The 144179-nt window shown below is 36.5% G+C and overlaps 5 protein-coding genes across 7 annotated transcripts; 2 read left to right on the forward strand and 3 right to left on the reverse strand.

Moving 5' to 3' along the window:
• The first annotated feature begins 2330 nt into the window (after positions 1–2330).
• On the forward strand, positions 2331–102057 carry sh3rf1 (SH3 domain containing ring finger 1). Its single transcript, XM_056481169.1, has 12 exons — positions 2331–2636; positions 6147–6706; positions 56185–56460; positions 56971–57066; positions 62252–62569; positions 80522–80632; positions 87440–87570; positions 89301–89471; positions 90401–90669; positions 92409–92728; positions 97266–97612; positions 100226–102057. Exons 2-12 carry the CDS (start codon positions 6281–6283, stop codon positions 100392–100394), a joined length of 2634 nt encoding a protein of 877 aa, XP_056337144.1. The 5' UTR covers positions 2331–2636; positions 6147–6280; the 3' UTR covers positions 100395–102057.
• Positions 102058–103233: 1176 nt separating this feature from the next.
• On the reverse strand, positions 103234–108452 carry si:dkey-15j16.3 (uncharacterized protein LOC556440 homolog). The gene is made up of 7 exons (XM_056481497.1): positions 108385–108452; positions 107740–108051; positions 107030–107137; positions 106739–106816; positions 106523–106599; positions 106306–106415; positions 103234–103777 (listed from the first exon to the last, which is right to left on the reverse strand). The coding sequence occupies exons 1-7, from the start codon at positions 108428–108430 to the stop codon at positions 103771–103773; spliced, it is 738 nt and encodes a 245-aa protein (XP_056337472.1). The 5' UTR covers positions 108431–108452; the 3' UTR covers positions 103234–103770.
• A 7680-nt stretch (positions 108453–116132) lies between these two features.
• Positions 116133–121134, reverse strand: si:dkey-15j16.6 (uncharacterized). 3 transcript variants are annotated; one of them, XM_056481615.1, is made up of 8 exons: positions 120786–121134; positions 120237–120545; positions 119720–119812; positions 118793–118855; positions 117503–117820; positions 117299–117397; positions 117134–117210; positions 116133–116896 (listed from the first exon to the last, which is right to left on the reverse strand). In XM_056481615.1, exons 1-8 carry the CDS (start codon positions 120829–120831, stop codon positions 116780–116782), a joined length of 1122 nt encoding a protein of 373 aa, XP_056337590.1. In that variant the 5' UTR covers positions 120832–121134; the 3' UTR covers positions 116133–116779. The 3 variants fall into 3 exon arrangements, with proteins under 3 accessions (XP_056337590.1, XP_056337589.1, XP_056337588.1); XM_056481614.1 differs by having other exon boundaries at positions 116133–116893; positions 118793–118858; XM_056481613.1 differs by having other exon boundaries at positions 118793–118858; positions 120786–121132.
• Positions 121135–125719: 4585 nt separating this feature from the next.
• ginm1 (glycoprotein integral membrane 1) lies at positions 125720–132014 on the forward strand. Its single transcript, XM_056481317.1, has 8 exons — positions 125720–125872; positions 126151–126213; positions 126307–126406; positions 127127–127284; positions 128671–128830; positions 128923–129131; positions 130537–130700; positions 131115–132014. Exons 1-8 carry the CDS (start codon positions 125783–125785, stop codon positions 131227–131229), a joined length of 1059 nt encoding a protein of 352 aa, XP_056337292.1. The 5' UTR covers positions 125720–125782; the 3' UTR covers positions 131230–132014.
• katna1 (katanin p60 (ATPase containing) subunit A 1) lies at positions 132013–143718 on the reverse strand. Its single transcript, XM_056481316.1, has 11 exons — positions 143524–143718; positions 141753–141915; positions 141524–141666; positions 139824–140010; positions 137733–137848; positions 137501–137606; positions 136695–136853; positions 136472–136598; positions 135199–135330; positions 133000–133126; positions 132013–132900 (listed from the first exon to the last, which is right to left on the reverse strand). Exons 2-11 carry the CDS (start codon positions 141912–141914, stop codon positions 132702–132704), a joined length of 1458 nt encoding a protein of 485 aa, XP_056337291.1. The 5' UTR covers position 141915; positions 143524–143718; the 3' UTR covers positions 132013–132701.
• Positions 143719–144179: the final 461 nt, after the last annotated feature.

A 144179-nucleotide genomic window follows, 5' to 3' on the forward strand; every position in this document is an offset into this window, starting at 1 on the left:
TCTGTCTGTATGATAAAACCCTCTTTTATGAATGAAGAAGAGGGTTATTCCCGAATGAGTGTTTAAAATGGAAAACACTTCCTGTTTTATAAACCATGAGGTATGTGACCATAATTGTGTAACAGGGAAGCTTTTGATCTGATATGAACCACAATCAGAGCCTTGGGGGCTTGTGTCTGATGAACAAGAGGGTCTATGTGAGAATGACGTGTCATGTTAAAAGGTCTTCTGCATGGTTTACACACCAGTGAGGTAACAAGTCGATCGTCTGACAACCTTACCTCCATGTTAACCTTTGTGTGTGCCAGTGTGCATGTGGAAGGTAGCAGAAAATTGACCTTTGAGCCACAAGCCCAAGGAGAGATGCCAAGCTTTAGTATACCTGATGGTTTCACAGTGATGTGAGAACATTTGATGTTTGAGAACAATATGTACCTCTTGGAACTTTAATATGAGTATTGGATGCTATTTTTACACAAATAGCATGTTGACAGTATGCATACAAGGTTAGGTTTTTATTAATTTTACATTTTTCAATAATTACCAATTAAGACAACAACAATAAAAAATACAAGAAATAACCATGATAATACAGAGAAAGTAATGGTAATAATAATTAAAATAATTTTTTTTTATAAAAAATAAATAAATAAATTAAGTTATATTAAAAACCAATTATGGCATATACACGGTTCCAATGAAAAAAAAATACAAAGAGGCAGTTAATAGGGGTATGAGCATATTAAGCATTACACTGCTGCTCAGACTTTGCATTATACTGGCCCAGGTGATCAAGAAATGCTTGCCATATATCGTAAAACTTATCAAGATTATCAATAACTCCATTATGGACTCTTTCCATGTGCAATATTTGAGTGAAGATAAGTTAACCATGTCTTAAATTGAGGAATAGAATCTGATTTCTACAGTTTTAGAATGACTCTTAGCAATAATCATTCCATAAATTATGGTACTTTGTATGGACACATTATAATCCAGCAGAGAATGAGAGTACCCGAATATAGCAATTTCTGGGTCAGGTGTAAAGGTAAAACCATACATATCAGAAAACTATTTAAATATGTCACACCAGAAATCATAAAGTTTTGGATTTGTCCAAAAGAGGTGGGTCAGGGAGTCTTAAGCACGCTTACACCGGTCACATGTAGGGGAAATGGTAGGAAAAACTCTGTATAATTCTGTTTTTGAGTAGTGCAGTCTATGCATTACTTTAAACTGAATTAATTGATGCCTGGATTTAATAGAACAAGAGTACAAGGTTAGGTTTATCAAAAAAGGAACATGTTGCATCATCATATTTCAAATACAAATGTATTTACTGTTTTCATCCAATGTTGCTTGAAACATGCTCTTGGCAGTTTGGTCAGTTTTGATGATGATAATGATATGTAATGCAATGATTGTTCACTCAAAAATTTAATTTGCTTTTAATTTAATCACTGCTTGGGATGTAGACCTAGTTGAATTTTTTCCTCAGTACAAAAAGTAAAGAAGATTTTTAGCTGAAACTGTGGTGCTTGCTGATTCACAAAAGATCAGCCAGAGGCTTCTGACACTTCATTGATACATTTTCTTTTCGGCTTAGTCCCTTTAGTAATCTGGGGTCGCCACAGTGGAATGGACCACCAATTTATCCAGCATATGTTTTACGCTGCAACCCATCGCTGGGAAAGCTTCTGACACTTTAAGGGTCAAATATATACAGGCATACATTAAAATCTTTGGAAGTAAAAGGATTGGCAAGAAACCTTACAACATTATTATTTTATTCACAGTCACTGCAAACAGTCATAGTATCAGTAAGGTCGTCTTTATTGGGTTTTTTTAAACTTAAAATGCTGATTGCTTGCATTTATGAATTACTATGTATCACCAAATCACCTACATCTTGAATGCCTTGAAGGTGGGTAAATCTTCATTTGTGTACACAAACAAAACAACTAGCATACTACAGTTTACAGTACATAAACATATTTAATCTAAAGTTATTTATCTTTTCATTTAGTCGTCTTGCCAGACTACAGGAATAGTTCCTTTGCTAGCAGTGACTTTCGTGATTTGTAGCATTAAATTACGCGGGCGGAGATTATAAACAAACTATTAATCGTTGAAAATGTTGCAGACAATAAATGTGGTTTAGAGAAACATTTTACTTATTTTGTGATTATCTACGAGTAGAATTGCAGTTTCTGTTAATCTATCATTTCACAAAAACAAAACCTGAACTGAAAACGCTTGCGGCATTTCTCTCAGCTGTGTGTTTTGAATATCCTCCCGCCCGACTGGCACGTCCGCTGCGGTGTCCCACAGTATCAACGCAGCTCGTCATGGCGCTCGGACGCAGGAACTCGCTTCTCCTGTTTTTCTCTGCTTTCTTCTGAATTTACTCCATCTGACTCTCTCGGACTGGGATCTTTTGCCCTTTCCACTGAACGGCTCAAGAGCGACGATCTAATTTTTGCTGTGATAAAGAGATCTGAATATGTAAACTTGAGTAGAACTGGGCGAGCAAGATTTCAGGATCCCTTTTCCAGGGCGAATTCCCTAGTTTGAGGAACTCGGGAAAGAAACTGTTCTGGAAGAAGAGGAGGAGTGAGAAGGGGCCCTTTTTTAAGGTAGCGTTTTGTGCACTCACCAGTCGCTCCATAATATGATATAAAATACATTTTGAACGTCATATGAAAGTTTTCGAAGATATATGGTTACTTAAAACCAACATGAACACGAGTTACAGACAAACGTGTCGTGAAAAAGAGTGTCGGTCACTGTTTGCTGTGACACATACACACTTCACACGTTTTATTTCCCTTCTATTCTGTTGTGGTTAGTTTTAAAACCACGTCTGGTGATGGTTTAGTTAGTTTCAAGAGTTATTTAAACGGACTCGCAGACAATACAAGGTCGATATGTGTATGTGTACCGCTAGTCGGAAGTAATGTTGGCTTTGTAGTTTTAAATGCAAGGTTGTTGTTGTATTCAGGATGTTAACGACAGAGAGGGTGAGGTTGACTGTTTGTGATGAAGGTTTAAGGGAGTAGTTCTTCCAAAAGTGAACATTTACTCACTCTCATGTTGTTATAAACCAGCATGACTTTCACAAAGGAAGATGTTGTGGACAAACAGCCTCAGTCACCATTCACAATCACTGCATCCTCTTCCCACAAAATAAGTGAATAGTGACTCTGGCTGTCAGTTCACCCAAAACCCATAAAACCCTCTTTTGTGTTTTGAGAGGAAATCCGTTTACATGGATTGATGTTAAGTACATTGCTTCGATTTATTACATTATTTGTAGCATTTATTCTGTTCGCAATAATTTGATTTGGTTCAGATGGTTTAACGAGCTAATGGCGTAAAGATGTTTGACTTGTGTTTATGTAGTTGGGCTGTATTCAGAGTCCCGCTGTCCATTAAGATGGATATGCTCTTTAATAGCGTCCTGGTAGTCTGTGAATCAGTAGAGTAACGTTAGTGGATGGGGCTTTAGGAGAGACGGGACGGACGCGAGCACTACAGCCAAGATTGGGCGCATATTTGCAGTTTAGACACGAAGGCTCATTTCGCCAACTGACCAAACGTGACGGAAAACTCCATTTAGTTGCTTCAGCGTAGTTCCTGTTGCCAGGTTCATTTGGGGACTGTGTTATATTAGCCTATAGAGCTTAGACCAGAGAACCTGGACCCCCTATTCTGTTTTAAAAATACTTTTAAACCACCGGTGTTCATACCAATCCAAAAACAGTCCTACCTTTTTTTGAAGGTAACGTTACCGTCCTAAAATACTCAAGTTTTGCATTAGCTGATTTATACATTTGACATATTCTTCTTTAGTCTATTTTTTAATAAAACAGGAGATGTGGCAGTTGAACTCATGAAGCACACATTTGAAGTGCACTTTTTCATTTATTTATTTTTTTTTGTGATCACAGTAATTACACTACTGAATGGCATAGAGTCGTAAGCAAATTTGGTAATGCCATCAGTGGTTACTATTATTTATACTATCTAGTTTACTACTGAAAAGTATCCCATAATTTGCAAACCCTCGAGCAGTTTGGGGTAGACATGGCTTCTTTCAGATAAACAAAATTGGAGTGAAAATTAATAATATCTTGGTTAAGATTAGTAATATCATTCTTTCAATGGCAGTGAACGTTGCGCAGGTTTTTGAAGCTCCAAAAAGTGCATCCATCCGTGACAAAAGTAATGCATATGGCTCCAATGACTTTTTTCTCAAGTGAAGCTATGGGTTTTTTTTAAGTAAACTCATCAAAAACTCATTAGTTTGCTTCTAAAGGCATTTACTAACCTTCCTAAAAACTCTATCCACCATTCATTGCCATTACAAAGCTGAGAAGAGGATGTTATTTAGAGAGCTAGTTCACCCAAAAATGAAAACTCTGTCAATAATTAGTCATCCGCATTTAATTCCAAACTCCTGAGACATTCGTTCATCTTCAGAACACAAATTATGATATTGGACTATTGGATTAAGTCAGCGAACTCTCTTATCCTCCATAGACATCAAGGCTTCTGAAACTTTGAATGAGCGGAAGAGTACCAAGAACATTGTCAATACATTTTATGTGTCATCTGGCAGCCGGTCAGCAGCTAGCTCTATGCAACTCTCACATGGTCGCCCACTGAAGCTAAGCAGGGCTGTGCTCGGTCAGTACCTGGATGGGAGACCACATGGGAAAGCTAGGTTGCTGCCGGAAGTAGTGTTATTGAGACCAGTAGGGGGCACTCAATCTGCGGTTCGTGTGGGTCCTAATGCCCCAGTATAGTGAAGGGGACTCTATATTGCTCAGTGAGCGACGTCTTTTGGATGAGAAGTTAAACCGAGGTCCTGACTCTGTGGTCATTAAATATCCCAGGATGTCCTTCGAAAAAGAGTAGGGGTTTAATCCTGGCATCCTGGCCAAATTTGCCCATTGGCCTCTGTCCATCATGGCCTCCTAACCATCCCCATATCATAATTGGCTTCATCACTCTGTCTCCTCTCCACCAATCAGCTGGTGTGTGGTGTGCAGTCTGGTGCAAAATGGCTGCTGTCGCGTCATCCAGGTGGATGCTGCACACTGGTGTTGGATGAAGAGATTCCCCCCATTGTGTAAAGCGCTTTAAGTGTCTAGAAAATCGCTATATAAATGTAAGGAATTATTATTATTATTATTATCTGGTGACTCTTTTGACAATGTTCTTGGTACCTTTCCAGGCTTCAGGAACCTTTCTGTCTATGGAGGATCAGAGAGCTGTAGGATTTCATCCAATATAGCTTAATTTGTGTACCTGAAAAAGAACGAAGGTCTTACAGGTGACACAATGACACAAGGATGAGTAATTAATGACAAAATTATAATTTTTGGATGAACTGTCCTTTACTCCAATAAATTCATCTGAAAGAAGAAAAGCACATAAATAATGAAATAATTTTCATTTGGGGGGAGCTATTTCTAGAATAATGGTTTGTATTATTATCATTATTTGTAGCGTTTTTTGCTTCATATGTTTGAGTGATGCATTTTACTTTTGAGGTTTGTTTGATGAAGTTATAAGAACTCAAAAGAACATCATAAATGCTTTTACACTTTTAATCAATTGAATGCGAGTAAAAATAATAATCTTTCCAAACTTTTGATTGATAGTGTGGTTATTGGCAACTATTGAATTGCACTTATTTGTAGTCATTTTTCACTTCTAACAAGCAAGTTATATTAAATGTTTATCTTTTGTCTATTCTTTTGAAACCAGAATTTTTCTCTTTGTTTGACAGCAAAAAAAATACATTCATATTTTAAAAATTATTTCCTCCAGCAGGAACCATAAACATTAAACTCCTTATGATTGATCTCCCTAGTGATATATTTAAAGCTTATTTTCTGCTGCAGTTCACAGTGTTTCTGCTATTTGTGTCAAGTTTACTGTGCATTTCAAATCTAGTTCAATTGTTTAGAACATCCTGGATTTCATCCTGGAGTTCATTTTTTCACTCTCCTTAAACATAAACTTATGTATTTCACTGTATGATCATGTTCCTACTATTTAATCATGATCATGTTCCTATACATGCAATGCTATAAGACAGAAGTGTCATATGATATCTTTTCTTTGATTCACTGCAGTGAATGCTAGAGACTTGATCATGACTACGGCATGGGAGTGACGTGACATCAGGATTGGACTTTCCCTCCTAACAATCTTATATCCACACACCCACACCATGTGCTTCTCTCTCCGGCGAGACAAAGCTGACTGAATGAACGAGTACGCTGAGAAAGATTGTGCGAGTGTGAAAATGGACGAGTCTGCGCTCCTGGACCTGTTGGAGTGTCCGGTCTGCTTGGAGCGTCTGGATGCCACGGCGAAGGTGTTGCCATGCCAGCATACGTTTTGCCGACGCTGCCTGCTTGGAATTGTGGGATCTCGTGGAGAACTTCGCTGCCCGGAGTGCCGCACGCTAGTGGAGAGCGGCGTGGATGAGTTGCCTAGCAATATCCTCCTTGTACGGCTACTGGATGGCATCAAGCAGAGGCCGAGGAGGACTGGAAGTGTGCATGGCACATGTGCCAATGGATCAGCAGTGGCGGGGGTCCGAGCGCAGGGTGCCGGGGGAGGCCAGAGGGATCCTGGTCCCACGGGGGCACAATCTCAGCGTATCCAAGCCAAGAGTACTCCAGTTAGGGTGAGTTTAGCTCTTTTTACTGGACTCACACAGTCCCACGCATCAGTGTTTGGTGAGATACAGTTAACATCTGTATTGGATGTGTTTTTGTTAGCTTGATTGGTAGAGAACTGGTCATGGGTGGTACCTCTCTATTGGCTTAAATCAGGCCTTGGAGACATCCTGTAAAGCCACGGCCTGATATGAAAGGAAGAGTAATCTCTGAATTAATTGGGTGTTTAGGGAATTTGAAATATTTCTTTCTCGTTCGCTCTGATCTGTGTCATTATATTGGATAATGAACTCTATAAAAAGTTTGTTTTGGGAGACTGAAATGCACATTCAGGAAAATAAATACTCAGTGGACTAAGTTAAGAAGAAACCACTTTCTCTGATGTAGGAATACAAATTTTGTTTACATGCACTGTGTGAGTTAGACTTCAGCCAGACTGAAGCAGTAATTCATTTTTTTCAGATGTCATCTAAACGTTTTAGTCGGACTAAAATCACACCAGTGCAGTTTTTGTGATGTTGGATAAATGAAGCTACTGTGATTGTAGTGTGGCTTCATCCAGAAAGAATACACATTTACTTGGACTATTTATCCCCTTGTGCCATTGCAACCTACCCTAGGCTCATTTTGATGGCACTTGCAAATGTATTTATTGTTCTTTTTGGGGGGGACAGTTTGTATAGCAAGCAGGGGGGTGGGAATAATTTAAATCCCTGGTTCTCAACAGGAGGGGCACAAAGAGATTGGATAGGAGGCACACACTGTTTTCAAGAAAAAACAAAGACAAGGCATTATTGGATTTATTTTATCGTATTTCACATTTCAAGTAGTAGAATATAAATGGAAAACCCAGCTCCGCTTGAAAGAAAACCTGCGCTGCCTGGGGAAAAAACAAAACGTTCGTCTTCCCATGCATATTCTTGTCTGTGGGGCGAGGTGGAGCTTATTAGCCGGTCTTTTATGCAGCAGTCAGTGCTGACACATTTCTGACCATCAGTGAGTAGCAGGTGAAATGACTTAAGGAAGTTTATTAAGTTTATCACAAGTGCGAAAAGAAGTGATGATGATGATGATCCTCTGCTCCTACCAACAAGAAGTGTAAAACGTATGTATGACATCAGCTTTCTACAGTTTGGCTATTACGGTGGCTGGGACAGTTTTTCACAATTTTTTTTTTTTTGCTTAAAATAAAGGTCACGATTCTTTCTCACTATTCTTAAGATGTACAATAAAGGTTAATATGAGTAGGCTATTATTATTGTTAATTCTCAAAACATATCATCACCTTGGAATTATAAGGTTCTATCTGCGTTCTGAATGATTTTGAGATATTGAGCTTCAAAGTTTTTGCAATCCATATAGCAAACAGTATGTGTGCAACATTTGTTTTTTAAAAAAAGTCTTAATGTAAACAATAAGGTGTCATTTAATAAGAATATGTCAAAAATGTCAGATAGAACCTTATAATTCCAAAGTGACGAAATGGTAAAACAACAATAATAATATTTGGCCTATGTGTAGGTATACTGTTGCTTAAAATGCTAAATTTTGTACAGTCATTTTGGTGGACTTGAACAGACTTTTAATGTGTCCTGTTTGTTAATTCACAGTAAAATTATGACATCAGAATATTACTATTCATAATAATAAAATTGAATTATTATGTTTAAGACATGTGCTTGTCATTTGTCATTGACAGCATTATTAGACCATTTGTTTTTACTGGTAAAATCAGACATTTGTCATTATCAAATTTCTTTTTGCAATATATTCAACATTATCTAAGTTAGAGTATACTGACACTGTTAAACATTTATTTTCATGCACAACACTGTGTTAGCTATGAAAGAAAAACCTATCAAATGCTTGTAATCATAACTGTAAAATGCGTTATGATTATTTAAATGATGTGCGGCCAGTTTCATTTTACTTACTAGTGCGGCTCATGGCAAATCATTCTTTCAGCGCGGCTCTCAAACATTTGCTCTGTGCAACAAACTGAACGTTATCTACAACTTTATTACTTGTTATTCACAGCATAAGCAGGTTCTGTTCACTAAAGTAGCCATCATTGGCGTGCTGTGCAAATAGCATGAAGACAGAAATGACATTTCTGGGTGAATTATACCTTATAAATACAGTATGTGACACTTTTAACGCCATTTGAAGGTGTTCATGGTCTTGTGAAGACTCTTGCGTCCGCCTTTACTCTTCTATCCTGACCTTGAAAATATAATTGGCTGAATCGTAGAAAAGCTGAATTAGGATCATGTGTAGGCTCGAATCGAGATCGTGATCTTTTTTCGATTAATCGTGCAGCCCTACTATGATTTAAAGCATGGCAAATGATGGGTTGAGAAACTTTTGATTTTAAATGAAATTATTTTTTTTCTATGAAATTGAAAGACCATGGATTCCTCATAGCTTCCCTTTGGTCAACAGCATTTTGGGAAGAGGTCGGCACATTTTATGGTTCCAATATATGCATCACATATGGTGAGTAACCCAAATTTAATATCAAGTGCAGCTAGTGTGTCTTTTAACACGGTGTCAAGCTTCACTCCAAAACATGCATACATCATATTTAACTGAATCAGTCTTTGTTATTCAATGATTATTCTAAACTATATCGCATTTTATTTAGATTTTTTGGTACAGCCATAGTTAAACAGTAGCAGAGAGAATCATTTTAGCCAAGAGCATTGTGATTCTTCTGAAGCAACTCAAGCAGCTGAGGTAAGCCTCTTTTCCTGCTGAGAGAAAGCTGCATTAACTGCCTCTTCCCCAGCATTTTTTGTGTGTCTTGTTGTTGTTTGGAGTGTTTTTTTCTGCTTAAGAAGGAGATGAATAGGTAGAGATTCTGCAAATGGACACTATTGTGTTTATATCGGAGTGTGAGCGCACACATTTCTACCAGTATAACTTTCAATACAAAGTGTCCCGGTGGATCGGGATAGTTGTCATAGCAGCGGTTTTGTGATTGTTTGTTTTGTTGTGTTCCACCTTTTGGTTTGGGCACAGTAACAAAACACAGGTGTCCCTACAATCAAGCCCTCTGTCATCTCTCCCACACAAACGTATGGGACAGAAAGAGGTCTCCACCCAAAGCATGACGGGAGGCGACGCTTTAAGTCAGACATCTCCGGTTTATAATCTTTTAATATCCTTCTTTTGTTGTTCAGTCATCATTCATTCATTTTCTTTTCGGCTTAGTCCCTTTATTAATCTGGGGTCGCTGCAGCGGAATGAACCACCAACTTATCCAGCACATGTTTTACACAGCAGATGCCCTTCCAGCTGCAACCCATCTCTGGGAAACATCCTTACACACTCATTCACACTTATACACTATGGACAATTAAGCCTACCCAATTCACCTGTACCGCATGTCTTTGACTGTGTGGGAAACCGGAGCACCCGGAGGAAACCCACACGAACGCAGGGAGAATAACTCCGCACAGAGACGCCAACTGACTCAGCCGAGGCTCAAACCAGCGACCTTCTTGCTTTGAGGCGACAGCACTACCTACTGCGCCACTGCTTCGTCTGTTCAGTCATCAGTACTGTGAAGTGACAGCTGGTGCCAGTTGCATAAACAGTGCCACCATGTCTTAAGAACTAGTTTGACCAACCAGCAGTTAGCCGAGGGGTAAGGAGTCCTGTTTTGTGGATTCAAATTAGAGCGATCAGCCTTTTTGTAGATGCCTCTAAAAAGTTATGGCCAATATAGAGAGAAAAAAAAGGATGACTATGTTTTTTTTTTTTAGGACTAGTTTATGCATCCGTCCCTATTTATGCATTCAAATGCATGTTTATGCTTCCAACAGGCCAAATAATCTCTTTACTAATTAAAGGGGCTGTATTTAAGTATTTGGCTCTTCTAAAGCATACCATATGTTTGCAGATATTTAAGAAACATGCCAAGTGAGCATTCCTGTTTATCTGAAAACAATGCTGAAGTCAGTTATTCTGCTTTGAAAATGTGAGTTACGTGCCGGAACGCTATCTTTGGCTGTTTCTCAATTCCAAGAACGTAGAGAATGGACTTGCGTTCTTTTGAAGATCAGTCTTGCCAGGTCACCTCGGAAGAACGAACTCGGGAGATCGCGAGAACACAGAAGGCATCCTGTGAGAAATGAGATGCTGCGTTCTTCCTGATGGTCACATGACCGTCACGCATTTTTAACAGGAAATTATTTAAACATTACAGAACTCATACAACAGTTTATAGTTTTTCCCCTATTCACGATATGTACTATGCATAAAGAATTTACAAATACTTTGCACAATACAAATAAAACAAATTTTAATACAAATTTGAGTAAATAAACACCCTTAATGTGTTTACGCCTTTATGAAGATTTTGATGGTAATGTTTACTTTCACGGTCTCATTTAGGGAAACTCCTGAGTTAAATAAGTTATATTTCTGAACTTTAATGATAAATCTATATAAAATGCTGTGCTTCCCACCTCCAGTCACAATGATTTCAGGGACTTCTACAGCGAGTTCGGTGCTCAAGTCTTCATTAGTGTATCCTCGATACCAAGAACGCATCCAGGAATTTTCACGTGTCCTCTGTTCTTGAGGTATTGAGTTTTGGAACTAAACTTTAGCAGTGTTGATGAGGATGTTACATGAGAACACGAGGACGCAAGATCGCTGAAGAACGCGTATTGAGAAACAGCCTTTGTTTTGGTTCTTTTAACCCACCCACTGCTGCTTTAGCCAATTATATTTCAGCAGACCAGGTTGCCTTGTTGGAAAACAGCGTTTTTTTTTTTTATTCATTCTTTCAGAAAGGCTCTCAAAGCATGTGTCCGTGACAGAAATGTGACATCCAGTGAACAGTAACACAGATTCAGAGTTCCACATGAGGTTATTAGGTAAAAAATGATATAAATATTATGAATGTGAACATTAGGTGGGCAGGTTATATTGTCACCCCACATCCTAACAACACGCTGTTTGCCCCAGACGAAACACGACAGAAATTTAAATACAGTCATTCAGAAGCACAGAATATGCACTTACTCACGAAATGGTAAGGTTTATAATTTAATTAATACATATTAAACCTCTTTAGCATGATTAAATGTACTGATAGGTGTTGGTTTTGAGTTCTAAAATTCAATTTCAAATGGTTTATTTTATTATTAAACTATCTGCTACTGCTTTCAGTAACATGACAATAAATGTCATCAAACTCCCATTGGTAGCATTTCACACTGAATAAAGCACATGAGGTTTATTGTCCGTCTATCCTGTTGTTCAGCTGCAAAAAATAGAAACTGTCTAATATATCAATTCGAGGTGTTGGTTGGAACAAAAACTCTTTTTAATATGGAAAATATTCCTTGCTTTAAATCAGTATATAATATTATTTAAATCAGTCTTTAAGCTTGATCATCAGACTCGTTCCTGTTGGTCCTCGATCTGGCAACCTGCATTTGCATTTGTTTTGATCCATGAATGCAATACCTAGTTCAACCACTGAGTGTCAAACCTGCATACTGCACCTTTACGTTTAAAAGATAATCTTATTTTTTTAATACGAAGTCTAAAAGTTTTTTCATCAAGTGTTTAAATTACAAAAAACTCTTATTATGAAAAATTATACAAAAATTTTTTATTATGTTTTCAAAATAATTATATTTTAGCATGTATTAAAGTCATTTTAATCTGTTATTAATACTTTTACTGTTTCTTTATAAGCATGAGAATGTCCTTTCATAACATTCAAATGATCTTACCTACTCAAAAACTGTACCATACTGAATTTTGCATTGTTGTCAATAATGATAACGGTTATTAATACATTTCTACTTAATTTATGTGGTTTATTTGAAGTGTGAATGCTTGCAAAACACTGCTGTGGTGTGATTGAAATATGAAAGGAACAGAGAGCATAGATGTCTAATTGAACCAAAAACAGGGCATGATGTCACAAGATGTGATTATAAAAGGACAGCATGCTCAAGCACAACTGTTTTTTTCTTGTCATAGTCACGATGTTGCCTCTTACAGCTCATAATATGCTGATCTTCATCTGTGTGCCACTGAGGAATTTCTGGCACTGCTTTGACTCGTATCATATCATCATTTCATACATGTTTTATAATTTCTTCACAAGATAAAAATACCATCATATGTAGCATGTGTTCTCATTCACAGAGCACATTAGCCAATCAGCACACAGCTTTCTTAAGTTGTATGTAGGGCTGCACGCTATTGGAAAAATCTAACATTGTGATAAATTTATCTGTGATTAATACTGTATCTATAAAATTTCATTAAACTATTGAATAGCACTATTTGGAAAGAATTTATAGTTATTTAAAGGTTCAATTCTCGCTATTAGCAAACCATTAAATATGACTTTTGCTTCAATAAACTCCTGATTTGCTGCTGCTTAATATATATCAAGGTAGTTTAGGTATTGGAATAGGGATGTAGAATAAGATCATGTAGAATATGTAGTTTATAAGTACTAGTAAGCAGCCAGTATCTCAATAACATGCTAATAAGCAGCTTAATAATGAGAATTGGTCCCTAAAGTGTAATCAAATGTAGTATTTTTGATTGATTGCGATGAATCTGTAGGGACATGAATCATGCATAACATGTAATAAACACACTACAAGCATTGATAAATGCAAAAAAGCAAAGATAATAGTGAAATAAGCAGTGCATCCTTTATGTATTTCTATATGTAAATATAATAAATACACTGCAAAGTCAACTCAACATTGCATATCTATGTGATGTGACTATTGCGGATGCACACATTGCGATATCAATACCAAAACAATACATTGTGCAGCCCTAGTTGTATGTAACCTTGATGTTTTTAATAGTGTCGATGTTTTTTTTGTGTCTTTAGTTTCAGTCTTAAATGACTTAAGTTAATTTCTGTTTTGATCCAGACCAAAACAATCAACTGCAATGAACAAGTGTGAACATACCCTTAGTTATTAGGTGAATTTCCTTATGATATTTTCAGTCTGCTTTCTATTTCTGTAAACTCTGAACCACCATTTTTAAATTAGCCTTTGTTTGTAACAAGTCCTCTAAAGGATTACACTTGTTCTTCCTTCAGTTGGCATCCTAACACATCCTTTCTATCCTGAAGTATTCTTAGAGCAAGAATGCATCTCTGGAAAAACATCAAATCTGATGAACTCTCCCCCCACACACAGTCTTTTCTAATTATCTCCTCAGCGTACATATCATGGTTAAAGAACACAGTCATTAGCATTAGGCTGTTTGCCAGTGTCGGCTGAATCCAGTAAAGTGAGGTAACATAAGGTTGATCCTCACTTCTAAAACTGCAGACTCAAAAACGATTCCCCTCAACTCTTGCGTGAGTAAACTTGGCACTGATTGCTGCTTATCTTCTCTCTCTTTGTGCCTGCTGTGTTTTCACGCGCCAGCCTATTTAAGGGTGTATCTGAGGTGCTGTAAACAGCAATGCTGCCGGTGGAAAGGGCTTTTTTTGCAGCAGTTGTAGCTTCAAACAAGGCCTGTGATTCAGACTACATGATAACAGAGCACCGCGTGAGTGGCAGGTCTGTTATTTAGGGTTTCAGAGGGGTTTTGTTAAATCTGACACATGATATGCTCTGCTTTAGAGATGCACAAAACATGCACTCAGGCATGGAAACAAACTAGTGCTAAGGAGAAAAATTCCTCCCCAGTTCAGGGATGCGCACATGCAGTCATCCACACCCCTGAGAGCTCGCTTGTCAGATGTTGCATTGTGTGACTGTTTCTGCACCTGCGCACTAGAAACTAGAGGAAGTAAATGGTTATTTTGCTGTATGCCTTTAGAATCCAGATTACAAACATTTGACTAAGGGTGCTTTCACATCTGTAGATCGATTGTTTTGTTCCGAAACAGGGATTTAAATTGTTCCTACACTGAAAAAAGTGTTGCATGCAAAACTGTTGCAAACAATTTATTTGTGTTGAATTTAAACAAACAAATTAAATTGAGCAATGTTCAACTTAATTTGTTTGTTTAAATTCAGCCTAAATAAATTGTTTACAACCACTTAACGTAAAAAAATTGAGTAAATCCAAGGAATCATCTTTGAATTTTTTTTTAGTGTATGTTTATTTTTGATATTGGTGCAGTTTGCGTTCACAAAGTTTCAAAACGGACCAAAATAGTTAAAATAAGTCACGGGCGAGTAAACCCTCCTCACATTGGTCAGTTTCAGGGTTTGTTTTTCAGAGTCCCATGGATTCCACTCAGCTGTCACGTTGTTATTTTAATTCATGACGATAAGCAATTAGACATTATAAGCCAGCAGGTGCACTTTAATTTTGACACCCACAGACATCGTCACCATATACAAGTCAGAGAGGTAAGACTTTTTCATATATAACCTCATTTCAGTTGTCCAGTTTTGTAAAAATCTATCTATTCAATCAATCAATCAATCTATTAAAAAATTGGCTAGATTTATTCATTATAGGCTTAAATTATAGAGAGAAATAACAGATGAACCGAGACTGCAGACAGATCATGAAGAAGGTCAATGTTGATCTTTCTTTCGACGTGTCAATGCATAAATGAACAAAACAACAAGCCTAATACAAAATATTATACAAATAAAATATGTAAAAATGATCAGATGGTAATTTCTGTCAATTTTCCTGACGGATAAGCAGCACTCTGTAATGTTTCAGCATGCTTTCACTTTCGTATTCGACATGAAACGCACATTTACTGGTGGGAATGAAATCCCACCCTGCTCATAATTCTTCATACAGCCGTATATATTGCTTTTACATAGCCAAAATATATTGTGATATACTGTAGCCTGGAATGTTGCATCGTTTTGGTTTCTCACTTCAATCGATCCACTCCAAAGTTCATTTGAATTGAGCCGAGACCACGCCATTCAGACGATCTTGGACCGATTTATCTGCTGCGATCCGAGCGCGTTTGAGGAATTCACATATGCCAAATGAACTGAGCTAACTGGGAAAACGAGACCGGTTCCGAAACAAAAGTCAAGGTGTGAAAGCACCCTAAGTACAAGAATTTTTTGAGCAGGTGTTTTTAGCATAACTCTTGTCAGCCAATACTTTTTAGTGAAACATACTGTGCAACAAGTTTATTAAGAATTATTAGCAAATGAAACATTTGTGCCTGTTTTTTTTATTGCATCAGAAGCTTGCAAACCGACCAGCTTATTCTGGTTAATAAACAAATGACTGTTTTGATCTGTTTATTTTTTTAGTGAAACAGAAACAATAAAATGTATGACCTGACCATTTTTTTCTGATTTGCAACCATTTTTGACTCATTTACACTTGGCCATTTAGCATTTTTGTCCAAAGCGACTTTGAGGAGGCATTCAGCAACTCAACAAGAAGAGGCAAAACACACAAGATGTGCTAATTATACAAAGGAAATGCTAGTGTTCAGAGAATTAAAAGGCTAAGGAATGGGGCCTGTTATTGAGACAAAATTGTTTCCACAGGTGGTTTGTCAAGCCCACTCAACTGAGTGTGAGCACACTTAATAAATGCAGCTTTTTCATTTCTATTTTAATGAGTCAAAAGCATATAGTTTAAATAGTTTAGCTTGATTCTTTTAATTCTTTTTTGTTAATTAGAAATGTGCATTGTATTAAAAATAACCATATCAATGAATGTGTTTAGTGTATCAGGAACATACACGCTGTGTCTCATTTCAGAGGCTGCATTCTCTGAAGGATGCTATCGAAGGGCGCTGCATCATTGCACAGCGATGAAGGCTGTCTCATTTAAAAAGAAATCAAAGGCTCCTTCAAATGTAGCCTCAAAATGTGTCCTTGGTTTCCCAGGTAATGAAGGACACAACCAGTGGACCCTTTGCGGCCTCGAATGTCCCAAGATTCGTTGATAGCAGCAGGACGTTTTAAAGGAAAACTCCGGATTAAATGTATGATTAAGGTTTTATTTTACTTGGATATCTAAACACGTTATTAAACAAAGTATGAGTACAAGAGTATGACATGTCCTACTAAAAACTGATTTTCTAAACTTTGCCTTCAGATTGCTTAAAATAAGTTTTAAAATCACTGAAAAAAGTAATTACAAATTTTATTACCGATCATTACTGCCAGCTGTTACAGTTGACGAGATCTGTCCTCTGTAGTCTAGATCAGTGGTTCTCAAGCTTTTAAACCAGCGACCCCCAATGTAAGATCGTCAAGAACTCGCGACCCCCCCCCCCCACACACACACTACCAAAGCATATACAAACAATAAAAATAACTTTTTTTTTAAGCTGTTCACAATATTTTAACTATATTTACTATACATTACAGGGCTCGAAAATCCATTTTTATAACATAATTGAGTGACCAAAAGATACACGGACGGATCGCTCACCGTCCCTGCACCCACTGCTTGACATGAATTCATTAATGAATCTGTTAACGATAACTATGCTGTGTTCTCACGCCTGGTGTCTGATATTGCACAGATGCTTTTGACATATACCTTATTATTTGCATACGTCATTTTATTAGCAATACCGCTCTTTTCATGAGCTGCAATATTAGTTTAATCTTAGTCAGTGCAAGCCCTTTTGCAATGGTGTACGATGGTGTACGGCTGACAGCGTCTGGCGACTAAATGAAAGATTAAACAGAACCTCTCGTGCTTAAATGTGTAGATGTGGCAAACAGTCACCTGAAAATTCCATCTCACAAACTTTACAGTGAATGCTTTAGTTATTTTCATAGCGGACTTGAAGCCAATGGAAGTCTTTTATCCACTCTTCGAAAAATGTAGATGGTGGATTAACATTCAGCACCTGATCAGTAATCAGATGTGCCATTATTTGTAGCTTTAGGTGATTCTAAGACAAAATCTGTCAGTGTTGTTTTCATTCTCTCGTCTTCAGCGCTTTACATTTTCGCGGTTGTAGCTCATGTCATCTGATGACAGGAGGCGTTAACTGAGTGATTGACAGCTGATTTTAACCAATCCATTCATGTTCAGTTCTTAGAGCAGTGGGCCAATAAGAAGAGCATGAAGGCGGGGCAAGCGTTGCAGGCTTTGTTTACTGTGGCAAGTTGACATGACAATGTTTAAACTGTTCCTGAGCGCTGCGTTTAAAGTGCAAAGATGCATTCTGCCTGAATATGTCCTAAATACTTTTATGTATTTATCAGTAATATCTTTTTTAAAAATCAGAAAATATTAGCTTACACTTGTTGTACTGAAAAAGTTTATTATAAGCACTGAAAACTACAGAAATTTTTAATCACTCTTGCGACCCCTTGAAATTATTCTGCGACCCCCAGTTTGGGAACCACTGGTCTAGATCGTCTTGTTCAGTTCAGCTTGTGTGGACTTTGAAGGACTCCCCTTTTAAGTCTGCATCCCTCGGAGGATGCATCATCTGAAATGAGACACAGCTACAGTCTGACCACTGTATTTTCACTAACAAATGACTCTTGGTTCTACTACTTTTAGTAACATAAAACAGAACAAGTTTATTCTGATTCAGAACAAATGACTCTTTTGAGAAAGTTCTTAATTGTCAATAAATCGTCTTAAGGAATCATTAAAAATACTGAATTGGACCTGTCCGAAAAGGTTTCCATGTTTGTAGTGTATAATAATGGCATTAGCAGAGAGAATTGCATCTTCCTTTTGTAAGCACAATTGTCATTGTAAGTGAAAAAACTGCACTTTATGAATCGAAATCAAATCAGCGTCAAATTGAATTGCGCATTTGTAAAACAGAATTGAATTTGTAGACTATTTAAACCATAAAAATGTCCCAAACCCTACTCTGAATGCTCTCCCATGAGACTTGGCATCTGATGGTCCGTAGCCTTAAACCATGCCATCCTTGGATGTCCTCCAGGGGGTTCAAGTGTTTCTGAGGCAGAAGAGGTGGGGCGTGGGGACATGCAGGTGGACTCCATGAGCTGCTGAAAAGCAGAAAGATCAAAGAATGCACTGATACCCATGAGTCCCTGTGGGAAAAGGGTGCCGCTCCACTCTCACCTCTCTCTCTCTTTCTGACTCTGTCTTTCTTCCTCTGATTTCTATCAAAGTTGAAGAATAGCAGGAGGTGCGGTCGAGCAGACAGATGCATAACAGCTTATTGTTAGCGGCCACCTCTGATCTGACATACTCGGGGCAGTAAAGGGGTGAACACCATACACTGTTGGTCGACATGGGGAGCACAAACCCCTACAGCTGTCTTTTAGATTTAAATAAGAGGCTGAAAATGTAAGAAAGAGAATGAAGGACTTGGACAGTGTGGGAAAGATTTGTAACTTTGTTTAAAAGAAGTGTCAATGCTGCATTCATTTGATCTAAAATACAAGACAAAAAGTAGTATTACAAAATATTGTTGGAATTTAAATGCTTACCATATTATGACAATTTCTTAACTGTTATTTGAATATCTGAAAATATAATTTATTCATATTGACAAAACTGAATCTTTAGTTGCCATTGCTCCAGCTTTTAGTGTTAAATGATCTTTCAGAAGTAATTGTAGTTAGATATGAGCAATTCCAGCGTTATGAATGTGACATTTGCAGTAAAAAATTTTAATATTCACAGAGAAAAAATATGTAAACGTTTTTCAAAACAACTAACCTCAGAGTAATGAGATCAGAATAATATTTATCTTTAAACATAATTTTTTAGATTTTAAATAAGGGAATTGGAAATAAACGGATGTGACCAAAAAGGTATGCAAGTTTACAGTATAAAACATGCACAACCCAAAAGAAATAATGTTGATCAATAGGATAAGATAAGTTTGAAAACATTGACATATTTGAGTATTAAAGTACTGCAAAATACTTGCTTATACAAAAAAATGTAGAAGCAGTTTCGCTAGTTTGGTCAACTTATTTTTTGTTATGGCAAGGTTGACATTTGCATGGAATTGCTCATATATAGCGACGCGTCAGTTAATAATTGGTTTTGGCTGATAAAATTTTTTTCTACAGAATTGCGTTTAGCTTATTGTCAAAAAAAAAAAACAAGCTTTACCAGTCACACTGTTCTATTCCTCAGGTCTGTGATCAAATATCCAGGTTCACCTTCTTTGCCCTTCCTAAAAAAAGAAACATTTGAGTGTTCCGGCCTGGATTTGCTTTCCAAAATCAAACCGTCACAGTCTGGCAACACATAGGTTAGCTAGCATGTTATCTTAACATGGCGCCAAAACACAAATTATGAGATGAATAGCATGTTTTTTTTATCCAAAATTAAACTTTTTCATTTCATCCTCTTTCTATATTGCTTTTTCAGTGTAGATGTGTGTTAAAACAGCTTCACATAAATGAAGACAAGAGAATAAAAAGCTATAACGATATTTCAGATTGTGGAACATTCCATGAAGGATGGCAGACAGGCAGGAGAGTAATGGTAAAAGGCTGGTATAGTTGCTTGCTTCAATCAAATGTTTAAAATAACCCCCTTCTGTGATCCAATATAGGACTAACTGATTGAAAATGAAACAGAAAATGTATTTTGTGATAACTCACCTGTGAAGAATTTGTTAAATACATTTAATTAATTGTGTTAAATACATTGTCATCTTATGAAAATACACCACATGCACAAAATAACCCTTATCATACCATTTTGAGAAAAAAACAAAACAAAAAAAAAAATGGTTTCTCTAAAGCAGGGGTTGGAAACCTTTTTTCAACAAAGAGCTATTTCTGATTGTTACGACCCTGGTCTAGAGTCAAGGCCGCAACATAAAAGAACACCCGTCAAATAAAATTCACTTTTAATAACCCCTTTATGTAGGGTCTCTTTATTTGTCTTTTTTTATCACCAAGAAAAAAAGCGTGTAGCCAAATACCTCGGGGTGAACCCACAGAAAAATAATAAACAAAAATACACTAACTAAACACCCAAATGAAATTACTACACCTAATATAATAACAGAAATAAAAATACAAAATCTACACCCATCTCCCTGACTAACAAAAAAACAGGTGAAAATATTTACAAAAAAGAAAAGTGGCGTCCAACCCCTACTGCCTCTTACCGTGTATATATTTACAATATTGACAAACAAACACACAAACCAAAACAAAAATAATAGGAAGGGGGAACACGGATGGGTATACAACACAAAGTCAACACTAGTACAACAGCACGAGAAACACAATCAACGAAAACAACTCAACAACAGGAATAACTTTTTCACAATTTCAAACAACACCCCAGCAAAACTCGCTCTCCCGCCCTACGCCCGTTATTCTCTTTTTAAAGGACGCCCTGGGTAACCTCCTCCAATCCCAGGGCATGTCGCCTGCGTAGTTAGGGCGGGGCCTGCAGGTGGAAAGAGGGAGAGAGAGAGACAAACACACACAAACAAACACACCTGCCAACGCAACACTGATATTTTTGGCCAATGCATTTTTTAAAAGAACCATTGGGATATATATACACATATATGCACCCCAATATATATATACTACTACTATAAATAATACAGGTTTAAACAAAACCTTTATTTATGCTCATGCACAACTAAAAATAAACAAATATGAAGCAACACATGTTGAGCAAGTCCATGAATGAAGAAAGGACAACTCTTTTTCTTGAAGAAAAGCAACATAATTTAAAATAAACATTTTACTATAAAAAAAATTACACAGTTACTTCAAATAATTCAAAATAAAGTATTTTGGCTAGTTTTAAAGAACATATTATTGTTATTATATTAATTTTCGCAAGTTTTGAAGAACAAAAAATATATTTTACAATTAATGAGTAAAGAAAGGGCAAAACAACTTCTATTTCTATGTAACCTCGCATGCGCAATTGCCCTGTATTGGTGTCGTGATTTAAATTATATCCACAGCACTGTACACGTGCATTGGTTGAAACGTAACAATTGTAATTGTATTTTCAATAGGAAAGCGATGGTTATTTTTTTTTTTTTAAACTGTAAAATAATATTGAAGGGAGATATATATTGTTCGCATATATAATCCAATATATTGCCATATATTGTTCGCATTATAATCCAAGCTGAATACACTGAAAGCACATTGTTTAGGAATAGTCTCAAATGAGAAGTGTTCACTGTAATAAGAATTAATAGCATTCAAACAGTTAAGATACCTTAATTTATTTGTCATAATTTGCATAATGAGTATGGAATGCTAATTTGAGTAATTGATCCTGTTTTTGACCGAGTTACTCTGAAACGCCTTGTTGAAATGGAGTTATGTTTTTAGTATATCGGAGCATGTAAACAAACAAACAATTTCTTATTGTTATCAGCGCTCAAATTAGTAATACGTTTTTTTTCAGGATTCTTTTAATGTCCCCAAATTTGAAAAAAATAAAATAAAAATTAATAATGTTGCTTCACATTTAAATAACTGTCATTTAACGTTTCTGTAATGATGAATTAAATTGACTTAAAAAAATAAATAAAATTTATATATATATATATATATATATATATATATATATATATATATATATATATATATATATATATATATATATATATATATATACATACACACACATACATAAACACATACATGCATACATACATACAGTCCTCAAGCTAAATGGTAGCTTAAACTTTTTAAAATCTGAATATGTAGCAAAGCGATTTAAACACTGAAACTCCAGCACTATCGTCAGATTATGATAGATGCCTTCACCTTACAGCTTCCTGCTTTTCCTCCTTCCCAATTTGCATAAAGTCGAACATCTCTCAACTTCTTGACACTCTGACTGCTTCTTCCGATCTGTTGTCTATCCCCCAATCCCCTGTGCGTGCCTGTCTCTCAGCTCCCATAGATAATAAATTGAGAAGACCTGCTCTGTCTGTGCCAGTGGACACGTACGGTGAAGGGCTGAATGTCAGCTGTTTATGGTGATTTCTTTTCCCTACCGCAGAGCTCCAAAAGCCACCTCACTGAAACAGCTCAGCGGGACGCCTGCTGACTAATCACAAGCAGTTTGATTGTGCGTGTGATGCATATGTATTGGTGTGTTTGTGAATGACTTGCCTGGATGCCGCCCGGGGTTCACCTTTTTTCTGAACTGACTTTGAGACGATGCTTGTGTTCGGTTTGTGTAGGAGGCAGAATGCTCATTGAACCGGTTATTAGATCCAATGAATGGGATCTGTGTTTTGCAGTGTTTCCTGAAGCACTTAGTCACTGCTAACTCTAAAGCACTGAAGCAAAAAAAGTGTACTTTTGCTGAAGTATATATATATTTTTTTTGGTATTTGCTGTCTTAAATTAAGAGTAATGTCAAACACACAGAGCAACTTGTTTTGAGTGGATTTATTAGCAAATTCCTTGTTGTTAATGTGAACTAATCATTCATTAAATTTATCGAAAAGATCAGATTCAGTCAATTAGATGATTAATCCTCTCGATTAATTCATTGAATCAGTCCAAATGGTTAATTCAAGGTCCAGTAGGTGATTGTCTTCACATTCAGTCTCTTCACATTCTAATAGTAATGATTAAAGTAAATGATCTAAATGTATTTATATGTATTTTTATATTCTGGGTAAGGCATAAGACTAAACAATGTTCATCCAATTACCATTTGTTGGGCCGATTATTCCCATAGTTCTGGTAAGTAACCCAAACTGTCGGTCAATAAATGTACATTTTTACATTTGCGCTGCCGTTCATGCGGATCCACCGTTTGTGCACATGCACTGCACCTGCACACGAGAGAGAGAGAGAGTCAGCGGTAAAAACAAATGCTGAATCAAAACTTTTTAAAATCCTGAATCAATATTGGAGTTACTTTGTCACCCTGGAGGGAGGACCACACCATGGCTGAAGTATTTCTTTTAGACAGGTAATGTTTTGTTTTTAAAGTATTTTAGTCATACAAAGCTTATGTAGATTTTGTTATTACGAATGGGTTATATGCACAGAAGTGTTGTTCAGCCGCTGAAATCTTCCGGCGAAAGATTGATGCGACTATTTTCAGTTTCATAAGGGACCTTTTACAACATTGATAATGTAGATTTTTTTTTAGTTGAACAACAAAACATGAGTAAATAGTGATTATCCGTCTAGCCTGCTTTACTGAGGTGAAGTTGGTTTTAGGTTGTCATTGTTCAAAGATTAACCAATGTGAATATGTGACGCGCTTCCTATATTGTTTACCATGCTACTCTGAATATTCAGTCTGAAATAGCATGTAAGGACGGCTTAGTAATAAGTGTAATTCCTGCACCCGCCGACCAAGCACTAAGCATACAGTAGTGGCTTTAGGACAAAGCGTGTGAGAGAGTGAGACCAGCGATCCTTGCATGCATAAAATACTGCACATTATGACAAGTTTTGCTTGCTACACAACTGAAAACATGATAGATATAACACAGCTTTTCATTCAGAATTGTAGTATTATAAAGTACTATAAAGTTTTCTAACTGGCGAATGACATGATCTAGGGGATTGTCTAATGTCATCCTTAATATGCGTGTTTCTGATTTAAGGAGGCCTGGCTTTGGACGGAAGGGGAGCGACTGTTTTTTCAAAGATATTATGCTAATGCAAAGCATTTTTTCAGATCACCTGCACCTTTAATTCATTAATATCTGATACTATTGCGGCCTTCTATCACAAATGTACATCATCTGTCCCCGAAACAAAAACAAATACTGTGAATAAAAAGTATTTCATCCCAGAAATTTCTAAAATGGACTGATGGTTGATTTGTTCTGTAAAGGAATATGTCATTAATTTAGTTCTCAGATTTTTGTTCTTTATTAAAAACACTTTACACTGTACAAACTCTCTCATTGTCCTTGTACTCAGCCTAATTGAACCTACAGCTTTAATACTTGTATTATGCTAAAACCTGTTTAGAAAAAAAATACTTCAGAAATAGCAAAGATTAATTTGTTATCATATACTTTAGTTGCCTAAAAAAATGAAATTATAAATAAATTCTACAGGTATATAATACAAATAAATTTACAATTGTCCCCATGTTTCTGTCAGTCCACATTTGCATTGAATTTACTATACAATGACGTGCAATACACATTTAAGGCTATGACTTGAAAGTGACATCATTTGACGGAGAAGACGTTGACAGTGATCATGGACGTGTGCTATCATTGAATTGTCTGATTTTATGCTTGTTTTTGTATGATTTTTTTTTTGAGGACGACAAACTTAAGTCAGGCCCTGTCACTTTTTTTAATAAGTGAAAATGTATGTTTCTGGTAGAATGTCCCTATTACTGATGGTTTTGTACATTTAAAATTAGCTAAACTGACTGGTTTAAATGATATCTAATGAAAAAATCTTTATTTCATTATTTTATACATTAAGTGTAGTGTTTTGAATTCAGAGTTAAATTTACCAAACAAATTAAAATGACGTTTAAAGTCTAAAGTGCTGCGAAGTATTTTTTTTTGTACGTTTGTTTGATGAAAAATACAAAACATGCAGTGATATTGTGGTTTGTTTATTTTTATGGGTTTTTTAATTGATTGTAGAATTAAAAAAAACTAAGTGAAAATTCTGTTGATTGTTGTGATGGCCAGTTTTAAATCAGCAGCCATTACTCCAGTGTTCAGTGCCACATGATCCCCCAGAAGTGAAATAATAATATATTAATTAATAATATTATATATAATATAATATATATTTTTATTCTCAGTGTTGGGAAAAAAATTGTGCTGCTTCATATTTTTGTGGACTTTTAATCAAAGTGAAGGAAATAAGAAATGTACCTTAAACTTTTGACCAGCAATATAACTATTTGAAGAGTTTTGTAAACAGAAGTCAGTAGGAAGTGCTGATGTCTTGATCTGCTCTGAGAATTGGGCAGCAATATAATGATGGTTTAACCTCATCACTTTCTCCTCTCATTCTGAGACTACGTGATTCGGCTCTCTGTGGCCTTACAGGTCAGCTGGACTGTCAGAGATGAAACAAAGAGAAACCGCTCATGGGTCGCAGGTCAGATGTGAGAGGTCATGTGACTGGGGTCAGTGTTAGAGCAGGAGGCAGAAAGCAGAAATGTAATTCAGAGCTTTTCTTTGATGTTCCTCACACACACACACACACTTTCAGAAACGTATTAATATTTAATCAGATTCTAAAGCTGCTTTGGATGTGGGAATGATGTAATGAATCTCCATATCTGGCAGTGAGAAAGCATTAGCAGCTATGTTGTTAGCCCAGAGCGCTAATTTTAAATCTAATATCTCGTTATGAGAGGCAGAGCGGTGAAGGTCTAACATTTAATTGATGAACGGGTGCTTGCTTTAATGGCCAGGCGGGACGAGGCTTCTTTAGATGACATGTCCATATAAAGCTTCGCAGTTCATCTATTATTTCAATCTATGTTCTAATTGGGATTATTTTAATTGACTTGTCTTAGTTGAAAATACTTCAGTTTTGTTTCATTTTGATGATTTTTACCTTATTGAAGGAAAAAAAAATTGAGTTTTGTGTTTTGAAAGTGTTTTAAAATAACTCGCACAAATCTTGCACAGACTAAGGAGCCGATCGCAACGAACGCGCTTTTACGTTCCAAAAACGCGAGGCGCACAGCACCACCTTTTTTGTTGGCAAAAAAGAGAAGTGCGGCGCGTTTTTTATGTCGCTAGGCAACGATTGAATCAGCTGCGTAATGTGCGCAAGTGTTGCTGTTTATAATATAATTTAAAAATTCAATAATATTGTAATATTCAAGATTTGTGATTCATACAGCTCCAGATAACTTGAAACAATGGCCGCTAGTCTCTTTTCAATCTTCAAAACTCTCCATAGTCATCTTGACAACACAAACACTGCAGGCACCTTAATGGAAACCCTGCCTCTGCAGGCGGTTAAACGTGAGGCACGCAGGGCGCATAAGCACCGCGCGCAATGCTCACGGCCATTAGTAAATCATTCAAAAAGGGTTTGGTGTTATCGGCCCCTAAGTTTTCTATCATGTTTGAACTTTGTGTGACTGTACCACTCAGGGCTGGGCGATTAATCGAAATCTACATTCAGAGGCTAACATTTTTCCAGTTACATTTTCTTCAATTACTTTCCCTACCGCGTGACGCCACTCTGTTAAGGCTGATTTATACTTTTGCGTCGAATGCACGGGTATGGTCTGACACAGCCTTCGCACGTTAACATACCTGCGCACCTCTCAAAAAATGTAGATACACGTTTAACGTTTGCACTGCATTGACAATGATTAGAAGCTATGCCAGAGATGTCTTAAAACTGCATATTTTCCATTTCAATACAATTATTATTTTCATTAAAATATTAACTAATATTAATAATAAATTAACCGAAAGCACAAAAGTTATTTATTTTCACTTTTTAAGAAAAAATTGACTGTTGTTTTTAGGCAGTGCGTGTTTTAATTTCAGTTGTTCAGCGTAGATGTTCAATAAATAATTATAAATAGTAGATGGTGTGTGATTCCTTCAATTATTTTAAAATCAAGTAATTCACCCTTCATTCCGAAATCTCACTTGTAAGATGTGAGCATATTTACTGTACAAATCTTGGGAGGGCAAAATGAGATCAATCAATAAAATAATTGTAGTTGAGTTAAAATGTTCAGTTAATCAATTTTTTATTTTATTTTCATTTTGATTTTATCACCCTGCCCTAGTACCACTTGTCTTTTGCTGCACTGGAACATATTTTTTTAGATCTCTTAGATCAAGAAAATGTCAGAGTTGGCAATATATTTCCACCTGTCCTACCACAAAATGCTTGCTCTTGCTGGATGTGCTGAAATTTTGCTGCACAGAGACTTTCCTGACATGTTTTACATACTCTATGCACATGACAGTAAGCCAATAGATCAGACTGTAAGCTGATTGTGACTACAATTTAGATCTTCTTCCATACCATAAACAACTGCTAGAAAGATCCAATTGCACACTATTTTTTGCGGCATTGTCATATACGTAGCAATATAGAAAAAAAAGACTTTTGGAAAAAGTGAAGAAAATACAAACTCTGCATGCCTACTTCAATTTGCTTGACATTTCTCAAAACAGGAAAGTCAGATCTGATTTGTTGACCTAACACAATTTTCCAGTAGTCAGGGAAACATAGGTTTTTATGCTTTTATAGTGTAATCAGAAATGTGGTGAAAACATTTATGCAGCCACAAAAGACCTATTATTCACTCGCTGACCAAACATCACCGATATGAGACGTGTTGTTATACAGTACATTCAATTTAGGCATTCATACTTCAGTATGTTGTATTAAAAACAAATCATAGTGGCTATCCACATCCTTCCTTTCCTCTTGAGTGGTTTCAAAAGTAATGAATATGGTGAAATAAGAGGAGAAAACACCTTGATGAAATCTGAGCACAAGAGGTCACGAGATGCCTTCAAATTTATGTTCACACTCACAGATATTTGACTGAATAGAATATGCGAATTTGGCGTGCTGTCCGGGGAGAGGGTTCTGAGCTCGTAAAGACACCCTAACTCGTGTTATTCCTCTTACCAAGATAGAGAGAGAGTGTCCAAGCGCAGTGTTTAGCCCGGCTCCAGAACACTCCCTTCTCAGATTTAAGTAGGTATCAGGCTTAATAGTGTGGAATTGGGGTGGTGGAGGGATGCTGAAGTGGAGAGATAACAGAGGTATGATGGGTTTGACTATTTATCCTCTTGTTAAAGGCTGATTTATACCTCTGCATCTAGCGCACGGGTATGGTCCGGCGTAGCCTTCATGTGGTCGAATAGCCCTCGCTGTGGCTAGCGCCAACGCTGATGTGCACCTTTTAAAAAAAAAACAAAAAACTTAACTACACCTCATAACAACGTGTAGTGCAAGCTCTGTGATTGGTCGGCTTGGTAGCACTGATGAGTTTGGGCGGGGGTGTGAGCCGCACGAATCCGTTGTAGCGAAGTGTCGAGCCCTGTGAAGTAGCTCCAGATTAGAGCTCCACGATTAATCGAAAAAATATCACGTTCTCGATTCGACCGCCTAGACAATCTTAATCCAGCATCTCTACAATTCTGCTAATCATATTTTCAAGTTCAGGAGAGAAGCAAAGGCGGCTGCGTAAGTCTTTACATTGTTTTACATATGTTGCTCAGCGACATGGACTCCTCCAAATAGTTTTGAAAGAGTCACATACTGTATATATAAGGTATAATTACCCAAAAATGTCATCTCTGTCTTCATGTAATGATGTATTCGCGACCGCGAATTCACACGTGACGTGAGCTGCTGACCGTGAGCTGTTACCACAGAGAGGGCGGGCGTGCGCTTGCCCTACTTCTACTTTAGTGAACAGAAACTGCATAGGCTGTGAATAACAGGTAATAAAGTTGCAAATAACGTTCATTTTGTGGTACAGAGTGATCGTTTGGAAGTCACACAGGAAGTATGAACAGCACTTGGCAGTGAGAATGAAACCAAAAGATTGCGAGTGACAGTGTGTTGTGCATGAGAATAAATGTTTACTGGGTCAGTATAACTTCTCTAGCCTATGTAATGTTGAATATAATGCAAGAGGGAATCTGATAATGACAAATGTCTGATTTTACCAGTAGAAAAAGGGGGTCTAATAACGTTGTCAATGGCAGATTGCAAGCATGTCTCAAACACAATAATTCATCTTTACAACTATCAAAAATAGAATTCAACTTTAGAATAAAATTCTCATCACTTTACTATGCATTATCGACCAGGACAAATTTAAAGTCTATTTAAGTCCACCATTCAAAGTCTATTCAAAATTTAGCATTTTAACCAACAGTAAAAAATAAGTTAATAATAGTAATTAATAAGTTATAACACATAATATTATTATTGTTGTTTTACCATATGTTTGAGAAATAACAATAATAATAGCCTACTCATATGAACTTTTATTTTACTTCTATAGAATCGTGAGAAAATCGTGATCTTGATTTTAAGCAAAAAAAATCATGATTCTCATTTTAGCCAGAATCGTGCAGCTCTAATCCAGATGGAAACTTTTGTTATGTGTTTATCTTATGATTAAAGTTGTTGCACGTCTGCCGGTTCCTACCTCAGAATGAGCGAGTTTAAGCTTCTTATACGTTAAGGTAGCGTTCAGAAAAAACAAAACTCCAGCGAAGAAACACGACACGGAGGAAAATAAAAACCTACTGCTAGCTAGTGTTTTGGTAGTGTAATTGCAGAGCAACACAAACAGCATGCAGAAGTATCAATGCACAAGGCATGTGCTGTGGGTCTGTTTCCAAGTGCCATATCAAACTGTATGGTGAGCTACATCAAATGGTAATAATAAACGTTTACGAAGCGATGTATTACTTTCGAAAATCACGATTGCAATATATACATCCATGCCTAACATCAGGTGGCCAGAAAGTGATTCATTTTTTATAAATTGTTAAAATATTAGTGTCAGTGACGCAGTAAGTCCAGAGACTGTTGTGTACACCTTGATTTTATATAAAATTCACTTTAATGTGTGCTATGACTATAAAGTGGTCATAAACTAATATTTTCTCAATTCAAATGAGTTATTCCAGTATATATATAACAGCATTCCACGTCATCATGACTTAACAAGTGGATAGGGGTTTGGTCTTGAGCTGATTGGATAATAGAATGATTGTCAATGATGAACTACACTGTTCCTATTTACTCTGACCTTTTATGTGAAGTTGCTTTGACACAATCTACATTGTATAAGCGCTATACAAATAAAGGTGAATTGAATTGAATTGATGAATTAGCCTCGCCAAAACTGATCGTGCTTCTTCCGAAATTTGTTTATAAAACATCACTTAATACCAGGTGGAAACAGTAATGTGTTTCGACTTGCCACTTGCGAAGGGATCACAAATGAATGTTAATACCAGGTTGGTTGTTGCTCTTCAGAAGTGAGGAAGAAATAACAGCTATGACTACCACAGACCAAAACATCTAGCTGAATGCTTTTGCTATGAGCAAAGTTCATTTTCTCTTTCCTTGCCCACATCCCATATAGATTACAAGAGAAATCTTTAACATTTCACCCGGTCACACACCCACACACACTGCTTGAGACTGTTTGACTCAAAGCCTGAGTATTTGTCCATCAGTGACAAAGTTTCGTGAGAGCGACCTCCATGGCGGAAACCTCCCCAAAACCCCAAAGCCCTAAAATCTAAACTCTGCGGGCTGCTCTTTTGATGTGTGAAGCTTTTCCTCTCTCCCTGCGCCTCCTCTCAGCAGTCTGTTTGCTTGAATTCTCCTCTCTGTGTCTGTTTGGCGGGGCTCTGTGTTTTTACGCAAGGAACCAGGAATGCTGTTTATTGCGTCTTGGCATGTATAACAGTGACATTCCTTTGACCTGTCCCTCGCTGCCCTGTGGCCGAGCAGCCCACGTTGACTCACACCGGCCTTTTTTGATGATATCATGGTTGCCGCGGCAACCTCTGGCTGACCTGTGCCGGTGTCCCATAACCCCTTCATTTAGGCCCTGTAGTCAAGCCTGTACTTACATATTCCCCCCTCCCTCCTTTTTCACAGTCTTGTCTACACTTTTCCTTCCTGCTGTGCTTTCTGTGAGCGTATCAGCTCATTCCCCCCCTCGCTCCCCTCCTTTTATTACCCATTGCTCCCTAGCTTCCATTTCCTTGTTCTCTAGCTTTTCATCTTTTTCGCCTTTTTTTAATTCCCTCCCTCATTTCTCTCGCAGCCCATAGCAGGAAGTCATTCTCAACAGCATAATGTTTCCCCGCAGGCCTCCAGATGGTTTGTATTTGCGTGTGTATTAGCAATAAATGAGGCTGATGTGAGTTGTATTTGACAGTTTAGCCCATAATTTGTGAAAAAGCCTTGTTTGGAGGGTCTTTAAGTGTATTGGAGGCTCTGTGTTGGCGTGCTGGCGCAGGCAGGTGTTTGAGGTTTGTTGTGTTTCGGATGCGTTTGTGTATCCTGTGGCTCTGCTGGGTGTGACTGTCCATTTCTCTGGCCCGAGGTTACATAATTTCAGGGTAGGGATCAAAAGGACTAATCAGGTGTTAAAAGCGTCGCCATGGAGACTGACTTTCTGTTTGCTGGAGGACGCCGATGGGCCCTTGGGGAAGGGTGTGTGTGAGTTTCTCTGTCTCTCTGTGTTGTATCCTCTCGGTGAGGTATTACTCATCTGAAACTGGACTAATTACAGATTCACAGAACTTTACACTCTGTCTGGTTTTTATTTAGCTTCCTTAAAAAATAGTGTAAAATGTTATTCAGTCACTAGCCGTCTTTCCATCCAAAGATACGAATTCAATTAATGCGCAAAACTGTAATATCACGTAAAAATTTGCGAATGAAGGACTGTTTCCATCCAGTGAGTCCAAGAGAACAAAATCATCACTTCCTGATAAACTGGTGCCAAATATCAAAAGAAAAATGGAAGTTGCGGTGTTAGGAGAAGCTCTTTTTTCATATATAATAACTCAATGTGCGGAGTCATGTCATCTTGACAGTTTGTCATATCCTTTTAGAATCATCTCCGCTCGCACTTCTTGGAAGATTTGTGTGTTCCGCTGATGTTTTCCATCAATGATGGTTGTCACTTCTTTTTCATCAAACATTAATGATTAAAATAATTATTGAAATAAGAATAAATAAAAATAACATAAAATGTTTGCACTTCATCGTCCTCCCAAACATAACTGTCACTTTCTGTCATTTTTATTATCACATGATCTGTTGATGCAAAATCATATGATGTCAATAGCTACGTTTCCATCCACCTATTTCTGTGCACATTTTGGATATGCACATAAAAAACGATTAAAGGAAACACCAAAATGCGCATAAAAAACATATTTGCATAACAGAGTAGGATCAACTTATTTATACGATAAGAAAAGATGCTCATAAACTGCGATGGAAACACTTTTACCGAACATGTGATGATAAAAATGTGTGTGAATGGACAAACCAGCAGGCTGAGCACACTCTAAAACATCTGAAATGTTGTTTTGGTCATGCTAAAACGCCGTAACCGTTTCAGTATTAGTGTTATTATATTATTAATGACCTCCAGACTTAAGAGCGCCTGTGCTCCACGTCTCACGCCTTCAAACTCCACCTCGCGTTCACTGTCAAGATTGCCTTCTGAGGCGCAAGTCATTTAATAAATGAAAAAAAGATTCATGCAGCTTCTCCTACCGCAGAAAATTCCATTTTTACTGTTGATAGTTGGCGTCAGATAATCAGGAAGTGACGATCTTGTTCGCCTTGACTCGTTGGATGGAAACACGGCTTTATTCGCATGTCTTTTATGCGGTATTCCAGTTTTGCGCATAAAGTTAATTCGCATTTTTGGATTGAAACAGCTATTGATGCGCATTTTGAAATTTATTCGGTAAATGTTTTCCATTATATTTTATTTACTCAGTTGTGCATATAAATTTATTTTATCTGCATTTTCAAAATGTATGCGCATCTTGGCGCTTCATCCAGTGTTTTTTTTTTAAATGCGATATTTCAAAATGCTCATAAAAATAGGTGGATGGAAACGCAGCTACTGTTTAAGAATGACGTCCAAATTGTATTACTCTGCGTACTACAACTTTGAATTTGTTAGCTAATCATTTAATTTATTTAATGTAATATTTATTTAGTTTTGTTTTTAACCCTACTAGTTTCACTCAGTGTTTTCCCTCTGCTAATGCTGTATTTTACAGAGCCCTGATTCAAGTCAACGACTGTGTTTACACGCACCCTCATAATGCGATTATATTGGGATTTTGGCAAACTTGCGATTTAACTTTGCCTCATTCAGACACAATACTTTGATCAAACTAATGTGATTATGCTTATAATTGTAGTAACCATAATGCCATTATGTTATGTTGTGTACACTGATTTTGATTTTAATAAACAGTTATGGTAAACATTTTAATTGGATTATTACTGTTCACATCAAAATGTACTCAAAGGTACACAAATTATGTGTTATTCACGCAACTTTTTGAATGACCTTTTACCATTTTTCAGAATTTTTCCCTCAATTTTATACATTGTCAACACAACTGGACTGTACCCATTCAAAGCAAACAGTGAAGGAAATAAGACATTTACAAAGGCATTGTGAAGTTCATATAGTACTCTGGAACATGCCTACTGCATGCAAGTTTATAATTTATACAAAGATGCAAATAAAAAGTAATATAACTGTATTCATCAGTGATTGAAGAACGTAAATGTAAATGAGTCTCGTGTTAACTGCGATGAATATTGGAAATAAATTAGTGGTGCATGTGTAAACAGCCAAACTCTCTTCTTTTTTAAATATTCATTCCAAAAAACAGTGTTCATTCACTGAGTGCAGTCCAGTACACATATATAAGTAACTGTTTTAGCTTCCACACCAAACACACTGATTACGTTTTACATTGTGGTGATCTCAGTCCTCAGGTGTGTTGCCTGAGACTAGAACAATATGATGTTGAATGTTTCATTTGGTGTTATTAATATCTGCACCACTCACACATATGCTTTCATGCATTCATTGATGCCATCTGCATCTTTCCCAGCGGAGGCACATCTGGTCATTATTTACCAATCAATAAGAGCTAACCAATGCATATATCATCACCCAACTGTGTGTCAGAGTGTGTGTGATGTGTGGCATATCCGTAAGACACCTGTGCTCTCCTGACAGCTGTGTTTATGTGTTTGTAATGTTTTTGTTGTTGTTTTGTAGTAAATCTGTCACACCTGTGATGGCCCACCTGGACTGAACCACACACACACAGGCACAAATCTACAGTGTGTGTGGTCTCTGATGCGCTATTTCACACTGTTTGTGTGTCTGTTTTGATCTTGATCTGCATTTGATATGGTTTCTAAATAATAAAGAGTTTGATTCTCTGTGACACGTTCGAGTGGTTCCTTCAGTCTTTGTACTAAAGGGTTAGTGTGATTTGATTGACGGGTGTTCTGCTTCATGTTGAGTGATTGGGATTTTTGGGGGGCACGACCTTTGACCCTCACACCAAAGAATAAGCTGCACATAGTTGAGAAATGCCAGTGGTTGTGTGTGTGTCCAAACATTCCCGTCCTCCACCTTAAATCTGTATCTTTTCAGAAAGGAGATGCTTTTTGCTGCAGGGCAGGATTTGGATATTTGGTAGCTGAGGTTTGGTCTTGTCAGTGAACTGTGAGGGGAAAAAACTAAATAAATAAATAAAATAATCGTTCATTAATTGTAATAAAGTTGAAATGTTTAATTAATCGAGATTTAGATTTTAGGCCAAATCACCCAGCCCTGATTTAAGTTTTAAATCTTGTTTAAAGTGAAACATGCATGCTTTTTCATGTTTAATAGTGTAAAGTATTAAATTACTATTAAATAAAGTGACGCACACATTGATATCGTCAAATGCTTGCTTAATTGGTTATTGAGCAGTTTATCAACATTATACTGCATCTCAGGTATTTCACCCTAAACGAAAAAGAACTTTGCCGTTATATATAATCACCTTCATCAGCTTCTTTCAATCTATGCCTTTTCAACTGATTCTTTTTTTATTCATTTGCTTGTTATGGCTCACTTTTCAGTTCTCATGCGTGTATATAGTTTCACTTTTGTTCCCCGTTTCTTTTTACACTTCTGTTGTGGCTTGTGCTCACTTTGTGCAGACCTTTCACTTTTGTTTTTAGTCTTTCTCACTTGTTCTTTTAGACGTTCACTCTTTTTAATCTTTGACCTTCTTCATCATCTTTCTGCCTGTGCTCTTGTTGTTTTTCATCACTTTATCAGCTGATGTAGCATGATTAAGTGCTGCACGGTTATGTGACTGTAACACTATGAAGTGGATTAGAGAGGCAACTCTGTGGGTGGGCGTGAAACTGCAGGAATCAGCTCTGAATGTCGTGCTAATCAGACCCGGGGAACTTTGTTTGGAACAGCTTCAGCATTGGCTGCTGGCACCAAAGTGCAAGTGTGTGTGTAGCGCTTTAATAAAGCTTGCTACGCTAACCTCATTAGTCTCATTCTACAAGGCTCCTCCTCCTCTAACCACGCCAAATTACATTAGGCAGTCGCTATGGCAACCAGCCCACTGTTTTGCATTCTTGTACATCATTTTACTTTCTCTGATGACTGAATATCCAAGGTGAATAAATAGAAGAGGGTGAAAATTAGTCAAGTGACTTTTTGTCTGCTCTATACTGGATGTGAAAGAGATTTAAAAGATATTGCAAGTCAAGTTAGTGATCTCAGTATCACACTCTTAACAGTTTCTGTATTCCAAAATATAGAGAGAAGGCGGTCCGTTTGTTTCAGCTATGAATAAATCTCTGGCTGTTCACCTAGTGCTGCATTTAGGCTCTAAAGTGCTTCCATTGACCGTCCAGTGAAATTATAGACCTGCTTTCTTAGACCAGCCAATGAAATGAAGCCTTGACAGTTAGGTGAGAGATTTGACATGTGAGAGATAGAAAGGGGGAATTTGGGTCTCTGAGGGGAAGCTGCATATGAAGGACAGATGAATTGTGTGGATTGCGAGAACTGTCAGGGATAGATGGAGAAAAGGAGCACGGGGAAGATTATCATTTTCAGATGGAAACGTTTTCTCTCATTTTATTTGATCACTTAATCGGAGCAACCGCGAATAATGAAATTGTTGTATTTTTTATTGTTGAATTTAACATAGGGCTGGGCGATATTGCAAAAACAAAAATCACGATATCATGTTTCAAATCATTTGGTTTAGATAATTATTACATTTTTTTAAACAATCAATTTAGGTATATTAACATTTTTTTTTAACCACTTCATTTTGATTTAGTAATATTACTAAAGCAAATAGTTTTCATTAGTTTTCAGTCAAAAACAAAATTTTTAAACAAAATATCTGATCTCTTTATAATAAAATAAACATAAGTGTTAAAGAGAATCTTAAAACTTAATATATAAAATGTTACAAAGTGTGTGCAGTGGTAAAATGTAAATGCTGAACAATCAAAGCAAACTTTAAGGCGTGAAAAATAATGAAACGGTAAACCTCAAATTCTGTAAACAAAACTAATTATGATTATCAAATCTGAGCTTTTAAGTTAAGGAACCAGGAATCATCATTCAAATACATACTGCAACATTGCAAATTGTGAAGTAGAATGATTATATTACCCCCTATGCTAAAAACTCTTTCAGATGGGGAGCTAGTGGCTGGGATGCACAAGAAAAGAAACCAAAAAGCCACTCTGGCGACATCCTTACATAATTTTTTATTTACAATCTCCTCACTCTGGCTAGCCACCGCACTTATTTGTTGTTATTCTGACCTGAAGTGACAAGCGCGAGTGCCTGGTTTGCTTCACCATGTTCAATGCGCTTTGAGCTCGCGCCCATCTAGCGTCAATCATTTTCTCAGAGGATGACAAACAGACAAACCATTTCTGCAGTTCCGATGCAAGTGTATGGAGAAAAGTAAAAAGCACTGCAGTGTTTGGATATGCTGTGTTTGTCTGAGGTAATTAGTCTGCCGTTACTACTGAAATGTGTATATTCCATACAAAGTGTGAAACAGGTTGGTTAGTTCTACTTGCATGAATCGCAGTGTGCATGTGGCATTCAGTAAATTTCAGATGTTTTGTGTTGTGCGTGCGTCACGTGTGCACCGCTTGCACAACATGTTCGCTTCACTCCCAAATGCATGACGTGCAAGTCATGCGCCTCCATTTGAAATGACAAACTTACACCCTAAGCTATGATCAAATCTGAGCTTTCAAGTTAAGGAACCAGGAATCATCATTCAAATACATACTGCAACATTGCAAAGTGTGAAGTAGAATGACTATATTACCCCCATGCTAAAAACTCTTTCAGATGGGGAGCTAGTGGCTGGGATGCACAAGAAAAGAAACCAAAAAGCCACTCTGGCGACATCTTTACATTCTTTTTTTATTTACAATCTCCTCACTGTTGCTAGCCACCGCACTTATTTGTTGTTATTCTGACCTGAAGTGACAAGCGTGAGTGCCTGGTTTGCTTCACCATGTTCAATGCGCTTTGAGCTCGCGCCCCCCCCTAGCGTCAATCATTTTCTCAGAGGATGAAAAACAGACAAACCATTGCTGCAGTTCCTGCAAAGTTCATGGAGAAAAGTAAAAAGCACTGCAGTGTTTGGATATGTTGTGTTTGTCCGAGGTAATTAGTCTGCCGTTACTACTGAAATGTGTATATTCCATACAAAGTGTGAAACAGATTGGTTAGTTCTACTTGCATGAATGGAATGTGGAATTCGGTAAATTTCAGATGTTTTGCGTTGTGCGTGCGTCACGTGTGCACCGCTTGCACAACATGTTCGCTTCACTCACAAATGCATGACGTGCAAGTCATGCGCCTCCATTTGAAATGACAAACTTACACCCTAAGCTTATTGGCATTGCTTCCAAGGCATGCGCTCAGCAGCCATATGTTAATAAAACCAAAGTTTCATACTGAAACTTCACACCGAACTTTTATTTATTTATTATTATTTATTTTTATATTGACAGTGGTGTTCTGTCAATAAATACCGATACCGATTTTTATCACCCAGGTCTAATATAACAGCAAAACATTACATGCATCGAATGACACTTTCATTTGTTTGCTGCGGATGCTGGAAATTCTGAAAAATGCTCTCTGAAGACAATTTGTTCAGAAATAAACAGCTTCGGGAAATGTGTTTTTAGTAAAAGTGTGACCAGAAGCATGAAAAATGCAAATTGCACATCATCGGTAGGATTTTACAACCGATTGCGTTCAGAGAACGTACTCCACACAATCTTTTCAGGACATTTTCACACAAGCTCAAAGAGACTCTATAGTCTGCACCAAAAAAAGCTTTATTTTGGAGAAAGATTGGTGGGAGGGAAAAGTGAGAAGGAGTGCACTCTCTGATGCTAATTACCTCTTTTTCTCGTTCCCTCTTTTCATTCTGCCTTCCGTGCCACAATTGTGCACACACACACACACACATGCAAACATATACACATCTTCACGCAATGTCTTTCACAGACTTTCAAGCACACAGCTTCCTCTGTCATTATTTTTGCATTTGTAACAGCTTCATGCTGTGGTAGAGAGGAAGAGTGTGTGCATAAAGACCAGAAGTGTTGTCAGCTAAGTAAGGAGAGAGAACAAGAGAGCGTGCAGATGGGCAGAAAAAAAAAGAAAACTGCAGTTGAGGGATGGAGAATACTGGAGAATGGAGAAGACAATGCAGTTTGTGTGGTGTGGCATTGTGGTTAATAGCTGATTGCAGGTTTGAGAGAGAGCAGATTGTCCCAGTAATGAGTATCTATATACTGGCTAAGACATGTACGTAAGGGACACTTTTAATGTACTGACATTTAATTTTCTTTTTCATTTGTTTCTCTTACCTCATTTACTAAGGCTTTGGTATTTTAAAAACAACAACTATTTAAAACATTAATATATCACAGTAAGTATTATTTAATTGCATTTCTTTTTGCTCAATTTTCAGCAGCCATTACTGCAGATTTCAGTGTCGCGTGATTCAGTCCTCTATTCAGTCCTCAATTATATCACTGTTAAAATGCTTATTCATTCATTCATTTTCTTTTCGGCTTAGTCTTTTTATTAATCCGGGGTCACCACAGCAGAATGAACCGCCAACTTATCCAGCACATTTTATGCAGCGGATGCTCTTCCAGCCGCAACCCATTTCTGGGAAACATCCACACACACTCATACACTACGGACAATTTAGCCTACCCAATTTACCTGTACCGCATGTCTTTGGACTGTGGGGGAAACCTGAGCACTTGGAGGAAACCCACGCGAACGCAGGGAGAACATGCAAACTTCACACAGAAATGCCAACTGACCCAGCCGAGGCTTGTACCAGCGACCTTCTTGCTGTGAGGTGACAGCACTACCTACTGCGCCACTGCGTCCCCTGAAATGCTTATACAGATTAATATTTTTTGAAAATGATTCCTTGCTCTATAAAAAAATTCTAAGAAAAGTATTTCGTTGAAATTTAACTATTGCAACTAAGAAATACCTTAAGTTTACAAAATCTTTTGGTGATCTCATCGGCATTGGAAAATAATGCCAAAATGGAATGAATAAAATGGAATGAATAAATTGACAAAAACAAATAAATACCTGTTGGAAGTAAGTGGAGCAATAGCCAATAGCCAGGTTCTTATGGTGCAGGTTCATTTATGGGTGCAAATACTCATTAAGTTTGCAGACGACACTACTGTTATCGGCCTCATCCAGAACGGTGACGAGTCTGCATACAGACAGGAGGTGGAGCGGCTGGCGTTATGGTGCAGATACAACAACCTGGAGCTGAACACGCTAAAAACAGTGGAGATGATAGTGGACTTCAGGAGAAACCCCCCTGCACTCCCCCCACTCACCATCATGAACAGCACTGTGGCTGCAGTAGAGTCATTCAGGTTCCTGGGCACCACCATCTCTCAGGATCTGAAGTGGGACACTCACATAGACTCTATTGTGAAGAAAGCCCAGCAGAGACTGTACTTCCTTTATCAGCTGAGGAAGTTCAACCTGCCACAGGAGCTACTCGTACAGTTCTACTCAGCTGTCATCCAATCCATCCTCTGCACTTCAATCACCGTCTGGTTCGGCTCAGCTGCCAAAACCGACCTCCGTAGACTACAGCGAATAGTCCGGACTGCTGAACGAATCACTGGCACAACCCTTCCTACACTTCAAGAACTGTACTCTTCCAGAGTGAGTTAAAGGGCTCGCAAAATCACTCTGGACGCCTCACACCCAGCACACTACCTGTTCGAACTGTTACCGTCTGGTCGGTGCTTCAGAGCACCAAGCACAAAAACAGCCAGACACAGGAAAAGTTTCTTTCCTCAGGCTGTCTACCTTATGAACAGTTAAATATTCCCCTACTGTGCAATAAATATGTGCAATACTTTCTCATACGCACTTGTACACAGCACCTTATATCAATATACAATGCAATACTTTCTACATTCGCACTTGTACACAGCACCTTATAACCTGTATATTTATAACAATCTGTACATACAACTCAACATCCAGGTTTCTTCACTAACCGCATCTGTTTAATGTTCATCATTTTTTATTATTATTATTTTATTTTTTCAGATTTATTTTGTGTTGTCACTTGTCACTTTATGTACACTGGAAGCTTCTGTAGCCAAAACAAATTCCTTGTGTGTGTGAAGCACACTTGGCAATAAAACTGATTCTGATTCTGATTCTGAAATAGTTTGAAATAGGTTGGGGAATATGGCAGTGTCTGAACTAGGGCTGTGCGATTTGGGGAAAATATCTAATTGTGATTTTATTAATTAATTTATTTTTAACAAATATTGCGATTTTTTTTTTTTTTTTTTTTTTTTTTTTTTTTTTTTTTTTTTTTTTTTTTTTTTTTTTTTTTTTTTTTTTTTTTTTTTTTCAATTTGATTTGCGATTTAATGTTGTAGTCAAGCTTCAGCTCAATATTCTGTATCGTAGCTTCTTTCTGCTAAAATGCAGCGAGTGTTAGTTAAAAAAACTAAAAAGATATTAATTCCAACTTTTATTTAAATTTGTTTATAAATACTCAGAAATGAAACACCAATTTGTCTCTAGAGCAAGCAGTAGTGAGTTGTGGCTTTAGTGATCTCCCGGTGCCTTGATGTTTTTCATATGATGTAACAGCTGCAAACAACTCTGAAATTGTACTTTGCTGTTGCTAGCTACTAGATTGAGTGTCACCGGCAATACTTTCAGTTGACTTTTTAGCAAGACACTCCTTATTTAGCCGCCTGTGGTGCTGTTTTAGGTTCTGGTTGTTGTATTTCCTCATGCTGTGGCAACAATTCTGCGACAGCTCTTACAAATGACCTGTTTTTGTTCGGTGTCTGTGACTTTGAAAGCAAAATATTCCCATATTACCGACATGCTGTTTTTCTTTGATATGAATTCGTCTGTTAATGCTTCTGAAGTGGCAGACGCCATCCTCCCACTTGTTCGCGATTTCCTGTTTGTTTTAATGTGGGCTTTCTCTATAGTTCGGTTGCGCAATTCTGATTGGGCAGAACGAAAGTGTGCTCACTCAATTGACTAGTAAGACTGTCACACACAGACGACAGTCACGCATTTGCTCTGGGTGGAGGAAATTATATAATGCATGTATATATATTTCATATCACAGCCTCTTGCGATTAGCTTATCTCAATGTTTCAAATCGCGATTCGATTTCAATTAATTGCACAGCCCTAGTCTGAACCCTCCTGTCTGAAACTGGTCCTAACATTTCTTTGAGTTCACTACATCAAAAGTTAAATTATCTCAACTTTTCTGCATGAATGAGTCTTAAATATCTTGTTTTGTTTTCTCTGCATGTTCCCTGAGTGCGCCCTGACACGGCACTGCCTTCTTCATAAGCACCTGCTTATGTAATCAGCCATATGAGCAGATGTGTTGAGGTTAGAGACTGAATGTTAAATAAAAGTTCCTTCCTGTCTGTGTGGCCCTATTTCCCTTGTGCTGTAGATTGAGGGTTGTGTTATTTTACCTAAGCAGTGTTAAGATACACAATGTGTGATCCTCAGCAAACCCAAAACCACCTGTAAGTGAGGTCAGACAAGTGTACAAAGACACAGCGGGAGAAAAAGTGTCCGCGAACAAAGTAGCAGCACACATTTGCTTTATTTTTCCAGTGTGTTACACATACACACAATTACGCACATGCTTTATGAACACCACATGCTGTTTTCCCACAATTCCACTATAAAGCCCAGACCCCCTCCATGTTAAACAGTTTCTTTTTGATGACTAATCTGTAGCATACAGAAAAGTCTCTGCCTCAGCAGCATCTCTGTTGTACTCCCATATGTTTAGTGTTTTGCTTAATGAAAAAGGCTTTTCTTCTCCTCTTAACTAGGCCTCTGCTTTTAGTTTGACATTTAGCTTTACACATGCCCGCTTCATGGTTCATTTGTCCACACATTTAGTCTGCGCAGCTTTGATCTCGAGAAAGGACTCCAACTCCCATGAGACTTTGCACACCAGTCTGTGGCAGATTGACTCAATCGAGCAGTAATGGCTGTGGTTCCCATGAGTCCCTAAAGTGTAGTCCGGTTCCTCAAAGTAAGGTAAAATGCGGAGGTTTTATGAAGGTCAGTGACTGTGGAACAGGTGCAGGTTGTAATGAGATGGTCACACGGCTTAAATAGACAAGTGTGTGACTGGACAACCATAACTGAGGTAGAAGGTAAACTTAGAGGGCTGGGAAAGAGGGATCAGGAGAAAGCCATTCTGCTCAGGTTCATCTGTGATCTTGGTCCAGATGCACATCTGGGGTCCAGACAACTAGCCGTGTGTGAGCTTTTTCCTAGCCTCCTGTTTTTGTAATTCTGTCTTCCTCTGTTCTATGGTTTATTAGTGTTGGGATTATATCTCACAGGCATTCGTGTTGTGTAACAAGTAAGTGTGAGTGTGATGTTTGTGTGTTTGTGTATGAGCTGTGTTGCAAGCTAATAAAACAAGACTAGAAGTAATTTAAATCAAGCCTTTTTCCAGCATCCTATAAAATAAGAATAACAAGGTTGTTGACAAATTGAATTTGTGTGTTCTGTGTAAAAGGATAAAAGGCAGTATAAAAGTAGAACTTGCAAATAAAAAGTAGGACTCTGTCGTCAGTTTGTTTTTTGAAACGAATCACTTCAGCTAAACAATTTCAGTTCAATAATAATTAAAAAAAAATTATGTGAGTAGCCAATAAACCTTCAACTTTTTACTGATTTAAAAATCTTTAATTTACTTTTAAAATTCCGTTATACATTTAAATAAACAAAAATGTGGTTTTTAACTGTATTGAATTCAGCTAGGAATGTTTAGATCCGATCAGAAATCGGGCCTAATGATGCGGTTTCAGACTCGATCAAAATTGGACCTCTTGATCAGGGGTGCATTTCCCAAACAAAAATGAAACTCGCGGCTGAATGATCATAGTAGGATGCATCGTTTAGGAAAATAATGATGTAGTGATGAGTGTTTCCCAAAACCAGTAGTTTCTCTGTCGCAGATCCATCATTTGAACCAAGTTCGTTATAATGTAAAATGCCCATGATGATGCTCTAAATGGGGTGGTTACAATTTCTTTAGAGAAAAACCCCATAATCTCTGCAAAAATTTCTAACCAACAGGCCCATGTCATTTAGAGTACAGATACTTACAGAAAACCTACTATAAAAAAGCATTAACGTATGCTATATTTTAGTTTTTACAAGCTTTGGAGACGTAACAAAAATTCTGCTTTTAAATAACAGGTAGCTTTCTTAATGAGCCACGGCTGTGTTCAAAATCAATGTTTTCAAAGTGCACTGTGAAGGGAGCACAATTGTGGGGTAGGATGGGGTAACTGGAAATAGAACACAACCAGGAACTATGTTTCTAACTACAGCTCCAGAGGTGTAGTTGCAAGCATACAAGTTTGCAACGCAGTTTGCGAATGTTTGTTAGAACAATGGATTTGGGAAACGCGAAATCAACAAAGTTTCAACCTTAGTTGGCTAACGAAGGTTTTCAGAAAAGCACCCCAGAACGTTACCTCCTGATCAGGACTCGAATATGAATATATGAATATTTTTGTCAGTGAAAGACTGTTCAGCAAACACACTCACAGTGAATTGTGCTAAGAATCTGCGTCTTTTTAAATAATAATAATAATAATAATTTTTTCAGGGTTTTCACCTTTATTAGATAGGACAGTAGAGTGTATTGACAGGAAAGCGTGGGGAGCAGAGAGAGGGGAGAGATCGGCATAGGACCGCGAGGCTGAATCGAACTCAGGTCGCCGTGAGCACCGAAGTGCATGTGTCGACACACTAACCACTACACCACTGGCGCAGACGAGTTTCTGTGTCTTTAAGTAGTTGCAGTGTTTTAATTACTCACGGTCGCCTCCCTTGCCATAGTAAGCTACCGGGACATAGTGCATATGAGATAAATGATGTCAGTACGTAATAACCGGTTTTGATCTATTACTAAACCGATACCGAATTGTGCGCATCTGCATCGCAAACAGCAACGCGTGAGGCATGACATCACTTTGTTGCAGAGATGCTATTGGTTAAATGCCGGCAAAGTAGAACACAGAAGCAGCTTGAAGCGGAAAGTGCGAGTATGTCTTCAGTCTGGAGATATTATAAAGTTGATGACGACAACATTGCCATAGCAAACTGTGAGAGATGTAAACTTGGGATTGCAAGAGGTGAAAAAGTAAAGGCTACATTTAACACAACAAACAAACAGAGCTGTTGAATGTTAAAATAAGGTGAATTAAATAAAAAACATGGAACATCCTGGATCTGTTTCTTCGCTGTTTTTTCTTTTTATGTATATGTATAGAAGTATCGGATCAGGTTTCGGTATTGGTAGATACTCAAAGTCAAATGACTCTGACTCGACAAAAAAAAAACTGTTCGGGACATCCATAGATTCAACCCATTGGAAATAGTTTTTCTCCCTAAGCCATTTTTTCCCATCTCAGTGTCAAAGCAAATGTTGTTGTTTTCTAGCATCCTGCCACAACTTCTGCACCCCCCACCTACCTCAGATTTTTCTGTTTTGCTGTGTGAGGGTGACAGAAAACAATGTGGATCTTCTGCAGATGTTGCCATGGAAACCTTAACTACCCTGGTTCATTTTTGACCACCGCAGCACACCACTCAGTTGCTGGATTTAGAGGTCAAGGGTTGAATGCAGAAGGGCAGGACAGCAAGTACATGTATATGTAACCTGATTAGCTTTCTAGGTGTTCTTCACCTCTCTCTTTTATTTATCATGAATGCTGCTCTTTCCATTCCTCATTAAGGTCTTCCTGCAGTCTGATTAGCTTGTGCTTCTTATTGGGATCATGACAAACAGAAATCATTGCTGCAGACAAATATCTGTTTTCTCCCCCAAGCAAGCCCGATGTTTTGTTATTCAGAACTCAGCCCTGCATCGACTGCATCAATTCACTCCTTCTCTCGGTCATAAACGCCCACTCAGCATCCTCCACACCTGATCTATCATCCTTTACAAAGTAATTATCCACTATAGCTTCAGCAGGGAGGCCCAGTTTGTCTGGAGGTGAGAAGTATGAGGCTTCAGCAGCAGGAGCTGTAGGTGGGAGTCCATTTTTAGCAGAGGACACAGATGAGGGACAGGTCAGGTCAATTCCCAGCAGTCATAAAGTGGAGCCATTAGCAGCCCATTTCAGCCAATATAGCTATAATGAAAACAACATGGCCAGCACATGCACTAACTCCTGTCAATAACATGCCGTCATCTCCATTCGGTGAATCCGAGTGTGAAAGGGTTACAAGGAAAGCACTACAGTGTGATAGGTTTGATAGCTTGTGCCTTTTGGGAGTCGTCCTCTTTTTGTCCTGACATAATTTTGTGTGTTGGGGGATTTCTTAAGCTAAATTATTCTAGATGGGGGTCAGACGGTCTCCTGCCTGACCCACCCACCGCAACTCCTGTAAAGGCTCTTGTAAAAACTCATCAGGGAAACACACAGTGTTTTTAATGCGCCCTTTGTGCACTCCAAACACGTACTGATTCATTGGGTTAATGTGTGGACTGTCTGTTTGCTATTGCACCCCAGCTGGTGGAACCTTTTTTAATGGCTTTCTCATTGTAATTTGCCTTTATCGTTGACTCTTAGCACTAGTTTAATATATCACCGAGGGATGCAGAATGTGACTACAACAAAAAAATAGCAAGATGCGATGTTCGATTCGCAAACAAATAAATCTTTTGGACCTGTTTTTGCTAACAACTCAGCCATAAAAATCACTGAATTTTCTTAAACAAGCTTGTTAATTGGCAGATGAGATCGACTTATTTAACTGTTCAAAAGAAGTTAATGAGCTTACAATAAAATAAAATGGGTCATTCTTCAGCTGGAAACTGCTATTGCGATTCTAAAGGTCTGTCTAGAATTGATCTGTTTATTCTTCATATAACATTTGGTAGTATTTTGATAGTATTTTAGATAATTTATACTAAATTCAAGAAAGTTAGTTTATAAATGTAGGAACGTGGCACTTTAAAGTGATTTATCATCTCATTTAGGCGATCACTTGGGGCCAAGGTTATTATAGTTTGGGATTTTTTTCATTAGTTTTAGTTTTTATTTAGTTTTGACTGTTTTCAAATTCAGTTAGTTTTAATTACTTTTTAGAGGGAGATTTACTAGTTTTTATTAGTTTCTATATTTTGAAATTACTTAGTTTTAGTTTAGTTTTTATTAGTGTCAGTATTAGTTTTCTTTTATATTTTTTTCTAAATAAGGATATTTGTTAGGTCAAGATTTTAAGTCATCAGAATAAATATTGTGTAATAAAAACTCAGCCATACATTTTTTGAAACCTGTATTCAGAGGACACATGACCAGTACCATCTACCCATACTCAAATTCAAATACAACAGCCTACAAGATAGCAGCCTTAAGTACAGTATGTGTGCAAGGCTGCTTCTGAGGTAAGATACACAGTAGTGATGGAAAGTTCAGATATTTACCGCGGATGTTAGGACTCAACATATTAAAATGTAGTCAACAATAGCAATTTCAGTCAGTTAAAACATCACCCTGATCCATGAAAGTAAAGTTTTGTAACCCAACTGAAGCTTGATTCACTTATTTCAATTCTATTACGATTTTCTGTTATGATATAAACATACGTTTTTTCACCAGATCCTCTCATTTAAGCCCTCGTTTTACCCGCGCTGCTGTTGTTCAAGTTTAGTTCAGTCCTAGCAGGCTGTCATGTACTGTTTGTGTTCGGGTCACTGAATCACGCATGCGCTGCATTATCGGTTCACCGCTTCTCAATTTGATCTCAGTGTAACGTTACTGTTCTAATAACTGAATAAGAGTATATATTGGATTATTTAGAGTTAGAGGGGGGTATTAAGCTTTTTAAAAGATAAGTAGTTTGTGGACGAGTGCTTACTGGAGATGTGAATCATTTCAAAGGATTCAGTTCGATTAGGTGAACTATTCAACCGGTTCGCTTAGAAGATCTGCCATTCTCCAATTCTCATACAGCTCTCCCAACAAAAATGCTTGTTGCAAACCAATAGCTTTGCTATATCGGCCCTGACAGCATTCCGGAGAAAAGCATGCAACAAAGCCAGTGGATCATGGAAACAAACACATACAACCCGTGTTGTGCGCGCACACGGTCTCACCCAGTCATTGGGTCTCACAGCTTGGCAGGTTTGCTTTGTCTTCAGAAAGCACATGCTCTCATGAATAATTAAGAAGCAGGGTCTTCTCATAGGATAAGAAAACTCAGCTATGAATAATAATGAGAAACCGACACGTCATCATTCCACTAGCAGATTCGCGCTACGTCACCAAAAAGTATTGATCCCACCCCAAAAATTGTTTTAAACCTGGAAGATAAAATTAACTGACAAAAGCTCAAAATTATCCACAACTAAAGCTGACAGGTGCTAACGTTATCTTAACTGATGCTCAACACACAAATCTGTTAAAATTTCAAAGTACTCCTGAGTGTCTTGAACCTTTAAATAGGACCAACTTTGCTAACAGCTGTAGCCAGGGAAATACTGTTACTCCGGCAGTTCCATAGGCGCCCCCTGCTGAAAGAGAATGAATTTTAAATTTAACCAGCATTTATACAGTTTTAGGTCTGTACCATAGACTGTAAAAGATATGGATGTAGTATCCGTGACTTCACCCATAGGTTTCTGAAGAGCGCAAATGAAGCTACAAGTAGGCGCGGCCAACCATCACCATTTTGTTCGCGCGTCATCGCACCCATGGCGGGATACCAAACAAGGGCGAAGAGGCAGAGAGTGAGCGGAGCTACAGACACCTGCTGGCATTTTGCTTGAACCTGGCTAAGACAGACTTTACTTTGGGGGAATGCTTAATACTTTTACCTGCGACTCGTTTGTGTTCTTATCACATGTGCTTGGTTGTACACTATATCAATAAAGTGTTTAGACTTTCAAAAACACTGTAGTAATACATTGAGCCACTAAACATTGTTCTTATGATGTTTTTCAACAGGAGGAAAACGTGAAATACCTCCAAACACTTCAGTTATAGTCTGTGTTAGTAAATGCAAGACTATTGATGAAATCCAGGCATAACACTGAATGACAACGCTTCAGATGACTATTCTAGAGCCTACAGCTAATCAATCTGTCAGATTCAAGAGGGCATTACAGCTCTAAAGAACATTATAAATGATAAATGATCTTAAATAAAACAAATACATTTATAGAGCTGGTATATAATTTCACTCACCAGGGAAACGGAGGCCACGTGAATGGTTTGTGAGCACAATTAAGTGCACACAGCATGCCATATCATCTGATAATTGTAGGAAATAATCCCAAAAGGCAATTGACTGTGTAAAGAAACATTAACCAACACAAAAATGCGATGTATATGCCGAGTGCATCGGTTAATTAGCCGTAAACAGCTGAGGTGACGAGACAGCGAGCAGCGAGACCTAGCTGTCACTTAAGTGGCCACGCCCTTAATTATGTAGACTTAATATAACTTAATAAAAACGAAACGGATGAGTTCTAAAAAAAATTCAGCCCCCTCACAGTTGTCATGAGGGATAATCATGGCTATATGCACCAAAGCCATCTTTTGTACCAGGCTGTAAGCATGTTTTTATTGGCTGTAAAAATGGCCAATTTCCCATTGCAGTCAGAAATGACCTGGACTTCCTGGTCCAGCCCCCCAAGGCGAGTCGATGAATTGCAGTTTTAGTTACTTCCGTATTGGCTTCCCGAGGGAGAGCGGGAGGTTGCCGCTTGGTCTGTATCTGTATGTAGCATAATTTCAAGTCAGATTTTTTTCCACTTCAAATATTGACTTTTTACAACATATTTTAAATCTCCAACTACCCAATATAATGTGTCTTGCTCCCTTGTGTGGATCATAATTAAAGTGTAGTTGTTGCCTCTAATATAAAATAACTGCAGATTCAGCCTGTGATAAAGCACCAGTTTTTTTCTGTTTTCTACAAAAAATATATATATTTTTTATTTGAAATAAACATTGAATCAGCTAATTTGCCAGTAAAAAAATGGAATCAGCCATAAAAAACACGATGATGATGAAAATAGTTGAAAATAGATGATGTTTTTATATATTTATTGATTTTTAAATTTAAATCTAAATTCAGTCAATTAAAATATGTTGTTTGACTTTTATAACTGTCATTGTAGTTGCTCTTTCTTCAGTCTGGAGCCCTGCCAACCTGTCCAAAATATGATCTAGAAAGTGATGTGTCACAGATGAGATGGGTGTGAAATGAAGAGATGAGATACAAGGGCGGACTATTAGAAACAGCCTTTACTGAGCAAGCTAAAAGACTGTATGGCATTAGATTGCATCAACAGTGATTTAGAGATGGTTGGGGATGTTTGTGGATATTAGAGTCTTAATAGTGATTGATGGCTGATGACTGAGAGAGCTCATTAGTATTGGATTACACATTTCTCATTAGTGGTGTATTAGGCACATCTAGCTGTCACGCATTGACAAATTATAGGCAGGTTCTTTTCCGCTTAGAAACGTCAAACATTTGCCGCGAGCCAACTTCTGTGATGGCATCTAAGAACAGATCTATCTTTTTTTGTCTTTTGTCGTATCGCAATTCTTATTAAATATATCACTAACAGAAATTGTTCTTGAATGACAGCCATTGACTAGTTAGCAACTGTTTTTTGTTGTGAGATTGACTTAGTTTGTTTCCCATGTTTATTCGGTTCAGGAGATAGTGGTTAACGATTTGACATAGTAACTCAGAAGTTATCAAACCTCATATAGAATGACCTGAAATCTGTATCAGTTTTCCCTTTTGAGAAAGACATTGAACTATGATCAGAAGGGGTGGGAAAATTTGCCACTTAGTAGGACACTGCACTGCATCCCATAGTCTAATCATTCTCATTCATCGCCGGCCGCTAGCTCTCTGCAACTCACATGGCCGCCCACTGAAGCTAAGCAGGTCTGCGCCCGGTCAGTACCTGGATGGTAGACCACATGGGAAAGCTTGGTTGCTGCTGAAAAGTGGTGTTAGTAAGGCCAGCACGGTGCGCACAACCTGTGGTCTGTGTGGGTCCTAAGCCCCAGTATATTGATGGGGACTCTATACTGCTCAGTATAGACTTAAACCAAATCCTGGCCAAATTTGCCAACTGGCCTCTGTCCTTCATGGCCTCCTAACCATCCCCATGTCATAATTGGCTATCAGTTATTCTCCTCTCCACCAATCAGCTTGTGTGTGGTGTGCGGTCTGGCGCAATATGGCTGCCATTGCGTCATCCAGGTGGATACTGCACACTGCTGGTGGATGAGGAGATCCCCCCCCCCCCATTGAGTAAATCACGTTGAGTGTCTAGAAAAGTGCTAGGGATGGAAGGATGTATTATTATTATTATTATTATTATTATTATTATTATTATTATTAATATTATTATTATTATTATAAAGATTCTTTTAATCCCAGTTATAGCTTCATAAATTTAGGAGCAGGTTTAGCATCACCTTACAGTTAGGCTTATGACACCCTGTTCTGATTGTTCTGATTAACACCACATTTGCAGTCAATTTCCCAAACAGTTACACTGAAATTCTAAATATGCAAACTTGGATGTTTAAGGAATTGTGCAATCCCCCACACCCCACCCCACTGCCCCTCAAATAAAAACATTTACTTGCCTCAAGTGGACTTGTAGTCTAACGGGATACAGAATTGCATGGAATTGCTACCTAGCGACAGCTTTCTAAAATCTAAAAAGAACAATAATATTGCACTTATTTAGTTTTTTCATAGAAACAGGACTTTCATGTCAGACACAGTATATTTATATCTGTCAAGTACACGCTAATATAGACTCAACGCTCTATCATTGCTATTTTTAATGGATACAGCTCTAGAAATTGCATCTCATTTAAAACCACATTTTTCCAGTGAGATGTTCTCTGATTGTTCTGTATCTAATAAGCTAATTGGTTAAAGTCAGCACAAACTAAATGTTGCTGCAGACTTTTATTTGAGAATGATATTATTTCCATTTGAAATGGAATACTGGGAAAGCGATGGGGTTTTATTTTTGCTCTCCTCCTCTCATTGTTCACTTTCAAATATTATACGACTAAAAAGGCAGTTGAAGTTGCACAGTGTCCCAATGGCTTCTGCCCAATATATAATTGTGATCATACCAAACAGTCTTGTCAAGTATCATAAAAGACTGTAAACGAACGCTTACAAGATAAAGCACGGCAATAGCACCATGACACCCTTAACAGCATGCACAAATGCATCTACGGGAACTTGTTGTTGCTTTGTAGCTTAAATGATGTAATGGCTACAAGTCTGAACAAAGTATTTGAGGAAATAAGGCATTTATTTCCCCCATCCTTGTGGTATCTTTGTGCTTCACTGTAAGTCACTGTAAAGTGTTTGTTAAATGAATTTTGTTTTAATTGACAGGTAGTGAGGATGAATTAGCATGCCTGCAGTGTGTAAACTTTGAGATTCTTATCTTGTTACAAGGTATTTTTAGGTATCTTGTTTACATTGTAATCTCGTTTACCTCGGCACTGGGGAGAGTTTTAATAACGTGTGTTGTTGTTTTTTCCCTCCGGTGAGAGAAGTTTAGATCAGTTGCACAGTGGTGAATTATTTCAGCCCTGCTGGACTTGCTGGAGCTGTCTTGCATTAGTGTCTAATATCCTGTAGATTTGATCCAGGTTCATCCAGTCATGTTCTTCAGATCTTCGATGAGACAGACTGGTGTTTATCCCTCGTGTCCCACGTAAGAGTTCTTGGACCAGGATGAGTCTCGAAATTGGAAAGCCTCAAAGGCAACGAGTGGCCTCGCTTTTTTTAATTGAACCGCTAAGGTTCATGTAACCTTAACAAACGGGCAAGCGTACACACACACCTTCAATGCTCTGTTTGGACTGGATAAAAGCCTGAATGTGGTTCTTTCATGCCTGTCCAGTTCAAGCGATCTCTAGCACCCTTCGTTTTCACGCACAGGGCTTATACCGGAAAAACACACACACACCGGCTGCCTTAACATTCATTTGATCAAACTCTCCATCTCCTTTTTGCCTTTTCTTTTTTGCCCTCCTACCCTTTATCCTCTCTTATCCTTTCATCTTATCCCCAGTTCTTCCGTGTCTTTCCTCTTCTCTCACTTTTTCTGTCTGTTTCATGCTCTAAGCTAAGCAAAGTGGGTAAATCTGCAGATCTGCTGACAGCTGCCTTTGAGAGAGGCCCACAGAAGGGGGGACAAATAGAGCACAGAGGTGCACAGACGAATGGAGCTTTGATTGGAGAGTTGTTCGAGGCTGTGGACTTGGGCACAGCATTACATTACATCAAATAAAGCTGTCGGCCCAAATTACATAGAATCGCAAGAAAATAACATTGCTTAGTTTCATCTTTATTTCCTCTTTGGTTTGTTCTTTATGTTTGAAGAAGGGATGTGGTTTCAAAAAGGTCAGTTTGCCCTCTAGTTAGTTGTCTCAGTGTCTGGCTGGCCCTCTGTCCTCTCTGCGGTGAGTGCTGCTTAGTCACTGTCTGATCCTGCTCTGGGCTCTCTCTTTCTCTACTTTCTTTCTTTCCTTCTTTATTTCTTTGTCTGCCTCTCTACTTACTATCCACCCTCTTATCCTGCCATTTGCCTACACATGCGCACACCTTTTTCTTACTTTCTTTTTTCCAAACTTCCTTTCTTGAGACCTGGGGGATACTCCTTACTTTATACTTTCCATGTTCTCTTGCATCTTGTGCACATGTATGTCTCAACAGCTTTAAAGTATACTCGACTAAAGAGTGTGGATGGTGGAATTTGACATACAATACTCATACAATCTCAACATTCATCTCTTCTTACACATAAAAGTTGTCTTGCATGTGAAGTTACTGCGCAGACACTCTTGACAACAAAAATTGCATTAGGAGGACAGTGTGTAGACAATCTAAGAACATGGATGACTGAAGCATACCATGTTACAAGGTATACTTTTTAACTTATGTAAATGCCTACTTGCCTTCCTTCCTTTATTTCCTTAATACCCATCTACTGTAGGGAAATATTAATAATCAAAAATTTCTAAAATTATTATAATATCCAGATTAGCCGTACAAAATTACTTGTTGTCTGTGTGTCAAGCGTCTATCAGTTCAAGGAATATTAATTTCCAGTTATGAGAAATAACCATCTTATGCTCCAATACTACTCAGAACATGTTGCAAAAATCATCAAGACTAGGAACTCCAGTTATGAGCCAAACAACGCACAACTACAAGTGTGGTACAAGTCTTTAACTACATTAAACACCTAACTAATCTAACACACTCACAAATTCGGTATAGGAAGAGGCAATAAAGAGTGAAGAAAATAACATTACAACAGCCTAAAGAAGTCATCATCTACAGCCTGAAGGAAACATTAGCTTCATAATTCAAACTACTTTGAAAAAACTTTATATCTGTTAAAGAGAGCAAAACTTGCAGGTCTCCTATTTGAAAGAGAGTTCTGATGCAGTTTGTTGAGGCGTTGGTTGATTTTTGTTGAGGTTTGCTGAACACAAGGCAGAACTCACAAGCTTAGGGTGTGGTTGAAGAAGATTTCTTTTGTACTTCCACGTTTTCCATGCGTTATCCAACCAACCTGTATTCATAACCTCCTTCCTAAACCAGATCTGTCCGCTTGCTTGCCATTCTGACGATCAACTTGGGGTATACTCACACTAGATACAGTTGCCTTGAACCGTGCTAAAGCGCGATTGTCTCCCCTCTCCCTCGATGGCCTGCCCTCACAATGCATTTTGCCTTCCAAACCTGAGCACGCTTCCCTGTACTTATATCGTTTTAGTTGTTTGGGATGCTGTGACACACTGTCAAATATTTTGTTGAACAGGTCCACCACTTTTGACACTGATAAATTATCATAAAAGTCCTCGTTCATTAGGAGGTTTGCTGAAGGTGCAGCGAGTGGTTTGCATCTTTAATAAGCTACAGTTTGTGTTCATTTAAAAGTAAGAATGATTAATAAATTCATATGAAACAGTCCTTTAAAAGTGATGTTGCATCTTCAGTTTCGGGCTTAGGTGTGCTCTACACTCGCACTACAAGCGTACCGCGCCAAAGCCCAACCTAACCATGCTCTGGCACACCTCTTCCAACCGGGCCAGGGGCAGCCAACTGAACTGCGCCTGGGCCCATTTTGGAGCACTCACACTTGTCAATCGAACTGAGAAACACGCCTGGGCACGGTTCGGATAGCATAGTGTGTTACAAATATTTGTCTACCTATCTTCCTACTTTAAGCCGCCTTTTTCCTTTCTTTCCCAGTTCTTACCTACCTATTTAACCATCTACTTACTGGTAACTACCAGCTTAACTACCACCTTCATTTCATATTTTTACCTACCAATCTAACCATCTTAATTTTATTTCTTTTATTCAAAACCTACCTTTTTTCCATCCATCCGTTTATCCTTTCTTCCTTCCTTCACCCCCCCCCCCACCTATTTTCCAATGCCTTCCTGACTTTGATTAATTGTTTTCTGATTTTCTTTGTTGTTTGTGCTTTGGTTATCATTCGCATCACTATGCACAGGAGATGCATGCTACAGTGGAGGAAACCCACTGGTCTTTATGCTGGGTTGTGGGGAGGGGGTTCTTTTGGACAGAGTGCCTCTCTCTTGAACATTTTGCCTGAAAAGGGCTCATTCACTTGAGCAGCACTGCGTCTGCAGCCTCCTCCCTCTCTCTGGCTGTGGATCATTGTCAGGCCTGAAAGGAGCTTTGACCGGTTCCAGACGACTGGTTCTGCACCATAAAACTCCACACACATTGATAAATGGGCTTGCCCCAAAACATTGCAAATTCATTGGAATATCCAAGAGCTGTTTGGGATTGTCAGACAAGGAGGCAGTCAGTAAGTTAGACAACGCAGATGCTGCAAGACAGACAGAAAAAGCAGCTCTGCACAGACGAACTGAGAGACAAGCCAACAAGGTCAGACTGAAGGACAAGCCATACAGTCTGATCGCTCAGTTGTAACACAAAAGCTAGCATTGAGCTCATGTGATGGCATTCTTACTATATATAGATGAGCAAAGACTGTATATATGTGGGTCTTTATTTCTTTTCGTACTGCAGATGTCCATGGTAAGGATAATGTGTGATGCGTTCCAAAGATAGCAGTGTGTCTGTTATAAAAAGAAAACCCTGCAGCAAAGAGTTGATTGTAGTGTCTCTGCTTTCACTTTACACTTCACATCCTCCTCTGCTGCGCACATGGTCACGCACTGCTAGCTGGCTGTTGTTATCACCGTCACCCTTCGCCTGTTCTATAAGTTTGAAAAATAAATGTGCTTTTGAGTGCTGATCTTGCATTATCCATGAATCCAAGTTACTTTGGAACCCCTGAACTCCCACTTTTAGTAATCCTCCCCTTCTCTTTCTCTTCTCTGCAGGGAGTTCCTCAGTTACCCTGCGCTAAGGCCCTATACAACTATGATGGCAAAGAACCTGGAGATCTCAAGTTCAGCAAAGGTGACATCATCATACTGCGACGACAGGTTGATGAAAACTGGTACCACGGAGAGATGGGAGGAGTCCATGGATTTTTCCCAACCAATTTTGTCCAGGTCATCAAACCTCTCCCGCAGCCGCCCCCTCAATGCAAAGCCCTGTATGACTTTGAGCTCAAAGATAAGGAGGCTGACAAGGACTGCCTGCCTTTCTCAAAGGTGCTGATTTCTACTCGCATTACAGACAAATTTAACCTTTTAATCTCCAATTCACACCCATATTTTTCCAACGACAATTTAAATAACAAATGTGATAGCATTTTACGTTAGTTATTGCATAAAAATGCACATTTTAACAGCTTTCCTCATTCAAAACTCACACAAAACTTCAGACCTTTTCTCTTGTGTTCTACTGAAAAAGAAATAAAATGGGTCTGGAAAGGCAGGAGGGTGAATAATTGGCCAAGCTAACAGCATAGTTTAATGTTGCAGAGGCAAAAAGAAACCATTCCTGCTATTTGCGACATAAGTGATGCAAGTTCCCCTCCAGCTACTTGTGTTTTGGATATATTTTTATTAAAAAAACAAAAACAATTGCCTGACATTCATAGATGCCTTCGAGTTGTACATTTTTTCTAAACTTTTTAACAACATGCTGTAAAGGCTTCTGGCTTAATAACAAGAGACCTATTTTTATTCTTTATATTTTATTTTTTGTTCTGCCCTCAGGATGATATTCTTACTGTGATTCGTCGTGTGGATGAGAACTGGGCGGAAGGCATGCTGGGAGATAAGATTGGCATCTTCCCCATATCTTATGTAGAGGTGAGTCATATCAGTGCATTTAAAACTGCTGTTGTTCCCTGATATTTTCATATTTGATGTTTTATTTTTAGATGCTGTATACTTAAGCATAGCTTTTATCTAAAAGTTTGCTCTCTAATGCCCTTTCTTTCTATTTCTGTTGTCATCTCATCATACCTGTCAACCCGTTTTTGCAGGGATTCGTATTTTACAATTTTGCCCGCTATCATCCCGTAAAGGTATTTTCCCATATTTCTGCCGTATTTTCAATCAAAGGGTGGCAATAAACATAAAAAAAAACCTATCCTCCATATACGTAACTCATACCGCCAAACCGCCAAGGGATGCCTCTTACTCTTAAATGTGAATTTGTTCTGTGCTTTCGTTTTATTTAGGCATGAAAACACTTTGACACCTTCGCCCCTCCTATGCAGTCCTCAAAACAGTTCATGTAAACGGTGTGTAACCGTCAGACGTGCTCTATATTGATAAATAGATGCTGTTTACCAAACGGATTCTGTAAATGCGATTAGAAGCAAAGCAAAAGTGAACATTCTGAGTTTTGGGTGCGTGTTTGAACAGACATATACATACAATAATGTAATCATGTTGATATTGGTGGATTTTCTTTTAAACAGCAAATTTGGTCTTAAATAAGCATGAACCGTTATGGAAGCAATTGAATGCTTTCATTATAGATGTGTGCGTTTTTAAAGTGACACCTTTATTATTTAATGTAATCAAATGAAAAATCTAAATGAGAGATTCATTCGCTGCTCTTTAATCAGAATGTTTAAATTATACAGTGAAGAAAAGTTAGTCAGAATTTAAATAACGATTCAATTTCTTTATAATAGCAATTAAATTCAATAGGCTAAACTGTTTAATTTATTAGCAGGTTTTTCTAATGTATAATACTTAATAGAGGTGTGAACCTACACTGGCCTCACAGTTCGGTTCGGTTACGATTATCATGCCATACGATTATCATGCGGTTCAATTCGATATCTCTGTGCATTGACGCTTTCCATACGCAGTTTTATATTTTCTTCAAAGCAGCAATTCTTATATTAAAATGTATAAATATATTTATATTTATATACTATTTGTAATACAATTTTGTCCTTCAATACAAACAGTCAGATATATAAACTGTACCTTTAAACAACACAAGCATTTATAGCGAATAAACAAATATAAATATCCCGCTCACTTTCTGAGTTCTGTCTTGCGAGTTCTTTCTTACACCCCTTTGATTGGTCACGCACTCAACAGAAAGGGCTGCGATTGGCTCTTACGAACTGGGGCTCTTTACAGATGAGTGACACTGATAGACGGCAGCGCCGATCACAGCCGATCCATGATAGACGCGATGGAGAAAACTCTGCAGACACTAGCTTGTGTCTACATCCAGAAGTATCGCTGTAACAGCCAAGAGGAGAGGAAAAGTCACGCTAGCAGGTCAAATGGACCACAGTGAGAGAGAGATAAATGGAGTTTACTTTTATTCTCTCAATCGCAGTGAAATAGGGGCTTCTGATGTAAGTGTCAGTGAAAGACTGTCCAGCAAACACACACGCAGTGAAATTGTGTGTTTTCAAGTAGTAAGCTCGCCTCCCTCGGCATAGTAAGCTACCGCAATATAGCGCATATGAGATGAATGACGTCACTACATAATAACCGGTTATGATTATTATTGAAGAAATAATTAATTTTGACACCCCTGCTATTTAATATATACTTTGCAAATAATGATGAAACATTACTGATGGTTTCATCTATTTATTTACAATGAAACAGCTCCAGATGAACATATTTTGTAATTTGGGGGTTTTATTTTGGGGGTTTTATCCCTTATTTTCACATCCCAATGTTGACAGATATGTCTCATTCTGTTCATTTGATCTTTCACCCTCATCATTTCTTAGTTTTGGGTCGTGCTGATCATACAGAGCTCTCAAATTGTTGCCAATTATTTGAGCTGTATTGTACTCACTCTCATCAGCCGGTACTATGTTCTCAATATATGCCCAGCCTTGTATCTCTTTTTATCTAACATCCACAATCATAAAACACTGTCCTCTTGGAATCACTCAACATCAAACAAGCTTGGCCTCAATTATTGTGGCCAACTCCACGTGTCGCTCTTAAAAGTTGCAGCATCTCAAGGCTCTCAACACCTCATGTCCCTACTCTCATAAACAACCTTTATGAACCCTGGCAGAGCCAGCGTGAGCTCTCCACCAGCAACGTGTCTAACCTGTGTGAAAAAATAACCATCAAAAGACATTCAAAAATAGCTTCTTGTCAGAATGGTGCTGCTTGAATAGCATATCTCTCATACAGACTGAGAGAACGAGAGAGGCGAGGGGCGGAGGCTATGAGCTTACACAAAAGCACTGGCAATTTTCACTAAACCAGACTTTTTCCAAGTGAATGCTTTTGAGAAGGTAATCTCTGATACCGGTGACATCAAAAGTGACTCAGGTACTTGAAAGTGTAAAAGGGGGGAAAGGGTTTTTCTGTTCCCTTGTAACTTTCTGCCACCGTAAATGTATATTTTCAGAGAGTGACTTGCAAATTGAACCAGGCATGTGTCTCTCTTAGTGGCCATCATCTTTGCAGTAGTTCATGTCTGTCTGGCTTTCAAGAGCAACGCTAGGATATGACGAGCTGATCTTGATGTTGTATTACATTATATTACCGCTAATGCTTGGTGAATCATGCGAAGTTACTGTCCTGTTTTTGAATCCAGTGTTTGCTATAGCTGTATGTCCAGTAATGTTGTGGTAGTCATAAGGTTGAGGACACTTAGTTTTTCTTCTTTATCATTGTTGTTATTTTCAATTATATTACCTTATGCTTTCAGACCAAAAGGTTTTTAAAATAATGAGAAGCATCAAGTTTCCAAACTTCTTATTGGTTGTGTGTCAGTGCAGATCCCACATCTGTTGTTTAGCGCTTGATTTATAGTTTCTAAATAATGAACCTTATATTGTTGTATTAAGCCTTCTGTCATGTTTACATCTCGGCCCTTACTTTGGTGTTTCTGGTCAAGATTGACCGATCCGTTTTAACTGCTTTGAAATTATGACAAAAAAGATTTTTCCCCACCAAATTTTTATTCAACATTCTTTAGCTGTGAACAATGTCTCAAAGTAGTGTTTAACATGAATTTATAGAATTAGACAGACATAAAATAATTGCTGTGAAAATTCTAATAAGACATGAAAATGTATTACAAAATGAACAATAGATGACAAAAATCTAAATTCTTTTTCATTACCAGTAAACAGCTCGCTAAAATAACTATCACAGGGTCTGATCAAAGAAATTACAATTTTAATCCATTTGAATAATTTATCAACCAGCAGTATCCTTTCCTTTTTACTAAGTGCTCAAATTTTGTTCACTAACAATCAGTTGCACAATGTTAGTGTACTAATGTAGGGAATAGTGACTGAGGGTATAGATAGTGATAAGGAAAACAGAGCTATCACTATTTATACTTTGGTCATTAGATGCTTATGGTGTAATCTAATAAAATGATTGATGCTAAGCTAAAAGTGCTCCTAGACCCAGAGATTAGTATGAATTTGAACTGTCTGATGGGTGAATATAGTCTGGATACCCATTCATTTTCTATGAACACCACAAGTCTAACAAGGTTGATTAAAACTCTTAATTCAATGAAAGATCATGACTTTTACATGTTCAAGTGCATAGTGTCGAGGATATCATAAGGCCTTGAGGCAATCAGATGTAAAACACAATATTTATTAGTGTATTAGGTTTTAAATCGGTCAGATTTGACCCGAACATGTTGGGAAGGTTAATACATTAACAAATCGTTATATATACAGTGGAAGTCAGAATTATTAGCCCCCCTAAATTATTATCCCCCCGTTAATAAAGAAGATTTATAAACAAAATAGTTTTAATAACTCATTTCTAATAACTTTGCTATGATGACAGTAAATAATATTTGACTAGATATTTTTCAAGACACTCCTATACAGCTTAAAGTGACATTTAAAGGCTTAACTAGGTTAATTAGGCAAGTTATTTTATAATGATGATTTGTTCTGTAGATTATCGAAAAAATATAAAGCTTAAAGGAGCTAATCATTTTGACCTTAAAATGTTTTTTTAAAAATTAAGAACTGCTTTTATTCTAGCTGAAATAAAACAAATAAGACTTTCTCCAGAAGAAAAAATGTATCAGACATACTGTGAAAATTTCCTTGCTCTGTTAAACATCATTTGGAAAATATTAAAAAAAGAAAAAACAAATTCAAAGGGGGGCTAATAATTCTGACTTCAACTGTATGTGAATAAATCCATAAATTCTAAGAATGCACTACCTACACTGTCTACACCAGTGCTGTAAAACCATTTAATTGATTCTTGTGACCTTAATCAAAGGGTTTTAGGTGAATTTGAAATATAGGGTTCTTCAAATGAGCGCTCTGATTGGCTGCTCTCATTTGTGAAGAGGTAGGCGGTTGCCCAGGGCGATGGGTGTTGCTCTGTCATTAGTTGAAGACTCTCTGCTCATCTGCTTTTTAATTTCAGTTAAAGTCAGACATGGCTTGCAATCCCATCACACTCAGTGCCCCACATACTGTAAACCAATTAGTCTTTGATTTACCGGATTTTTGTTTGCGTAAAGTTGGTGCTCATTGCCACATTTACATTATGCAGATCTATTACTTTTCCACTTGAATGGTCTTCTTTGGCCTTGTTTACACCTGGAATGTAGATGTGTTTTTTTTCAGTCTGATCACAAGCGGACAACAGAAAAGTTTTGATGAAATCTAGTGTTAAGAGATATTTTTAATTGAATGTTAATAACAGCAGATGGAACCAGTAATGTTTCTCAGCTGACCGCTGAAAACATGTGAAAACAGGTGGAGGCAGGGCCATTGTCTCTTTAATTTTCAGTTTGTTGCTCAAGTCATTTATTTGTCCTTCATCTTGTTGCCATGCCTTTTTCCTGCTTTCATTCTCCATGGTTACATCACTGCTTGTTACATTAAATTTAAAGAAAGCATCACAATTGTGAGCGAGGAGCTAGTTCACATGGCACATTGAGCCTTGTTGCTCATATGCATCCTCTGGGTTTGAATCTGGCTCACAAAATTTTTTAAGGCCAAAATTCTATGCATTATATGCTGTAAAATATTGTTCTGTTCACTCTCTTCAGTTTAACAGTGCGGCTCGACAGCTCATAGAACTGGACAAACCATCTGAAGGAGGAGGAGACTCTAGTGAAGGACCGTCCTCATCTTCCTCGGGTCCTCAAGCCAATGGCTCCCAGAAAGCCCCCGGGGAGAAGAAGAACAGTAAGAAGCGGCACTCTTTCACCTCACTGACTATGTCCCATAAGCCTTGCCTGGCTCCTCCACCACAGAGACACTCCATGGAGATCAGCGGCCCGGTTCTGATCAGCTCCTCTAACCCCACAGCAGCAGCCCGGATCGGAGAGCTCAGCGGAGGCCTTTCCTCCAGCGCACCTTCACAGGTAAGAGATCACTCTCATTCATCATAGTTCAGTCCTACTGCCTTGTGGATATTGAGATTTGATGGTAAAAAACATGTATGGATATGCAGGAAAGAAAGAGAAGGAAGCAGTTTTTATTTCAGCATGATGGGGGCTGACCTCTAAATGTGCTGTCTCTCATCCACTCTTCCCCTCTCTATGATATATATAGATTGGTACTCATACTGAGTGCTGGTGAGGACATCATCTCTCAGAGAGAGGATGAGCTTCTCGGCTGTGACCATGGTTACACAGCCTGATACTTTCTCACACACACACACACACACACATGCATACTGTCAGTAAAGCAGAATCCGCACAGATGTATTAAAAGATAGAGTCAAGAAAAGAAGAAAGTGAGGCTCAAACCTGACTTCAACTAATCCTCTAATTTGCCTGGAGATTTTGAAGTCCAGTCTCCAAGTATATGTGACATGAACACCTAAAATAACAAATCGTGCACCTACTAGGAGAAAATGTCCATCGTTTTGAAATGCAGGAAGATGTTTGGTCACTTTTCATTAAATAACCACGGTGGTTATATGCTTATTGTTGTATACGTAGTTTGTTTTTCATATAAATACTGTATTTTAAGGCTGGGTGACAAAATTATTTAATCGAAAGTCCAGTAGTATTTTTACAATTTAAAATAATTGTTATTAAAATCTTAGATGAAAATACTGAGACTTGCTGAGTTGACAGCAAGTGTTGATAATTAGTATAGGGGTGGCCCAGAGTGTATCCTTAAAGCTTGGTTGTGTTTATAAGATGTAAAACAATGTGTGCTCATGCTTCATTTGTAAAAAATCACGTTATTTTTCTCATATATCTTATATCATACATCTTTTCATATATATTATATACTCCTATTCAGCTAACATGAAAACGACGGTCATATTTCCTAGTTCCTTCGTAAGTCTCCCCCTCATGAGGCTCTGATTGGTCAGCTAACATAATGTGCTGTGATTCGCAGATTGGGTCCACGTCACCTAGAAAAACGTCACGCCCCTACCAGCATGCGCTTTTGCACTATGTAACTAGTCAGTCAGAGTAGCTGTTAGCTGTATCTGTTTGTGCCTGAATCAGACCCAAACTGATGACACAGGACACCGCTGAACCTCAAGCCTGCTCTCTAAAATAAAATCTGACAAGTGTCTTTCATATATATTCGCATTATAAGCATGTTTAAGTAATATGAAACGTTCACATATCTTTTGTTAGTTTGTGATTTGAGATGTAGAGCGCAGGGAAAGCGGCAGCATAGAGACACTGCAGCGCTGGTGAAGATTGTGGCTGTTTACAGCGGTTTGACTGATAGATATGAATTTGTAGCTAAATTGTTAACAGTGCCAAACAGCTTTTCCTGTTGTTTACATCCTTGTTTATGTCCCTGATACAACATACCGTAAACGTTAGACACTATGCATGTAATTGATCAGTTTTAACAAATAAAAATCACAATCCACAGCTTCTTCTATTATGGTTGGTGCTGCTCCTTCTTTGAGGAGTTTTAAGCTGAATCCAGCACTGAACTGCATGGGAGAGATTCTGGAAGCCTTTGTCAAATGCTAGCTATATATATTTTAAATAAATCTCTTTAACATAAATAAAATTAAACTGTAAGCACTTCCCTCTTTGTGTCATGTCCTTTGGAAGCCCAAATACAGAAACAGAAGAAGCTCTGTGGAAATGTCAAGCAATGGAAGCCAATGTCTCCCTTTGCATTGAACTTGAGCATATTACATTCAGTGATGTTGCGCATATTCACACAGCTACATTACACAACCATTAAAATTTCAAATATCATATCGCAGTGGACCACCCCTTATACTTATTTTATTAAATATATTAGAAATATTTAATATATAATATAAGAACACAAGATGAAACTGTCTTTAAGAATTTGAAAGGGATAGCTCACCTCAAAATGAAAAAAAAAAAACCTTTTAATTTACTCACCTTCAGGTTGTCGGAGATATGCATATTATGACTTTCCTCTTTAAAATTTCTTTGTTGTTGTTTAAATTTTATTAATCACCAAGGAATAACTTTTGAGCTTAAAATCTTACTGGCTTATCTGCTGAAGATTATTTTTTTCATTATTTTGGATGCCCTGAGAGTAAATTAACATCACATTTTCTTTTTTGAGTTAATTACCACTTCTATTGGACAACAAAATGGGGTTTATGGTATATTTCAAGGTAACTCCATAATTACAGTGATCAAAAATGTTATATTTATTGTATTACCCAGCTCTACAGTAATGTGACTGAAGCAGTTGCTTGATCCTGGCATGTTCAAATGAATCTCTTGCAGAAACTGATAGAAACTGTATACACAATAACGAAACAGTAACAGATTTTTGAAACTCTTTGAGCCTCAGAAAAATATCTTGTTCTTATAAAAGATGGTAACATGTTACACTTTTAAATCGTCAAGTATCAGTGAAATACATGAAATGCACAACAATAGTCACTAATCAGTGCTAGCTAGAAGTGAAAGAAAACCGAGCATCGTGTCAGACATCCTGCCCACACTCCAGAGCTCTGATGCTTGTCCACACCAGCTTACTGTTCTCTCCTGTTCTGTCAGCAGTTACTCTGTCTCATTCCACACAGTCCGACACGCTGTCCGAGTGTCTGAGATCAGTGATGCGTGACGGCGCTCCAGCACATCAAACGCTCGCTCGCAGAGGTTACTGCAGCGGCCCTGAAATGACAGTCACTCACAGCTGTTCACTGGCTGCAGTCTCTGAGGAGATGCCGGACACGCATGTCATTTCATATGGATAATCGGGGGTGGGGGAGCTCTAACTTCCAGGAATGTGGCATTTCCTTCTTTTAATTTATGGTTGCAGTGATTTAATTGAAGTGACATTTGTGTTCATTTTAAACATTTAAAGTGCCCCATTTAGGCTTTTTTGAATATTAGTTGTCATGCAGCGTGTAATGTCACTATTTTTCATTGGAAAGGATTTAAAACAAATAAAGCCATTATCTCCTAAGTGAATTGTGAAGTGATGAAGGCAGTTTTCAATAATTCCAGTTCACTTTCATAACTGATCTATGCTGTAAAAGAAAAAAGAAAGAGCCTAATTTGCATAATACTAGCTTGTGGTCTTCATTGGTGTCCCACGGCATCGTTTAATTGGATCTGCCTTCAAATATTAACACAATGTTGAGAAGAAACATTTATTTCTAGACTAGGGATGCCATCAATTATGTTAAAAAGATTAGTCCTCCAAAAAAAAAAAATGTAATCACTATTTAGTCACCCTCAATTGGTTTCAAGCCTTTGAGTTTCCTTTTTCTGTTGAACACAAGAGAAAATATTTTGATGGATGGTAGAAACCAATTACCATTGACTTCCATAGTAGGACAAACAATCGCTAAACATTTTTTAAAATAACTTATTTTGTGTTGAACAGAATAAAATCTCAAACAGATAAAAGACGCAGAGTAAATAATGGCAGTTTTGGTTGAACGATCCCTTTAATAATGGTCGATTAAGCATACACTTCCTTAATGTGCATAGTTTTGAGTCATATGTGGCTAAAACTTATAATGTAAGTGAGAAACTTCCTGATTTAACAGAGGTTGGATTGATAAACTATTTCTCACCCTATTTGTTTCATCATCACCTCTGGCTTGACTTCATATTGGCTGCGTCTGAAATCGCATACTTCCATACTATATAGTATGCTAAAAACAGTATGCAAGCTGAGTAGTATGTCTGAATTCATAGAATTCAAAAAACAGTAAGCGAGAAGTACCCAAATGACCTGCTACTTTCGGCGAGATTCTGAAGTGTGCACCTGATGGATGCTACACTATCCCATGATGCACCGTGAAAGAATTCATGAATGGTATTGAAGCGACGTAACTGACACGGGTAGGTCACATGATCACGACAAAATGGTGGCTGTAGTCCGTCCAAGTTCTGTTCATACCTTTTTTCATTCATCAAACGTTTTCTTATGAAGGGCCAAAAGCCATATTTGATTGAGGATGGTGGGCTGAATGTAAATATACCAAACTCTTTTAGATTAAAGTTGCCATGGGTAAATTCCTCATTTATTTAATGTTTAAAAATAACTAGAAAACATTGATTTTTATTAACTAATGTAGTATATGTTTTTTAATTGTCTAATGAACTTATTACAGTAGTCAAGTTGCAGCTGTTTTTCCCTTGATTTGCTTGCCGATGTCTTCTGCGTTGTGCTGTATCTGATGAGTGTCAGTATTTATATTTTTTAAATACAACATTTCATTTTCTTGTAGCTCAACACTAAAAACAAACAAGCAGAAAAGGTTACATTAAATTTAAAAAAATCATGCCTGCCCATCATTCTCACTCTATTCTTAAACGGAATAGTGGGCCAAATCACAGGTTATCATGGGCCAACTTTGGCCAGCGGGCCTTAGTTTGGGTATCTTTGATATAGGACATACTTTTCTAAAGGTGGAGTAGTAACTTCTAATTCAAAAGCAGTACCTACTGAGTAGTAGGCGATTTCGGACACGGTCATTGCAAATTCAGTGCCATTGTTTTTGTCTTACAGTGTTTGTACAATCATAGGGGATTGAGAGCTAAATGTCAAATATGAAGATGGAAGTTTGGTTACAATAGGGGCCATCTGACCAATCAGTGCAGAGTAGACTTTCAGAAAATGGAATCACTTCTTCACAGCGTAAACACATCAGTCAATGATTGTAGAAAACATGCTCGGCGTATTTGCAGAAACAAGGTTGAATTGTTGCAAAGTGCAAGTCAAGCAGAAAATTACACTCTAGTCTGCTTGGTCTACAAACCTCTTTGAATTTTAAGACAGAGTGAGACTGCGGCACAGAATAAAGCTGAGCATGCCAGCTTTCAATGTTTCTGCAACTGGCTCATAATGTATAATAAGCCAGTGTAACAGCATCTTGTTTTTTTTATATGTGCATCTGTACTGCATAGCCTGTTCTTGTTTTGGTGTAGGCTTATCGACTCAACGTCTTTGGCAAGAGAAAGCAATGAGGATATTATGTGAAATGAAATCATGCAATTGAACCGATCTAAAGAGTTGGGATGTACAGCATGGACAGTCATTCATTGGACAGACTGTGGGAAGCTACAAAGTCTCAGGTTGTTTTGACTAAGTATTAATGATAAAAAAGCTACTTAAAAACATGAAGGCAAGTCTGGTTTATGACCCAACATCACATTTCAAACGTGTGACTTTGAAACCTACAGTATATGGTAGTGAGGTATATATGAACATAAAAAAAGTCATATAACATCAATCCATTCTGTCAATTTCATTTCAACAATTCCAAGCTTTCAATTAATGTTTATTAGAACTTATGATTTTCCTCAGGAATTGTAGTTTACTACGTAGTTTTTAAAAAGACGTGTACTTTCCCTTGAGTACATTTTTGGTGCTGTATCAATACTTTTACTCCACTACTTTCCTTCAACCTGCAGTCACTACTTTACTTTTTCTTGTAGTAGAAAAATCTGTCCTGTTATTCCTGTCCCATCAAATCGCACCTAGAAGGTAAATCGCCTCATAATGAACTACCTCAAGACCTGAGTGATTTATAATTGCAGCAAACTGTTCGGAAGCATTAAAAGTGTCCCAAGAAAATGTCTAAAATCGTCACATGCATCTAACCAGTCTCTGGGTTATTGCATGTCACTGATGAGAAGATGACGGATGTTTACTGTAAGATGACCGAAACAAGATGTCAACATGATGCCAGATTGACATTATACCTCAACGTCATGGATTTGTTGAGTTTTGTTTGGAAATGAAAATCGGGTTTACATAATAAAAAAAACAATGTCAGGTCGACATCATTGTCCAACGTCCAACCTGAAATCAACCAATTATCAACGTGTAATAATGTTACAGCTTGATGTTACCACTATGACGTCATATTGGATTTTGGTTGTCAAATCCAATGAATAAATATCATTGACATACTTCATGTCAATAAGACAATGGTTTAAGATGTTGGTTCAACGTTGGATTTTGGTCACTTTCTAACACAACCTAAAATCAACCAATATTAATGTCATTTGACGTCATTATTGGACATCAAAATAACGTTGTTCTTAGATGCTGGCAAGACATTGAATTTTGGTCACCTGACGTCATAGTCTAAATCTAGCCTAATATGACTGTCTTATGATGTTGTGTGCCTGCTGGGCAATAGCTAAATACACTACAGAATGTTATGTTTACAAACATCCACAAATTACATTTAAATGCATCAGCTTTTTAGAGCGTAATAGTCACTACTCACTACTCTTGAGTACTTTTGAAAGGGCTACTTTTCATATTTACGAGTCATATTTACAACAGATACTTTTACTCGACTTGTACTACATGTTTAGGCAAGTAATGGTACTTAAGTAAGATTTTTCAGTAGTCTTTCCACCACTGAACGGAAGATAATTTTCATGTACTCACCAAAAATGTCTTTTTTGTTTTTAGTAAATTGATGAAATAATGAAAAATGACCATATAGTTCTAATTTTATAAAATATTTCCTATTCAAATAGTTTCTTTTCTCCTTTTAGCATCTATTTAGCATTGCCATGACAGAAATAACTGATGTTTTACAGTAGATTAAAATAGAAATTATTTTTTTATTGTAATGTTAATTCACAGTTGTACATTTATGCTATTATTGGTATTAAATGCACGCAGCCTTTGAGCAGACTGGATTTTCTTTCCAAAACTTTTGGAGAGTAGAGGATATTTTATTTTGTATTCTTGATTTTTATTTTTTTTGTTTAGCTGCCAATCTTGTCTTTGGCAGCGTACAAAAAAGAGCAGTATTTCTAACAGTCCTGGCACCCCAAGTTGCATTGACCTGAAACTGTCGAAGAAGCAACTTCAAGTGGAACGTTTCGAAGAACAAATACTTGAACCAATATCTCAATGCAAGTGTGAGTGTATTTGACCAGTATTGTAATCCTCCTGCTAACCAGAAAGTCTATTTTGTCCATAATGTATGTCCATTAACGCCGTCACCTCTCTAGAGTCCTCATCTGTAGGACAAAACACTGAAGCACAACAGAAGACATATTACACCTCTGTCGTCTTAGTTTCGGTCTGTCTGTTTGCCCTTGGATCCATTTTCATGTTCATAAAGGAGCGCTTGAGACAGGGTGTTGTGAAAGCTGACCCTGATTCAATGTTTTATGAGTGAATACTCGGTGCAGATGGAATGAGGAAGCATGTGCTGTGGCTATAGCGAACATGTGTTAACGCTTTAAGAACATGAGACCGTTTCTCAAGCAACAGAATTTGTCATCGTGTTAATCTGAAACCAGCACAATGTTTTGTACTCACACCTAGTTGAGGATATTTACACAAGTCTCCAGTCGATTTCCTGTATACTTAACCAGAAGATTTATCATCTGCTTTCTGTTTATAAGTCTATAATTGAGATATTTTTTCCTTTCTCATACAGCAGCGTATTGTCATTTATTTTTTCCCATCACACTTACTGTGTTTTTATTAGCAATGTTGTCAGGTAACAGCACTACAACAAATAACAATGAAAATTGATCTGTTGTATTTTATGTCATCTTGTATTATGAATATAGACGCTGTCTCTCTTGTTCCCTTTCTGTCTCTCTCTTTCTCTCGCATGCCCACGTTTTCGCTCTCACGCTCTTCTTAGCATTCCTATCTAGGCGTTTTAGCGCTAATAATTATCCAAGCACTCCAGATCTCATAAAAGCCTGTTTGAGCCTGTAAAGTGATCCCCCCTCCTGTGTGGCAGCAGTTATGCCCTCTTATGAGACTGATGTATCGATTTGCATGATTTTATGTGACACTTTTGGAACATATGAACCACAGGCTTATTGCTTTCTCGTATTTTCTGCTTTGAGGAAGAGGGAAAAGTAAGGAAAAATAGGCCATTTGGAGGTATGAGGATGTTTGAATTGATGAAAAAGAAAGAAAGTCTTACAGGCGCCAGTTACAGTATGTACACTTTTTTGCCACGGCTGGGTTTTGTTCCCGCTGCTTTATGAAACACAGCAGGGATGCATCTCTAATTACCCAGAAGGAGTTTTTGTTTTATTTGTGTGTGTGTGTGTGTGTGTGTGTGTGTGTGTGTGTGTGTGTGTGTGTGTGTGTGTGTGTGTGTGTGTGTGTGTGTGTGTGTGTGTGTGTGTGTGTGTGTGTGTGTGTGTGTGTGTGTGTGTGTGTTTTAATGTTTTGCTGAGTGGTCAATGCGGTTGTCATTAGTTGCAGAAAATGACGGCGGCAACGTTCTCTACACCATACAGCTATCAAGTTTGACCTCCAATTTTGGGGGTTTCTATTTTAGAAAAATCCTAAAACAAAATCAGATATTTTGCTGTTACAGATATGGATATACTGACTCAAGAATGTAACTTAATAATAAATTATATTGGTTTAATATAAATGGTGTTAGGGTGACGCAGTGGCGCAGTAGGTAGTGCTGTCGCCTCACAGCAAGAAGGTCGCTGGTTCGAGCCTCGGCTGGGTCAGTTGGCGTTTCTGTGTGGAGTTTGCATGTTCTCCCTGCATTCGTGTGGGTTTCCTCCGGGTGCTCCGGTTTCCCCCACAGTCCAAAGACATGTGGTACAGGTGAATTGGGTATGCTGAATTGTTTGTAGTGTATGTGTGTGTGAATAAGTGTGTATGTGTTTCCCAGTGATGGGTTGCAGCTGGGAGGGCATCCGCTGCATAAAACAAATGCTGGATAAGTTGGCGGTTCATTCCGCTGTGGCGACCCCAGATTAATAATGTTAAAGATTAATGTTATGAAGTTAAGTATGACATAAGTTTATTTGAGCACACGAATAGGTCTGCAAGAAAAATGGCAGATTCAAAATGCTATAGTTTGTTCTTTTTTGTTTTTTAATTTGAAATTAAATATGATGCAATTTGTACAACTAAAATATATTTAAATAATAATAATAATTATGAGAAACGTTATTTTTTTTAAATTAATTTGGTTACTGACCACAACATATCTTGCTTTATATAACCGTATGAGATACTGTATGTGGTAAAATTAGAACTAAATTAGTTAATTTTCTCATTCATTAAAGACCTATTTTCAACCCTATTTTAAGATTTAAGATAAGTCTTTTGTGTCTCCAGAATGTGTCTGTAAAGTTTCAGCTCAAAACACCCATCAGATTATTTATTATAGCTTTCAGAATATTGGAATTTTCTGCTCTGAACACATTGTAGCTGTTTTTGTGGCCTGAGCCTTTAATGCTGGTTTTCCCCGCCCACTGTTCCCACGTGCCTGCAGAGTGTGCCTCAATCTGTGTCTCGGCTGCGTCAGATAAACAGCACAGTAACATACGTAAAGGAAGTAGATCTCGCGTAACGTTTGTGAGAAATACTACAGTAAGAACTTTCCCAATAATTATTTAATGTGTTTGTAGTGGAGTTAATTCAAGTCTTTCTGTAACGATGAGTCGAACATAATATCGTTACAAAGTTCACGCACACTCACACACAGGGCTCGCGTTTAACATTGCACTGTTTTTGCATGGCAAATGTGACAGGAAACATCCGTTATGTTATTATACAACATGAACCAGATTTAACGTCCACAAACTGAGATTGAAGCGTCTTCTTTTATAATTGTACTGACACTCGGCTGTGATAAGTAAAGCTGAAGTAAATCGCTGTAAATCATTAGCATGCACTGTTTAAAAAACGTTTTAAACCTGTAAAACTCATTCTTGATCACATTTGATGATGAATGATGATCACAGAGAGCTGAACAGATCTTTTAATTCCCGTTGCTTTGCGAACACAGGGAAATCCACCCAAATGTTTACCAGGAAGAATTTATGAATATCCGATGCAATCTACCAACTTATGTACCAGTGTATACACATGGTTCAAAATCAGATGGACAAGTATCTGCTGCAGCAGTGATTGGTTCAGAGTGTTTCAGAAGGAGTATTCATGGACAAAGCTCGATATTCACAGCTGAAGCTTGTGCACTGTTTTTATCTCTGGAACAAATAGAAAAAGAACAGCAATGCCAGTTTTTGATTTGCACAGATTCGATGTCCTGCTTACAAGCACTTGAATCTCTGAAAACTGATTTTTAACATAATAGAAAAAGTGGACCTTTTAAAGACTAAAGACTTTGATATTATTTTCTGCTGCATACCTGGTCATATGGGATTCATTAGAAACGAACAAGCAGATAAAGCAGCTAAGGAAGCCTTACAGTTGGAGATAACAGAATTTAAAATTCCTGTGTCGGATATCAAACCTGTTTTAAATCTGTATATTAATGAGAACTGACAAATGGAATGGGATGAATGTGGGAATAACAAATTGTATGAAGTGAACCCATTTGTAAATGAAAGAAATAATTACCGTTTTGAAAATAGACATGACCAGGTTGTACATACGAGATGCAGAATCAGACACTCAAGACTCACATACGCATATTTATTGAAAGGGGAAGAAAAACCTTTTTGTGACTTGTGTAAAAATATTTTGACGATAAAACATATTTTAGTAGAATGTGTATTTTTAAATGATGTTAGACAATGTTTTTATTCAGGATATATTTTTTTCTAAGTGAAATGTTTGAAAAGGTGCCTTCTGGAGCACTTTTAGAATATTTATCTTTAATCAAACTTTAAAAGATTGTATACGACTCTTTTCAGTGTTTTTTTTTTTATAATTTTTTTTTTTTTTACAATGTATGTTTGTTAAGAAACTGATTTGATTATATGATAATATATTGCAGTGTTTCCTCTAGGATTTTTTCCAGCTGCGGCAGCGGGCCTTTTTTACACAGATCTACCAACTACCTGTGGCGTTATTTCAATGACAAATGTCGTGAGATCAGTATTACGAGTCGAGATCACATTTATGTACTAGTCTACGAGCATGCGGATCTCTTTGCTTGCGTGCCAATTTTTTCTGCTCGTGCACAAAACTTCTTGCACGCCCCCTCAAATATAAACCGCTTTAAGAGCGCGCAGATCTTCTTGTGCGCTCTCAAATATACGCTGCTGAGGTGCGATTTAGTGCGTTTATGTAACGAGTATGTCTTCAGCATTTATTAGATTTGCTAGGAATATTTAAGAATGCCTCCGGTATTAATGCGTCCTGAAGTAAAGTAAAACGGCTATACGTCATGTTTGCTGCCCTCACGTATCACGCACCTGTCAGTCAGCCAGTCAGTACGTAACCTTAAAGGGTTAAACAAATGACGCACAGCACAACTACGGTTACAGAAAAGTTTGCGCGGTTATAATTCACTTACCTTTTAATAAGTTTTGGTGTGATTATCACCCACTATTAAGAAAATAGAATGTTTTGAATGAGAAGCTGTAATGTAGCCATGGCGGGATGAATCTTGGCGTGGCGCCCCGCCATGGAAGAATGAATGTAGCGGAAACCATGTATTGTATATTTAATAGTATATGTTTTTGCTATGAATATAGCCAATGCTGCTAATAAACCTAAATAAATAAATAGATAAATGCTTTGTGGATGTCCTGTCTTGTTGATATGGTTATACGCATTACTACGGAGATATGTTAATACGCAGCTGTCAATGAATTCGGTGGGCGGGGAAACCGCACTTCTGTCACGTTGCGGTGGGCCTCAAAATGGGAGGGATTTAGATCCTATTTTAACATCAGGAAATTAAAAGAAGAGACTTACTGTGTTTATAACACCCTAATATGACTGTGTACACACTATACCTACACACAGTTCTGTCCAATCAGCTTACAAAAGATGATTTTCATCATAGGTGCCTTTTAACTGAAAATACATTTTGGTATTTTTGCTTCTCAACATTCTTCAAAATAAGCTTTTGACAAAAGAAACTTCATTTTTTTAGGTTAACTAACTCTTTAGTATGACTATTGCGGGGTTGTACTGCAGTACAATAGGATCCTTGTGAGAAAAAAAAGTGTTGGCAAAAGAAATGTGCATGATTTCAGCGCTGTGGAAATGTTGGCCTGTACGCAGCTGTGCTCTCATCCAGCTGTTGGCTTATTTTATCCAATCAGCAATCACTGATGTCATTCTCACCTGCAGGAAGTGGCGTGTCAACCAAAATAACACAGCACTTGTGAGTTGTTTTTGTGAGCCCTCCAGTATGTTCATAGCCCACGCATCGACTCACTCAGTACCTTGTACAATCAAACCTGCAGGGTGTGACTTGAGAGCTGATGTACCCTGAAGCTGAGCAGGCCTGTGGCAGAGAGATATGCTGCTGGAGAGATGCGCGCACACATAATTCAACACTCCTCTGGCTCTCTGTGGGGAAACAGTCAGCTTTAGCTCCCAGGTCATTGCGCTCTTGCAGAAGTTACACTGTTCAAAGTGAATACAGAGTTTTGGACACTTTCTGCTGGAGAAATCCTCTGCTTGTTTGCAGATGACACTAGTTTTTTTTGTAGCAGGACATTAATAGGTTAAGATTTAAGTCAATATTATATGAAAATTGATACCATTTTTTTTTTGTCAGTTTTGACAGTGTTTGACATCAATTCAGTAAATGACATGACACTTCTCTATGGGGACATGTCCCAGATTTTTTTCAAACATTTGAAAAGAAGCAATAGTTGGGACAAAGTGAAAGACCTGCATTTTTTTCTTTTTAATAAAGAATGAATTATAAATTAATGAATTGATAATTTAATAATTTATACTTGCGATTGGCCCGTGACCCACAAGTTCTCAAAAATTGATGGCCTCGTCCCGGAAGTGTAAAAAAGGATGGTTTAATTACAAGGTTAATGTAACACAGTCCAGTGAAGATAAATGTACAGTGACCTATTTCCCAAAAAGGTATGTACAACAAAAAAAAACAAAACAAAGTAACAACTCAAATAAATAAAACAAAATACGATATATACAACACAACACAAAACAATATATCTACAATATATTAGAGAGAAACTTATCTACGTCACACTGACACTAGATAACAGGGGGGGATTGCTTACGGTTCTGCCACAACACGCTCGCTAGCCAGGTAAACTGACCCCGTTTCTGAGTCTGCCATCTCCTCTTAAAGGCTAGACTCCGCCCCCTTTTTTGGAGCATACCATAAACGTGTAATTGCAGTTAAATGTCTACATTACCACATTAAACATTTAAATGTGGCTTTCCTAAATATAAAGCACACAGCTACTTATAGGATCTGGCATCCATATATAAATAAACAAACAACAGAGGTTTAATTTAACTAAGATTAAATGACAACTTTTTTCTGTTTATCTCAGATTTATACAAAAATATATAGATATGCCATTTTCATCAAACCTTTAAGGTGCTGTTTCCACATGGTTTTAGCATTGTTTTTCATTGATCTGGATGCAAGTGGTCAGCTGGGATGCATGCAATCAAATGCATCTCTTGTAACCACTTATGCTCAAATTTCATTGAGAACCTTCTTCTTTTTAAGGAAAGAGCTCAGCAGCCATATTTGTAATCCCTCCAGGCAGCTGTTTCAAGCATACAAAACCAAGTCCAATCTTGACTGATGAAATCCTGAAATCTTAAAAACTGATTCATGAACTTTAAGATATTTTATATTTCAGATCACCTATTAGATTTAAAAAATAAATTATTGGCTGTAATGGTTTATAAACAAATTGTATTAATCCAGTGGAGCAAAGTATGAATCTGTTATTAACTGTACTTTCCTACAACATCTTTCATAAATTGAAGTGTAAAAAGTGACTTGAAATTGGCCCTCTGTTTTAACCATCCAAGTGCGCACACACATTTTGAGTGAGGAGTGAGAACACCAGGAATCCAACCTGCAACTTTTGGGTTACAAGTCCAACTCACTGACCATTAGCCAACAACTGCCTCCAACATGAAAAATTCAACGTGAACAGTTGTATTATGGAGCAGTCCTATCAAGTTTGTTTCTATCTACGCCCAGAAATGGTCAAATGTAGGGAAGCTCTAGCTGTTTTTTGTATCCACTTGTGATTTGATTGGCAAAAATTGCATTTTTAGGTGTTCATGTTCATGCCTCAATGTCTTAATATTACATATGCAAACACAGCAGTCCCTCATTCTATATTTAGTGTTGAGTTTAGTGCCAATTCTTGCACTTTAAATGGCTTGGCCTTTTCTCATACCCATTTCATTACCTGTAATGAATTTAGCAGTGCCATAGCTGGAGAAGCCTGTGGTTTGACCTTGCTCTCTTGGAGACGTTCTGGTCATGAAATGAGAAGTACAGATCTAAATCTGGACCTGAGGGGAAAAAAGTCATGTCATTAATGACAAATGCCATACCAGGACAGTCATGCAATATGCAAAAGAGTTGCATCTCCCTCAGGTACTGAGAGAAGGAAAGAACAGGAAATTGAATCTAACTTGAAAGTAAATTGCGGATCTTATCATTTCTGCAGAATTAAATCCATGTCTATTTTTTGATGGACTATTTTGAGCTACTCTCTAAATACCTTTAGATTTTTTTTTCTTTTAAATCCCTTTTTGAAGACAAAGGCAAAGAGTTTTCGCTCAAAAAGAGCACATCACGCACGCATCAGGACTTGATCTAGATATTGAATGTCACAACACAAAAAAAATCTCTGCAGCGCGCCCCTTTGAACCTATAATTCTGTTTGATTCTGGCTTGTTTGTTGTGTCTCTCAAAGGTTCGGTTGATCCTGAAAATGTATGTTTATTTCTGTAGGTTCTGTATGAAACTCTCTGATCTCAATATCTGAGGACTTAAAGGAATTTACCATACACAAGACACACCACCCACGCTCATAGCTGCCCTAGGTGGTCTGTTCATGTGATATTAATGTTTTCTGACAAAGCCTGGGCATAAAGCTCCCGTTTTTATTCCTCATTTATGACCTCTTGTTAGTCATAAAGGAGAACTAAAATAACTAGAGACTGAGTGGAAATTGCTCAGGTAGCGAATGCACCAATGGAAAGATTCAACATGAAGGTTAAGATATCTTTGTGTTTATGAGCGCTTGGCTATGTAAAAATGCTGTGTGAGTGATCACTGTCCAAATACAATTGTATTGGAGAAATAATTATGCTTACTACTTGTTTATACTAATTATACTACATCCCTTAGTGACAGAAAAGTTTTTAGGATTCAGATGTCTGTTAGGTTTTTGGTTTAGTTGCATGTGAAGGTCACAATTTACAACAACTATCCATTAGTTAATGTTGGTTAATGTATTTACTAACATGAACTTGAGCAGAATTTGTAATCACAGTTCGACATTTATTCATGTATTATTAAAAGCCAAAGTTAGCTTTGTTAACGTTAGTGAATGCACTTTTAGAACTAACAATTGAAGACCAAAGAACTAACTATTTTCATTAACTGACATTAACAAAGATAATAGTTTGTTCACGCTAGAAAATAAATGGAATACTAATGGAACCTGCTTGTAAAACGATACCCCTGTAATAATAAACAATTTATTGTTATTACTATTGTAATTATGTGGAAAAAAAGAAATAGCTTTGTTTTTTTGCTCCAATTCTGCATAAACAAGGCAAAAAGAGTTAAAAAATTGTAATTTTTAAAAATTCTTAATTTGTAAATATTAAAATTTGTCTTAAATATATTTCTAATTGACTATCTTTATAAATGTATCATTGAATTGTTGATTCTCTAGATTCATTCAAAAAAATTGGAAATACCACAGGGTTATTCTGAGATGTGAAAATAAAAAAAACTAGTTAAAAAGCTAGCTTAAATGATAAAACAATGTGCGTAAATTCTAGTAATACTGTAAAATGAGCAGTTACTGTATAACTATTGCAATATGTAATAACAATAAAATAAATTGGTGTAAAATTAAATGATGAGCTTATTAAGCTAATCTGAAATCTGTATCAGCACCCACCTAGGGGAGTGCCATGCCTCACATTTGGTTTACCCAAGCATAGGCCTTCATGTGGTTAGTCATAAAGGAGAACTAAAATAACTAGAGACTGAGTGGAAATTGCTCAGGTAGCAAATGCCCCAATGAAAAGATTCAACTTGAAGAGTGCTATCTTTGTTTTTATGAGCGCTTTTACTATGTAAAAATCCTATGTGAGTGATCACTGTTCAAATACAATCGTATAGGAGAAATGACCATGCTTACTAAGTTTTTAGGCTTCAGGTGACCTTTTTTGAATTCGTTGCATGTAAAGGTCACAATTTACAACAAGTATCCATTATGCCACATTAATGTTGGTTAAAGACCAAGCTGTGATCATTATTTTTTTCGTATTGTGATACAGTTCCTAGAGCAGGGGTCACCAATCTCGGTCCTGGAGGGCCGGTGTCCCTCCAGGATTTTGCTCCAACTTGCCTCAACACACCTGCCTGGATGTTTCTAGTATACCTACGAAGACCTTGATTAGCTTATTCAGATGTGTTTGATTAGGGTTGGAGCCAAAATCTGCAGGACACCGGCCCTCCAGGAACAAGTTTGGTGATCACTGTCTTAGAGAAACAGAATATTAAATGAAAAATCAGTGGGCGTGGCTTGTTTTTTTTCAGTATGATTGTAGTAAAGTAGGCATTTCATTCAGCAAGATGGGGAAATTGTTTGGGGAGAGTTATTACAACCTAACAGACACCTCCTCCTGACCATTTCTGTTTGTTGTCAAAACTGACAGTTAGAGCAGTGTGGTTAAATATATTAGCCACTCCCATTTGATAAGATATAGGTAATCTGACAATGTAAAAGCAGAAAGTGCGTTTCCAGATTTCAATTAAAGATTAGAAGGGCAGACTATTTTCCCCACAAAACTAGCAACGTGAGCTAACAAAATCATATGCTTAGTTTTGATTTCTTGTGGACTTTAAGGTATTTACTAACATGAACTTTAGCATTTATTGATCACAGTTATTGATCACATGAACTTTTATTAATGGATTATTAAAAGACAAAGTTAGCTTAGTTAGTTTAACTAAAAATGAAGACCAAAGAACAACAAAGAACTAACTTTTTTTTCAATCACTAACAATAACAAATAACAAAAAAAAAAAATAATAGTTTGTTTACTTTAGTAAATACATGGTGGAATACTAATGGAACCTGCTTGTAAAACGTTACCCCTGTAATTATACACAATCACAGCTCATTGCTCAATCCAAAAAGTTTTGTTAAATATATTTCCTATTGACTGGCTTTGTGAATGGATCATTTAATCAGTGATTCTCTAGAGTCGTTCAAAAAAGCATATAGGAAACACCACCGGGTTATTCTGAGATGTGAAAATGTTCTGCCTTTGGTTTGTTTGGAACTTGTTTTAAGTTATGTTAATGGTTTAAAACTAGTTTAAATGATAAAATAATGTATGTAACTTTTTGTACTGCAAAATGAGCAATTACTGGATAACTATTGCAATATGTAATTACAGTGAAATAAATTGGTGTAAAATAAATGAGTTTGTTAATCTAATCTGAAATCTGAATCAGCACCCACCTGAGGGATTGCCATTCCTCACATTTGGTTTACCCAAGCATAGGCCTTCATATGGTCTCTGTCAACCAATCATCAATCTGTTTGCTCTCTCATGCACGTCAGTCGAAATAAAAGTGATTTTCACACGCGACTAAGCTCACCAGAGGCAAGTTCTCATTGGTCATGACATTTTAAGGCCATCAGTGTTGTTCTTGAGGTGGATTGATTTCAGGCTTGAACAACACATGTAAAGTCGGGTCGACGTGTAGCTCCAAACATGTCTGGTTGGATTAAAGTTTGTTTATTTAAACAACAGTCATCGGGTGCACATACGTGTGTGGCGATCCGCCCAAATTTCTCACGGCTGTATGCCTTTCTGTGTCATCCCCACAGCAGAATTTCACTGTCTCATAACATGCTTCTACTTGTCAGTTGACAATGTGGCTATGGCTCAGGAAAGGTTGATTAACTTGTCGTTTCTTCTTGTTTACCTTCTCCTAGGTTCACATTTGCACAACAGGACTCATTGTGACTCCTCCACCAAGCAGTCCTGTCACCACAGCGACAGTTTTCACATTTCCTCCAGAAACCAGCTATGCCTCTATTCCAGTGGTGAGTCTAAAAAAACACAGTTTACTTGACATCTCAACCTTTAAGTTTATTCAGAAGTCTATACAGATGGCATTTTCTGACCTTTGTGTATAAAGTGACCTTGTCTATTCATCAGTACTCACATGCAGACCTATAATTACCCATTTTTGAAACTATCTGTTTACATGCCAAAACAATATATAGGTTGAAACTACTAAAATGTCGATAAAATTGGTCGGAGCTGAGATTAAAATGCCATGATAGTTGAAATGAAGTGAAATACACCCATAAATGATGAGCTACTGGCAACCCTAAATAATATAAATGCACAAGTACATGAATATAAATTCATACAATGGTTATGGTCAGTTTTGAACTGTTGAATTTGAAAGATTATTGATTGTTGTTGTTCAATATTTTTTTTCTTTTCTATTTTTGGATAGCAAAGTTGAATAATTTCGTAGAGGTCATTTAATACAGAGATTAACTTTTTTTGTTTTATTATTATTATTATTATTTTTTTTTTTGCATTGACTGACTAGGTTAAAACATATCACTTTCTTCTGTTATGTAATCCATCTAAAATTGTACAATTTTTATCAAAAGGAAACCTTAAAAAACTGTTTTAGATTTTTATCTTATATATTATCATTATTATATATGTATTTTACCTTGTATATTATTTATTGCTGTTGATTTTCTTTATTTGTTAGAATATTTTTATAATTATAGAAAATTGGTATTTATAAAACCTGGTAAAATTGATCTATTTTTATTGTTTGCCATGACATAGCCATAGAAGCTAAAATGGCAATAAAATTAAAACTCTCTCTCTCTCTCTATCTTCTGTTATGTGTATATTAAATGGTTTTGTCAATTCATCACTTGCATGCAGCCATATTAATTAACTATTTTGGGAACGCTTTATCTGAAGTTTTTTTTTATTTTGTTTCACATATTCAGTATGCTTACTACAGTAATATTGCAATGAATAATGCACAATTCTATGAAACCAATGTCTCTTTAAGGCAAGTCATTTCAGACTTCGCTTCTCAGGCAGTAGCTCGGGCAGACTGTCTGAATGGGGAAACATCAAACTCTCCAAAACTGTTTTCCGAGCTTATGATTACATTACAAATTTGGAATTACTATAAAATTAAGCAACAACTGTTTCATTTCTAAACATTCCAATCAAAGATAATCTGCAAATTTTCAGGGTGCCCAAGGGAATGCGCATGTGCACTTGAAAGGAACGAGATCACGTCACCAACCTCATTTATGGTAGTGTTTATCCTCTGGATAATGATCATCTGATCACGCTGGTCTTCTGAAGTAATCCATAACTTGGTCTTGATGGTGAATCTCCTCCAGAAATAACAGCGACTGAGTAGTTGCTGTCATGTGATGTGTGTTTGACAGGACAGACTGTACCTCGTGTTCATTTCATGCAGATTACATAACCAAAAAACTTTTGTTTTCAAGTGCAGTTGGTTCACAAGTACAGATTTCAAACTTCATTTGGATTTATTTCTGAGAAGCAAGTATTCAATGAGAAAAACCTCTCGTAAAAGCACAAATTCCTTCATGTTGTCCCAACACAAACCGATTCAAATCATTTTTACAAATTTAAGTGGATTGAACAAAATTAGTAGTCCAAAAAAAATTAAAAATTATGTTTCAACTCATTTTAAATAAGTAGTTTGAACAAGCTGCAATATAATCCTTTTTTTGAGTGTGTTCATCCGTACTCGCATGCAACTCTTATTATTCAACACTGAAATTTTAGGCAAGCCATAAAAGTGTCCCATATTTGCCATTTTAAAAATGTGTCTTTTGATTGATAACCTGTGATTTGACAGCTCTTTTTTTATGTCAGCTTTAAAATCAATCACGTTTTACAAAGTTTTGATTACTTGTGGAAAGGTTTCTGTTCACAATATGGACACAGTCGATCTGTTCTCAAGTCCTGTGGGTAAAAACTTGGGACGTGCGAAATTAGATGTTTTTGAAATCGATTTGTCACTCTCCAGGAGTCCTGTATAATTACACTTGTTCATACCAGACACATTCAGACATCAGAAGTCCTCAGGGAGTTCACACAAGATACTTGCGGTCAAAAAGAGAACGAAACAGAGAACGGAGGGGTCTTGGGTGGGGAATATTTGCAATAACTTCAAAAGTTGAAATCAAAGTCTCATAATGCAATTTAAAAGAATAAAAATAAATATCCATAAATCTTGAACCCCCGTAAAACTGTTTGTTAATATACACCAGGGGTCACCAATCTCGGTCCTGGAGGGCCAGTGTCCCTGCAGGGTTTAGCTCCAACTTGCCTCAACACACCTGCCTGGGTGTTTCAAGTATAACTAGTAACACCTTGATTAGCTTGTTCAGGTGTGTTTGATTAGGGTTGGAGCTAAAATCTGCAGGACACCGGCCCTCCAGGAACAAGTTTGGTGACCACTGATATACACAGACAAATACACACACATTTATAACATGTGTGTGCAAGTGCATTCATGTGTGTGTACGCACATATTGTTTATGGTCCATATTTGAACACTGAGGTAATTATTGAGAGATTATAGTAGGACATGGTAACTTTTAACATTTCTATTTATTTTTTATTTTGATGCCCCTGCCATCCGAAACTACGCCTCCTGAAATTGCGAACGCACACTTTAAAGATGGCAGAGGCCAACTAGATTGTCATTCACCAGTTAGAAAACCTTGTAGTACTTTATAATACTACAATTCCTGTATGATTCCTGAATGAAAACTGTATTATATTTAGTACATTTTCAGTTGTGTAGCAAGCAAAACTTGTCATAATGTGCAGTATTTCATGCATGCAAGGATAGCTGGTCTCACTCTCTCGCAGGTTTTGTCCTAAAGCCACTACTGTGTGCTTGGTGGTTGGCCAACAGCGTGCAGGAAATACACTTATTACGAAGCCATACTTACATGCTATTTCAGACCGAATATTCAAAGTAGACAATATAGGGAGCACGTCACAGGTTGTCTGTTCAAAAATGAAACAATGTGAATATAAAACCAACTTTAGCTCAGTAAAGCAGGCTAGCGCTATTTACTGATGTTTTGTTGTTAAACTGAATAAAAATCTACATTATCGATGCTGTAAAACGAACCCTATGAAATAGAAATTAGTCACATCAATCGTTCGCCGGAAGATTTCAATGGCTGAACAACACTTCTGTGCATATAACCCATTCGTAATAACAAAATCGACATAAGCTTTGTGTGACAGTTTTAAAACAGAACATTACCTCTCTAAAATAAATACTTCAGCCATGGTGTGGTCCTTCCTCCAGCGTTACAAAGTAACTCCAATATTGATTCAGGATTTTAAAAAGTATTGATTCAGCAGTTGTTTTACCGCTGTCACACCCGAGTGAACGCACATTGGTGGATCTGCGTGAGCAGAGGTGCGCAGTTGTACAAATCTACATTTGTTGACAGTTTGGGCTACTTATCAAAATTATGGCAATTATTGGCCCAACAATATTTACCCAGAATATAAAAATACATTTAGATTATTTACTTTAATCATTACTATTGGAATGTGAAGAAACTTTCAACCAGCACAACAAAAAAGGTTTCTGAAGACACCTACTGCTCCTTTAATTGTAATTTTTCTGGCAGTTTTCTGGCGACCTCTGATTAAGTGGAATCGCTGAAGGAAAGTGTAATTTTTCTGTTATGACAGCTGAATTTTTTGCATCATTTGCTGAATGAAAAGTTTATAAGAACAGCATTTATTTGAAATAGATTTTTTTGTAACATTCGGCTGAAAGTTTTAATTTATTTAAAAAATAACCTTTTGAGCAGGATGGAAACACAAACACACTCACATAACCAAAGCAGAACCTCTTATTCGAATATACCTTTGCATGTACACCAATATATACACACACACACACACACACACACACACACACACACACACACTCAAATCACAACACTAAACGAGGACAGTTTGCCATCTGATAGCCCTTCATCTCCCTCAACACAAACACACACATCATTTGAGGGAGTTGTGTGGGCCTCAGGCTGGACACTAATGGCTCTCTGAGATTGATGTGTGTGGGTACGGTTTCCTTTTGTTTTCAATGCATTGTTTTTGTAAAGGTAGCCTTAGCGTGCATCGGTTTCCCTCTGATCTTGTTTGCAGGATTTAAAAGCAACAGCTCTTTTAGTTTTTTAAATGCAGTAAATTAAGCAATTTAAACGAGACCAATTAATTAATGAAATACGATAGTCAAAAAGCATTAGCCTTGTAGGAGAACTTGAAATAAACGGGAAAACGTGGCTTGAAGCAACAAAACAAGAATTGTTTTCATAGTGGTGCCACTGGGCTCATAAAGTCTGTGTGCAGATGTGTGCGTTGGTCCATATGGAAGCGATTTATCCTTCTTCAGCCAGACATGTAGCCAGGCTGGATATCCACCAATCACAACACCTGCCACAGCCAAAAGACCCGCTTGTTAGCAAGCAGCACACAAGCTGGACAGTCACAGGCAGTGGGATTAGGGCTTTATGGCATTGTCTAAACTTAGATTGAGATCGCTCTGACATAATATTCTGCCACATATACAGTGGAGATCAAAATTAGAGAATTATTTATACACACTTGATCTTTTTTTAATACATATTGTAATCTTATTCAAAATCTGAAGAAGTTTTAATTGTGACTGTACAATTGTAGTAAAGTGTTTGACAAAATAACCAAGGCACTTAAACCAAAATCCAAAATTAGACTGTAGCCTGAACAACTAAAAAGACACCTCCTCCTCCCCAGTTCACTGCCTCATTCAGTCTTTCCTTAATATGACAACCATCAAAGTTTTCCATCAGGCCTGATTGAATTAAATTAACTTTGGTCCAGTTTTCTGTTTTGCGCTTCAGCAAAGAAATTTAAGGAAATTGTAGCTCATTCTCTAATTTTGATTTCCACTGTACATTTTGAGATGCATATATGTGAATAGATAGTATATGTATTAACAATAAAATTCAAAACAAGAGGCGACACGGTGGCTCAGTGGTTCGCACTGTCGCCTCACAGCAAGTAGGTCGCTGGTTCAAGTCCCGACTGGTCAGTTGGCATTTCTGTGTGGAGTTTGCATGTTCTCCCCGTTTTCATGTGAGTTTCCTCCAGATGCTCCGGTTTCCCCCACAGTCCAAAGACATGCAGTACAGGAGAATTGAATAAACTAAATTGGCCGTAGTCTATGTGTGTATGGGTGTTTCCCAGTACTGGGTTGCAGCTGGAAGAGCATCTGCTGTCTAAAACATATGATGGATGAGTTGGCGGTTCATTCCGCTGTGGCGACCCCTGATGAATAGAGTAGGGTCTGTCTGCGGACTGCAAGACAGGGGCGTAACATAAAGGGGCCTTAGGGGCGTAACTTGTAGTACGTTAGAGGCGTAACTTGAAGTTATGGAGCCATGTCAAAACTATGTTCTCAGCAAGATGGCGCTGTACATATTAACTTCTACTACACCTACTCCACACCTAAACCCAAACAGTTATTAAAGTCTATACGTACCCTTATCCTAACCATCATCATTATGTCTACACCTTCCCTAAACCTAAACCCAATTATCATAGTTATTAATGTCTACAACTACCCCAACCCTTAACCCAACCATCACAGTTATTGAAGTCTATACCTTCCCCAACCCTTAACCCAACTATCACAGTTATTAACGTCTATACCTTCCCCAACCCTTAACCCAACCATCACAGTTATTAACGTCTATACCTTCCCCAACCCTTAACCCAACCATCACAGTTATTAACGTCTATACCTTCCCCTAACCCTAAACCCAACCATCACAATTATTAACGTCTATACCTTCCCCAACCCTTAACCCAACTATCACAGTTATTAACGTCTATACCTTCCCCAACCCTTAACCCAACCATCACAGTTATTGAAGTCTATACCTTCCCCAACCCTAAACCTAACTATCACAGTTATTAACGTCTATACCTTCCCCAACCCTTAACCCAACCATCACAGTTATTAACGTCTATACCTTCCCCTAACCCTAAACCCAACCATCACAATTATTAACGTCTATACCTTCCCCAACCCTAAACCCAACCATCACAATTATTAACGTCTATACCTTCCCCTAACCCTAAACCCAACCATCACAGTTATTAACGTCTATACCTTCCCCAACCCTAAACCCAACCATCACAGTTATTAACGTCTATACCTTCCCCAACACTTAACCCAACCATCACAGTTATTAACGTCTATACCTTCCCCTAACCCTAAACCCAACCATCACAGTTTTTAACGTACAGCTGCGAGTTGCAGAGACTTTCATACTTGACATACTCGCCATTGTACTGTTATTTGCAACCACTGGGAAATGCCAAATAGGCTCATCTTTATGGCAAAACAGATGAAGAAGTCACAGAGTGGATTTGCATGGTGGAGTTGCTAAATGAATGAATATAATAATATATCAAATGAATTGGTTGTGGATAAATTTGGAGAAAATTATGAACACATTTAATAATAAATGTTCTCTGGTTAGTATTTCCACCATCTTGCCAACAACATCTTGTTATGACATCTCGCATGGTTCAATCGGATGTCAATAACTGCAAGCTACGCCTCTAACTTATCTAACTCATGCCCCATCTTACAGTCCGCAGACAGATACACATGGATGAACAAAGGCACTTAGCCCAAGGAAATTGAATGAATGGATTCAAAACAAGAAGTAATGTACTGTTACATGCATAATTCTACTAGTGTTGTAAAACTAATTAGTGTTTGATTGTTTCAGGATGCTCTTCCTCCTCCACCTCCTCCTCCACCTCAGTCTCAGTCCTCAGTTGTTGGCGCTGCCGCCTTGAACGCTGGCCAAAGGCCATCACCCGCCGCGAGCGACCAGAGTGGCCGTCAGAGACCCACAGTGTGAGTGCAACATTAAATATACACACTTTAAATCAATTTACAGATGCATGCTGTTGAAGAGAGTATGAGAGAGTCCTTTCACCTCTCTGCTGTTAGCCAATGCAAGCTGACCGTGACTGAACACACAGGTGAGGGGTCAGAGGTCACGTCTAAAGGGAGTATGATTGTCACTGGGGAGTTAACCTGAGCCCTGACCCCCTCACCTTTCACCCTTTCTCTTCAGATGAACTAAACACAATACTAAACACACCTGATTTCTGTTGGCTTCGCTCATTGTGGCCTGACAGGAGAATTTTTATGCCTGTTGTTCATGGCGTTCCTGTTTACAAGTTTTTAAAAGCTTGGCAAATTATATATGCCTTGGAAATTATATTAATATACTACATTTTATGATTATGATAACTATGAGGAAACAGTGCCAGCCCGTGTTGATTGGCAGTACTGCATATAAAGTAAATTTACTTCAAATGTTCCTTATTTAAAATCATCAAATTGAATTGAATTGTATTTCAAACTTCTATTTTATTCTTATTGTGGCATTTAAATGTATTTATAAAATGTATTTATTAATTCCTATGATAGTAAGGCTTTCAGCATCATTACTCTTTACATTGCATCTTTCTTGGCACATTGTCATTCAGAAATCAATCTAATATGTTGGTTTACTACTCAAGGAACATTATTATCATTAAAGTTCTGCTGCTTGGATTTTTTTTTTTTTTTTTTTTTTTTAGTTTTGTTTTGTTTTTTGTTTTTGTTTAGTTTGAAAATTATAGTACAATAAAAAAGAGGGATCTGTGTTTTTTTCGTAGTCAAACATTTGAATAAACAGCATTTAAGTTCTTACATTTTGTAATGATGTAAAGTTGTTTCAAAACTATCTAATTCATTCTTGCTCTTAATGGTATTACCGAAAATAATGTATTTAGAAAAGAAATGAACCTGAGCTCAGGGTTTTAATATCAAAAGTAAAAATGTTTTTATTTTTAGTTATTTTTTTATAGTTAATATCAAAACTAAATATGTCAAAACATAAGCCACTATGTAAGCTAAAGCAGAATGTAAGCTTTCTTCTAATTCTTAAATTTCTATAATAATACTCTTTAATAAACTAAACTTTTAATTCAAATGAATATATACAGTTGAAGTCATAATTATTAGCCCCCCTGTTTATTTTTTTCCCCCAGTTTCTGTTTAACGAAATTTTCAACACATTTCTTATCATAATAGTTTTAATAACTCATCTCTAATAACTGATTTCTTTTATTTTTGCCATGATGACAGTAAATAATATTTGACTAGATATTTTTCAAGACACTTCTATACAGCTTAAAGTGACATTTAAAGGCTTAACTATGTTAATTAGGTTAACTAGGCAGGTTAGGGTAATTAGGCAAGTTATTAAATAAAGATGGTTTGTTCTGTAGACTATTGAAAAAATATATAGCTTAAAGAGGTTAATACTTTTGACCTTAAAATGTTTTAAAAAAAATAAAAAACTGCTTTTATTGTAGCTGAAATAAAACAAATAAGACTTTCTCCAGAAGAAAAAAATATTATCAGACATACTGTGAAAATGTCCTTGCTCTGTTTAACATCATTTGGGAAATATTTAAAAAAAAGAAAAGAAAAAAAATCAAAGGGGGGCTAATAATTCTGACTTCAACTGTAGGTGTCTGTGTGTGGTATTTATTTATTTTTTTAAATATTACCTGTTATTTTTCTTTCAGGTATGTGGCGATGTTTCCGTACTCACCCCGTAAGGAAGATGAGTTGGAGCTGAGAAAGGGTGAGATGTTTCTGGTGCTGGAGCGCTGTCAGGACGGCTGGTTTAAAGGAACATCCATGCACACCGGCAAGATCGGAGTGTTTCCTGGTAACTACATGAGTCCTGTCAGCAGGTATGACAAACACACACACACTAGTACATGTTATCACTCACACACACGCTATGAATTGAGGAAAGATTAGATTATGCTTTGGTTTTCCAGTGATGGATTTCCTTCAGGCAACCCAAACCACATACAAAGTCTCCACTTGCAATTAACCTGAGCTGGTTGTGTTCACACATAGGGTTGTTAAAATGTATAATAAAAGGTGTGCTTTTTAATGGAATTTATCAATCATCATGTTGATAAGCAGTTTAAAAAAACTTTAATGTAGGGGAAAACTTGTTTTTATGATGGGCAGTTTTGCAACTCTTCTTTTGCGCCCAGTTACATTTCATTGAATTCAGCACTCCCTTGTGGCAAATTGTAGAATTACAGACATATCCATTTATTACATTAAGACGTATCCCATAATTTAATTTTAATCTGAACAGTTATTTTTATTGAGTAGTTTATATGATGCAAATATGAAGCAATATACAGTATGTAGTACCCTTTAACACCCACATAGACTTATACAGTTGGAGGAAATTATAAGACAAAAGAATAACAGTTTAAAGAGTCTTTGTCATTGCTCCATGAACATAATTTTTTATTATCAGACATAAGATACAAAGGAAATAAACTAGTTGGATGCGTTAATTCTTTCCGTGTTTCTCTTTGATCACAATAAAAAAATATTTTGTCGACTTTTTTTGGTATCCAAATGTTTTGTCTTTCGAAGTTCACAATTTTTGGCTTTCGAAGATCTGGTTCCCAACTATTTTTCTTCAAAATGCATGTTTTTGTGTTCAACAAAGCTAAGTTTAGAACAGGGGGAGTAAATCATCTTTCAAATCAAATCATTTTCACAATGTGTTGTAATAGTGGAAGTCTGAAGAGAAGATCTGAACTGAGCAGCAGTCCTGATCCTCACACTTTTCTCTTTTCTTCTCCTGCAGGACTGTTTCTGGCAGCAGTCAACCTAAAGTCCCCCTGACTCTTTGCTCTCAGGCTGGACGTGGCGTCACCATCGTCAGCCCCTCCTCTGCTTTGGGGAGTGTGGACCTCAGCAAACCTCTTCCGGTCTGCCCAAACACCATCCCATCCTGCCCGCTGCCTGCTGCTGTGGTGACAGCTGCACATCTGCCCACCGGTCAGCACCCCAAAGTGCTCATGCACGTGACGTCACAGATGACTGTCAACCAGGCACGCAATGCAGTCAGAACAGGTAGAGTTATACACACGTTATAATGAATGGCACATTCAGTTTTAAATGATATTTTAATACTACATCTTTGGGGTCTTTGAGGTATAAATAGTTCCGAATATGAATTAGTTAAAAATATTAAAATATTAAAATAAATATAAAAAATATTAAAATATATAACATTTATATATTTATTGATTTAGTTTTAGTTTATCTACATTCATGCCTAATAATATTACTTGCTAACTTGACAAAAGTATATATAATTTTTTTTAACATTAATTAAAAACAAAAGTGTTGATTTTCAGTTCATGTTACCTTAAGTTTATTTAATAATACAAGTTTTTTTATTATTGTTTTAGTGACTAAATACTAATACTAATAAATGTTTTAGAAATCATTTTAATTGTTTACTAACTTGTTAACTAATTTTAACAAATTAATTCCTATAGTAGACTGCAGCAAATAAAACCTTATGCTATTTTAATATAATTTCTTTAGTAAATAGTAAAAATAATATAATAATAACTTAAATTAATAACTTATATTAATAATAATATTAATAATAAGAGTGCACCAAATTACTAATAAAATGTTAAATATATTTAAATATTAAAGTGCATTTTCTCACTCAAGTTTCAAGCCTGTATGTTTTTTGTTTCCGATGAACAAAAACAAAAGCTAATTAAAGACTAGTTAGTAACCTTCTATAGTAAAATAAAATATTACTGACATCAATGAGGACCTACAGTGGTTTAGTTACTAGAATTTTTCAAAATATCCTAAAATCTTGAACAGGCTTGTAGCAAACAGGGGTGCGTTTTCCAAACAACGACGTAACTCGCGGCTGAACTATCATAGTATGATGCATCGTTTGGGAAAAGAACGATGTAGTGACGAGTTTTGCCCAAACCTCTAGTTTCTCTGTCGCAGATCCATCGCTTGAACCACGTTAGTTACAATGTAAAACGCCCTAGGCTATTTATTATAAAATGAAATTTAATATTTTTTATTTATTAGGAAATTTAAAAAATCCAAATTTAATAATACTATAAATAATATTGATGATGATGATGATGATGATTGTTGTTGTTATTATTATTATTAAGTAGGATATTGTTTCTTTTTTTATTTTTTAGAAGTCTACTTTTACAATTTGACACATGTAAACCACAGCAGAGAGTTCTAACCAGCAGGCCCATGTCATATACAGTACAGATACTTAATATATAACCTACTATAAATTACAAGAATTAACGTATGCTTTTCACAAGCTTTGGAGACGCAGCATAAATTCCGCTTTTAAATAATAGGTCACCTATAGCTTTCGTCATGAGGCTGTGTTCAAAATGACCTCAATGTTTTCAAAGTGCACTGCGAAGAGAGCACAATTGTAAACATGAAGATCGCTAAAATTGAACTGTAAAAATAGTTTGAGATGACTTTAATGCTTTTTTATTTTTAATAATTCCAACTTTGAACATTAGAATGTTCTAAATGAATAGGACATAGGGGGAATATGTGGGAATAGAACACAGCCAGGAACTAACGATGGTTTTGGGAAACGCACCCCAGATTGGTAGATGATGACATAATTTACGTTTCTGAGTGAACTATCCCTTTACTTTTTAAAATTAATTTTAAAGCGAATGCAACGTACAACTATAAAAGCATTTTAGTATGAGTATATTTCTCAAACCTACATTTTAAACTCAATCATAAGTAATCATTCTTTTGTTCCCCTTTTCCCCCTCCACCAGCTGTGAGTCATAGTCAGGACCGGCCGACAGCAGCAGTGACACCCATTCAATCCCACAATCCTGTAGCTTACCTTCCTAGCACAGCTGTGGTTCTCCAGGCGTCACCTGTCCTGAACTCCTGCTCCTCCACTAGGGTCGGGGTGGCTTTGGGCTGCGCTGCTGCATCATTGACCCCTCCTAATGTTAGCGCTGCTTCTTTAGACACTGATGCTATGAGACCCGTTCCAGTGGTGGCTTTACCTGTGAACCCCGGCAACACTAAACCTCTTGGGGCAGCGTCCAATCATGGTGTGGCCTGTAGGCTGGATAAAGACTGCAAGGTGAGACCCCTGAACTAAAGCTTTAGCTGACAATGTAGGTCTTATGGCATCTACAGCTTTTTAATGGTTTCCTGCTTTTCTTTTTGCCTCCCATCTGTATTGTTTTAATGTGCTGCAGTTAGAAGTTCTCTCAGTTTTACCTTATTTGCTGAGCTGGATGGTTATGCCTGCTGATAGAGAGCTGACATCATCATTTTTTTAGGATTCAGAGTGTTCTGTGAGCCCAGAGGACACAACTTTGAGTGTTGTTCACTTTGGGAGATTCTGAATACATGCACAATATAGCTGACTAACACATCTTCACAATTCACTTTTCCCACAGACACACTCTCTCTGGAGTCTCATTCTGGTGTGTGTGTGTGTTGGATTGGCTGGGATGAAAGAAGAGGAATTATGGAAAATTGTACATAAATAGCAAAAACATAATAACTATAATTGTGTTTTGGTATCTTACCTACTAAAAGTCACATTTGTTTACTATGCTTACTGGTGCTTAAATATATACAGTTGAAGTCAGAATTATTAGCCCCTCTGTTTATTTTTTTCCCCAATTTTTGTTTAACGGAGAGAAGATTTTTTTCAACACATTTCTAAACATATTAGTTTTAATAATTCATTGATTCATTTTATTTTTGCCATAATGACAGTAAATAATATTTGACTAGATGTTTTTCAAGACACTTCTATACAGCTTAAAGTGACATTTAAAGGCTTAACTAGGTTAATTAGGTTAACTAGGCAGGTTATGGTGATTAGGCAAGTTATTGTATAACGATGGTTTGTTCTGCTGACTATTGAAAAAAATATATAGTTTAAAGGGGCTAATAATTTTGACCTTAAAATGTTTTTTAAAATATTTAAAGCTGCTTTTATTCTAGCTGAAATAAAACAAATAAGACTTTCTCCAGAAAAAAAAATATTATCAGACATACTGTGAAAATGTCCTTGCTCTGTTAAACATAATTAGGTAAATATTTAAAAAAGGGGGGGGAAAAAAAAGGGGGGGGGGGGGGCTTATAATTCTGACTTCAACTGTATATCAAACAATCAAAGCTAATCTAAACAAACATTTCTTGAATTATTTTACCGGTCAAAAATAAAACAAAAGATGTCATTGTACTAAATATTATCTTACAAATAAATAAAACCAAACAAACAAAACCTTCTTGAATATCTTAAATAAAATACAAATTAAAGACAAACCAAGTAACGAAAAAAAACAGCAAATCCTCAAACACAATGGTCATCTCTGACCAATACAAAACATTAAACAAAAACAACACACCGACATTTCTCAAAATGTATTCAAACAAAACCAACCCAACTCTAAAACATGTCTCAAAATGTAGATTGTGTCAAAGCAGCTTCACATAAAAGATCATAGTAAATTAAAACAGTGTAGTTCAGTTTTCAGAGTTTAAGTTCAGTTCAGTTGAGCTCAGTTCAGTGTGGTTTAATAATCACTACTGAGAGTCCAAACACTGAAGAGCAAATCCATCGATGGGCAGCTCTACAGATCCTGAACCATGCAAGCCAGTGGCGAGGAAAAAACTTGAATTAAAGGAAAAAAGAATTTAAAAATCTCGAGACAAACCAGGCTCAGTTGGGCTCGACCATTTCTCCTCTGGCCAAACGTCTTGTGCAGAGCTGCAGTCAAGGCGCCAGAGGCTGGAAACTAGACCTCACAGGAATCGTGAACAGGGAACAGTCTCATGCTCTCCACTCCTCCATGACCACCACAGCAGCTGCTCAGAATACGGCCTGGTCGGCTATGGAAACCTTGGGATCATCTCGTTGCTGGTCTTGTAAAATATCTATTTATGAAATACATTACAAAAAGCATAGCAAACCTTTTATAACTTTCATTTGGGTCCTATTATAACAAGGAAAAAACAATGATATTGTAACAAAGAGCAAACAATGATATGTCTTTCATTTCTAGGTGATCGCCATTAAAGCATTTAAATTAAATATTGAACCCAGATCATCAGTGTTGTTTTTGGATCCCACTAGACTCTTAGGGCAATCAACCAAGCGACAACCTCCCGCTCTCCCTCCGGAAGCCAATACAGAAGTAACTAAAACTGCAATTCATCGACTCGCCTTGGGGGGGCTGGCTTCAGGAAGTCCAGGTCATTTCTGGCCGCAATGGGAAATTGGCCATTTTTACACGGAGGCCACGTGAATGGTTTGTGAGCACAATTAAGTGCACACAGCATGCCATATCATCTGATAATTGTAGGAAATAATCCCAAAAGGCAATTGACTGTGTAAAGAAACATTAACCAAAACAAAAATACGATGTATATGCCGAGTGCATCGGCTAATTAGCCGTAATCAGCTGAGGTGACGAGACGGCGAGCAGCGAGACCTAGCTGTCACTCAAGTGGCCACGCCCTTAATTATGCAGATTTAATATAACTTAACAAAACGAAACGGATGAGTTATAAAAAAATTCACCCCCCTCACAGTTGTCATGAAGGTTAATCATGGCTATGAAAGCCATCTTTTGTACCAGGCTGTACTTATGTTTTTATCGGCTGTAAAAATGGCCAATTTTCAGTCAGAAGTGATTCAGTAGTAATAACATTATATTTACAGTGCTCAGCATAATTGAGTACATTTTGAAAATAAATATTTTTATCCATTTCTCAGTGAATACAGGCAATGTATTTTGGTACATTTAAACAAAATAGATTTATTTAACAGATACAATTTTTTAAAAATAAAATTTTAGTCACCAAACATATTTAGAAATTGAAAGAGAATGCAATTAAATTCAAGCTAAATATTGCAAAAAAAGTAAAAAAAAATCTAATCAAAATGTAAAAACAAAAACTACATAATGTGAACTACATTTTTTATTTTTTTTGCTTCGCTTGATTTTTCATCTTTTTTAGAATTTGTATTTCATATTTTTCTATACCATATAAATTTGCTTGTAATAGTTTTTGGACCGTTATCATAAGTTATTTTGTTAGATGAGCTCCAGATTTGGCTTCAGTACTGACTAATCTAATGTAAATGCACAAATATAATATTGTATAGCTTCCTATTAAAAATATGAATTTAAAAGAGAGATTTGTGAGGGGTGTACTTATATATGCTGAGCACTGTAAATATATGTTGTTACTATTCAATCACCTCAGTAAAGGTTGTACTATTTTCCACTTTTATAAATACAATTATTTTTATTCACTATATTTTTAAATCAACACAAATAAGTTGTAATAATTAGTGTAGTAGTGCTATGGTAATAGATTTTTTCAATTCGGATTAAATAATCAACAGGAAATGAGAGTGAGAGGAGTTAATGAGCTGGGTCACACACAAAAATATAAACATGCTTTTTGTTGAAATAAACATCTGACAGAATTCACATTTGAATGATAATTTTGGAGATATTTCATAAAATTGCAGGATGGAAAATAAATTTATTGAGCATTTTTAAAATAATGTCTTTTTTTAATTTAATTTAAATAAAATCATGAAAGTCTTTCCTAATAGAAAAGAAGAAAGTCATGGTTTTGACTCACCAAGTCATCTGACTCACTAGACTTCTAGTTCTTTAATGCTACTGTTATTTTAGAGCAAATCACATTTCTGATTTTATGATGTCAGATGATGTTAGCAGGAAAAACTATGCCTGGTGTATTTATGTTTCTGACATGTTGACTATAGATTAAATGACAGAGCCTTAAATATCTAAGCAGAGGTGTTACATTTAAATGATTTACAATGGGGTTCATGCCGAATGCTAATGGGACTTTTAATTTGCCAGTAACCTGGGTTAATCATTTCCGGTGAATTGTATGCCAATGCAAAATCGGCGCGTTTAAGGTCTGTTTTCTTTAAAAATCAGCTATCTCCACTGGCTAAGTGATATCCGATATAAAGTGGGTCTCAGATTGTACAAGAAGCACTGCATTAAATAACATTTTCCCTACCATGTCTATAATATGAGCATTTATTTTACACCAGTATATTCAATGGAGCTTCTGCGCTAGCCTGCCGATTCTGACGGGCGTGTGCGAGTAAACGGCTTTTTGTCTCGTTTTACGCTTGAGCAACTAAATGAATGCCAGAGTCTGTTTAACTGATTGTATTTGAATTACATTACAACATCAATGCTGTAAAAGGAACCTTATAAAATTGGAAAAAACTCACAATAACAGGTCACCATAAGTTTATCAGTATAGGAAACACACTAGCTCGGCATATACCCTATGGTCATGTTAGCTGGTATGACAATATGAAACACCACGATGGCTTCTGCTGTGGAACAACTTCAACGTTGTCTCTATTTTTGAATCAGTTAATCACGAAAGGATGGATTTTGTTTTTAATGAATGGAATTTGTGTCTAACACTTATTTGTGTCAGATCCACAGCTTAAATTCATTAATATCCATTGTTGACACTTTTCATTGAGAGCTGATAATCTTCACACATCCTGTGCTGATATTTACATCCGTGGGTATCTCCACATTTGCACTGAACTGCATAATTTACATCATTTTGCAAATGTGTGATTTCAGAGAGAGAAGAAAGGCCTGCTGAAACTGCTGTCCAATAAAAAGAAGCTCCGCCCATCTCCTCCATCCTCCCCTACACTGGAGGCAGAGCAATCTGTTGGCATGGAGTTTCCCCATGGAGCAGTGGGTCCAGAAATGGCTCTGTCTGGTTCAGCAGGACACAACGGACGCATTGGGGCCTGTCCCATGGATTCAGAACTCTCGGTGTCCTCCTCTTCATCAAACACAGATGCAGTGATGCACAGGAGCAGCCCACAAGACAACACTGCCCCCATTGCCCCGCCTCCTCGACAGCCGTGCTCCTCCCTGCTCTCCATGCAGCATGACGGACGGCCAATCGTGTGTGAGAGGTACAAAAACATCCCCAAAAACAACATGTGCAGTATATTTAACACATACGTACTTTAGATTCATCTGAATTCTAATATTAGTGCAATAAGAACATTCAGCTGATAAATTAATGCTGAAAGTTCAGTTGTGTGCAATTCATTATGTTTTGTTTAATGCATTTATGCAACAAATTTATGCACAGAAACACATTTATAGATAATTAGCATTTCTATGCATAGTAGTGCTGATGTTTATATTGTTTGTATTAAAACATTTGTTTTAATTAAACATTTGTTTAAAAAAAAAAAAAAGTTAAGATTCAGAAATTTGCTCAGCCAAAAATAAAATTGTATGATAAAATTGCATGTAAATTGATATTATTTATTAAACATATTTTTAAATATAATGGTTTAATTATAAATATAATAATTATATTTTAGGTGGACCAATCCAAGTTAATAAATGACATTAAAAATGTTGATTCTTCAGCATATCAAATTCACAAAACCTTTTCCAAACTCTTGATTTATTACTGGAAACTGTTTTGGACAACCTTTTAGCTGAAATCGAAATTATAGTAAAGCTTCACCACACTCAAAACTTTTAAATGACTTTGGTTGTTATTTTATTAGCAGGCTTTTTTAAATATTATCTTCATCAAGTTCTCATAGTTTATAGACCTTTTTCTTAGAATGCAAAATTACCCATTAGGCTTTGCATGTATGCGTAAGGAGGATGCTTCAAACTTCCGGATGGTCACATTCGGACAGCTTTGAAATGCTTTTAACGCCTTTGGACTAATACTGCTGTCGATCAGCACGACCTCCTGGACTGATTATTTAAATCAGAGATGCCCAAACTAGGGCCTGTGGGCTAATTTGGCCCATGGTAATCTTTGATTTGGCCCACCTTCCCAATTGAACGTAACATTTTGTTTGTCTAATTGCTAAGCTTCAAAAAAACTAGCTGATTTGAAATATTTCTGTTAAGTGTTTTAAAATGATTTTTTTCTTAAAAGTACACATGGACAGAAGACAACGCAGAGACATCAGTGAGCAAATAAAGGGAAAGGCAGATTCTGCTTGACTAGTGTATTCAGCATTGGTTCCACTGTTATAAATGTAGTTGTTTATTTTTTTATTGTAATAATTTATTATTTTAATAATTAAACTGCATGAGTTAATACGACTTAAAGTAATGATTTTCATTTAATTTTAAGTATTATAAAAAAACAAATTTGGAAATTACCTATGGCAACTTTAATGTGTTTGGTTTGGTATATTTACCTTCGTCCCCCAGCTCTCAGTGATATTTGGTTTTTGGCGCTGCATATAAAAAGTTTGGGCACCCCTGATTTAAATAATGCGATCTAATAGGAATGAAAAACAACATTTGCAAGTCATTTACCATTACCATCAGACGGCATCTTGTACCTTTTAAATGCAGCAGCAATATCGCTAAAGTGAACATTTTCTCTTTCTTTCAAATATATAACCAACCCAAACAAATGCAATTCACCAACAGGTTTGACACACACACACACACACGTAACCTACTGTGCTGTCCCGCTAACACATTGATTTAAAGACTAGCACAAAGTGGAAATATAGAGGCGTTTTAAAATGACAGAAAAACACATACCATGCTAAATACTACACAACACAAACTAACTCAGTGAAACATAAACGGCTCCTGATTAGAATCAACATGCAAATCAGCCAGCAGAGTATCAGTCATGTACTTTAATTTTTTGGAAATTTCATGGCTTAACGTTATATATCTGTTAAGTTTCATGCCAGTATTATAGTTTGCTCTATAATGCAGTGATCTAGTGTGTGCGTGTGTGTGTGTGCATTGAAGAGCTGCTGAGTACAGTATAGCTGACAGGTCGGGAACACTGACACTGTGTTTCAGCATCCGATCTGACGGCACACACTGAATTAGGAGAACGTTGTTCTTTAGTGCTTGAACCACATCTCACAGATGTGGTTATTATGGCTTTAACACACACCTTTCAAAATCAAAGTTGTGGATCACAAAAACACTCCGTAAGCCCCTCAACTTTATTGACAACCATTTACGGATCAAGATTAACCAGTTGTAAACACTAAGTTCTAAGCATCCTAACGAAAGACGCTGGTCATTATGGTGCCCTCCATGCAGCAACTATAGTCTAAGTATTTTCTTTTATTGGTCAGTATATCTGTTATGGAATTTAACAGATACATAAAGTAATGAATCCTATCACGACTTGATCTACTGTAAAAATATCGGTACATTATGATTCCTTAGAAAAAACAGTGCTTTGAGTCTAGTGTGAAGCAGAAGTTGCAGTTGTGTTTTCTTCTCTAGTGTGACCTGTATCCAGGTAAAGCTATACAAAAAATGCTGGGTCTGATGGGAATTGTATAAATGGTAGTAAATGGTAGAGGTTTCCCTGCCTTTACAAATGCATCATCAGTGATGAGAAGGGATGTTGGTAAAGAGGTAAGGAGGGGAACTTTGACTAAAGATTCTAAAGGCACGTTAATAAGAATAAAACACACTCGCATGAATCACTTCTGACACAACACGATGTTAAATACAAAATAAGTCCGTTTTTTTCTAAACATGTTCTGTTCCTCTTCCTCCAGGTATCGTGTGGTGGTGTCCTATCCTCCCCAAAGTGAAGCAGAGCTGGAACTCAAAGAGGGAGACATTGTGTTTGTGCACAAAAAGCGAGAGGACGGCTGGTTTAAAGGAACACTACAGAGAAACGGCCGAACCGGGCTGTTTCCTGGCAGCTTTGTTGACAGTATCTAACACGCACACAGCGCCTAATATTTAGATATCAAATTCTCCATCACTGAACACCCAACACTGAACTTTAGCCTTCATTAGTTGAGCAGTGGTCTAAACCTCAACTGCTGGAGTTTTGCTGGATTTGCATGGATTTAACCACAGTCTTATGAAAATCTCAGACCAGTCCTAGTCATTTAGCATTAGATCAAAAAAACTTTTTCCGAAACACTTAAAAGCGGAGAGCTTTCGTAGTAGGTGCCCTATTTCTAGCTCAGTAGATGAAGTCGTGATAGGATCCGTTAATTTATGCATCTGTAACATTTCAAAGACATTTAATGTGTGCCTTGTACTGTCTCACTTTACTGTATATAAGCAAAGCAAAGCTGATCTGAGTCATGATGAGAACAATATGAATTTTGTCCCACCTGAAAAGCGTTTAACTTATTTTTGCTTTGTAGGAAGAGAGTTTTTGAGGGAAGGTTTGTCATGTGAGCCGACTGGTCAAATGCCTGTAGAGCCTGAATTATGTCACTGATGGTCATTTGCTTGAAATAAATCAACAATCAACACCAGATGAACAGCAGAATGAGCTGAGAAAGGTTGGTTCACTTTAGCTTTCATATTAGAGTCATTTGATGAGGAGTGAAGACACCACAGGCCAAACGTTCTGATTGGTTGTTGTGTTTCTAATGGTTATTTTAGCTACACTGACTGATGGAATAAAGGATGGCTGATTTATTTTTTTTTTTTGGAAGATTATACTCCGATGTTTGAAACCAATATTACTAATTGTCCTTTGCAATATCATTGTAATCAGAAACAATCAATCCCCCTCAGTAAAAGTGCAGGTATCCTACATTGAAAATGCCGTCGTGCTTTTGTGCGGACGTGTTTGTGTGTTTGTTTCCACTCTAGTATTTATAACTACTTTCGTTTCTGAATGATAGATTGGTCCTCGCGTGAGCTCCCAAAATTATTTTGATCGATTAAAAAAAAATAGCCTTTACATAACATTACAACCTGGCAGATCTCATATGGATGAATTAAAATGGCCTTTAAAAGTGTTGTTTAACTCCAAATCCACCAAACTTTGCTTCTCCTAAAGTCGGGTCTGTTGTCTGCTGTATTTTATGTGACATTTCATGTTTTGTATACTTGAAAGTGATGGTGTTTGTGTATTTCTATGCTTCATACAGTAGATCAAATGTTTTTATTAATATTATTATTATTATTATGTTGAAAGCACAAAATCAATCTTTTTTATTTTAAATAGAGTATTGCTAGATATAATTATTGCCCCGTTAAAACGCTGGTTCATTTTGGAGATCTTTTATTGTTGTCTTGATCATGCCTTTACAACTAACAAGATGGCCTTCGGTTTGTGTATTACAGTTGTTTTAGTTTATCCAACCACTGATTTGAACAATTCTCTGTTTTGCATTACTGGTTTTGGCTCTATTCATAGAGCTCCAGACATGAGCCGGCACTAGATTAAACTTTCCACATGAGGAGCATTTCACTGCTTGAATCAAGCATGTTTAAAGTTGATACTTGTTCACGTGTCAAGATTTTAAAGTCAGTAAATAACATATTAGTCAGAACAAAATTGAACGTTTGATTTCAGCTCATTCAAGTGTGTGTTAGATGTGAGGGGTATAAAATAAAGTCATTTTTATAAAACGTGTTTTGGAATGCTGTTGTGAGTGAATTGAGATATGGAGTGTGTTGTGTGATGGATGATTAGATGCAACAGACAGAAGAAAACGGCAATTTTAACACATCAGACTAAAAATAGTAATCACTAGCTCTTCTGATACCAGGGGCGTACCGGACATTTTAAAAGGGGGGGGGGGACAGCTGAATGAGACCCAAAAGTTTACGTTCATATAATTAATAATCTCCTGTTTCTAAATGGTCTGTCTTTAAAAGTGAGGGGGACGTATCCCACACTCCCGTCGCTACGCCCCTGTTGGTTACTGTTATTTTTTAAGTCTTTTTGAAGCGTCATTTCGAAACCACTTCCCCATCACACATAAATACACTTGCATGCTTCCTTAGAACTCAAATCATCATTTCTGCAAATGCTCACGCAATAAAGTTGCACAGTCGGCTGTTTATTTTATATGCTCAGTAATTTCTTATCTCGAACTGATCTTGATTTTTGAACACTGATTTGTATACTTTATTCAAAAACGCAAAAAAAGGATTACTAGATTTATTTTGAAGTTAAATGCAGACCACACATCAAATACGTTTTTGCACCTGTTTTGAAGTGCAAAATATAGCAGGCTTATCTAAAAATCAATTGTTGTACATAAATACTGTGCGTCTGAAATTGCATTTTATATAGTACTGTATGTATAGAAAAAAATGTAAAGTAAAGGCCCAAGTAGAATATCTGAATAGTAAAATAACTTGGAACTTTGCCAAGATTCTGAAGTGCATGTTCACTGGACACTTCGATGTCCCTATAAGGATGTCAATTAAGTGTTGATAGAGCATCAATGATGAACATCGACTGTTGACAAGCAAAATTACAGAGGTGAAACGCAACACTAAACTAACTTCAATCACAATTCATAAACGAATTAACAAAAATGCAGTAAAAATAACTTATCTTGTAAACATGATTACGTGTGAAAAGGTCGGACACATTTATTTTACTGGAATGCGCTGCTTCTAGTCATAGATTTAGTCTTGCATTAGTGTTACGTTTTTAAGATGTTTTAGTGGGATGCTGTAACATTTAAGTGAGACAGGTGTAATGTGTGCGACAGATTAAAGATGAGGCAGGAATCAATTCTCTATTTAAGCTTTTTACTCAATAGTTGAAAATCATTGAACAGGAATTGGAGGAAAGAAACAAACATTTATAATTATCTTTAAACAAAAACAACGAGTGTAAGCCAAATCAAAGAAATTAACAAAACAAAACAATCCTTAAAACTAAAATCTAAACTAGGCGTCAAAAATACAAATAAACACCGAAATCTTCAGTGTATACGACACCCGAACTAAACTAATTAAAGCTACAAAACTCAAAATACACAACTGGCAAAACACTCAAACTAATCTAACAAAACATCAATCTAAACTAAAACAAACCGGATAAAACGGTCAAAGTTTAGAACCACACAACAACCATCACATTATGTTACTTAAAGCCAACGAAGTTCAACAGGCAAACTCGAATTACCACAGTAAACTGAGATAATAAATCACTAAACAGCCGAAGCATAGCACAATCAAATTGCGTGGAGCACAAATGGTACGCCGAGGCAGAGCGCACATCACACACTGGTCTGTCGGGGCTTTAAATCCTGGCGGCTCGTCCTGGGATTGGTGGAACCGACTTCTTCATAATGATGATGGACAGAATGGTAAACCAATAAGAAACCTAAAGACTAAACAAGCATAGAGGAGGGTAAAAAAAAATAAAAATAGACAAAGAAAACATCAAACATAATATCTAGACTTAATGCAGTTGAGTTTGTTAGGTCATGTGATATTGAGTACATGGCAGATGTAGAACGTTGGAATTTCATCTCTGAACGTCAAACGCATTGTCAATCAGCAAAAATTCAAGAGATGCCATAACATCTGGTTAATTTCAGTCAAGGACAATATGACTAACCTTTTCCACAGTTGAGGATGTGTTTGTATTTATATACATTAATTCAACTCTTATAGTTTTTTTTAAGCTGACAATTTATTTTAGGTAAGGCTTTTACCTTTAACAAAAATCATCGCTGAAGGCTTTTGAGTGCTCTTTTAATCTTTTTTTGTACTACAGCCCTTATACAGCTGCTAATAAGCTATCTATGTACAGATTTGTCATTTGCAAATGAAACCAGTTAAGACATGGTAGAATTATAAAAAGTGGATGAACTTAATTTTTTTAAACAAAATTCCAGATTGTGTCAGTATATGACATTAACTTTTTTGCTTAATTTTACTGCAAAAAAGAAGACAGTTTGATGAGCTTTTCAGACTTAAAAGGCAAGAAGATGTAGTGATGACTATAGTGGATATGCAATACACAAGTGTGACACTGTTTTACCATGTGTCATCATTGCTTTGTATGTTACAGATAAGTAAATGTGTACTGAATATATTTATGTTTTTAACCCAAAGACCATATTGTTTTCAGAGTACAACAAGATTTTTATTTATTATTTTAATATGCCTTTAACATTTAGCCAATAATAACAGTGAGTGTTCACTACAGTTATATTTTACAGTGAGTTTACATTCATGTTAGTAATCATACTTACCAACATGAACAAACAATGAACAATGTATTTGTTACAGTATTCATTCATCTTTGTTAACAGTTAATAAAAGCAGTTGTTCATAGTTAGTTCATGTTTGCTCACGTTAAATAAGGTTAGCAATTACAACTTTGGATTTTAATAATGCATTAGTAGATGTTTAGGTAACACTTTAATTTAGGTCACAGCTCATGCTATAAACTACTGGCTTATTAAAGATATTAACTGTTCATTAGTAATTACGATGTAAAGTATGATCTTATACTGCATCCCTAAACCTACCCAAAACCTAAACCCAACTTCTACCTACTAATGATTAATATTATTAATAGTTTATTAAGCAACTAGTGTTAGTTAATGGTGTAATAGCGTGAATAGTGACCTGAACTAAAGAGTCACTGATGTTTAACTATAATTAATAAATGTGTAATGTTAATTATTAGTTCATGTTAGAAAATGTGTGAAGTCAGGCCCGTAGCCTGCCTATTAAAAGGGGTTCTCTTTTTTTTTTCCTCAATAAGTGGACCTTTTTGCAGTTATTTGCTTCATTTTTTAAAATTATACAGTTCAAACACTGCATTTTAGTGACACTTTAAGCACTAATGTTTGCTGGATTAGCTTGTCAGGTGGTTATCATTACCACACTTTTTTATGAAACTAAAATATTTCTTACATTTCTGTCCTAGTGCTTAACATACTATGTTTACAAAAATTGTGTTTCTTTACAAATGTGCATTAGGTTTTTACAGTTTTATAAATATGTAATGAGATTAGTTTTAATTAAACATTTTCGAACAAAGAAATATGAAAAAAGAATGTTTAAAATGCTTGTATTTTATCATCCGTCATTAAAAAAAACAAACAAAAAAAAAAAAAACAGTAAGGAATCTGTAAAAACTGGTTTTAAATGGAAATTTGTAGCCTATGAGCAAAAAAACAGACTGGCCAGCTCATTTCCTCATCAGAATTAGCCTATTTGAATAATTATTAATTAAATTTGTCTTAAAGCCTTTTTCTATCGGTTATTTTCACAATTTTTGATGGCATGCTGTCAAAAATGGGACAAGTGAACTCTTATAGGGGCCAAACTCTGGACTTCGCCAGTAGGGGAGTGGGTCTTTCAAACCCTCTCAACCCCCCTGGCTACGAGCTTGAAAGTGTGACAATACTTCCTATTCTTTAATGCGACAAATAAGTGTTGGGAAAAAAGAGAAAGAGTATACAAAGCGTACATACGATAATATATTACAAGTTATCTTTTTTTGTTCATTTATTTTCTAGCTTTTGTTATTTTTTATGTAAACCAAATTCTTGTTAACATTTTTCGTGGACCTCAGAGGGCAACAAAAGTTTTCTATCATTTTAAGCTTAATTATTTTTATCCAATATTATTAGCTTGAATTTGTGATGTTACCTAAACTAGTGCTAATATGGTTTGCGTGATTATTATGATTGTTTGCATGCGCACAATATGACTCATTGTTTTGTCACCGTCACCTCTCAGCTGTCTGAAAATAGTAACTGGCTGCAACAGAGCTTCCTATTCAAGACCATATTTACAAAAGTTTCCTCAAGGCACCAAAAGCAGCTCCTAACAACGAACAGTTCTGACTTTTTCTTGAGGACACACAAAACTCCAGTAACAAAATGAGACAATTTACCATTTCACATTGATACTAGAATACTCAGTGAGCTCTTCATGATGATATTGTGTGTCAGATACTTTGGAAGCGGTTTTAACATGGACCACAGTAGAATACATCACATCATCCTGCATGGAGAGAATAATAATAAAATAATTGAAGAATTGAACAAAGCATTGCATGTATCAGGATAATACAGTATTTAATGATTAAGCAACCCTGAATATACACTCACATGACTGTCTGGTTCTTTCTTTAGTGCTTCACCATCATTGGACTCCTTTTTGATCTCCTTTTTCCCATTTCTGCTTCCTGAAACACACAGAATCTAAAACTTTAATCTGGCTAATCACTAAACGCATATTCTTTTTAGTTACCCTGTGTTTTGCAGCAATTGCGCTATTAGCAATGGACATTTATGCAGGTTAGGGTAACATGTCTGTTTATGTACCTCTGCATCTCCAGTAGATAAATACCAGTAATGTCAGTGAGAGTACTGAGAGAAATATTCCCAAAAGAATGAAAACATCTGTTGAGGAAACAGAAAGGGAATTACATGTACAAATGAATTTCCACCCCAGAATGCTGCAAATGTTCCATGTAGTCCCTCAGTCTAAAACTCTCCATGCTTAATCAAAAATATTATGATCATTTAAAACAAACACTTCAAAAAAGGAAGACAAAATGATAGTTACTGTCCGTAATGTTGTATAATGAAAAGCAAACCAAGCTTGTGACTTACACTGAAGTGTGTGCTGTGGTTGTCGAGGTGCTGGAAGTTTTGTGTTTGGAAGTGTTTGGTCTGAAGGTCTATGTGTTGTTGAAATGGCTGGATGAACATCTGATCTCTCTGTTCAGATGAGAATAGTAGTCACCAACATATATAATGCTGTCGCGTATATAAAGGAGTCGCCAGACATAATGATCAATCTAAAATAATAAAAACTCAAAGAAACTGACTTTTAACATTAAGTAGAAATTAGACATGTTGTTGAGGCAAGACAGAACAGTAATAATCTCCTTGGTCTTGCAGTGCTGATATGAGCAGAGACTCCTGGAGTGTTTTGATTGAACAGTTTCACTCTGTTCTTGTGACTCTGAGCCTCTTCCTTTGGGTAAATTTCTTTATAAACGTTCTCTGTCATAAACACCCATTGTATGTGTTCAGGTCTGGCCAGTAGTTCAGTACAAGAGCAAGGCAGAACTACAGACTCTTCTGAATATCTAGCCAACTTCGATGTCTTTCCAATATTGACCAAACCACATCCTGAACACATGCAGATATAATGTTCAATAAAAACATCTGTTTTTTTTAATATCGTTAAACTTGTATCTTTAAATGTTTTTAAAATATGAAAATCATTTCATTGTTTACAAACAAAATGTGCCATTTAAGCAATTTTTAAATGTCTGTTCTACAGCACTTGCAGTATTTTAGAAAGCAGCACTTACCTTGAACTGTTAGCCGAACAAATGTAGGAGTATTTAGTGCAGTCAGACACTTATAGTCCCCCTCATCTGTCTTTCTGAGGTCAGATACGAGTAGAGACAGATTTGTTGGAGAACTTTCATTAAACAGCACAAGTCTGTCTCTGTACTTCTGATCCTCAAATACTAAAATCCATGGATTATTATTGTGGTGAAACTGCCAGCTGAATGTGTGGACTGTAGACTGAGGTTGAGCACAGGAGCAGGGCAGAAGCACTGAACCACCGCTGTATCCTGACATTACTTTAGTCTGATCCTCATCTGAAACAATACAACCTGCAAGAAAATAAATTAAAATCTAATTCAAATTTGCCTTATTTGAAATGTATAATTAACAAACAGAAGGAAGATGATCATGTTCTGTTGATGAGCGGTAGAGCTTATTGTGGTCTATACTTGATTTTTGTATACACAAATACACTTTTTTTATTTAATTAGTTAATTATCTGAATGCCCTTCAAAGTACTCCACAGATGTGAACCAATACATTTGAACTGCCTTTATGTTGTGTTTTGAAGTGAATCTGTAGTTTTAAAATAGATGTGTAATTTAATTAACACTGATTTCACTTCTACTTCCACTTCTAAATTAAAGAACATCTTGACTTACCTTTGCTGAAATGAAGCAGAAAGAAAAGATATAAATGCTCCCTCATGTCTGACTCTCGCTCACTAATTCTTGACTCTGCCTAATGTGTCAGATGATGCAGTGTCTTTTGGTTCCTGTTGAACTTCTGTGTTGTGTCTTTGCTCAGTATCTTTATTTTGTTTTATTGCTTGTTTGATTTTTTTTCTTTACCAATCTCTGTTATTTTTTGTTCTATATAAGCAATATTTGGACTGCTCACTCACTGATTGTGCTCATATAAATAAAGCCAGGGGCGGACTTAATCAATAATCGAGGTAAGGAGCTGCTTAGATCCCGGGAAATTAGGGGGCCCTGACCAATGCCAAGAATTGCCTAAATTATTAATATAGCTATTTTATACATTTTTATCATATGTTGTAGATTTTAACGTTATTACTTCTTTTCAAAACCAGGGGCCCTCATGAATAGTGGAACATTCCTAACATACTGCGCATGCAAATATTAAAATCTAATCACAAATATGGCTTATTAACTGTACATATAGTTAGTTTGTGAACTTTTTTTTATTTGTGAATTTATTGTATTCAATTTTTACATTAGAGAGAGAAAGCTTCCGCTTAAAATATATATTTTTAACATGCAGTTTATTTACAAATAAATCCACAAAGAATAAAATATATCTATAGATAGAGAATGTTTGGAGTTGCTTTGGACCCCCAAATCACTAAGTCCGTCCCTGGTTAAAGCACACAGATAATCACAAATAAATAATATTTCTACTGGTCATACACATCAAAACAAAACTATACTATGCATATACAATGTGTTTTTTAAATAATAATTATTCTTCCGCAAAATGCTCTGTTTATTATTTATGAAATGAAGGATAAGAGACCTCTGCTGGTGTTAAGTTGCATTGTTCATTTTTAAGTTGGAGATCTCTCTCTCTCTCTCTCTCTCTCTCTCTCTCTCCCCATGTCATACTCGTTTCATAAAGGAGATGCTAGATGTTTCTCAGTGTTCTTGTCTGTACTTGTGTGCTTAAGAAATATCATCAGGCACAGAACTGTCCCAGTTCAAAGTTTACATCAATCCACGTACAGTACAAATCACCATACCTGTAGGTGTTCTTCTTGAGAATGCATTGTCAACAGAGTTGTTGAGGTTCTGTCCCAAACATCTCAATATTTACGATAGTAAACTTAAGTATAGATGAAGAAATACAATTTTTTTTTCAATAAAACCTAGTTTTAAGCAATAAAGTTTGTAGCAGAAATATATTTTTGCTGTGGTCTATCAAAATCAGGTGTTACTTTGCATAAATGTAGAACAACCCCAGTATAACTTCACTTTAAAAGTTTCACGTTGTTACTTTTGACCCTATAGGCAGGGTTAAAAGTAACGCAACAATGCTTGCTAGATTTCCTGCCTTAATCTTGTTTATTTTAAATATATCAGACTATGACATTGTTAATGTTAACTGCAAACATATTATGTCCTTTACTTTTGCAGAAAAATTGCAATTTTATTTTAAATTTCAGCTCCATCAAATGTTTCAAAAGCAATCCAACAATTTTTCAAACATTTTTGATTATGTTTTTATTATTATTGGCAATATGCATAAATTATCTCAGCAATCTCAGCTTGCATCATACAGGCTGCATCCAGATACTATTGCTTTCAGCCCCAACCCAACACTGGGAAACCCCCACACACTCTTGCATTCACACTCATACATTGTTTATTCAGTTCACCTATACCACATGTCTTTGGACTGTGGGGGAAACTGGAGCACCCAGAGGTAACCCACGCGAACACGAGGAGAACATGCAAACTCTACACAGAAACGCCAACTGACCCAGCCGGGCTCGAACCAGCGACCTTCTTGCTTTGAGGCGATTGTGCTACCCCCTTGCCTCAGCTTTGAGCCCTTAAATGGCAGTACAAACACCTGATAACAAACTGCCAGTACTTCTCTCTGTTCTTTTACAGACTTAATCCTCTCTGTATTATTTCTTAATCAGCAAAAATTGACAGAACAGAGTTAAAACTCCAATAATGCAATTCACAACTGTAAATATTCAGAAAACACCATGTGAACCACAAAATATGGTACATGTCAATAAACAAATCTATTTTACAGTGTTGTTTATTCATTAGGCTCAGTTTTGTGATCTCTTCTTGTGGAGTGTTGTGTAATTCTTGCTCATGTTTTAGGTCTTTTTCTATTGAAACCACAACCGCTGGCATATACTCAGAAACATTCATGCACTTCCTTAAAAGTTGTATTTATATCAGTCACGCACATCCTCACACTGTCTGTTTGTCGTTAAACAAAAAATTGTGAGGTATTGTTGCACACATTTGTGTTCATGTTTATACAGTATTGTACTGTTGTATTGTAATATAACGCTCTAGTTTTGACTTTGAAACAGCTTGAGTTTTTATTCCTGACTGAGCACAGCTTTGACTCTGTCAGCTAATCTCCAAATATGTGCCATTAAACGCTTTAATCTATTAGACCACACATAGAAAATAAATGCTGTTTTAGGAGGTCACAGACAACTTTGCAACAGATAGGATCAGTTTACGGTAAACCTAAACCCAATTATCGGGGCATCCAAAGTTCTCCAGGGCCAGAAAACACCACAGATGATTCATTTCTATTCAACAATATCAGTGACGTCAGGGCTGTAATGTGATTGGTTATCAAGGCACTAAAGGCCTGCGCCCTGCAGACCCTCATATCTTCCAGTAATAACACTAATGATTATTCTGAATTCTATTTTTTTTGTGACGTGTTTAAAATTGAACTATGATTTAAATGAATGACTTTGATCCATTAAAAAAATGATGTTCTATATGGTCTGAATATGGATTATCTGAATGAAATTCATACATCTGCCAGAATTTTATTAGCACATGACCAAGCAGTGTCATTCCTATCACCTCATTTTCATTCATAAATTCTCTTGAGATAGTAAAATACCCATTGAATGTCCTTTTCAGAATCTTGTCAGAGATGGTGGGTCAGTGGGCCGTTATATTTCACCTACTGTTTTTTAAATATGAATGTGTATGCACTACTCTTTTGGCATACCGTTTTTCACATTGTAGTTGGGCAGTGTAAGATATCTGGCACTCATCACCTACAGTATGCTGGAAACAGTCTGAAGTGAAACTAATAATCTCATTTTAGCTAAATTCAATGGAGAATTTATAGATTCTGTGTGCTGTTTAAACCTTTATATGAAATAAATGATGAGGTGTGAATTCAAGAAAATGTATTAATAAAAAAATAGTAAAGGGTCATCATGGTTTGATAAAGCATAGAAGATTAGAAATAACAGAAAATGATTGTTGTTACTGTTATTCTTGACATGTTTATTTTCACCCTAATATTAACAGCAGTTTTTTTTGACTTGACATGGTTTTTCCAGCAAGTATATTATAGTAGTTATACTATATATATAGGCCATTGTAGTAGTTTCAGAACAGGGTTTTGCTAAATACATAACTATAAGCATAACTATAAGTATATATAACATAATATATAACTATACAGTATATCCATTTCAATCAACACTTCAAAAATACAATTCTGATGTTCAAATCAAATTTTTAAGTTAGCTCAGTGCTGGAATGAACATACTGAAGCTCCACTGGATCATTCTGTGTGTGCGCTGGTTTGACTACAGCAAAATTTGCTATTTTATCCTGGAAAATAGAGGAAATTATTGTATTTTAAATTTGTATTTGTACTCTGAGAATGGTATAAATGCATACACAGTCAAACCCAAAATTACTCAAACACTGGATACAATATGTCATAGTTTATTACCATTTTCTAAATTATAGTCTATAAATTGGGACGTTAAAGTTTTCTGAATCATTTTTGCATTTACTCACTCTGAAATCATATTTGATAAAACAAATATTAAATTATTAAGATCGTCAGATATCAGCAAATACTAGCACTTCCATAATGCAATAATTCTATGCTAGAAGAGTCTATGTGACTATATGGCCTTAATAATAACAATCTTTCTTTCAAAAATGACTCTCTCTCTCTCTCTCTCCGGTATATATTGTCTTAAATGTTTAGTTCAAATAATCTTTTTACTGAGCTGATTTATAAATTAGGTTTTTCTAGGGTCCATTAACTGGCCATTTGCAATATTAGACTGATCGAGTGTACTTTTACCTTTGGGCATCTAGTAGACAATGCCAGAAATACCAGCAGCAGAACTGAAGTGAACACTGCCACTAGAATGAAACCATCTGTGGAGAATTACACACAGTGCAGTAACACAATCACAAGAAAAACACATGATCATAATCAACATTGTTGTGAAGCAAATCAAGCCTGTGACGTACACCGAGATGTGTGGTGTGTTTGTTGAGGTGCTGGAAGCTCTTGTGTTTGGTGTGAAGGTCCACGTGTTGAAGAGATGGTTGGATGAGCATACGGTTTCTCTGTATAGTAGGAGAGTAATAGTATATGATTCTGTAAAACAGTTTAGCAATAAAAATATCACAGTGTCTGCAGAAAAAACTATCTAAAACAGAAACACTAAGAAGAAGAAAAATGTTTAAATAACTGCATTAAAACAACCTGTGCCATTTAAGCTAAATTAACAAAATACTTTCATTAAATATTCTGAAAAAGCTAAATGTCTGTTCTACAACACTTGCAGTATTTTAGAAAGCAGCACTTACCTTGAACTGTTAGCCGAACAAATGTAGCAGTATTTTCTTTAGTCAGACACTTATAGTCCCCTTCATCTGTCTTTCTGAGGTCAGATATGAGTAGAGACAGATTTGTTGGAGACCTTTTATTAAACAGCACAAGTCTGCCTCTGTTCTTCTGATCCTCAAATACAGAAATCCATCGATTATTATTGTGCTGAAACTGCCAACTGAACGTGTGGACTGTAGACTGAGGTTGAGCACAGGAGCAGGGCAGAAGCACTGAACCACCGCTGTATCCTGAGATTACTTTAGTCTGATCCTCATCTGAAACAATACAACCTGCAAGAAAATAAACACAGTGAGCTTTTTAAAACTATAATCAGTGAGTAAATGGTTATATTCTGCTGATGAGTGGTGGCTTATTGTGCTTATATTATGATCTGTACTTATGTTTGATTGTTTACACAAATCCAAGTTTAATAATTGGATTATATTTCTCTGTATGCACTTTAAAGTACTTCACAGACGTGAACAGACACCTACATTTTTACCTGTCAGTTAGGTTCTGTGTCTTTAAGTGATATATCTTTTTATATATTTTAATATAAAGTACAGCAACACTGATTTCACGTTGACCTCTACTAAATGAAAACATAACTTACCTGTGCTGAAATGAAGCATAAAGAAGAAAAGATACAGATGGTCTCTCATGTCTGACTCTCTCTCATCAATGTCTTGACTCATCCGTTATTTGTCAGTGAATGCAGTGTCTATTTATATTTCTGTTTCCTGATGCACTTTTTGTTTTGTGCTTGACTCATCTCTGGTTTTTAATATTGTGACGGTCGTAAGGTTCTGTTAACTAGTGTCCACTAGATGGAGGTGTTCCATGATCTGAACAGGTGCGGTGTATTGCCGTGATTACGTTTGGACCAGGTGCGGGGTGTTACCTCTGATGTGCGTTTGGATAAAGACCAAGAGAACAGGACTGCGGGTGTTCATCCTTCCCTCTTCAGCTTTGGAGGTTTTTCTTTTCTTTTCTTTTCTTTTCTTTTCTTTTCTTTTCTTTTCTTTTCGTATCATTTCACTTAATTTTTGATTAAATATAATCAAGTTGATTTGAATTTCTGGTTTGGATATTTATTTGATTTTGTTGCTACTTCCTTGAGCCAGGAGGTTGTAACAATATTTATTACATCAAAGCAAAGCAATACTTGAATGGTTGATCCACTGACAGTGCTGGTTAAGATGCTCGCTCAACTGGAGCACAGCGATAACCTACCAGTATTTATATATCGCTTGCTTTTCTTATGTCTGACACTCATTCCCCTATTAAACAACCTAATCTTAAGAATACTTCCTCATTTGTATTATTGATCATTCTAAGATAATTCGATGTAAATAATAAATACATAAATCAATACTCTAAATGTACATAGGGCCTCTATTTTTTCATTCAGCAAAATGCACAGTTTATTTATTCATATAATAAAGTATAAGTGACCCCTGCCTGTATTAAGTTGCATTGCTCATCTTTAATTTGTATGCCTCTCTCTCCCGATGAGAGTCATGTTATGTCATGTTTCATGTTATGAAAATCATTTCATAAAATGAAAGCTCAATACATCTAGCCAAAAATACAGCACAAATTGCAGGATGTGTTCTTGCTCCTCTTTTATCAAGGCTGGATTATGGTTTTGTGTGCTAAATGTCACAATTTTGGCAAAGGTAAATCTAGTATACTGATAAGTTCACTTGCAGTACAGATGAAAACTTAATTATAGACTACTAGTGCACTTAAAGTTTACTGCTGTTATACCTCTCGTACACTTAAAAGTATACTTTCATACTCTTAAAAAGGACCAATTTAGTCCCAAGAGGTGTTCAAGTAGTACACTTACTAGTACACAGATCCAAGTTTACTTCCTACATGAAGTTTACATATTCTTCAACATAACCTATACTTCATAAAATGAACTTAAAGGGATAGTTCACCCAAAAATGAAAATTCTGTCATCCTTTACTCATCCTCATGTTGTTCCAGTCCCATATATATTGATCTGTACTGCTGAACAGAAAGGATGATATTTGGAAGATTGACTGTAACTAAACAGATCTGCCATAGTAAGTAAAAAAATGAAATACTATGAGAGTAAGGGGTGTCGAAAACTGTTTGTTTCTGACATTCTTCCAGATATCTGCCCTTGTGTTTAGCAGAACCCAGAAAAGAAATTTATGTAGGGTTGAAACAACCTGAGGATACGTAAATGATAAGAGATCTTTCATTTTTGGGTGAACTATACCTTAAATGTATATTCTTCTACATTTGCTCTGCCCTGTAGTCATCTTATAGTGGAAATTTCAGAATTATTAACCCCCTGAATTATTAGCCCCCCTGTTTATTTTTCCCCAATTTCTGTTTAACGGAGAGAAGATTTGTTCAACACATTTCTAAACAGAATAGTTTTAAGAACTCATTTCTAATAACTGATTTATTTTATCTTTGCCATGATGACAGTAAATAATATTTGACTAGATGTTTTTCAAGACACTTCTATACAGCTTAAAGTGACATTTAAAGGCTTAACTAGGTTAATTAGGTTAACTAGGCAGGTTAGGGTAATTAGGCAAGTTATTGTATAACGATGGTTTGTTCTGTATTGAAAAAATGGGGCTAATAATTTTGACCTTAAAATGATTTGTTTTTCTAAATAAGAACTGCTTTTATTCTAGCCGAAATAAAACAAATAAGACTTTCTCCAGAAGAAAAATTATTATCAGACATACTGTGAAAATTTCCTTGCTCTGTTAAACATCATTTGGGAAATATTTAAAGAAAATAATTTCAAAGGAGGGCTAATAATTCTGATTGCAACTTCATCTCAAACCAAAACTAATCTTCAAGCATTTTAGAAATAGCTAATTGACATGAGAATTAAAAATCAGCACATTAATCTTTGAGTAAACACCGAATCCATGCAAAGCGTTTTATGAAAAACAATACTTACAACAACAGAAAAAAAACAATCAATTTTGATAATGCGACCATAGTAAACAATAATTCAGTGCAAGTCCTATAATTGCCAAAACTATTTCATTTTTTACACCTTTAATGGACGGGACAGAGGAGATTACAGATTAAGTGTGGGGAGCAGAGAGAAGGGAAGGATCGGCAAAGGACCTCAAGGCGGGAATTGAACTCAGGTCGCCATGAGCACCTTAGTGCTATGTGTCGACAGTCAAACCACTAGCTATTGGCACCAACAACTATTTGATTTTTATTGATACAAAAATGCACAATGACAGAAAAAGAAAAGCATCTCCCATATTTAACCTGTTAACAAACTCAATCGTCTTTTTAAATTAGCATGACAGTGATAAGTTCTGATTGTTTATATTAGTTTACCAGTAAGCGGATCATTATAACACATTATGCTTTAGCTTCAGTTATCAGACACGTCACGCAAATATACTCACCTGTTTTATCCTTTATGACACGATATTACAATGTTAATAAGCATTACGCTTGTTAATAAACTCTACATATAGGCTAGATTAGATGAACTCCAACAAATTATGCTAAAACCAAACTTGTATTAAAAAAGCATCTCCATATATTTTTGTCCACAGTGTACAATAATTGCAAAGGCCATAAGCTCAATTACAAGTCTAATCAGTTCATCGCTTGGTCTTGACGTAAATTCTGAGGATATTAAAGATGTTTTCAAGTATGTGTTGCACTGGTATTGACATACTCAATGAGCTCTGTTTGGTCATTCCGTCTATGAGCTGGAATGGGTGCCGTTTCAACATAGACTACAGCAGAATTTTCCACTACCTTCTGGAGGAAAAGGGAAAATATCATGTATTACCTAGATGTCAACTTATACACAAACAGCAATATCTTGCCGTGAGCAAAAGCTGAGAATTACTAGCGTAGAGGCACTTTCTGAAAACATACTGGCAATCCAAACGTGAAATCTCAAGTTAAATCAAGTATTTAAACAGATTAACAGTAAAAGTCCTGCTCACTTTTGTATAACAGCTAATTTAATGATAGAAGACGATAAGTCTTTACCTTTGCATATCTAGTAGACAATGCCAGAAATGCCAGTAACACAACAGAAGTGAACACTGCCACTAGAATGAAAACATCTGTGGAGAAATACGCATACAGTAACACGTTCGTGAGTAAAATACACAATCATAATTATCACAGTTGATAATTAAGCCTGTGACTTACATAGAGGTGTGTGATGTGTTGGTCCGGGTGGTGAAAGTTCTGGTGTTTGGTGTGAAGGTGCATGTGTTGAAGTACTGGTTGGATAAACTTGTGGTTTATCTGTTGAGAGGAGAAAAGTCTGTTATATTCAGCTATCAAATACCACTGTAAAACATATTGTATAATATGTAATAAATAGTCAAATTAAAACACAAAGAAAATGACCTTTAACATTAAGTCTGAAGTAGACATGTTGTTGAGGCAATGCAGTACAGTAGTAGGTTCCTTGGTGGTTTATGGTCAGTGCTGATATGAGCAGAGACAGATTTCCTGGAGTGTTTTGATTTAACAGTTTCACTCTGTTCTTGTGACTCTCAACCTCTTCCTTTGGGTAAATTTCTTTATAGTCATTCTTTGTCCAATACATCCACTGTATGTGTTCAGGTCTGGACAGTAGGTTAGTGCAGGAGCAGGGCAGAACCACAGACTCTCCTGTATATCCAGTCACACCAGTTTTACTTTCTTTATTGACCAGATCACACTCTAAAGACACATTTACACAAATTACACCAGTTTAAACAGCATTAAAAAGATTTCAACATAATGCAACATCAACATTGTAGTACTCGTAGTGAAAAATCAATTATGCTACTAATCTAAGTCAAATGTGACCACATCTGGACCACAATAAAGGCAAAAAGTTGACAAAAAGTCTTGGAAAAAAGTAGTTTCTCTTCTTTATCTAATTATATATATAGTTTGAGTCAGAAATTATTAAACATTATTAAACAATAATTAAACATAATAGGTTTAATAACTCATTTATAATAACTGATTCCTTTTATCTTTGCCATGATGACAGTAAATAATATTTGACTAGATATTTTTCAAGACACTTCTATACAGCTTAAAGTGACATTTAAAGACTTAACTAGGTTAATTAGGCTAACTAGGCAGGTTAGGGTAATTAGGCAAGTTATTGTATAACGATGGTTTGTTCTGTAGACTATTGAAAAAAATGTAGCTTAAAGAGGCTAATAATTTTGACCTTAAAATGGCTTTTAAAAAAATGTAAAACTGCTTTTATTCTAGCTGAAATAAAACAAATAAGACTTTCTCCAGAAGAAAAAATATTATCAGACATACTGTGAAAATTTCCTTGCTCTGTTAAACACCATTTGGGAAATATTTTAAAAAGAAAAGAAATTCCAATATATTATATATATATATATATATATATATATATATATATATATATATATATATATATATATATATATATATATATATATATATATATATATAGAACATTAATTTGCTTGGTCAGTGTCTTTGTGTATTTTATTTATTTTTGCTGTTGAAATAATCGTAATCATTCGCCATAGCAAAGGTGTCAAGACCTGCCAGGAACATGTTTCCTGAAAATAACTTTACACTATTGAAAAAAATTCAACCAATTACAGTAAAGCCTCCAACTGCACTGTAGTGAAAAGCAAAACGTATCTTAAGACTTACGTTGTGTGTATTGAGGTAAAACTGGTCTAGCGTCTGTTCTTGGTAAGTTGATTATAGGTCTCTCTGCTGAGAAATAACCAATCGTCAGTGGTGGTTTGACAATAGAAATGAAAACATACCTTTACCATGTTTTAAAACCTTTCCCAAGCAAGTGACTTCCAGGAGGAATGACATGTTGGATTAAAACCAGACTTTAGTCTTCATAGTTGAATGGCTTGAGGGCCAAATTAGCATGTTCATTTATTCTTGCAATTTGAATACATGCATTTTTCTCCTTAGACCTTCTTAACACACAAAATATAGTCTCTTTGGATATTATGTTTTTAAAATAAGGTTGTATTCTTCGTCAAATCACTGACCATTAGAAATCAGCATAAATCAGCACAAATCAGCACAAATTTACAACATAAATCTGATCTGGTTACAAAACATTGATCCACTTTAATCAAAATTGTATTCTTGCAAAAAAGAATGTCTTGCTCAAAACAGTGACAGCACTTCAGCTTCAAGAAATGTATGAAAAGGGCAAGGTCACTGTTGACCAGTTAAAATGACCAATTAAAAGGCCATTTTTACTATATACTTTTTAATCTGCTAGAATTTGACATTTTAAATAAATGGTCACTTTATTTGTACATTCATATTTTAAGACTTATACCCAAGACCTAAGTTAATTAACAAAAGATTTGCTGTACTAGACACACAGGAATAATACCCTGCATCTTCCATTTTGAGGCCAGAAAAGAAGTCTGTCGCTGTACTTCTGATCCTCAAACATGGAAAATGTAATAAAAAGATCTGCCTGAAACATTTTTTGCATTTATAGATTCCCTGAAAATAATTGCACGCCTTTAAACATGTTTCAGCCAATCAGAATAAAGCATCCAACTGCCCTTTACTAAAAAGCTAAATATATCTCAGACTTACGTCGAGGAATGTATCGAGGTGAAATTGGTCTTGCAGGCACTATAACATCATGTTTTGGGGATGGTAAGTAGCTTATAGGCATGTGTGGTGTCTCTGAAAAGTAAACAGTTGTAGTGGTTTAACAATGGAAACAGAAAAACATATATATTTCACATGGTTTAAACCTGACTGTAGTGTTGAATGGCTTGAGGGACAAATTAACCTGTTCTTCTTGCAATTTGAATACATGCATTTTACTCAGACCTGCCTGACATACAAAGTTATTGTCTACTTGGATATGTTGGTTAGTGTAAGATTTTACATTTGGTCACAATAGCTTAAATAAGCACAACTTGACATCTTGTCATAAGACATTCAAAATGATTTATGTATTCCTTCAAAAGTAAATGTATTGCTCAAACCAGCAACAACAATTCCAGAGCTTCAAGAAATATAAAAAGTATATAGTTTTAAGATTAAGTTTTAATTAAAAGAAAACCTTTAGGGTACATTCATATTTCAAGATGCATTCACTTACCTAAAACTGCTAAGGAAAAATACACAAGATTTGCTGTAGACACACAGGAATAATAGCCGCCATCTTCCTTTCTGAGACCAGAAATGAGCAAAGACAGATTTGTTGGAGAAATGGGACTAAACAGTGAAACTCTGCCTCTGTATTTCTCATTCTGAAGCACTTGAATCCACTGATTATCACCGGTGTAAAACTGCCAGCTGAATGTGTGGACTGTAGATTGAGGTTGAGCACAGGAGCAGGGCAGAAGCACTGAACCACCGCTGTATCCTGAGATTGTTTTTGTCTGCTTCTCATCTGTAAGAATACAACCTGCAAACAAGAGAGCTTATTTTCAACTGGAATAAGATATAATTATAAATAAAACAGAAAGCCTTAGAGGATCTCATCTGGCTGTGTTATTAATCTGTGAATGAACAGAATCCTATTTATTAATCAATCACCCACCAATAATGATTGTTTACAATATAAAACGTATATACAAAACAAACAAACTAATTTTAAACACTCAATTTGATTTCATGCAGATTAACAAAAACAATCTGAACTCACCAGTGCTGAATTGAAGCATAAAGAGAAAAAACAAGCCACCCTTCATGACTGGTTTACATTTACTGATACCCGGCACTATTTTATTTACCAGTGGACACTGTGTGTCTTAATTCTTTGGTTCCTGTTCTTCAAAATAGTTTCTTTTATGGTATTTTTCCATTATGACACGACGCAGCAAGATACTTTCTGGGCATCAATGGTTCATATTGTTCGTTCAATAACCAGCAATCACTGAAATATCAATTTTTAAGAGTGTGGCCAGAAATTCAGTCCTAGATGAAATGAACAATAATATTGTTGCCGTTAACTGTTCGACTATTGGTGGTTCAGAGCGTTGTATTAGATCAGTGTTTCCACACTTGTTCCTGATTTCAATAAAAAAATGTCGATTACACAAGAAACCCACAAACAATGGAAATTTTTATAAGTCGGGTGGCTGAATCAACAGAAAATCAGCATTGTTCAATGTGTATGAAAAAACTGGCATTACGGTGACTACACCATGAGAATACAGCTAATATGTGAATGACATAAATAGCTTGGATTGAGAAATTACTGAAGCAAATCTGATGTTCTGATGGAAAGCACAGCTACAGGAACTGACAGATATTATTCAGTCTCAGGCAAGGTTGTCAGTTTTTTGCAATGGGAATAAACAAATATATTGTTTATTAATGTAGATGAACACGAACATGCTCAGGTGTATCAATACCTGATGTGTGTATATATATTCATTCATTCATTTTCTTTCAGTTTTATATTATAAAAATATTTTGCTATAGGGTGATGAAACTGTAAGAATATTTTTGTGAGGAGAGGTTGTCTGTGTGACATATTGGCAGGACTTGCTAGGATTGTTGCTAAATAATAATGAGAAAAATTATCTCTGGAAGAATGTCAGTTAATAATGATTTAATCTTTCATTTTCCTTCGGCTTAGTCCCTTTATTAATCTGGGGTCGCCACAGCGGAATAAACAACCAACTTATCCACCATATGTTTCATGCAGCGGATGCCCTTCCAGCTGCAACCCATCATTGGCAAACACCCATACCTACTCATTCACTACGGACAATTTAACCATCCCAATTCACCTATACCACGTTTTTGGACTGTGGTAGGAACCATGCATGTGAACTCCACACAGAAATGGCAACTGACCCAGCCGAGGCTTGAACCAGCGACCTTCTTGCTGTGCCACTGTGACGCCCTGTGTGTATATCATGTACTTGTATATGTCTTGGATATAACTGCTGTAAGCCAACCATGTAACTGATGCAGGCAAATCACGGATCTATACAATGACTTAATGACGTAATATAGGACAGTGTGGCAAATGCAGAATGACTTGGGCAGAAGTGAACCCCAAACATGTGAAAATTATTTTTAAAATAAGGACAATTTAAAAAAATAAATTACATTCATATTCAATGTATCTGATTAAATCATTTCCCAGTGATGTGTTGCAGCTGGAAGGGTATCCGCTGCGTAAAACATATGCTGGATAAGTTGGCGGTTCATTACGCTGTGGTGACCCCAGATTAATAAAGGGACTAAGGTGAATAGAAAATGAATGATTAAATCATTTTTGACTGACATTCTTCCAGAGATCATTTTTCCTCATCATTTAGCAACAATCCTAGCAAGTCCTGCCAATATGTCACACAGAAAACCTCTCCTCACAAAAATATTCATACACTGTTTCATCACCCTATAGCAAAACATCCCACTGCAAGTGATTAAACCCAGGTAGCAAAGAATTCTGGCCAAGATTTGGCATAAATCTGGCATAGCAGGCATTCATCCGGCACTGGCATACAGCATGTGGGCCAAACATGGCCTGCGTTTGGCAGAGGTGGCATCGTCTTTAAGGCGGCACACAATACTTGGGCCAGATATCAAATGAAGTATTTGGCCCTGATGTTAATAATTGATATGTGGACCATGTAAGTTTGGTGTATCATGACCCACACTTAAAATACATTATTATTATTTTCAAATAAAGAAAAAAAGATTCTACCAATCAGGTCGCTTTGAGAAAAAGCACGCCTAAAGCACAATGACTCATGGGTTTATCAATTACGCTGCAGTCGTGACGCACCAACATATCTGGCCCAGTTCAGGCTCAGTTATGTGTTATTAGTTGGCTAAGACTTGGCCCAGATATGGTCCTTGTTTGGCCCTTGTCTGGAAGCCAGACTTGGTTCAGTCATGGTAATTCACTGCGACGTGGGCCAAGCAAAAGCTAAATGTGTGGGCCAGAGATATTTTGCTATGTGGGTAAGTAAATTTTTCCCTATAGGACTCCTGTATAAATCATAAAAGGAAACTGCACAAATCCTACAGGGAACATGCAGGACTCCGGCAAATATCCTGCAGGGATTTTACATTTACCCAGTAGCAAAATGTAACAATTTCACATAAAAGGATATAATAAATATTTACAAAGATATGAGAGGTTTACAGAGTGACCGTACAGACTCGCATTGCATTGGGTAGTACATTTTAACATTTACAAGTTTGAAGTTGCTGCATGGTTTGGTTGAAAACACTGAGCTATGACTGTTTTACAAAACAATGGTTCTTTTGATCCAAATGGCAGGCGAAAATCATATGAAGAATTATTAAGAAAAATGTAATTATAAAATTCAACATATGAACATGAAATTTAGGCTAATAAAAAAAAAACAAATATTTTGCTATAGAAAGCGCAAATTCTTATTTCATTTTTTGTACATTATATTTTATACAAGTATATATTTCATCACCTTAGAATTATAAGGTTCTATCTGACATTTTTTTCAAAATTGAGTTATTCGCATATTCTTATTAAATGACAACTTGTTTACATTATATTCGTTTTTTTTTTTATAAGTTGTTTACATTTTAAGACATTTTATTTAAAAAACAAAAAAGGTTTTGTCTGCAAAGTTGAACTCTAGCTTGGCTCTATAAGGTTCTTTCTGTGAGCCAATCGGCATTTTTAATGCACGCACGAGGACCAATCAGGATCAGCTTTCTTTGTCATTTTGCCGGACTGCTCCATTAACAGCGGAAAAGACCAGAAAGACAAAACTCACACAAAATCAGAGTTAGCTAAATAATGAACCACACAAAATTGAAATGCCCTTCCAGCTGCAACCCATCACTGGGAAACACCCATACACACTCATTCAGACAAATACACTATGGACAATTTAGCCTACCCAATTCACCTGTACAGCATGTCTTTGGACTTGCGGGGGAAACCGGAGCACCAGGAGGAAACCCACACCAACACGGAGAGAACATGCAAACTCCACCCAGAAATGCCAACTGACCCAGCCGATGCTCGAACCAGCGACCTTCTTGTTGTGAGGCTATCGTGCTACCTACTGCGTTACTGCAATTTTACATTTTATTTTAATGTCGGCGACACGGTAACGCAGTTGAAAAACGATAGATGTATAATAAAAAATGTATATATTAAATGTGAAATATATTAATTTGTTTACATATAATCAGCGAAACACTTTTCAGTGTTTATTAAACTCATTTGGTCATCGTCTTTATTTTAAAGTCTTTACATTTAAGCCTTGAAGGGCAAATACTTAATTTAATTCATGGGGCATATAATTCAATAAATATAATTCAATAATTCATATAAAGCATAAAATGTAATAAATATTAACATATTAATTAGATAAAATTAAAAGCTGTACTGGGAAAAAATGTTTTAGGGTAGCCTTGTACGCTTAATTTGAACAAGTAAAAATATTCATCCTAAAACATGACAAATGTTATAGAAAGCACAAATGTAACTTTCTCAAGCATCAACATATTGTTACAAGACCAAATTATATATTTTTAGATTGTATTTCTTGAAAAGTAATGCTTCAATGAATGATCTGCCAGACAGAACCTTATAATTCTAAGTGGAAAATGACTTTTCAGAATGAGAAGGTTCTATCTGCATTCATCATGGGTTTTTTTTTTTACTCCAATTTGCAAATGTAAGAGAACTTTGATTATTTACATTAAGAAAACCCTTAGGGTCTCTGTCATGTTCATGTATGAAAGAGAACTGTTACACACATGTTGTTTGCTGTACGGATTGCAAAAACTTTATAGCTCAATATCTCAAAATCATTTAGAACGCAGATAGAACCTTATAATTCTAAAGTGACGATTTATATAAGTAGATGTTATTGACGAACTCGCTGTCAAACACTCGTCAGGTTCATGTAGATCAGAGGTGCCCAAACTAGAGCCCGTGATCCGAAATTTGCCCATGGTAACCTTTGATTTAACCCACCATCCAATCTGAGAATAGAGTGATGGGGAAGGTTAAGACGAATGAGTTTAACAGACATTGTTATTTAATATATAATGTAACCTTTTTTTGTTTGTTTGTTTTATTGGTGAGCTACAAAAAAAAGCAAACTGAAATAAATGTTTTAATTAAATGTTGTAAATTAATCAGATTTTTTTATTTATTTAAATACTGTCACTTTACAGACAGAGAACAGTGCAGAAGTTGTTGGAGAGCAAATCAAGGCAAAAATAAGACACAGGTTGACTAATGTATTCAGCCTCGAACTCCATTCTGTTATAAATCAGATTGTTTTATTTTTACTATTTTAAGTAAAAGTTAAACTATAAAATAAAAAAAAAAACGTATATGCTGCATTAGTAGTTAATATAAAGCAATGTTTTCTAGTTATACTTTGAATACTATTAATAATAGTTTGATATTTTAACGTCGGCCCACAGCCCTCAATAAAGTTTGTTTTTTGGCCCTTTATAGGAAAAAGTCTGGCCACCCCTGATGTTGATTCATGTTTTTAGACTTCAGTTCTGTGGATTTTCCTGTAATGTCTCAGAAGTCCCACAACGGGGCGCGAGAGTTCCAAATCTGCGTTACGTCAAACAGGAATTACCACAGTTACGACACATGACGCGCAGTACGTCATGCGCGTATTTTGATTCACGTCTTGTTGTTAACTGGGGTGATAAAAAATGGCGTCTAGGTGTAAAATACATCTAACAGTGGTTTATTTGATCATCTTGTGTATTCTAGCCAGTGCTCAGTCGAAACAAATGACCACGGTGAGTGATTTATTCTGAGCTGTTGTGCTGTCTTTCTGATGTATTCACATGTAGCTGCACAAAGGGCTTATCCGGTCGATATCTGCCAAGTTATTTATTCGGTTAATTGAACATTTTCAGGAATTATTTGCTTGTGATACACTTAAGCAAATCATAAGTGGTTTTTCAGAATAATTTACATAAAGCAGTGAGCTGCAGCTTTGAAAGCGTAAGGACAAGACTGTCAACAACCATGTAAACAAACGCGGTTTATATTGTGCATGTGATTTATTTTGCAGGAAACCGTCGTGTTAAACGTTACAGCGCTCAGTGAAATTAACCAGACTAAGTACAACGTACAGGTAAGATAAATGAGAATTACATTTTTGGAAATATTTACTAACAACAGTAAGGTTTTGTAGCGAATAGATAAAATGAGTTATTCTGTATTTCAGATTAATTTGAATATTGGTCTTCTGGACAATGACGTATTTATTAACGGAGCTCCTCTCAAGCCTTCAGGAGTCACGAGGATGACATGTCCTGCTCTGCTGTGTAGGAATTTTAATTTTTCCTCATTAATCAACTGTATTTAAAGTGCAGTCAAGAGAAACAGTGACCAATCCTATTACAGTTTTTTTCCTTTTCTTGTTAACACTTTAAAATAAGCTCCCATCTGTGTATGTTACTTATTGTAAACTAACTACTGAAAAGCATCTTAAAATATCTAAAACTTCTAAACTCTTAATGTTGATTTCAACACTTACTGTACATTTTTAAATGTTGGTCAATGGCTTTATCCTGACCCACACTTGTTAAAATATATGAAAAAATAAATGAGCATACATTTTAAAAATATCTATAATTTGAATGCACTCTTGCTGACACATGAGAAAAAATCTAGTGGTTTAAAGCATGTTGGAAAATATAAAGATTTAAATCGACTATTATTAGTATTTTGGGGCTGCATTATGATGTCTTTTAATGTGTCATCAAATAATTATTCTTCTAAATGTGCCTGACACAAGTTTGTACTATATAAACATTTGTTGGAGTAAATTACATATGATTGGGTGTCTTCTGGTAATAAATATTGCAGGATGCATTATAATGTATGGGTGGAAAATTAAAGCTGTATTCCACTCTTATTGTTTTGATGCTTAAACCCTTTTCGCCTCAAACTGAGATAGCTCAAGCTAATAATAAAGGGTTGTGTTTTTAATAATTAGCATTAATAAATATTAATATATACTGTAATATGTTCTGTGTTTGCAGTGGATGGTTATAATGTGAGCTCTGGTAATACAGTGGATGGCTTGGTTAGCTGTGAGCTGCGGCTGATGGCGAATCAGTCATATGTTCAGAGTGATGCTGCAGAACAGCTTCTGTACCTCGTCCTGAGCCAGGAAATAATACAGCTGGCAGATGAAAAGGTTTTAACCTTTATCTTATGAATTATGACTCACATCACTGAATTATCTTACATGCATAGCTTTAAAAAAAACTTTGGAGACAAATTGTCAGTTTCTCTGGACATACTGGGGTTGTTAAAGGGATAGTTCACCCAAAATGACAATTCCGTCATCATTTACTTTCCCTTTACTCATTCCAAACCTATTTTGATATTTCAATCCTTGTATGGTGTTCGGGTCTGTGAGACCCGTTTTCAGTTTTTTTTAAAAGAAAAATTAAACAATGAATTATTTGTTCAACCTGAAATTCATTGGCTTTGGCTTATTTTCTGTCAAGAACATAAATCCGAACAAATTTTCAATGACCGCATGATGTACCTCTCCAGGTCTAATAAAAGTCTTGAAAGTGTAGGTCCAGTGTTCCTACACTCGGTCTTCCTCCTTTCTGGTGCTGCGGTTTTCTTCCCCTCCTGCTCCCGCACAAAGTTGCAACATTGTTGAAAATTCAACTATCAACACTGTCTGCTCTTACATTCCCGCACATTTTACCCTCTCTCTTGCGGGAACCAAGCTTTTTTTCTCATACCCTGTCCCATCTGTGCATTAGGGGCGTAATACTATAAATAAGACTTTGCCAGTGTGGTTGCTTATCACAACTGATCAAGATGGCCAAAAGATTATCTGCTGAGAGGGCCTTGCAATTGATTGTGGAAGAGAGAGGAGCTTCTAATGATGATGTCCATGACCAAGGTGGGAACAATATGAAAGAAAAAAAAATTAATTCATCAATGTGATCTAACAAAGGTAAAGGGTAAAAATTAACCATGTTTGCTGTTCATATGGCTTGTAATTGGGATGAAGTAAACATTTGTTGAGTAGTTTAACCAGACCCATGAACACTGGCTGAGTAACAAAAATACGAACACCACACAAGGGTTAAAGAAAGCTGAAGGTCTGTAACCACTGACTTTCATATTATTTGTTTTGCTACTATGGAAGTCAATGGTTACAGATTTTCAGTTTTCTTCAAATTTTCTTTTGTCTTCAAAAGAGTTACACAAAGGTTTGGAACCACCTGAGTGTGAGTAAAGTTTCATTCATGAAAACACGATCACTAAGTTTATCCAATTTCAAAACAAATGTTTTTTTTTGGTCAGTTGGTCAGAATAGTAAGTGTGATATTTTTGTAATTGAAAATCAGAGATAATACACCAAATATTGATTTCTTAATTTATCTTAAGTCTATTAGTATTATGTTGTCTAAAATGCTGAGAAACTGAACATTTTCAAGTGGTCTTGTCATTTTTCCCTTAGCTGTATGTCCTTCACAGTGGATTGTAATGCTTTTGAGAGAACGCAGCCTGTAGACTGAATGTGCTCAAGCACTTGATGTTCCTGCTCCTATAGGTCCAGCAGCCAGAAATATCAGAGGTGGAGATCATGTGGAATCAGAGCTCAGAGCAGATGACACAGGTCACCAACGTTTACCCTTCAGCAAGAAGCAAACTCTCCATTATTCCAAGAGAGAATGACGTATTGGTGACCGATGCATCTGTACAGAGTGCAGGTAGATTATGTGGCTTGAAGTCATGATCTCTGATGATCTGGCTTTGGTGTTTTAACTTGAAAGATAATATAATCATTCTTTGTCTTTAATAGTTGAAGACCAAGTGCGAAACACCACCAGCCATTATCTGCTCAAAAACTCAGAAACCACCCAGGAGGAGATTGCAGCTCCAGGGAAACTTCCTGAAACCCCCCTGCGGATGGACCCGGAAACGCTGTATGAGTCCAGAGAGGAAGAGGAAAGGCGTTCAGATTTCTTGCTGCTTGGGCCTCCTTTAAGTGGGTCCATGTCCTCATACAGCGTAAGTATATAGTGCATACATAAATGTGTTTACAGGCTCAAAAAGCCACATTTCACACAAAGTTTTTATTTTTCTGATGACAACTTACAGCTTGTAATACTTACAGCTTCAATATTTCAACAACAAAAAATATTTTCTCGAAGATCTATTAAAAAATAGAAATGTTGTCGGCGCAATAGCCTAGTGGTTAGCGCGTCGACATATGGTGCAGTAGCACGTCAGGGCGTCACGAGTTCGAATCCCGGCTCGAGGACATTTCCCTACCCTATCCCCCTCTCTTTCTCCAACTTCGCTTCCCGCAGCTTTGCTCCCATAGTGGAAGGGGCGGAGCTATCGGGCGCACATGTTGGATTCCTTTATTTATTTTGGATTGTGAAAGCAAAATTCTGCAAAATGATTATAGCGCCTCCCGATGTTGAATACAGTTATACTCATGGCAGGTTTTATTTGGTAGTTTGGTCAATTATTTCCTTTATTTGGCAACCGTCAAACGTCATCAGGGAAAGGTGTGAATTTCTGCTAAGTAAAATAGCCATTAGTGTTCCAATTGGGACGACACGATATTCAAATACCATGCTGTCGAGTGGGTAAGTGCAAAAGTGTATAGTGTGCCATTTAGGATGCAGCTTGTATTTTTCCTATGCTTTGAACCAAGAGATAACCCAAATAGGTAAATAAGTAAAAAACTAATTAAGCTTAAAATTGAACCTTCAATTTTTTTGAGATACTGAATTTTTCATTGTACTAAGTTGTAAGCATCACAATTAAAACAAAACTCTTGAAATATTTCTGTGCAGTGTATATAGTAGAATAGTGCAGTGAATCTAGAATTATAAAAAAGTCAAATTTTTTTATTAAATTGAAAAAATTCGAATAAATAACCCGTCCAGAGATGTGCGTATATACTACCATCCAAATGCCTGAGGTCAATTTGATTTACTTTAAGCTACAAACGACAAATGAAAATGACAAAAGCAAGTACATTTAAGTAAATACATTTAGAATTTGAAAAAATCTAATTTTATCGTTTGATTTTTATTTCAAATAAATGTACTTTCAAGCTTTTTATTCATATCCTAAATGTTTATGATGGCTTTCACAATAAATAAACATTTTTAGTGATGGCTGCTATGCAAGCACTGCATCATGAAGCTTAATATCTGTACAGAATCATGTTAATTAAGTTTTTCTGAATGAATTCCACCATTGAAGAAACAATACGTTAAATTAATGTGAACATATGGGTCACATATTAAATCCATTAAAGATGTCAGAGCTGAAAACAGGTGATTAGTTTTCCTATGGAGAAAATGAATGGAGATTCTACTTACAAACTCTTCCGTCTTGCTGTCTCATCAGTGTTGTCTTTCCCACAGAGCAGTAAGGTGTAGTTGTGTCTGTGCAGGTGGCCTGTCAGTGGGTGGAGGAGTTGAGGGATAAACTGAGGCGCTTCTGGTCAGACTCCGTGCCACTCTTCTTTTTGGTCATGTGGGTGGTGGTGGTTGGTGTTGCAGGCTCTGCTGTCATCATTAAGATCCTGGATCTAATTTTCCCTTCCTGTGAACACAGGTACAACCTGAACCCACATCACTGGTTCAGTAACAAATGCACAACCTTAAGGATGATATTTAAATGATCTGAAGCAGTGGAGCAGCTTTAAGGGATAGTTCACCCAAAAATGAAAAAAAAAAAACTCACTATTTACACTCCCTCAAGTGGTTCCAAACATTTTGAAGTGTCTTTTTACTGTTGAAATCAAAATATGTTGTTATAAATAAAGCTTAAAACAATTGATTTTCATAGTAAGAAAAACAAATACTACGAAAGTCGATGGTTACAGCTTTCTTCAGAATACCTTCTGTGAGTAAATGACAACAGAATTCGAATGTTTGGGTGTACTATCCTTTGAAAATCTGCTCATTAATTCAATCGTTGCTTTTACTTGTTCACCTGAGCATTTTTTGTTGCTCTTTTTTTCCATAGGGGATTCTTTCATCTGAACCCAGAGACCCTGATGCCAGATGATGAAAAACTGAGCCTAATAGACAACATTGAGGGGGACATGACAGAAAAGAGCATTTTGCTGATTGAAAAGTGATGGATGTGTCATCATCAGTTTGGTTATGTGGCTTTATTTGGTCGAAACACCAATGAGTTCAGTGTAGCACTTTAAAAGAAACAAAAAGAAAAACTCCTGAGGACAGATTTCTATTTTCACGTCTGAATTAGCAGATTACTTTTGTATTCATCACTACACTGTGCTTTGGGGGATTGTGCGTTGTAAGGTGGAATGGTAAAAATGCTGAAATGTAAAGCACAGGAGCGAAAATACCCCTGCCTTTCTCACTAAACTGCTTGCTGTGTGGAATTACTCTTGCCTGATGAGTAAAGGGTCATCGCTGACAAATAAATGGTGTAGCATCAATGGAAAGAACTATCAAAATTTTTGATAGTACGATTTTGTGTGGTCCATTTGATTTAAATGGATTTTGTTTCTTATTATTTCTTACTCTGGGTCAAATTTTATATGTCCTTGGTGAAACTGCCTCTGTTGCTTAATGTGGTTTTATGTGCTATTCATGTTGCGTCAGATATTGCTGTTACATGAAGCATGCATACCAGGAATTCATCGCAGCTTTCACTTGTATTAGATGAATGAAATGACCTACTGTATACGCTAAAAAAAAAAAAATCATTATTGTACCTCAGCATTTTAAACATTTCAGTTGGACGCTTACATTTCATTGTAGCCCATCTTAAGATGTTGTGTAATTCTGAAGCATTGTTTTTCTCTGGTTTGTTACATGAGTAAATTCTGCACAAACAGGTTGGCTTGCCATTTTTTTTAAATGTACATCTCTAATAAAAGCAAACTATATTCAATTTAAAAAAATATTTATTCAACAAAATATGTCATTTTTACAACTTGATCATGGCAATCATATGGAATATCACTATTGAAAAGAAACCAGAAGTTCAATAGTGTTTCTGAAAGTGCCGAACTCACCTTTAAGACAGTCTGGTCTCATCACTGTTAAGACTGTGATCCAGCGCTTGACACTTTGGCCCTCATATCAACCACAGTAAACGGAATAGCTTGCATAGTGCTTCACCTAAGGCAGCATTTGGATCTAGAAGGATTTGCTGGTCTTTGGTCAGTGGCAGTGATTTTATAGGCACAGATAAAACAATAAAAAAACCAAACAGCCCATTACTGTGCTTAGAACCTCAGTACTATTGTCTGTACACACTACAGGAAGGAGCTGTTTGTTATAAGGGCACCAAAACTTTTCTGACTCTCCTACACTCATGATTTCTCCCTTCATGCTTACTAATACAATTCATGGAGTGAAATTCAGTTCAGGAGGTAAAAGCTTGACGTGTATTCAGTGAGCCAGAAATGATAACCTATTATTATTAAATATTAAACTATAAATATGTACATAAAAGATACATTTTTTTTTCTAGGCCCCTTTGACTTGAGGCTGGTCTGGGGTGGGAATGCTCCATTGAAACTGGCCCTCAGTCTTTCAAAGTGCCGAATGTGATGGAAGAGTTTCTTTAGCATCATCAGCAGGAGCCAAACTCTGCAATCCACTTCTCGTATTTCTCCAGGTCAGCAGCGGATACAGATTTGGACACTTTCTTCAATGCCGTCTCGAAGTCCTCCATAGTAGTGGGCATGTGCATCTCATCTTTGGGTAAGTTTCGTATCTCCTCTGGTGTCAAACCCTCAATCCGCCGCCTCATGGCCATTAGCGACGCATCTCTGCAACAATTAAAAAACAATTCATCACTTCTGCAACACTAACACTTTCACAACTGAAACTGATGTCAGGTTTAACTAAAAGATGTTTGAGAGCCAGACCTGCAAACGTTAGTGATGTCAGCACCAGAGTATCCTTGCATTTGCTCCGCAATCTTGTCCATGTTGACGTCATTGGCCAGATCCAGCTCCTTCAGGTTGATCTTGAGTAAATCCACTCTGCCTTTAGCTACCGCAAGACAAATTATGGGTTGAAATACATCCAATGAGAATTGATGTTTAGTTGAGATGTATTAATCTTCTGGCAGCTAATATGGTATTATAATGAGTAGGGATGCGCCAATAGGATATTTTGTCCAATATGATAGTGATTTGAACAAAATCTTTGGCTGAATCAGATGGCGACATTGATCAAATGTATGTAGTACTACACAGCACCCGCTAGTGTTTCTGCATTAAACTGATTTTACTGAACAAGGACTGGATTCATTTAACAATGAACTGTCCCAACATTTTAAGAGGCACAGGATAATAAAACTGCAAGATGAGAATCTTCAAGTGTGATTTTTGCCATTCATTTTTTCTTTTAACCTTATATTTGACATTTAATAGAACATGTTTATTTAATTAACTTACAGCCAATGCTGATGTTATATGGTCTAATATTTAATACAGATTATATTTTTTTCATTATTCAAATTATTGATTATTCAAAAGATGTGGAACACATTGCCTCTGTGTATTTAACCCAATGACTGTCAAAAATATGGACTACGCAACAGTGCCTTTTCCCATTGAATGCTTTGAAGGCAAAACGCCTCAAGATGGCCACTCACTGTCGCAAACCACTGCTGAAATTGGAGCCTGGGCAGGCACAGAAGGGCCTACCAGATGGAGCCAGAGGCGGAGCCACGTAATCAAGCTTCCAACCAAAAGATTGTTCATCAAATCAACCACACCCCCAGAAATTCTCATTTGACCACCTGTATCTACAGTATAACAAAGGCTCGCTAATATAAATATAAGCATTTACATTTAAAAGCGCGTAATAATATACGATTTCAAAACTGTGTGATGTAAGCTGTTTTTAATCATTTAATAAAAACAATATATGTTGGACTGCAAAATAAACGATCTTTCATACACTCTAGCCCAAGTTAGATTCAGCTATGAGCACAAAAAATATTTCTCTTATAATGGGTTGTTGGTATTCATACCAATATAAGGTGTGTATCAGCAAACTAATAATAAAGCCAGATAAAACCCTCACTTTACTGAATAATCAGTGATCCATCAGATCCTATAGGTCAGATAGTATTCACCTTATTCTCCGTGTACGAGTGGGCGCAGCCATTGGAATCTTTTTGGCTCGAGACTTCCGGTCTCATTCACTTCCATTCATTTTTAGACGTTAAAAACAGCTCGTTTTGCTGCTTGGTGTTGCAAACTGATGTTTTTATATTATATTATTCTACTTTGTATGTATAGTCATGAAAACATTTGTTTGTAGAGTAACTAGTTTGACCATTTTCTGCCGTTTATTATTCCTAGTCATTTTCCCATAGGGAGCTGAGTCAGAAGTTCTAAAACAATCGCAAAAACGAGCACACTTCCGCATTGAAGAAAAAGGTCAATAGTTTACTGCTAAACTTATTTTATCATGGTAAAATAACACAGAAATCAAATAATAACGCTTCAATCTCCTCCTGAAGCTCCGACGGTCTGCTTTGAGAAGCTGTCAATCACAACTGTCAATCATGATGACACGCCCAGTTTTTATAACATTAAATTACTGGCTAAAAACAGTTTAAAGAAATGAAGATCTGCACCTATTTCAGCATGATAACCAGTGCCTCTATTGACCAAAACCATCTTTCGGGAAAGTTTATTGCAAGTGTAATTATTTTTTTTATTTGGGCTCAAGTCTCGTTCATTAACACGGAGGAGGCTGGCTTTATGGCATGTACTGCAGCCAGCCCCCAGGGGGCGATCTAATGGCCGGGAGCATCAATCAAAAGCAGGCATGTGGCACATTTGAATTAACCCTTTAAAGGGCACTTATTAAAATATTACTTCTTGAGTATTACAAGACTTGAACTTGTATGAACCTGATATTATATTGTAAACTATTTCAGTAAAGTAATATGGTTCTTTACCCAATAAATCAATGGTATCTGCCTGCCTTCCCAATATCATTGCTGATAGCTTTAAATTAATCTAATATTGGCTGATAAATATTGTGAGTCAACACATTGGTGCATCCCTAATAATGAGTGTTGGTTTTAGGGTGATTCTGTATACCTGAGGGCAGAGGAATGTAAATTCTCTTCTCCAGTCTGCGTCTCAGAGCTTCATCAATGTCCCAGGGAAAGTTGGTGGCTGCCAGGACCATTACCATTTTTGATGGGTCATTTTCAGATGTCCCACCAACACCTGAATAGCACAAGAAGTGTGTTTAATAGGGGTGTAAAGATGATACACAAAATGACATTTCAGCACCCGTCTCCATTACCCAAGTCAAAGTTAGGTATGATCAGCCACACAGCATAAATAGTTTTCAGGGGTGTTTACATAACATCGTTTTCAACTAAATTCTGAAAACTTCATGAGCGCTTTATGGAGCTGGATTAGTCTCACTAATAATTCAATATTTATATACACACGTATATACACACTCACAAAAATAATTTACATGCACAAAAAGGTACATATTCATTAAATACATTTTACAAATGCAAAACACCATTTAACCAATCAGATGCAAGCTCACTGTTCTACCAATCATAGCTCACCAAGAGCACTGTAATGAAGCTCAACTATACACACCTTTCGCCTTCTAACTTAATTCACAACATGTGCGTGTGTTTGTAGTGAGCTCGCATCTTATTGGCTAAAGGGAAGTATGTAATTGTCTCCTGCATAAGAGGAGGTGAGCTGGCAGGCAAGTAAAACAAAACAACACACATTTCGAGGGGTGATTCGCACGTGAAAGAAGATTTGCATATGCGTTCATGATGAACTCGCAAATTTTAAAACATGCAAAACAATTTACAACTCTATGTCCAAAATGTTTTGAGTGTGAAACGTATTTTATGAATGTCTTTTTTTTTTTACCTTTAATGGATAGGAAAGTGTAGAGTATTGACAGGAAAGCATGGGGAGCAAAGAGAGGGAACGGATCGCCATAGGATCACAAGGCGGGAATCAAACTCGGGTCGCCATGAGCATGTGTCGACGCACTAACCACTACACCACTGGCGCAGACCTGAATGTCTGTTTTTATTTTGTGTAGCAGCATGCTAAATTTTGAAAATAAATTAAATCTTTTTTGGAAGAAAATGCTGTTACAGTATGTAAACTACAAAAAATTCGTGATTTTGGGAAAATGGTGTCATTATGAGCATAAATATTATATATTCCTTCAACAGCAGACTACAAGATGATATGTGCACTGACACAATGTTTCTTTACAAAGTGGCATTGCCAAAACTGGTCCTGTATGCATATTATAGCATTATTTGTAACACACATTATAGCACATTCAACTGTTCAGCTACACTGAATAAATAAATACCATCCATTTGGACGAGTAGTTCAGCTTTAACACGTCTGCTGGCTTCGTGTTCTTCTGAGGTTCCTCTGCGGCTGCATATGGAGTCAATCTCATCGATGAAGATTGTGGTGGGCGCATAAAACCGCGCCTGAATCAACATGCGAACACAGACAAAAATGATATGTAGAGTCATAAAAGATGAAGGTACATTTGCTACTGTTTCACTATGACACAATGATTTTACCATTTCAAACAACAGCCGGACAAGTTTTTCAGACTCTCCTCTGTATTTGGAGGTGAGGGTGGAGGAGGACACGTTAAAGAAGGTGGTTCGGCACTCAGTGGCTACAGCTTTGGCCAGTAACGTCTTTCCTGTGCCAGGCGGCCCTACCATCAACACTCCCTAAAATAATACAAGAGTTCACTTATTGTGTGCAGGAAAAAAAATAAAGACTATATAACGCAGCAAAAATCAATCTTAAAACACATACACACATATATTTATTCATTGCATGACTTTTAATAATACAACTGTTGCAAACATCGATTCTGCTACTGTTCAAAAGTCTATGGTCAGTACGTTTTTGGAGACATAGAAGGTGCATTACATTAATCAAAATGAATATTAAAAATATAATGTCATAAAAGAAATGTCATATATTCTGGTCTTCTGAATCTTCTATTTATCAAGGAATCCTGAAAAAAAATGTTTCTTCACCAAATTAGCATATATGAATGATTTCTAATGGATCATGTGACTCTGAAGTCTACAGTAATGATGCTAAAATTCAGCTTTGAATCTGAAAAACAAAACATTTGAATACTAAGCACTTTTTTTGTTGTTTTATCACTTAATTTTTTAACAGTCGTGTATAAACATGTATAAATGTAGAAGAGTATATAAATGATGATAAGAAATGTTATTTCAAAGGAACAAACAACAGAAAGTATTAAGACCTGTGAAGAATTTACATTGCTCTAATATTCTGAGGCATTCAGATGGAACTTAAAATCCTAAAATACATGATTTAAAAAAAAAAAAGTTCATACCTTCCATGGGCGTCTTATTCCTTTAAAGAACTCAGGCATCCACATGGGCAGAACCACTGCCTCTTTAAGCAGCTTCTTGGCCTCCTCCAGGTCAGCAATGTCCTCCCTGTAATAAAAAAATCTAAAACTTTCATAGGTGTCTGATTATTTTGCAAAAAAGGAGGCCATCTGAGAAAATCAATGAGATATGGAAACACTTATGTAACCGTGAGGAGAGAGCAGATCAACTCACCATGTGACATTGGGATTTTGGGATATGATGTCTCTTTCCAGAGTGTCAATCAGGTCTTTGTCTTCTCCTCCTCTGTCAAACCTCTTCACCTCAGTCTCCACAGCCTCCGCTTTGTTCTACAGAGGGCAGAAAGGGTAATTTTTTTGGCAAAAATTTGAATTAGAATAAGGCACATCAAACAGATTGAAAATCCTCTCTTTTTGACTTGATATCGAAAGACATAAGCAGACCTGGAATCTGGAAAGGGGGTTATGTGACATACATATGAATTAATGAGATTAATTAAAAGATGTGCAAGAGGATAACCTCAGCATGTCTGCTATGCAAGTTGACATGGCAATGTGTGCTTTGAACATAGCTTGCAGTTTATGTTTTAGGGTTCATTCACTGCTGAATATAATACATATTCAATGGTGACACATTGAATATGTTTCTTAACATATTTGAAAAATTCTCAATAAAACAGTATTACAAAATAATGTTTATTTATATAGTTATTTGATTTAGTTTAATTTGATCTTTTTTTATATATCAGTACATTTTCTATTAAATGCATCACTCATGTAATTCTATTATAGAAATGTATCTTACCTAATAGCAAATGTGGAAGTCATCCAGAATTAAATTAATCACTTTCTTTTAATTTTTAGTACACAAAATGAATCAGGAGAATTGAACTACATATGAACACACCATACGTTCTGCTATTTTGTTGCTAATTTTCATCGTATTCTGCAATTCAGAACTAAGCTTTCCATTTCATGCTTATGTTTAACCCTAAACAATTAATAATTACACCTAACCCAGGCTAACAGTCAAATTACTTGCTCTACAAATCAGTGTTTATGATAATACGTTAAATTAAAATAACATGCCGGCATGTGATCAGCCAAGGACAAAAAAAGAAGGAAGATGAGAAAATTCCTTAAATAAAGAAAAAAAATATAACAAAATAACAAAAATAACAACAGTAAGAATCTACATTCTGGAGAAATAGAAATGCAGTAGAAAAAGAAAGTAAATCCTTACATATTTGTGTTTTTTTTAATAATAAAAGACATAATGATTCTAAAAATAACAATAAATAATATTCTTTATAGAAATATTTGATATTAACCACACAATTTAAGTTTCATTTTTTTTGTTTTATCAAATTAAATGTTTAGCAGTTTAATAGTCACTTAATATTTAACAGGTTTATACTTTGGACCTCAATGTCGGGACAGATCCACACACCGCGGCTAGATGGCGCCACTAACTCGGTTAGTTCTCTTGTGTCCACAGAATACAATTTTTTCTGTAACTTAGTAGACTCTTTATTCAATGTAATAAATAAACTGCAAGTTAGTCAACAAATCAAACTGTAAAAATATTAAGTCCAGTTGAATTGAGTAGCCTAATATACTTTAACATTCCACCCTGAACAGATAGGCTACATTGCTAAAAAGTTGATCACTTTCCATTAATTTTAATTATTTACAAATATATTTTTATGTAAATCTGTAATATGATCTAAACTTGTGAAACTTTCAGGTATTACATTTCAGGTGCTAAACTGTAGCACTGAATAAATGAAGACATAAGGACAGATGACTTGCATAGGATAATAACAAATGTGCGTCCTGTGGCTTTATTTATAATGTAGATAGAGCAAACATGGTCGTGACATGGAAAAAAAAAATTTAATTTGGATTTAAACAAATTACAGGGGTCACATCATTGAGCTCGGAAAATACAGAAATCACATCCCTGAACATAAGAAAATACCTGTTTGCAACATCAAACAGCACAACAAGCTCATTTTTACGGCTATAAACCAATGGAGGTGACCGGAAGTCTCGACACAATTAGGCTACAATAGCCGCACCCGCTCTTCTGTGAAAAATTAGATGAATAGTCCACACTACAAAGGAAACACTTGCCTGTTCTGCTTTAACCCTTTCTAATATGTTTGCTTTGATCTAAGAAACCGGTCTCACAGGTTTATAATGTTAATACAGGCATCTGATGCTATAAGTAAATATCGTGGCTGTGAGTACTTTATGACGCATCAGATTTAGTCCAAACAGGGATCCACAGATCCTTTCTCACCTTGTCTTCTTTGGGCTTTGAAGGGTTCTCCTTCTTTTCTTTGGCTTTCTGAGGTTTGCCTTTGTCTCCATTGGCCACTCGTGGTGAGGGTCGAGCCTGCCCGCGGGGACCAGCGCTCAACCTGTTCCCATGGCCTTTACTGTCTTTATACGGGACAGAGGATTTCCGTACTACACATGGAGACGATCTGCCCACAAACACACAGCAAAAGGACAAATGAGACTCTTATTTTCATTTTGCTTAATGGAATGAATTGTTCTTAGCTAACATTAGTTCATAATCAGATTACGGTTTATATAACAGGCTCAACAGACCTGAAGGCAGGCATGAAAGAGTATGAGGGACTGAGAGATGCTGGGAAGCCCTTCAGATTTTAATCTAATTCACATGACAGAAGTGCTGATGGAGGCTTTAAAACTCAAAAACAAGCACTAAAAGAAATCCACACAGTGTGACTGAAAAATCTATGACTTTCTAGTTCTTCAGGATTAAGGATGGGGATTTTTTAACAGCAAACAGAAATGTTAAACTAAATACTATATTACTTTACAAATTTTCCACTAAAACAAAAACATTAAGCAGCAACATACGGTTAATTAAAGAACATAACTACAAAATATATTATTCAGCATGTCATACTTGAGATTCTTTAAAAATGTTATCATCAAATCAATTTTAATTTAACATTTGAATTTGTTGAGGCCTATAAAAATTAAACAATAGAATTCTTATAACTTTATCCTCAGGGATTACAGGAGTTCCAACAGTCTGCAGGCTTCATGATCCGAGAATTGAAGAGATTTTAAAAATTGTTTCACATTTCAAATGGGTGTAAACATCCGAGTTTAACGTGCAAAATAACACAATGGAATTAAAACTATTTTAATTAAGAACAAATGAGAGAACGAAAACCTTCAGGCACCTTGTGAAGACCTAACTGATCAAAAACAAGCTAAAACTAGCCTATAGGCTAAAAATGCGAGATTATTACAAAACATTTTGAAACACAGAATTCTCACTAAGTACATCATTATACGATGCATTGTACATATACATTGTACGAAATATGGTCACATTGTCGGTTTACGTGAAAACATTTTGTGATGACAGTCAGGAGTGTTTAGGGTGGAAAAAAAACAGACATGGACATATAAACAGTATTATATCGAATCGCATTAACATTGATGTCAATAACAACGATAAGCACTGGACTTTTTTTACTCTATACCAGGGATGGGCAAACTCGATCCTGGAGGGGCCGGTGTCCCTGCATAGTTTTGCCCAACCCTAATCAAACACACCTGCTCGTAGCTTTCTAGTGATCTTAAAGACACTAATTAGGGTGTTCAGGTGTGTTTGATTAGTGTTGGAGCAAAACTCTGCAGGGACACCGGCCCTCGAGGATCAAGTTTGCCCATGCCTGCTCTATACTGACCTAAGAGTCAGTCACACACCATAAATGTTAAACAATGCGAATCTAAAAGTGTGTTGATATTAGAGATAAAAGATAAAAATTTATCGGCCGAAAATGTTATACCATTTAATAGACCCTCTAATTTTTGTGGCTTCAGTCATTGTTGGGGTACTCATTTAAATCTGAGAGCATTAACAGCTTATATTGAAATTTATATTGTTATAGTTCAATATCGAAAATAGTTATCGGGATGCCATATCTCCCAGCCCTACATGGACATGTGTACCTGTGCTCCACATGAACAGGCATAATGTCATTGTCCTGGGCAAAACTGCTGGGTTTAGAAGGTGTCGACTCCATCTGAAAGCTCTCAAGTGTTGTCATGATCTCTCGAACTTGCTTAGTTTCCTCATTTATCTCCTGCCAAACCTGAATGAGATACACAAGCTGTTACAAGCAGTGAGAAACATTAGCTAACAAGGTAATGGTGATTCTCCAGTTGGATAAACTCCAACCTGCTGCCACTTCTGCTGTAGAGAGGAGTCTCTGACGGAGTAGAGGTATTTCTTGATCTGTTCCAGGACCCCCTGATAACAGACCACCGCAGAGCTGTAGTTCCCCAGCAGAGCGTATTCCCGAGCCAGCTTCACATTCTCATTGATCTCCCCTAAACTCATCCTGCAAGAGCTCAGACATAAGAGACAGCCAAACACAAACCGTACAGAAACATTCATATTCTAAACAGAGATGTTTGTGCAAATATAAACCACAAGTTTAAAGTCTTCTTGAGATTTGTAAATGTAAGTGTTACTATTTTTTTAAAGCAGGATAACAGCTTTAAAAAAATAAAAACATTTTTTAAATGCATTTTTATATTTGCAACTCATCGATATGTAATAACAGGCCCGTAGCCAGTCTGGTGAAAGGGGGTGGTCTCGTTTTATCTCAATAAGTGGACATTTTTGTGGTTATAGGCCTCATTTAGGCTACTATTTAATTATGACATGTAAATACTGCATTGTAGTGACATTTTTAGCACTATTTTAGCTGAAATAGATTGTTGGATGGTTATCATAACCAAAGAAGTACATTTGAAAATTCATGGATAACAATAGTCACTTTTGGTGCTTTATACCTCTTTATTGTTCATTTTTTGTTCCAAGATTTAGAATAAAAGTTATTTGTAAAATATTTTCTCAACTTAAAAACAACACAGTAGCGAAAGAGGACTTCACTTGCATCAGATTGTAGGTTCTCTTACACAGCTGGATGTTGGACCCATGAAAAATAATTGTTTGCATTGACCAAAAGTGATTAGCTGATATCACACTGAAGCGGCAGCCGACAGAGGATTTAGCTTGGTCTTAAAACCTTTTTCGATGGGTTATGTTTACTATTTATGATGGCATAGCAGTCAAAATAGGACAAATGAGCTCATGTATTGGACAAATTCTGGACATTTGTCAGTGAGGGGGTGGGTCTTTTGAACCACCCAAACCCCCTGGCTAGGGGCCTAAATAAATTATGTGATCATTGGTTTGTATTTTCAATTTTGCATTTATTTTTACAGAGGGAATTTTTGGATTTTTTTATCATCAATAATTCAGAAAATACTAAAAACAGCCAGTAATAATAAGTTTTATAAAGAAAAATGTTTTATATTCATCCATTCATTCATTTTCTTTTCGGTTTTGTCCCTTTATCAATCTTGGGTTGCCACAGTGGAATGAACCGCCAACTTATCCAGCACATGTTTTACGCAGCGGATGCCCTTCCAGCTACAACCCATCACTGGGAATTTTTTTTAATATAATCATTCAAATTATGTATGAACATATCCCCGTGTAAAATATGCATATAGATATGAAATAAAAGTAACGTATTTTGTAAAAAAGTAACGTAAGTGTTGCAGAGTAACGATTTTAAATGGAGATATTTTTGAGAAAACAGACAGAAACTAATGAAGCACGACAAAAGAAACACGTTTAACTGTTACAAGTACATTGAGGACGCTTTATTTACAATAGATTGAGATAAAAAGAAAGTTTAAAAGGTCTCACTTTAAGAACAAGTCAAAAAATTAATAAGCCGACAGGAACATATGTTAACATGGTACCTACATGTAAATATTGGATCACAATAAACTGCCTAAGCAGCAACGATTCAAAGTTTGCAAAGAAAACTTGGTAGTTCTTTCCTTAATATTATGAACTTCCATCAAAACAATCACATTTTAAAACTATTTTTACCGCGGTTTGTGTTGTTATAGAGTTGAAATGTACAAACCTGTAAAGTGGTCAGTCTCTGAAATGTGTAAATCTTTCCGAAAAGTAAACGTAAGGCATTCAGCGGTTGTTGGTGACTAAACCTCATGCGTGTGCTAATGTGGAGGAGGTTGTACTTAAAAATAATTTATAATCTACAAACACACACTCATAAATCCACTTTAGAAGTTCACTTGTTTGGGAAGGGCACTTTAGATTGGGAAGGCAGAAGCAAATGCGAAAATCTCCTGCGCGTCGGCCTTTCAATATAAAGGTCATAAGAGAGCGAGAGAATCCCTTCAAAATAGTAGTGGAGAAAGGAGCGACGCAAGTTAGTGCATAAATGGAAGAAAAAAAAAATGGTGTAAATAAATGTAATGAAATATTGCTACAATATTTTTGAGCAAGTAGACAGGAACGATGCCATACTACAAAGGGTGTTTATTGTAGTTTTTTTTGTATCTGAATAATGTGGAAAGTTAATATTATAAATGGGTCTATAATCTTAGATACTATTTAGAAAATATATAAAGTTTATTTGCACTCTTATTTACTTCTATATTACACATTACTATTTTATCTGAATTCGTTTTAATTTTATTTAACTTATTTTGGGGATATTTTGGAGCTTTTTGTATCAATTATGTTATATTATTTAATTAATATTAATAAATATAA

This window comes from Danio aesculapii, chromosome 20 (genome assembly GCF_903798145.1).
Source record: "Danio aesculapii chromosome 20, fDanAes4.1, whole genome shotgun sequence".
Taxonomy (NCBI): domain Eukaryota; kingdom Metazoa; phylum Chordata; class Actinopteri; order Cypriniformes; family Danionidae; genus Danio; species Danio aesculapii.

Bases quoted from the DNA above. Each gene is read 5' to 3' on its own strand.
- ginm1 (XM_056481317.1), top strand. From the start codon at position 125,783: ATGGCGTCTAGGTGTAAAATACATCTAACAGTGGTTTATTTGATCATC. The intron at 126,214-126,306 runs GTAAGATAAATG...TCTGTATTTCAG, and splicing joins AGACTAAGTACAACGTACAG to ATTAATTTGAATATTGGTCT. The intron at 126,407-127,126 runs GTAGGAATTTTA...CTGTGTTTGCAG, and splicing joins GACATGTCCTGCTCTGCTGT to TGGATGGTTATAATGTGAGC.
- si:dkey-15j16.3 (XM_056481497.1), bottom strand. From the start codon at position 108,430: ATGAGGGAGCATTTATATCTTTTCTTTCTGCTTCATTTCAGCAAAG. The intron at 107,138-107,739 runs GTAAGTGCTGCT...TCATCTGAACAG, and splicing joins TGTTCGGCTAACAGTTCAAG to AGAGATCAGATGTTCATCCA. The intron at 106,600-106,738 runs GTACATAAACAG...TGTGTGTTTCAG, and splicing joins TATCTACTGGAGATGCAGAG to GAAGCAGAAATGGGAAAAAG.
- katna1 (XM_056481316.1), bottom strand. From the start codon at position 141,914: ATGAGTTTAGGGGAGATCAATGAGAATGTGAAGCTGGCTCGGGAATAC. The intron at 137,849-139,823 runs GTGAGAAAGGAT...TGCCCTCTGTAG, and splicing joins CAAAGCCCAAAGAAGACAAG to AACAAAGCGGAGGCTGTGGA. The intron at 132,901-132,999 runs GTCTGGCTCTCA...TAATTGTTGCAG, and splicing joins GACATCACTAACGTTTGCAG to AGATGCGTCGCTAATGGCCA.
- sh3rf1 (XM_056481169.1), top strand. From the start codon at position 6,281: ATGAACGAGTACGCTGAGAAAGATTGTGCGAGTGTGAAAATGGACGAG. The intron at 57,067-62,251 runs GTGAGTCATATC...CACTCTCTTCAG, and splicing joins TCCCCATATCTTATGTAGAG to TTTAACAGTGCGGCTCGACA. The intron at 90,670-92,408 runs GTAGAGTTATAC...CCCCTCCACCAG, and splicing joins ACGCAATGCAGTCAGAACAG to CTGTGAGTCATAGTCAGGAC.
- si:dkey-15j16.6 (XM_056481613.1), bottom strand. From the start codon at position 120,831: ATGAAGGGTGGCTTGTTTTTTCTCTTTATGCTTCAATTCAGCACTG. The intron at 117,821-118,792 runs GTAAGTCTTAAG...ATGTGTCTTTAG, and splicing joins TTTACCTCAATACACACAAC to AGTGTGATCTGGTCAATAAA. The intron at 117,211-117,298 runs GTAAGTCACAGG...ATTTCTCCACAG, and splicing joins AACACATCACACACCTCTAT to ATGTTTTCATTCTAGTGGCA.